The following is a 121,896-nucleotide window of genomic DNA, read 5'->3' on the forward strand; positions in this document are numbered from 1 at the left end:
CATTTGTAGATGCAGACCAAATCCCTCCCCCTCCAAGGAAGATATTGAAATAGCAGCAATGCAGCTGCAAGCTGGCTGTGGTGAAATACAAACCCAATCCACTGGATTTCATGGTCAGGGGATGGTTTCCTTCTTCTTCATCCACCTCTTTTGTAAGACTCCAAACTCATCCATCAGAGCTCCGTAATGATACAGCTTATCTTTATACAGGTACTGCTGCAAAACAAAAAAGTGCTCCTCTTCCAGGGAGGTACACCCACATACAGCAGCCATGGGTGGTCCCCAGAAACCTGTGGGCAAGCAGGAGCAGTGTCAGCGGGTGGCCCCGGTGGGCCTGGACCACCACACACAGGGTTCCTCTTTCATGCTGCTGTGCCCTGCTCTCGGGGGTTTATCTACATCTGTATTCATGTCCCCATCACAGGCCCTATCTTAATCAAGATTGTAATATCCTGTAACAGAGGACAGGCTTGCACAAGAGAAGAGCGTGATGAAAACATTGCAAGAAGGAACATCACACCTCACCTCTTTTTTAATGAGAGGATTGACTGAGAACAGTCCATCAAAAGGGCTAGACGCCTAAGTGATAGATGAATGTCCTAGAATCGCAGTGTTTCAACAAGAAAAATGAAAAGCACCTTAACATTAAATAGAAGCTGTGGCTGTCATGTAGAAATAAATCTATGACAATCTGAAGAGGAAGCAGTTGGAGGCACAAAAAGTCTGATGAGTTTATAAATAATATCATATATTGCATTACACCATGCTCATGCAGTTTGCGTTTCCTCAACTACTCCATATAGACTGCAGTATCTGCTGCAGACCTTGGCGATCTCTGAGCTCCCCCATAAATGAGACAGTTTGGACACCAACACATAGGAATGGGAGGTGTCTCATTTCTCCCCAGATGTCAATGTATGTGGCAAATTTGAGTGAAATCCTGGCTGTGTGAATAGTTGAGGATCTGCCAAAAATATGTTGGAAAAGGTGAGCAGAGATGCAGTTGTTCTTTGCAAACGTGAAGACAAATAAATATAAGATTCACTTGACCGAGTCAGTGGTGATGGCTTTAAAGCCTGTGGAGCGGTTATGGCAGTAGTCGGTTCCTTCAGGCGCTTGTGCACTGTTTTTCCTGGAGACTGCACAGCCGCTCCCAGGGCAGCTTGCAGATGTCCTGCTGCAGAACGCGGGAGACAGTCGATTCCTCCATGCTTGGTGCCTTCCAGTTAAAACCCGCTGCCTTCCTAGAATGAGCGCATTAGCCGGACACACACGATTAGGATCAATACAGAGCTGCAGAGGGAACTTCATGGACGTTGGCATCCAGTGTCATCTAAAAGCAACCCCTGCGGATCTATGAGACACTCACTGTACTCTCCTGCTTTCCTGTTTGTCTCACCAGCACGTCCTAGCTTGCCTTTCGGGGTGGACTCAGTTAGAGAAAAAGCCTGTCATCTACCATGCAGTACCGCAACAGAGTGGGCCCCCAGAGAGGTTCACTTTGGAGGCTGTAATGGAGCTCTTTCATAATTTTCCCAGCTTTTTTTTTTTCTGATTTCTGCCACTGAACACTGGGTTCTGACGATGAATAGAGCAGAGCGTTAGAGCCAGGTACACATCTGCCACTTCAACTCTCATGCTTTGCTGCTGAAGTGAGCTGCTTGCAGGAGTTGCTAGGTAACCGGTAACCTGCTCACAGCTGATGCGAGCCAGCGAGATGCTTCTGATGATGTCATGCTTCAGATTCATATTTCATCTCTTAAAAGAGTTTTCTCTCCATTTCTACAAGAACAGGTGCGTGGGGGAGTTCTTCAGCGAGGCAGAACTTCCCTGCTCTATCGTGCTTATGCAGCTTAATTTCACTCTTGCAGAACACCGTAATACAACAAAGCTGGCCAGGGCTTCTCAAAGTGTGATTTTAAGGGAGAACTTAGAGCTGTTCAGACATCTTTTATTTTTTAGACACCAGTTCAAGGGCTAACTCTTTGGAAACCTAGACATCTTCACCTGCTACCCTGCTGCCTGCATCTGAACAAAACAATGGCTTGATCAGTAGAAAGATAACGAGAGTTTTGTGATGATGCTTTTCAAGAACACAAAAATTCAAATATTATGTGCCAGAAATGGACTGAAACTGGGAATCATACCCCTTTCACTAACTACGTGCCTAACTTTAGAATCTGGTTACGCCAATATGTGACATTACAAGTGTGTGTAGCACATCTTTGACAAGGCAGATGAGAAAAGCTTCTCAGACAGGATGCTTTGAACTTGCTGTTGTGAGTGTGGGATGCATAAGCAGGACATCACAGTTGTGGGAGATCTAGCACGCCTGGTCTTGAGACACTTCAGCCCTAAACCTGGGCTGAACAAAGCCTGCAAGGTGTGTGTGTGTGTCCTCATTCCTGAGCCCAGAGGGGATGCACACTTGAAGTATGGTGTGTCTGAAGGCTTTCTAGGTGGCTCTCTGTCCATATGGAAAAGCAGGGCATGGAGACAGGTGTCTGGCCATAGCTCTGTGTGTTTGACTCCCACTGGAGCTCTCCAGGTGCATTTGTAATTTTTCCTGGTTTCTCCCCCTAGTCTGACCTATCTGTTCCTTATTGAAAGCCATCACTTTGCTTGGAGGCCCTCTCTCGGGTTGGAGGGTGTGCTGTCATCTCTGAACAGGCTGGTCTTGTCTCCTGTTTTTTTCTTCAGTGACCACCATGTGCATTGACAACAGCAGGAGCACCACATTGCAGTGGTAGCTGGTGCAAGCAAGGAGAAATCAAACCCTTTGTCTCCTGTCCTCCAGCTTGTAACTCTTGTGCATCCTCTGAGAACTACTGCCTTCATCCCTGACACTTTTAACTCTATCTATTGGTTGTTCTTTCCCTGTTTGCCTGTCTGATTTGATCTTCCTTTTCTTTATCGCTGTCTCTTGCTGTTCTTCTCCCCCACACTTCCCCACGTGTGCAAATTCCTAATCAGTGCAGAGCGCAGGTCCCTGGTGTGTGCTGTGCTGTGCTGCTGCGGCAATTAGTTAATGTTTGGAGAGTGCCGAGCAGCACGGTCTCCAGCAGCTATTTTAAGATGCGCAGTCTTGATCACATATACGGGCCTACCTGGTGGGAAAGGAACTGAGGCAGAGCATACAGCTGATGTTCCCTAGGCTCCGGAGGAGTCCTGGTGTTAAATGTACTGTTTAGCACAGAGAAGACCGTTTTATGCAGAGGGCGAGCAAGCAGGCACTCGTTAGGTCAGGCACAGTCCAGTGGGAAAGACTGTGCGCCCCACTGTGAGCAAGTGCCCCAGTACCTTCGCCTGTTCACAGGGTGATTAGACAAGAACCCCCCGCCCTCCAAGGCGAACCATAGGAAACCTTTCTGCTTTGTGTCACTTCCACAGAAATCATCGGGATGATTTGCATAAATATGCAAGTGGCAATCAAACCTGGGGAGTTCAGCTGGGTTATGGTTCATTTTTTAATACATGCTGTGCATACGAAGCGAGTAGATTTTCACTCTGTTTAAGCTGCACAAGGTCATTGCATTGAGCAGGGACCGAAGTACTGGAAGGCACGTTTTGATCCCCTGCTTCTCGGTATGATACCTCTCCCGGGACATAATAATATGGTTACTGTCATGGCCAAAGAGCGCAGCAGATCTGCTGGTCCTGCAGTAATGGTCCTGTTCTTCCGCCTGAAATTTTCTAACTAGTTGAAAGCAGTAAGTAAATGAGGATGATGACAATTGCTGATCTCGTTAGGAGACTTTTTTTCATGTATATTTTACATACCGAGACACTCTGCTAAATCTAATTTCTGAGCAAGAGTCTATGAAGAATGAAGTGACGGAGATTCCTCACTCCTGACATTTTCATTTTGCTTTCTGCTTAATTCCCTGCTTGTTCTGATATTCCAACCAGAGATAACACACGCTCCACAAAGCTTCCCAATATTTTATAGAAAGTACTTGAGGTTTTTGTGCGACTGCCCAACAATGGCAGAGGGCTCCAGAGCTTTACAGAATGATCAAATACATAACTTCAGCCATGTCAGTTTGCCTATTGTTAAAGCTGGAAACTAAAGATCTGATGATTTTTCAGAATTGAAGTAAATGAAGACCAGTATAAGAACTGAGCCAAAATGAGGATATAAGTATCATTCTCTTAATTACCTGACACAAACCTGCCATTTTTGTTTTAATGAATTGCATAAGTGCCAGCTAAAAGAAAGTCAATTACCTAGAAATCTGGTAATCATTTATTGAGTTGTCTAAAAACCCAGTACTTCCCAGTTATGCAGTGAAATATTTATGACTTATGACTAGTGGTAATACATTCTGAAGGCAGATGATCAGGTTGCACATAAAATAGATCGGGCATCCATACTTAGGAAGGTGTCATTAAAGTCTACATTTCTGAGGGGTTCTTAACTTCCTGGTGCAATCATTTTGGGGAATGAAGTTTTCCATTGCTCGGTCTTTTCCCAAAGATGATGCCTTTTAAATATTCATTATCTTTCTAGCTTCATACCTACATTTGAAGAAAGCATTATATCAGCATACTGTTTTGCATGATTAACAGTGGTATCTGCTGATGAAAAAAGTGTGGTGATACAGGATAAGGGGTGGACTTAAGAGGGTACCCGTAACTGAACATTGCAAATGTTGAGGGCCGACAGTAAATGTTTCACTGTACAACTTGATGATGGCGATCTGACACATTCACAGAGGGAAAACTTTTTTCATTGAAGACAAATTTTTGTACTATGTTGGTTAGAATAATCTGATTTTTGTAAACAAGTGGCAAAACAAGTACTTTAATAAAATACCACCAAAATTACAAGCAGTGTTTAAGAGTACCCTTTCTTGGGATTAAGGCTCTGAAATTTTTCTCCCAAGTTTTGTATTCTGTTCTCATCTTTTTGTACAGAGAAGGCTTGTAGAAACAGTTATGATTTATTACGCTGCAAAGAAAACAGCTTACCCAGGTGAAGGCATATGAGGATCAGCAGGTTTTTAATAGTTCAATTTGTGTTTGCATTGTGACAGTTGGTTACATTTTCGATTTTGTAGGAAAAGCCATGTCTGCCCTGGCCCATACAGAATGATTTTCAGCATTTCCCTTGTGGCTGTCCCCCAGTGCTGAGGACTCGGGTGAGATCACCTCGGGTGTGGAGCAGTTCAGCTCCGTTCACCTCTGATGAGGAAGCTGGAAGCATGATGAAAGGTGCTTCTCCCCAGCCGGCAAGTTACATGGATGCTTTTCACTACAGAAAAACGATGCTGTGAGATTAAAGCAAAAGTAAGTGCCCTTCATCCCAGCTCCAAACATTGTTCACAGCTGTTTATTCAACAGCAAAGCTCTTGCAAACAAAGCCTTTCCTTAGGGGCAGCTGCCCCCCCTGGAACACATCCCTCCAGGGAGCTGGAAAGCAGCGGCAACTGGGAGGTCCCCCTGAAAACACCAGCAGGCACCGCACAGGGCTGAGGGATGCACTCCCAAGTGCCCCCCACAAAGGCAGCGTGGGCATGCCATGACGCTGCCACTGGTGCTCCAGGCAAGAGCCGCTGCTGAAGTTGGCTACGGCCTCTGAGGAAAATGATGATCGGTTGCATTTTATTTTTATACCCTGAGCTTTCCTTTTTACACTGATAAAGGAACAGCTGCCTCTAATCTCGCTTCTAAATCCTGAGCCTGGTATGGCAACCTCTCTGGCATTGCGGATGCTATCCTTAACTGGCCAATGAGACTCAAATGCCATCTATTATCCTTATGGCAACTATGTGTGGCATTAGTTGTGGGTATTTTGCTGTCTATTTAACTTTTACAGTAGCAGTTGGGGTTTGGGAGTCAGAGGAAAACTCTGCGGTCCCTTCTCTTGCTAAACACTCAGATTCACTCACTGGAGGCGTGCAGAGGGTTGTTTGGGGCTGCTTTGACACTAAAGGTTTCATTTCCAGAGACTGTCATACAGTGATGCAAACTGCCAGGGGAATTTAAGCACGGATGATTAACGCATAGTGAGGTAACCTGTGGACTAGCTGAGCTGCTGTTCCTTTGGAAAGACTGCCTTATAAGATGTCATTTATATAAAAGCAGTGAGACACTCTGCCCTCAGCAGTGCCATGGTCTGAGTTCACCATTTCCGTAAGAAGTATGAAGGGAGGGCATAAGGCTTCTTGGCAGGGTGGGCAAAATGCAGCTCTTCCCACCATGGATGAGACTCGGCAAAGGTTGCAGAGGTGAGGCTGCAGGAAGGTGGTCTACTCTGCCTATACAGAGATCTGGTCCATCAAAGAACATAGTCTATACACATCAGCCCATTGGTATATTTCTGCCTTTTGGAAAGTAGAGAGGGGACCTTCGTTTCAAATGACTGCAAGAATGTGGAAGTGGATCTATCGTGTGGAAGCTCTTCCTCTATCAGTCTGGGAAGAGCTCAATGCAGGTGTAAGAAAAATGATTTCTGTCTTCCCTGAGATTGGTCATTAAGTATGAAAAGCCATTCCCTCTTCTCTTTGCTAACTTTTACTAAAAGTGAGACATTCCTTCCAAAAACTTGCCCGCCACATACTCCTGCGTGGGTCGGTGGACTCAAGGCTGAGTAAACCCAGCTCCTTTGCAGGATGAATACATGCCTGGGAAAGAGACATGGGGAAAGTATAGAGAAAGTGCGATACAAGAGACTGGAAAGAGGTAATTTGCTCTTTTTGTTAGAGGAGTTTTATAAAGGGCTTCGCAGTTGGTGCTTGTATCCACATAAGACTTAATATATATTCTTTCTGATGGTGATGAATTGCTTTGGTCAGAAGAGATCCTTTTCCATATAAGCAATACAGAAGGCTTGGCTGGAATATTTTCTGTTGAAATGACTGGAGTAGTACTGAAGGTGCCAGCTGCCTTCAGAGCTTGTGGTTTGTTGACTTAACATTTCTCTTCCAGGAAAGCTGATGTGCTGAATGAAGACCAGGCATTCTTCGTGTTCCTGGCTGCTGTCTGTGGTCTGCTCAGGTATTGAGGGATTATTTTCAAGTGTCCCCCTTGTCCAGCCTTCACCCCACAGAGAATACAGTACGTTAAAATGTGAGATGCCCTGGTGATAGAAAGCATTGAGAACAGAGATTCAAGCTTAAAAATATGAATTCTTCTCCTGACGTAAATTCAGCAGCCTTCTAACCTGAGCCCATAGCCAAAACTGCTGAACACCAGTAATTAATTTGAAGATGGTTCTTTTGTATAAACAAAAATACACAGCGATGTACGCAGGGAGACATCTACAAACATTTGCAATGCACTGTATTGGCAGAGGACATAACTGAAACCGTGTAAAGAATGTTGAAATTATTTTGCAGAGAAAGGTGCAGTAACCTCATCCTTCCACATGGCCTCAGTTGTTGTTTAGTAACTCAGAATATGAATCATTTTAAAAAGCTGTAAAAAACCTGTTTATCATCTCCTTTATCAGACGGGGTAACAGAAATTATAGCAGCTTCTACCCCGTGCACAAGCAGGGCACCACTCCATTCCTGGAAGCATAGCCCTGGGATGTCTGGGTTTCCTCATGTGTCAATGATTCATCCACTGTGTTCAGCCCATCCTACCTTCCTTCTCTCCCAGAGTCATTAGCCTTTCTGCTCTATTGCAGGCACAGAGGAACCTTCCACCCACCTAAACCTAAAAAAGCCAACAGAGTCTTTGGGTCGCATGTTATCTGTGCTGAATATACTGATTTGCATAAATATATATTACTTTTATTTCCTCTGCCAGCAGATTGCTCTGCCAAAAGTTTTAAATATTTATCATGCATGTACTGGGAGTGGTCCTGCTCACCTGTGGTATCCCAAACACCTCTTGCTTTCCAGGATAGGAAAGGGTACAGAGCAGAGCAGCTACGGAAGAAATGCCTCAGCCCTCTTCCACTAAATGAAGGCTGGATTAAAAGGGCAGACACCCGACCTGCTGAAATGGAGTCTGGAAAAGAAGTGAAGCTTTCCCTCCATCACCCTGGGCTGAGTCCTGTAAAGAAAAAGGTCTCAGTGCCTCCTGGCCGAGTTTTGGGGCTTCTGTCTTGACCTTCCTTTGGTCAATGTATGCAGATTGTTTTTTTCAGACTTAAACAGTGAGGGAGGCTGAGAAAGGCAGATTGAGAGGAAAAAAGAAGAGGGGCAAAAAAAAATAATGAGCTCTCTTATTCTTTGCTTATGGGCTTTCTCTAAATTCTAGAATTGCCTTAGGATTGAGTCTTTTTAGAGATATGAAGAATATCTACATCAGACATAATTTAATATTTTTCCCCCTTTCTATTGTACTGGTAAATCCCCCCACATACCTTCCACTGAAAAGCAGATCACTTTGAAATGCATCACCTCGGCTAACACTTTATTTTCAACTGCACTGGGCATGCTTGGGTACTCCTGGTTCCTACTCTTCCCAAGTTTGTAGTTATCAAGCAATATTAAAAGGTAAATACAAAAGCCTTTTACACCAGCATTATAGTCCTGATCTCTCAGGACATTCAAAACCTCAGTTTTATTTCTCTGCTATTTTTTTTTCTTAACTTGTTTGTATAGTATTTTTTGTATAGTATATTTTGTATAGTATCCTTACATAGCAAAGGCTAATCAGAAAGCTTTTTGTTCATCAAGCATTGCCTTTCACTAATAAGCATGTCCTGTTAGAGCTGCAGTGTTTCTCTCTGGTTGTTTGGTTTTTGGATTGCCATCTGTGAAAGCTTGTAGCCAGTCCACTCAGCTTGAACAAGGAGAAAGCTGACAGGAGGCCCTTCAAGACCCTGTTCTTCTTCTGCTGGTTTGCAAGCTAGTTCTGAGCTGGTAATTCCCCCCCAAAAAAGTAATTGTTTTTATTTTGTCTCATTACTGTAGTGGTTCAAGAAGGGAAAGAAATCAGAGGGCATCGAGCTGTGCCGGTGAAGAAATGTCTCTGTGATTAGTGATCAACTTGTTCATTAATTCCCAGTTCAAAACAATGTTTTCATTACCCAGTTTGGCTTCTGCAGCCACAACTAGCTTGAGAAAGATTGAGCTGTTTATGTGCAACTTAAAGTGGATGTCCGAGACATTGCTTTTTTAAATAATTGTTTTGTATTGCTGACTGATTTTCTACTAAACAGGCACAGTTACTTAAATGATGCTGTGATATTCACACTTTGTCTTCTGTTCAGTTCCAGGAAATTTGTCTTATGAGGATTAGACATGCTGCCATCTGCAATACAGACATTTCTATCAGCGGATATGACCAGGAAAACCTACTGTTTGTGAGTAATTTCTTCTAAAAATAAGCACTGTTTCTTAAAAGTGAAATGGGAGAGTGACATGTAGCTTTAAAACTATTCTTCTAGTTAGTAGCAGAAAATAACCCACATCTATGACTATTTTGTAAGGCAAACGCTGTGGGCATGGAGCAGGGTGCTAATCCTCTCCCAGCCCAGATGCAGCTTTTGAACCTCTGCCCCACAACAATGCTGGGACCATCAGCTGGAGACCCTCAAAGCCTTCAGAAGGATAATGGTCCCAGCTCCATTCGCCTCTGGGGGGTGTAAACCTCCCTTCTGTTCACACACTGGAGAGGAGCTGCAATAGCAAGGGGCCGGGGTTGGCACAAACACCCAGGCTACTGAGATGGAAAAGAAAAGCTAGCGTGGGTCAGATTAAGGGGCAGGATCAGACCTTCTCCTTATCCCATAGGACCAGCCTGGGCAGGTACCAAAGCCTCCATACGTCTTCTGAATGGCACAACAGACCTTCTTTTGCCAACTGCTAACGGAGTAAATCAAGAGTTTATCATCAGTAATGTAACATAAGACGGCTCTTCTTGTCTCTGTCTTAGCCCCAAGTCTTTTGTGCCACCAAGAGACAACTAAATTGACCCCACCTTCTTAATATACTTGCTCTAATGACAGGGCTTCAGTCACTCCTAGCTGCACCCCTGCATTAGCTTCAGACAGGGTTGCTACCTTTGTAAATACTGCTCCATCAGCAACGCATTAGGCACAAACAGTAACTGCCAGTTATCACCCTTTTCCCACAAACCCACAAGGGGAGGAGATTTTTGTCCTCTCTGTTAGAAATGGGCCATAAAAAGGTCACTGATTCAGTCTCCGTCACAAGTGAGAGGGCACAGAGGGCTCCTGTGGACAGGGGGCAGGAATGGGGCAGGAACCTCTTAGAAAGGCAATAAAAAGGTCAACTGGTTATAGCCTGTGAAAACGATAGCCACTAAATAGTCCACCATTTAACTGCCTACTTCTACTGTGGTACTTCGTCATTAAGTCTCAGTGTGACAAATGAATGAATGCCTTCCTCTGCAAAAGTGCCTTGTTTCTGGTTTGTCTGAGGGAAACAACTTGAGAAGCCTTTCTAAGGCTCCTGTTTGGTTTTAAGGCAGGGCCAACCTTGTCTCTAAAAATTACAGCTTTCTAACAGGGACACGTGAAACATCTGGCAACGTAGACTTTCCAGATCAGAGAAATAATCACTACTGCCACCAAAACCAGAGAAAACAACTTCCCATGCCCTACATCGCCCTGTCCCATTGGCAAGAGCTCAAGGACAGTCCATTATCCACCCTTGGTCAGGATTTTTTCTGGGCATTTCTGGAGTCTTGTAGTTCACAAAGTCCTTGGAAGAAAAAAAAAATCTTGTACTCCTAGTTAATGGAGTGAACACAGTGTGAAGCACTCCTTTGCTTTCTGCAGGACTCATACAGAAAGAACCAATTACCGTCTTCGAAACTGTCATTCTTACCCATATGCATCTCCTAGAGCCAATCCAGTAAACAAAATGAGAGTTTTTTGCACCAGGACTCTAAGCAAAGCAGAGGGGAGCCTGCTGAGCAGAGGCAACTGTGGAGCCAGCTGAGGGCCACGGTCCTGGTGCATTACCTGTGCTCTGCTCCGGGCACAGCATCCTCCAAGCAATTCCACTGAGGAATGGGCTTCAGGGGCACTTTTTGTTGGGTATGAGCATGAGATAGCAGAATCTGAGCTTTTAAATTAGTCTGATTTCAGATAGTTTTGGTCTGGGATGCTTTTTGTGATTTTCCCAAGCTACAAAAGGCCTGAGGGCAACAGGAACGTAGGTGGAGAGTGTAATCTGGACAGCACATGCATGATGCAGTACAGGAGAGAGCTGGGAGAAATTTGTGGAAAATTAGCAGAAGAAAATGGTGATCGATTGTCAAAAAGAATTTCTTTACAAAGTGATGATCTAATCAAAGAAAGTGGTAAGAAGTCCTGGCCACTGGGACCCTACAATTACTCAGGGTGAAGAGAGGAACAATCTGCACTGGCTGGACCCGTTCTTCCCCCAAAAGCCAGAGCGCAGGGGCAGCTCTTTTATAAATATTTTACAGTACAGCTCGCTATGCAGCCTTCAGGCTGAGGCCAGTTGCGTGGCCATTTCTGTCCCTAACGGCCTGATCCGCTACAGCCTGTGTAAATCAGAGAGAAATATTCTCATGGGTAAGTGGGGTCTTGAAAAAGGCCCTGAAATACAGCAGATAAATCAGCAGCAGTGTTGGCATTGCATAAAGGGCAGGGTGAATAATAATAGCAACAAAGAACTCCCAGCATCCAGAAAGCATGGCTCTGCCACCAGGACAGTTGTTCAGGCGAGATTTAAATGTTTTGAAGGAAAGCTCAGCAGGGCAATCGTGCAGGGAGCTACTGAGAGGCTCTGTTTCAGCTGCAGCCCAGGGTGCCAGGTGCTGGCTGCGGATGTCACCACGGATCATGGCCCCTTCAGCACTTCTCTGTGTGTCTCCAAGCGTGCACATCCCATAGTCCACACCCCTGTCACAGGTAGTTCAGTCCATACTGGTGGGCTGTGAAAACTGAAGCCCGCTCCCCGGCAGCCTGTTAAAAGGTGCCTCCATCAACCTTCACCCTGGCCAGCCCTTGCTCGCCCCTCCTGCAGCCATTTCAGCCATCTTCAGCTTGGTGAGTGGCTCCTTTACCTACAGAAATTCAAGCCTGGAGCTGGCAGCTGCCATCATCCAGCCTCTCCCTCCATACTCCCCTTGCAGCATGTTGCCAGAACTTCCCTTGCAGACCCTGGCCATGTTCCCACTGGCCACTTCATTCCCAGCAAATCCTCCCTGCATCCCTTCAGGGAAGCCTTAAGGGAACACATTACCACAGCCATCTTTGCTGTGCACTGGCTCTTTGGAGTCTGAACAGACTGCAATATTCTCAAATATGTCTGTTCTTCAATGGATTACTTTTGAATCTCTTCAACAATTAATTCCTGGTCTGTACCCTGACTCACTGAGTGCTGTACCTCTCTTAAGTAATGCATGCTAATGATCAGCTTTTCTGGATTTTATAGCTAGTAGTGGTGAAAGATGAAAGCCCAATATTGCCTATTATACTGGGGCTATAGTCAGACATTAAAAAAAACCTAACCCTCCAAGATGACATCTGTTGTAGCCAAAGTTCATATATTTTTTCATGAAAATTCAACCACATTAAAAAAAGAAGAGACTTTGCAATAGATGGAGGATGATTCATGCTTGAATATGCAGCTGAATGCCACTCAGAATTCTCTTTTTTCCCTAGTCCTTGCTTTTTTGTGAGTCCAGCCAGAGAGGAACTATGACCAATGCTAACAAATCTCCATTTTCTCACCCTGGCCTTCAGTATTTCATCAGAGACAACAGTAAAATCTGGTGCTCTTTTGACATCATGCAAATAGCATTTCCTGGCTCTCTTCTCTCTGCAGCCTGCTTTATCTCTCATTGCTCAGCAGATCTTCACATGAAGCTAATGTTTAGCTGCAGAAATGAAGTGTATGGAGGATATGCATGAATTCAGAAAGTAGCAGGACTGTCACTGAATGGCCTTTTTCTGAGAAATTGGCCCCATTTCAGTGGTTAGTGAACAGCTGCCTCCCAGCTGAGATTTATCAGCTAAAGACAAGGTGATACAAAATCTAGCAAAAGCGATAAGAGAGCTGTGAAAACTGGAGGGCTTCTTTCTGGCTGTAGAAATGCCCAAACCTGGGCATTTACATCCCAGTGAAGGATGCCCAGATATATGTAAGCAGCCCATCTACTGCCAGCAGCTCCCACTGGGAAGAAACGGGCCCCTGCAGTGAAGGGATGATGCTGCCGAGAGCCAACTAGCAGGAGAAAACAAAGCTGAAGCCCTGAGACAAGTGCCCAGATTGATGTCTGGCACAGCCTCCTGCATGCGTGAGCTGCAGAAGTAGGTCAGAAACTTAAGAGACAGACTGTAGCATTTCTATCCAAGTAGCAAGTGCTGCCTGGGATGATCCCCAGTTTACAGCTGCTGAGCGTCTTCCCATTTCTCTTGGTCAATCCAGCTAACATCCAAAGCCAGCCTGGGTCTCCTGCTCCACCTACGCAATGCCTCAGGCAGAGGTGAAAGCCGGAAAGATGCGATGGCTCATGGGAGAGGGTAGGGCACTACTGCAGCCGTTGCTATCTTCCTTTTTGAATGCCTGCAGCAGCAAAGTTAAGGTGGCACCATCCTTCCACAGACTCACGTCTCCATTATGTGTTTCTGAGGACTACCATGTGCTGTAATTCAGAATGAAGTGATTGCAGTTTTGTGGGGGAAGATTAGCCTGCTAAGATGCTGGCACACCTCCAAAGCAGCCATGGCTGGATTGTCAGTGGGTCGGTGGCATGTGACACCAGGTTGCAGGAATGAGATGGGGAACATGACAGGTATGTAGGTATCCTACTGAAGCCATGGAAGAGAAGAACGGGGCTGAGATCCCACAGATAGGAGAGCTGATGGAAAGAGGCAGGCAGACGTGGAAACCATTGCCCAGGGGAGTATGGGGCTGAGCTGTGTTTTGTGCAATACAAACATCTTGCTTACATTACCAGTTAAACTGGGAGGTTTTGTCTGCCAGAAGCAAAGAGGCATTACCAAATGCCTAGGTTTTTTCTTCTTATTATATCATTCAGCTTTCATGTACCAGTGAGTTTCACAGCAGGGCTGTATCCTTAGAACCTAGGCAGGGTTCTGCAAGACTCTAGCCTGGGATCACAGTGGTGAGGGAGGACATGTCAAATACACCACACCAGGCAAGGGAAGCAGGATACCAGCCAGGAGCTGTGAAGACTGCTTTGAAGTTAAGTCCGGGCTTTTTTGGTTTTGGGTTGTTGTTTGGTTTTTTTGTCCTTTCATCTCTCAGGATATTCTGACTTCTGAGGCTTTTATGGTTGCTCTGGTAATTGAATGATTCTCTGTGGAAATAAAAATGTTATTTACAAAAACTCCTTGCAAAAAAGTGACAATTAACTGCCAGCAATTTTTGTAATGCACATTGCAATCGCAGCTACCAGAGCACTGATTAAAACCAAGGGCCACCCCTGCAGATACATGGGCAAAATCACTCACGGTCTCTTGCAAATTGCAATTGCACATACTGGCAGCCCACCAAAGTGCCCTGACTCAGGCCTGGCCAATAAAAGCACGGGAATAGCTTTTCCATGTGTTTCTCCACTAAAGTTTGGTGTTAATGTAACTGGACGTTCCAATAACCTTTTAAAAGGTTGGACTAATTTAGTTGTTTGGGTTTGTGAGAGCCGAAATGCATTAGCCTGGTTATTGGGTAATAAGTGAAGGAAGGTGGCAAAGAGGGGAGGGGGCCAGTGGCTTAAAGTGTTTTCAGCTAGTATAGAAAGACAAATGAGCTGACCAGTGGGGAATTTGGCTTGCTAACAAGGGACCAAGGGGACAGACACCTGCAAGGTTGTTGTCTCTCCCTGGCATCACCAGTCCAGAGCCAGGCTGCACCTGTGCAGTTCTGGTACTATCATCCTGGGATGAGAGGGATATGTGGGGATGAATAATTCTGCAAATCAGCTGCAAATCAGCTCTCTGACTGCAAAGCATTTCTTTCTGAGTTGCTATTTTTAATTTAGATACTCCCACATGGGTGTTCGGTAGATTAGAGACGTATGAGAAATAGGAGAGGGTGGCTCACACAGGCAGGTAGCAGAGGCTGAGTGTGGCAGAGGTTGAACCAGCACTGGCCTAGAGCAGCTCCAGTGCCACCTTCACACTGAGGGCAGCACAGGACTGAGCATCTCCGAGTCCTACTTACTTCGGTGGGAGCTGAAAGTCCTCATCGCTGCTTGCTTGGATTTACACCCCTGTGTGGGCAATCACAAAGAAACAGTGGGGGTGCCTGCATGGTTATAGCTGTGGCTGAGTATCAGGGATCTGGGTTCGGTTTTGAGGTCTGCTGCTTATCTCCTCTGCCTAAACCTTGTAAATCCTCTCTCTTGTAGTTCCAGTTTCATTAGTGGTAAAATCATTACCACTGATTGTTCTGCCTCACCTAGTTATAACCTCTGGGGAAGAAACCATCACTGCATGTTTATAGCTATAGAAGATAACTCAAGGGGGAGCCTCTTCTGTTGTAAGGTGGCATCTTCCTGTCATGTTTTTTAATCACAAACATCAGAAGGAGAGAGTCGTCAAAATGTTTTAAGAGGAGAAAGGTTTTAGCTACAGCAGCCTAATGAGGACTGGAGGGACTGTAGAAAACAATGGGACAGAAAAGCTGCCAATTTGGGCAAAAGCAAAACTATCATCACATGCTCATCTTTGTGAGAATCCAGATTTCCAGAAGAGGATGGCTGGCAGTTTGATTTGTACACTAGTTCCTACAGATTATAAAACCAAAGATTGAAGCATATAAGAAATCCTGTCATGTCTGAGAATCTTTTCTTTTTCTTCTTGCTGTGTATACAGTGTTTTCCAATAAATTACTTTGGATGAGACCTAATACTAGTAATAACTGCTTTTACAGAGTCTAGACTGCTTTTGCAAATCCCTCGCTGGTAAAGGCATTCATGTGTTCCTGCAGACTCAAGGAAAGCTTTGAAATTTAGAGTAGTTTACTCTCTTGTTATATTATATGGACTCTCAACTTTTCAGCTGTAAGTCACTGGATATGGGGAACCTTTTAAAAATGTGGTAAGAGGAAAGCAAGTATTTGAAAGCCAAAAGTGAATTAACTAATGTGAGATCATCCTGTAGACTACTGCCAGGGTCATGGAAAGCATCCATCTTTCTGAGGCATGATGTACTGTCCTACCCCTTCTCAGCATCTGAATAAAGGACCTTAAGTAAGAAAAGCCCTTCTTCCTCTATTTCTTGATCTTTGTGGTCAAGAAAATCCTGGACAATTGCTTAATTGCTCAATACCAGGTCAGGAAAATCTGCTGCTGCTCCCAGATTTTGGAGGAAAAGAAGGGAAATACAAAAGGAATCTGTAGTGATGAACAAGCTAATATTCTTCGCAATAGAAATTTCATGACTAATGGTTCACAAAGCCTGGTGGTCAGCTTTAACCATGTGATATCCAGGAGACTGGAACAAAAAGCACTGTTAGTTATGCTCAGTTCAGAAAGCAGGTCATTAGCCAACGAGCTAAATGCCTAATAAGCTCCGTTTATCATGCACCTTTGCCCTCCTGACTTCTCCTGGGAAAGCAACGAGCACCAGTAAAGTACACACCACACGGTGGCTTCTCATACCAGCATCTCAAAAAAAGTAGCTACAATTTTAAAACACAAAATACCATGCCAGACAAAGGTTTCTCTTTCTTTCCTAAAATGTAAATGTAATCTCCAAAACCTACACTTGCCTGCAGCCTCTGAACAGCAGGTCTACAGCACCGAAACAGAGTCTGGCTTGATATATGGAACCCCTGGAAGCATTAAGGCAGGAATGGATTGCTTTATATCATTAGAAAGCCAAGACTGTCTACTTTTCTAGGGGATAGGAAACATTCGGTTGCAGCTGGTACTTCACAAGATCCTGAGCCACAGCACTGCCCCAGAATTAGCTTTTGCATATGCATTGTAGACCATTTTAGAGTTTCTAAACTTCTATTAAAAATTTAATTACTTTTCTTCTCTCTAATGGCATGTCTAAATGCATGATGCAGACTTCTTACATAACTTTTTACCCACCTAATTCTCCATCAGTCCTTCCAGACTTTTGGAAAGTTGTTGGTATGTAAATTTTTCTTTCTAGTTGGTCTTCTCCAGTTTTGTCAAAGCTCAGATGGACAGAGAGACAGCCACTAACAGCTTTCATCCTGTGAATAAGCTGTAGTACAGTCACTTGGTAGACTTCTATCAGGAAAGCACTGACACCTGATTTCCCACCAGCAATTTGGTAAGTCATAGGATTATAATAGCCTGTGGTAACCATCTCCCAACACATCTGTGCAGCCGTTGTCTGTGCTGGCTCCTAGCCTGAGGTCCCTCAGCACACAGAGAAGCTCCCTGAAACTCCACTGCTTAGGAAGATGTCTTCGAGACATCACTCAACACCCTTCGTCAGCATCACTTTAGGTCATGGAATGCTCTCAGTATGCCAACACGTTTGTGACACTGGATGTATGGGGGTATCACCACTTGCACAAGCAATGCCACTGCTCCCCAGCATGCTGTGAGAGCCAGCGTGCCCTGCAGTCTGGAACTTGCTGCTCTATGATTGTCCACAGTGTCCTGTGGGAAGTGTCCTGTGATGGATGAGCACCTCAGCCACAAGCAGGCAAGCGTGGGAGAAGCCCTTGGTTTAGGACAAATTGAAGTGAGGACTACTTCAGGGAAAGCCTGAAGGCTAGTAAGAACTACTCAGTTTTTCTGTCCTTCCTTATACAAATGATAAGCCATTTTGTCTCCACATATAGCAAAGCATTTAATAAAGAACAGGCACTAAAATTCCTGGACAGGTCTTAAGAAATCTTAGCATTCACATAAAAGCAGTGTTAATGTGGGCTGGGGATTCTAGGTGTCAAGTTATCTTCTAATCTTAACTCCTCTAGTGGGCTTTTGAATGTTAAAGAGGAGAAAGCAGTATTTAAATTAGCATAAGGTTAACAGTGTAAGTATTGGGTTTGCACAACATACATAAACCCCACAAATATTACATTCTCTGCTTAGACTTGGGAATCTTAACAGGAACAAATACATCCAAAACAACCTTTAGAAGAATCAAAAGTAGGAATCTGACTGTATGGGCTGTGTATGTGTACCTGAGTGATATTCTGGTATTTTGTTCACTTTGTGCAAATTCTTTTTCACAAATTCAAACTGAACTAAAAAAAGAGTGGAAATTGGCTACTGAAGCAACTCTGGACTTCTCACGTGGGACACAATACAAGGACACACAGACAGGTCACCTCAGCATCCCTGTGGATCTGCATAGCTAGAAGCAAACCTTGCCTTGAATTCCAGCATATAACTTGGCGTTGTTGAGGTTATTTATGGCAACCGAATCTCAAATGAGCCACACTCTCTAAAGAGATGCTCTCAACTGTTAAAACAAAAGTTTCACTCATGTAAAAAGTCTTACATTGTTGAAATATAACTACTTAACTTTTAAAATATATTTTGGTTTTTTAGACATATCATATAACTTTCAAACATCTTCTATTAAGAAGCAATATACTCCACTTTCTTACACAGTTTTTGTGACATCTCTTCCTATAATTTCAACTACAAAGAGAAAATGAGTGGCAGGTTTCATAACATCAAATCCTGAAAATGAGGTGTTAATTGGTATTTAGGAATTGCAGTCCAGAGCATTCAATCATCCTATTAGTTATTTAATCATTGGGAAGCAAAAGGATTTCTATCTAGTACCAAAGGATTTGAATAGCATATGCATTATAGCTAACAACCAAGGCCATTCTATGTAATGGACTTAATATCTCCATAGTCTACATGGCATTAAATATACTTGTTTGATAGTCATATTAGTAAACTAACGAAAATAGAAAAAACAGGACATAAGTTAAATCATAATAGATGATCATTAGGAAAGACCACCAGGCTTCAAAGAGCATCCACAACGCTTTGCCAGTCCTGTTTGCTTCCTTTCCAAAGAAAATTAAATTAAAAATTCCGTTAACAGGACTCAGAGCTGCCAACAGTGGTAATGAAGAATATAAGGTATCTGCAATTCCATGAGACAGCAGGGGATCATAATAGCATCATAACTTTCCCAGCAGTAATATATGCAATATCCTAAAGCAGCACAACAGGCTCTCTGCTAGACTGTGAGCAGGCTTCCTCTCCCCCTGTGCATACCATCCCTGACACAGTGGCTTGCTCGGCCAGTATCTAGCTGCTCTTGGGCCGGTCCTGCTTGGGCTCCCCCAGCTAAATAGCCTTCACCATTCCCAGATCTGGTCTGAACCCTGTCTGGGTCTTGGGGATCCCAGACCAGCACTTGTTTTCCCCCTCTGCTTCACTGCTGGGCTGAGAGTCTGACTTCTGACAGCAGATTATTAGCAACTCCTAGGACCTTCTATTTGTCATCTCTTGTGTTTGTTGATGATGGAGTCCTTACTTTGTCAGTAGAGTGCAGCACACTGATTTGGACAGAACATTACACTCAACATTTCTTGAAATTTTTCATGCTCAGTTTATCAAGCTGTTTTTATGCGCTGTTGGCTCTTCTGCAGATTTTCCTCCCAGCATCACAAGAAGCAGCAGATCGGTAAAAGAACATAAAATATTAATTTTAAAATGCAGAGAAATCCTGCAGCTTTCGCATCTTCACAACAGCCCATCGTGCCCAGAGGACACAGCTGAGTGAGATGTTGACAAAAGCTATCCTTAGGGGAGGCCAGCTCCCTTCTTCTGCTCCTCCTGTAGCCAACGGAGGAAGCAGGGGTCTGGCTTAGGTACCCTGCATTGCCACTAAGGCTCTTCCTTAGTGCAAAGGCTTCCTCAGCTAAAATAGTCCCTGGTGAACGCTGTCCCCAGCCCCACGCCCCAGCTGGGCTCCACAGGGCCCTAGGAGGGCTACCCACACATGGTTCCTCACTGGCCCAGGACAAAGTGACCCACAGACAACTTGTCTACCTTAGATGTAAAATGGGCACAAGATAACACTCTGTTCGTCCTTCGTGGCACTACCTGCTTTATCACCCCAACAGCAAGGAGCTGCCATGGCTCAATTGTAAAAAAATGCTGATAGGGAACACCACTGAGTCATCCATGACCATCATCCCTGGGCTTAGATCATTCTTGAGTGAACAAGTGATTTTCTTATGTCAGTAAAGTATGAATCAAGGTATATCCTGTGCTGAAATTGCATGGCCTTTGCTTGAATCTGCTTTTTGGAACTGGAAGGCATGGAACATTCCCTCCTGCCCTTCTCTAGCAAGTCATTTCAATGGGAGTAAGGAATGCTGAGTGAGCTTATCGGGTACATCTAGTATGCCTGCAAACCAGGCAGGCAGCTTTGCTGAAAAATGTGCAGAAGAACCTTCCCCCTGTTGAAACATAAATTTTCATTTTTATTTTTATTAAAGCATAATGATTTTGAAGGGGGAGAAGAAAGTGATTTACAGAAATGCCAACTTTGCATTACATCTATGAGACCTTCAGGTTTCCCTCTGTACTGTAGAATAGCATGGCTGTATATGTGTCTGTGATTCCAAGCTAATTGCTAGCAAGCAAGGCTCCCATTTAAAATGTTACTTCACAAGGTAATTTAGATATTTCTCCAGGGAAACAAGGGCTTGAGTGACCAGTTACAGTATTTCAAGAGGCCACCTCTATTACCAAACCTAGACGAGACCCTGGACCTCCACAGAGATCATGCCACATCATCTTTTCTGTTAATGGGCTGAATTTCATCCTAAAAGTTGCTAGAGTTATTGGAGGGGGGAGGCTGTTTCCACTCCTCTGGAAGATTGTTAGAGGACGTCTCTGATCCAATAATGAGAACCTGCTCTTGCTTTCCAGTCTAGATGTAATACAGTTACTTGGGATTTTTTTATTATTATTATTTTCCTTAAATAGTTCTTCTCTGTTTCTGGTATTCTGCTAACCAATATATTCTTAGAAAGAAATCTGTATCATACCATAGCCTTTATTTTTTAGACTAAGCAGCACTTTATGTCATCTCTCATATGACATGCTTTATGGTACCTCTGCACGTGTTGCAGATGAATTATTCTTTCCTAAAAAATGTGACAGCAGTTGTGTAGCAGATGTGCATTCATCCATGCCTTCTACAATGAAACTGCCTTTCTGCTGGAAATACCTTGTCTGATGTATGCTATGTGCATGTACACCTTCCTCATGGCTTCATCCCGTGGTCAGATTCCTAGTCATCCTGTGATCATTTCTGACTCCCGGAGTTCTCTCCACCTGTCATCTCTCATGTCAGACAAAAATTTCCTCGTTAACCCTGAGTGCACACCCTGCCATTCTGTTCTAATCAAACACTTCTTCCCACTTATCTGCCTAGCAGAGTCAGAAGGGTCTTAATGTATGATAGTCTTCTTCCATGTTAGCAATGTCCCTTCGTCTTCAGGTTTCAAGGGTATGCTGACTTCATACGCTAATGTACTTAATGAAAATATCACCAGCACTGGCCCTAAAACTGACCCTTGAGGAACTCAGAGTAACTTGCTTCTCAACTCTTCTCTTTTCTTGCTTTTCCTCTGCCCTTTCCCATCTGTCAGTTCTTCCCCACCTTTTGTGTCCTCTATTAACCTCCATCTTCTTTTGCTTCATTAATATCTTCCCATTTAGGAGTGTATCAAGAGCTTTTCTAAGGTCCAAATGAGATTTACCACATTTTCTATTTTGGAAAATCCATTATCTCATTTAAAGAAAGCTATCAGATTATTCTGGCACCATGTTCCCTTAGTAAACCCAGGCTCCTTTCATCTTGTTTTCTGTTTAACTAGAAAGTATGATTCAATCTTCTTTGTTCTTTGGTAATTACACTCTGTAGAAATATAGAAAAGAAATTGAGGCAGATCATATTTACTTCCATCTGGTGCATATTTATATGTTTATAGATAGAAAACACACATACATGTATGTGTATCTGCATATGTGTGTTATGTATTTATATATATATATATACACAGAGAACATATACACATACATGTAATTATGTGTATACATCAGCTTCCAAGCTGCACTGAGCTTTTTAGCAAGTATTAGCATTTTAGTGTTTCCATACAATAAAGATCAATTACCACTCATTAATTCTAAGTCTTACAGATATTTTCCTCCTGTTCTGCTTCAGTACTTCTTCTGGAGCCAGCCAACAGCCAGCTGACAGCCAATGACACAAACCCAGTGTGCAGGATGATTTTACCCAGTGCTCAAACTGTTTCCTGCTGTCAGATATCATTACAATGTTTAAGTGCAATCTAGTTGTTGGATAATTGCAATGATGAAGTTTGACTGCCAGTGTACAAAGCTGTTTTAATAGTCACAGTGAACGGAAAATGTCCATTCACCACCTATTTTAAATATGGTTCTGAGTGAAAGAAACATTATCACATGACAAGGGTTTGATTAGTGGGTGTCTGTCTTGTTATTCTTTCTTGTCTGACATGGTAGCACACACTTTTGTAACACAAAAATTTACTGTGAAAGAAGGTGGAGGAAAAGGGGCACAACACCACTCTATAAGGTGGCTGTCCAGATGGATGATCTTCTCCCCCACGTATGTATACGGGGTATGTATAGTATCAGCGTGGCAGCCTTCGCTAACGACTTCAAGCAGCTGGAAGCGCCTGTCTCTAGACACACAACTGACTTGCCATCTCAAATGACAAGTTTCAAGAAAGACAGGAGAATAAACCCCCAGATTTCCAAAATTTGCATTTGTAGCTGTAAGAAGGAGACGTAACACTCCCAGATGCATTTGAGTTGCAGATAGCTTAATGACAACAAGGCATCACCATAACCAGAGTCCACCAGCTCCTGAGGACTGGGCTCTCAGCCCTGTGAGTGTAAATTCAAAACTTTAAACAGTCTTACAAACAGCTTTTTTCCAGATTAAAAGCAAGAAACATAGAGCTTTGAATGCTGCAAAGGAGTAATTTTGCTCGCCACTGTTTATAACTAGTTCCAAAACCCAGAAAAATTGTGCTAGTGAATTAGAATCATAGGATCATTTAGGTTGGAAAAGATATTTAAGATCATTGAGTCCAATCATTAACCCAGCACTGCCAAGTCCACCACTAAACCATGTCCCTAAGCACCACATCTGCAGGTCTTTCAAATACTCCAGGGATGGTGACTCAAGCACCTCCCTGGGCAGCCTGTTCCAGTGCTTGACAACCCTTTTGGTGAAGAAATTTTTCCTAATATCCAATCTAAACCTCCCCGGCACAACTTGAGGCTGTTTCCCCTTGTCCTATTGCTTGCTAATTGGGAGAAGAGACCAACACTTACCTCGCTACAACCTCCCTTCAGGTGGTTGCAGAGAGCAATAAAGTCGCCCCTGAGCCCCCTTTTCTCCAGGCTAAACAACCCCAGATCCCACAGCCACTCCTCATAAGACTTGTACTCCTCAGGAGAAGAAGCCCAAAATGAAAATACAGCACAGATTACTTTGCTTGAAAACTGGACTGTTGATGAAAGGCAAAAAAGCAAAGGTGCATTGATTTTGATAACTTCTCCCCATCTACACACACGCACACCTACTTGCAAACATTAGTCTGAATCAGTAAGAAGCTGCTGTCACAGGCACTGCTCTCTGATACCTTTATGTGGAACATCAAGGGTGTGCATTTTGGGTTAAATGCACCCCCCCTGCAAACACCCAACAGAATACAGATGCTGCACAAAATCCCTTCAGGATAAGGCTCACCTAGGACTCAAAATGGACTCAGCCCCATGTCCCAGCTTCTGACTTGGCGGCCAACATCAGCCTGCTAAAACAACACTGATAAATACAATTCTACTAAGTTCGGATCTTACACATCTTCAAAATCCTTTTGCATCATTCAGTGGTATAAGTGGCACAGGGATTGGCACAGGTTCATGGATTTTCCAAACAGCGAGGGCCATCCCGGTCATCAAGTACAGACCCCTGGATGGTGGGGTGGGAGGCTGTTGAATTCTTATTTAACTATCTCTTCTTTCATTGATGCATTGTTCTTCTTCATTTTGCAAAATCAAGGAATGACGAACCTGTGTAGGTTTGGATGACAATAACCTCCTCTGTCATCAAGGCCAGTCTGCAGCTGAAGTGGGCATCAACTGTATCGTGTAATACCTGTGTAAGCAGATTAAGCTCCACCCCTAGTAATGTGACCAGTCTTGCCCAAATCCATTCCTTTCTATCCAAAAAGTGTAACTTTTTTCTCTTCTATCTGTTTCAAAAGCTTATTCTTCCATTACCACAATATTTGTGTGCTTTTTAAATAAAGTCTATTGCAAAAATGAAGCTTCTATTGATCTTTATGGGGTCATCTCTCAAACAGAACAGCTCTCTTTGAGATCTAGGCTCAGATGGTGGACGTGGCTTTGAGAGGTGTTTTTTTTTAATACAGTCTATTAATTTCTTGCTTTTTTTTATATTCTCAAGTGCTATTCTTCACATCCCTGCAATCCAATCACCCGTATTTTTTATCTGACCTTGTGCTTTAAAAGCAAAAACACTGAATAGGTAAACAAAGGCAAAATGAAACTCAGAAGCAAAACCCACACTCAAGTTTAACGTAAAAAACCCAAGCAAACTCTTTAATTACATGAAATGTGTCTGGGATTCAAAGTATGCAGGCAATAAAAATTATTTTCTATTCCAAATGCTGGTTTTTAATCCTCTTTTTTGTGGGAGGCTGGAAAAATACTAGTCATGTTGTTGATGTAGGAGCAAAAGAGCAATGCCAGGAAACACAAGCATCAATCCTGGTAACTATCAGCAAAGGCAAAATTATACTTGTACGGAAATCTGGGAAGCATGTCTATTTAAGCGACAGACAACTGGAGCACTTTTGCACATTTCCCATACAGGAACTAATGAATTACCTAACTACTTAATCATCTCCAGGCTTTGTGTTGACTACAAAAATGCTTACAAACAAGTTAATTTAAAATCTAGAAAAGAAAACAGGGGAGTATCAGCCTTATGGAAAACAGTTTACTACCAAGGTTATTATTAAGGCAAATATAAATGTCATTAATTTCCTGTATGAAAGGAGACCAAACAAACAGCCCAGGTTAACAAACAAAACTCCACATGGGGAAGGTGGGGATCATGGGAGAGTGGGGTAGCTCCCCTCTTTGGAAAAGTCTGAGGATCTCTTGTATTCATCCTGTTACAATACACCCTGCCATTTGTGGGGTTCACAGTTTGATGTTTTGGCTTAAGCCCCTGGCACAACTAGACGCTCTTGAATGCAGAAATTAAAGAACAAAGCAGAGGCATAGTACCGTAAGCTCTCTGTAATTTTCAGCAATATCTCAAGCTCCCTCTCATTTAAAAAGAGCACACTTGCCCCTGGTCATTTTCTCCAACTCTTTTTCTGCTTGTCATACATATAGCAGGTGGGTTACCTTCCTTTCACAACCTGGCCAGCCTTCCACACAGCCAAATATGCAGACAAGGCACAGCAGACAGGAAGATCCTGTTGCTGGATGAAGAAAATCTCTCAGAGAGGTTAGCAGACTTGGAAGAGAACACAGGAAAAAAAAAAAAAAAAAAAAAAAAAAAAAAAAAGAGTATCAGGTTTTGGAGGAAAGCTTTGGTGTACTTTTGGCTGTCCTCTTCATGCCATGGGACAATCACTCATTGGTACCTCTGGGACTTACTGCTGACATGGGACCTCAATGTTTTTAAAATGGTGATGCAAAGCAATTAGTGCTTAATAGATAGGCAAGTCACTACTGCTCTTACTATGAACAAGCCAATTGAAAAAGCTCAAATAGCATACATTTGCATTGGTTTTGATCTTCATGGATTATCACGCTACTCAAAATACCTTTGCTCTTCTTTCATTCTCAGTATGCTTCTGGTTTGTCTCAGTTTTTCTCAGCCAATTTTAATTTCTGTTTACAGATAATCTTGCACCTTGTTTAGCTTCATCTGATATTGGCTGCCTTCCTCGCCATCAGAATCCAGACAGCACAACAAGCTTCAATAACATCAATGGGAAAGTGACACAAATTAAAAGTTTGATATAGTCTCAGAGTAAGTTCCCAGCATTATCTTGACAGAAGTCATCTCTTGCATGTCCTGAAGTAACACAAAATTCAAACCTGCATCAAATGTGCTTGGCTTGTTTTTGTTAGCAGCTAATCAAAATCATGCCAGCAAGTCCTCCCAGAAGAAAAGAGAGAGTAATAGAAAATTATATTTTTTGGTTTTTATTTTTTCTCTAATTTTATTTTTTTTGAAAGAGTAGGTGCAAAGTAGCACCTATAGCCAAGCCTTGGCACAATACCCTGCCTCTGCCCATTTATAAACCCCTCTGCCAGTACCTATCGCAGCAGTATCGTAAGCTATGTCTGACTTTAACCAAGCCCAGTTTGGGTCATTGCATAATATGGCAAACAGAGAAGTGCTGGAGGCTCCATGTGGGCCCAGACCTAAGTGGTTCCAAGATATGGCAGGTCTGCTGTAAAGGAATTATAGAGGAATGAAGGCAGGTTAATTAACACTGTTAATATACAGCTGTGGGATGGCTTCAGGGGCGGTGGGTCGGCTGATGTGGATAAGGTGCAGCTGTGGCTGGTTCCTGCTAAGTAGTTAAATAGCCCTAAGGGCCAGGTGAAGAGGAGCAGCTAATGAAGAGAGACCTGGAAGAAGCAGAGGGAGGAGAGAGAGTGTCCTGAATGTAGGAGAGACAAGAAGGATGATGCAGCAGAGGCAAGAAGCATTATGGACTGGCCTGAAGTGTATGAAGAAACAGCATGAACAGTAGACAAACTGTTGAAACCTTGTGGGGGATTGGTGGTGTGCTGGGGCAAGGTGCGAGAACTACTTATTGAAGTTAACCTGGTATGGGATGGTAAAAGCCTTGTTGCAGCCTACTAGTTTGCTAGTGCTGTGACAGTCTGCATTTATGTATAGCATCCATCTAACTTCCTTGGAAGCATTTAAGATGGTGATTAATTTAGTATTAATCTAAACAGATTATCCTCAGCTTCAAGCAGATGAAATACATAAGTAGATTTTCAGGATAAGAAAGCAATATTTTAGTAAAATGAACGGATTAAAAAGATAAGACAAAGGTCTGACTATTCAATCAGCTATAATCTTGATGGCAGGTCTTGAGAAATATAGGTCAATATGTTTAACGTTAGGTACTTCAGCAGTCCTGAGATTGAAATGCCTTTAAAAAAAAATCATAATTCTGAATTTGAGGCGGTGATGTGACTTTCAAAATGTTTTCAAGACAACATAAAGTAATTCTCTCATTCTTTTGCTACTGCAGCTCACTCTGAGCTCTGCTGTGTTGTCCTCAGTTGAGGTGAAGGGCACTAGACACAAACAAAGACGTTTTCATTTGTAAGCAACGACAGCCAGCTCTTCCACATCATGTCCCTTCTTCTTGGAAGTGGGAACCTCTCAGGTTCCTGAGCTGAATCTAGCAGGGATCATGAATTAGAGCTGTGACCTGTAGAGCCCACCATATGAATGACAATCAAATTCAACAAGGGTTCATCTTAACAGGCCAGGCAGGGGTTGGATATGCTGCTCGCTCATCTGTCTGCCCTGAGTAGGCAGTAATCCCCGCAGAGCACAGGGAGCAAGCAGGGACACAAGCCCTCAAATGGTCCCACATGAATCATGGGAGTGCAGGGGTCAGGGCTAGTGTGAGGGAAATCATCTGTTGAGGTTAAAAGATGTCCCACCTCGTCACGAGCTCTCTTGTTTGTCCTGGGGAAAGGTGTCAGGTGAGGACTGCACTGCCTGTCCCCTCACACCACAAAATGCCCTGTCTTCCCCCCGCCCAGGAACTTGCACAGCAGCTCAGAGAGATTTGAGACTGGAAGATCTGTTATATCAAAGTCACCATTGCTGGCCAAAAGGGAGATCAACAGGAAAGCAAAATCAAATTAGTGAAACTGTACCAGTTTATAAGCTGGGTAGACATCAGAGCTGCTCTCAGTTTTTCTGCGGTGAAAAGGTTATAGTTTAAGCATATTTGACAGGTAGACACAACCAAGCAGAAAGCTTACACTCAATAAATACTTACTTTTAGTCATATAAGAAGCCCCTATCCCTAGAGCACAAAAAGGTACATGCTACTTTAAGCATTGCATAAACCAATGTGTTGGTTTAAACACTGCTAGAAACACAACAGCGAAGAGAAAGGCTTGAAAATGAGAAGAATCAACAGTGGCCAGCAGCAAAAGGGCACAATCCACAGGAAAAAGAATGAATTTTATGTTCCTTGGAGGCTACTACAAGCTACGTGCAGTGATTAAAAACAGCTTTGAACTGTAGAGTGTTGATGACATGTTAAGATGCTATTTTCCAGCCAAAGCTAGAATTAATTAATTGCTCTTTTCCTCATTAGTCAAAAAGACATCACAAAACAACTATTGGCTTTTTCTTTGAATCTGCCTCTCAAAAAAGCCAAAAAAAAAATAGAGAAATAAAATTGAGGACCAAATGCCGCTGAAATATAACCCTGAACTACATGGCCACTTCACAGAGTATCTGAATACACTGTGGAAGTAAGCAGAATTAAACACTGCGCAACTTTCTACAGAGATTCAGTCCCAGTTAATTGACTCTTTATTTACAGTGGATTTCCTAGGTTGGCATGTTAAATATGTGAAGTACACAGATATATGCAGTGACAAATTTAGCCTCATGTTGCCCAGCAGAAGATCCTTCAGACTCTCAGGAGCGCTCTTACATGTTCCTTAGGTGACTATCTTGCTTTTATCCGCAGCCGTCCTCATCAAAGACCTACTGAAACGTTTGTAGGCCTGAGGGGCCAAGGACTGAGCAGCTGCCAGGCAGCCCTGGTAAGCCCTTGTAATACGTGAAGGCGGCGCAGGTACTCTGCCTGAGGTGAGGTGCTGTTTGGTCTTCTAAAATGCATGCCCGTGCCTGAACTCTCTAATTAAAAGGGTTGCTATCTACCTCTAGTAGGTTAATAACTGCCTATCACTGCTGAAATTCAACTTCTGCCCCATATTTTTCAAGTTTTCAGCGCAAGCTCCGAGTGCATCCCTCTTAAGCCGGGCTGCCGCGTCGGAGAGCCGCGCTTCCCTCCCGGCCCGCCTGCTGGGAGGCTCGGGGCTTCGAAACACAGCTCCGTCCCTCTGAGCCATTCGGCTCTCACACAGCCGCGCCGGGCCGGGCCGCCGTGCGCGGGAGGCGGTGCGGGGGCGGTGCATGCGCCGTGCCGGCCGCCGGCGCCAAAAGCGAGACCAAGATGGCGGCGGCCAGGGCGCGGAAGTGAGGCTTGGGGCGCGTGAGGGGCAGCGGCGGGTTCCCGCGCAGGTAACGGTTCCCCCCGCGGCGGGCGCGCCTCCCGTCGGGCTAACGGCTCAAACGGCCGCCGGTCTCTGCTCCTCCTCACGCCCACCCCCGGGCGGCCTTTGCCTCCGGAGCCTGCACCCCGGCACCCTCCCCGCTTCCCCCGGCCCGCTCGTTAGCGTCGCGGCCCGCGCCTTGCCGCTGGCGAGGCAGGCTCCCCCCCCGCCTCCCCCAGCGGTCCCGCGCCCCGCAGTCTCCCCCAGCCAGCCCCCTGGGGAGCTTTGCCCTAACGTTGTGTGACCCGGGCTGCGGCCCCTTTCCCTCTTGCATCCGCTGCTCTGACCCCTGCTCATGTGACTGGTAGGGCCCGAGGTCGCTAATGCACCCTGGCAGGCGTGACATTGGCAGGTGGGCTTCTGAGCTGTGTGCGGGCATGGGGTCTAGCTTGTGTCTTCCTGTCTCACTTCAATGAAGGATTCAAGGCTTCACAGCTGTATAGCTGTTGTGTTTTAAAATCCGTATTTTGTAAATCAGCAATGCTGAAAGTGGCCTGCCGTAATGAAGCACTCCTTTCTGTTGTCAAATAAATTGAAGTAATAGATACAAGTAATAAAAAAAAATAAACCCAAGCAAAACAGTGAAATGTTCTTGCTAATTTTGAGCTGAGTACATAAGTGTAAGGTTATGGAGAGGGAAAAATTAGGTGCCTCCTGTATAATTTGTGTGCAGGGAATCCTAAATTCACTCCTTGGATTTGTTGTTTCTATGAATGAGAGATATTTTAGAGATTAGCAACAAAAAAATCAAAGCACTAGCATGATACATGCAAATGAAAAAATGTTAAAAAGGGGCCTGCTTGATAAATAAGAGAGAAAAGGTGCAATTCTGTAGATATTAGATCTAATGAGATTGGCAATGAGGTCTTGTGTATGCATGTGTAATGAATGCTAAGGAAGTGTAACTCCCACTAGCTTATTGAGGACCTAGGTGATGTAGCAATTATTTTTACTGATAATGTTGCTGTTGTATGGGGAATACATAAATAAAACAAATTCTTATACACTTATTTCTATATACTCTCTACACAGAGATTTTCCTAATGTAACTGCAAGAAAAATTATGAACTGACTGAAATAGCTAGCTTGGTCCAACAGTCAAGTGTATAGGCCAAAAATCTGAAGAAAAAATAAACAACCAAACCTCTCAACCACAGAGGCTAGGATATATTGATGTAAATAAAGAAACAAGTTTTTTAAAAGGGAATTTGGGGTGAAGATGAGGAAGAAATCTCAGAGTAGGGGTTTTCTTAATGCTGTATTTCCTACTGGAGAAAGTAAAATCCATAAATATCGTACTGAGACCAATCCCAAACATGCGGACTATCTGATCTTTCTCACATCTGAGTAGATTTACTTTAGAAGACTCACTCTAAAGCACGATGAGTTCTTCTAACTGGATTTTTAGTTGAAAGAGGAAGCCTTAGCAAAATATTCAATTTAGAGCATCTAGTTGAAATCTACTAATTATAGTCATCCTCCCCCGTGTCTTCTCAGTGATGACAAATTCAGTAGTTTTACAGTATAATTTCATCCAACTTCTCCCCATTTCATTCTAAATTTTTACTAACACCTTGTTAACCATGTTCTGTTCAGGCAGCTGAGCTTCTTGAACCTTCAATTGACTAGTCCTGCCTTTATGGGAGATTGAATGTAAGAATTTTATCTTATTAGAGAAGACATCTAACAGAACAGCGTTGTTCCGTGCAAGGGCCACAGCTCTCTTGGCTAAAAAATTAATGCTTTTGTAATTCAAACACTTGGGAATAACGTGCAAGTACCAGGGAAAACCACCAAGTAATCTAAATCCAGCTAAAATAGGTTTCATAGCTACCAAATGTCTGTATAATCATAATAACCGTGGCATTGCTGTTATATATTGTAGACTGAAACATGTATTTTTGTCTTTTCCAGATATCATAACCTTAAGAATGCAGGTGGTTTGTCAGAGAGTTGGTACTTCTTCCTCATGTTTGAAGAGACAACTAAATGGCTTCCTGGGTTTACTTAAATTGCAGAGGAGACTGGTTCCTGCTTATGTCAGAACTATTTACAGTGAGACGGGGAAATGGGAAAAAAGCTATGGGTTGAAGACAAGAAAAAGAGTTGAAAATTGGTGGCTCCCAAGAATAAAGGAACAGTTCTGCAGAATTTCAGAAACTGATGTAAGCATTATGAAAAATTTGGAAATTACGTTTGATATTTTGGATGGAATTAGTTGAAATTTAGTACAGTTGGCTTATAACAAGGAGATGTATGTTACATTTCAGGAGAAAATACTTCTATATTATAGTAGATTATTTAAAACAGCTTATGAAATAGGTACAAAAATAGAAATTAAAAAAATGTTAAGGAAAACACAGTGATAAGCAGAGTATGAACTTATAAATTTAGGGGAGTGTCGAAGTAATCAATTCTTTCTACATTATACCACATTTAGGAATTCATTATTTAAAGTATTAAATGAAGCATGTACATTTGCAACTTCTGTAAACAATTTTCTCAAGGTCTTGTTTCCAATTGTTATGACAAATCTATTACATTGCACACTGTGACTCATTAAGACCTATGTTAAGGGAAGATGATTTAAGAATATTTTCTGATTTATAGTGTTTTAGGATTAATAAGTGACTTGCAGAAAAAGCAAGTTTTCCCCATGCAATAAAATATCTTGAAACAATGTTAATCTTGGTCTCTGATTCTTTTTGCCTTCACAATTATGCTCAGTCACACAGATACAAAAACATTTTTGTGCCCCTTCACTGTTTTTGTTAATTTAGGCTTGTGTCTTTAATATCTGACAGTACATGTAATACACAGGTACACCATATGTCATACCTATGATAAATTCTAAATTGTGTGTTTAATGATATTTTTGTTTAGCCTTACAGTTAAAGTAGATTTAATAACATCTCATATTAAGAGGCAAATAGCGCATAGTGCTGCAGTGAAGCATTCAGAATATTTCTGATGTTGCTATTACTGGACAAAAGTGGTGAAGTGACATTTGCTAAATATGCATAGAGTTTTGTTCAGAACAGTAAAAGCTGTCCATAATTTTTTTCACTATTAACATAAGGAAAACAATGTAGGAACTTACCCAGCATGGATCAATGATAAATTCAATCGTAATCAAGATGTATTAGGAATAAATTTCCTGAGAGAGATGATGTTTGATTTCTTTAACTTTTGTCAGTTTCTCAAACCCAACTAAATGAAGTTTTTACCTTTTCACTACAAGATACTGCTTGTAAGATATCTTTGGATCTGAGCATACGTAGTGGAACTGAACAGTTTCACTTCAGTGAATGTTCATGCAATTGCAAATGATTGAGTTAGTTGCTCGGTGAGTTAATGCTGTTTAGCTGACAAAAAGCAACTGGCCAGGAGTGAGCTCCATGTTTATTGTGAATACAAGGTAAAACACTTATTTAAACTGTTAAGAGGATAATTTAATCTGTCATGTTTTCATTTTTTGGTGGGATAGACTGGGAGCACGTAGATAATCAGTTACAGATGCTATGGTAGGGAATGGTGATTTGTTAAGCTGCAGTTATATTAATACATATTTTGTTGAGTAAAAATTGATTAAAAACATAATTTTTTAAGTGCCATATAAATACAAATTGATGAGATGGCAGCCAAGTCTGGTAAAGCATCTCTGTTTACAGCCCCAAAGAATTTGATCTTACTAACTTTGTCAGTGCTTGCTTGGATCACTGGTTACAACAGAACTTTGTTTCTCCTCATGGTACCATATAGTCTATAATGTGCACATGTATTTATTCAAGTGAAATGCTAACTCATGTAGTTAAAACTTTCTAAAAATTTTTTTCTAGAAATCAAGACCAAAATTTTATGTGCTTTCTATGTTCCCATATCCTTCTGGAAAGCTTCACATGGGCCACGTTCGTGTCTACACCATCAGTGATGCAGTAGCTCGGTTCCAGAAAATGAGAGGGATGCAGGTAAGAGAAGATCAGCAGTAGGGCTAAGTGTTTTCTTGATGTTTAAGTGAAGGTTTAGTTGGAATATATGCTACAGGTTTGTAGATAATGACCTGTGGAGTTTTGAATATTGAATTTGAGACTTTTTTGAAATGTGGTGGTCAGAACTCACTCTTGATAACAAATTCTTAGAAGCTATCTCAAATGATAGAGCTGATGGTGTATCAGCTACCTGAATCTATTGATGTAAGGCACAGTGTTGAGATGTGTGGCTGCACTTTCTATAAGAGGAGACTGAAGACCCTACTGCTGTCTGGGTTGGGACCATGGGAGAGGCAAAGGTGTAGCTGGCAAGAGAAAACTGAGACACCATGGAAGTCAACTCATTTCACCTCTCCTGCTTCTGAGAACTGGTTGCTGTCCTTTGTCAGACTGAGGGATGTCCTGCTTCACTGTGCCAGCTGGGAAGCAAACCCTTTCTTGTGACTGCTACAAGTCAGATAACAGGGTCATGTCACATGTCACATTGTGTGGATGTAACTGTAGAAGTGTCTGTTCTGCAGCAGCTGACCCCTTGGCTTGCCTATTTCAGCCTTGCTCACACATATGGAACGCTGAAGGTGCAAGTCTACAAGGTAGGCTAAGACTAACTTACTTGCTGCCTCTGCAAGGAGAAATTCCACTTTCCCTTCTATATTCCTCTGTTTCCCAGTCCGCCCTGTGCCTGCCATCATTTCTCCCTTGCTCCCTTCTCTCTCCCCGTTAGGTAGAAGGTGTAGTGGAGAGCCTAGTCCCTGCGGTCTACAGGTGGGATCATGCTCGGTGTTGTGCAGTAAAGGCTGGTGGGTAAAAGTTGAAGGATGTAAGGAAGGTGTGGGAGAATTGTTGCCTGATTGACAATCATATTATGAAGGAAGAAGACATTTGGTAGGGGGAAAAAGTTGAGAATCTGGGAAACAGTAGGAAGGAGGAATATGGGGAGAGAATACACAATTTTGGCGTAGGGAGCAAAAGGAAAGAAACATCCCTAGGCAAGAATCTAGGATGAGACTTAGAAAGGAATTCTCTCTAATGAATGAGAGAGAAGGAGCAGCTTAAGAATATAGGAATCAGAACCTCAAAAGAGTACAAAGAAGATGAAATGGAGAAATAAATATTGGTTGCTGGTTGTGTATTTCCTTGCTACAAGTGCTGTAGAAGTGTCGCGTTTCCTGGATGTATCACCATCCATGAGACTTTTAAAGGTATTGTCACTGAATTATTCAGTGTGTTGCCTTTCCAAATAACTATGCGTTTTATGCCAATGTTGAACATACTGTACACTGAATATGTGCTGCTATGCTGCTTTACAGAAAGGCATTCTCATGCTTTTAAAATTACAGGAAAAAGAAATAACTGCCTTAGACTTTAAATAAGAAAAAAAATACCCCAGTTGGTTGTAACACTAATCTTTCCTAAGTCCTCTGAATGACCAGAACTTAGATCTCGCTAAAAACTAATGAGCTAACTGGGCTCTTGAAGGGATTTGGATGTTAAGACCGCTGGAGATGTCATTTCATGACATGGCTTATCTTTCATCAGTAACAGTGGAGATATCCACTAATTTCTGTTCAGAAATATGAAAACTTGCTTACTCTTGCACTAGCAAAGATAAAGTGAAAATAATTGTCTACATTCAGTAGGATGCTGTAGGTGTTAGGTTTTGAATACAAGGTAAATAAGCACCTTTAGTAGAAACTTTTGGAGAAAATTAAAAGATAATGTAATTGCAGTGAAACACGAGCCACTGTGAAAGCAAGTTTTTATTTCCACATTTGGCTATTTTTTCTAGAAAAGTTTAAAAAGTCTTTTAAAGTTTTAAAATCTTGCATTTCAGCTTATTTTTATATTTCATGTAAAAATGACTTTGAAGGATATTAGAGTGCCTGCAGATCATGCTGAATTTCTATAAATACATGTGTCTTCTGTTGTGTTAACCACTTTGAACATCTATTTATGACTAAAGGTGGGCAGCTAAAGAATTTAACCTTCATGTACGATTAAGAGACATTAAAGATCTCTCAGATGATTTTCTGAGTATGTCAGATTAAGAGCTATTGTGTTGGTGATGTACAATAACTTGCTGGAACTTATATTTACCTTAAAACCCCTTTTCTTTATTAGCCTTGCTAATTTCTCCATCACTCAGAATTAAAATATTTGATTTTCTCCTTGCAATTAATTTATTAGCCTCTAGATGTTTTGTCTGGCCATCTTTATAGTTGTACAACGAATTAAAGATTTAAATTTCTTTATTGTGATGATAGTAAGCTATGACATAGTTATGTCTTATCATACATAAAATTTTATATTCCCAAGAAAAGTGTTTTCCCTGTATTCAAGGGAATTACTGGAATTCTTCAGTACATAAAAAGAAACAATGCTTTAGAAACAAAAAATGTTAGTATGCGTAAGTTTGAAGTTACTCTATTGATTTTTTTTTCTGGAAATTCAGCTTTAATATTGCATGTTTGAAAGTTCAGGGACTGCTGATTTTTCTTGAGTGAACATTGTAAGTAGAAGTGAATGTATTTCATGTACTCGAGGCACATTTAATGTAAGATTTTTGTGTCGTAATGTTGTTTAAACTTTGCTTCCATCATTTCCAAACTGTAAAAAGGGGTCATTGAAAATAATCTTAGGAACTGTATCTCTACATATAGGTGTAGACCCTGGTTAGTAAGTCACAAAGTGGTGCTAGAGGCAATACAGGTAGGTTAAAAGTGTTTGTAAGGCAATGAGGAATGATGGGCTGTTACTACGAAAAATAGAGGCAAAAATATTCAGACTTAAGAGTTCCGAGGGAGAACTTCAGACTAGTGTCTATTTATTGTCTAATAAACAGTAAGGGAAGATACCAGAATAAACATATATGGTGTGTACATAGTTGACTTGTATAATGATTAAGAGAGTAATGTTATGTTGAATAAAGTGGAGATATTTTTCTTAGGGAATGCCTTCATAAGAAAATAGTAAATTAGTTTGACACATGTAATGTGAACAGGCAAGAATTGGCTTATTTGTTATAATAAGTAAGGACAAGTTTGAATGCGTTTGCAAAGGGATTAGAGCTCCTTTGGTAAATTGGAAACATTCTTTGGAATGCATTAGTGTAATTTCTTCATATTGGAGGTAGTTTGAAATCTTAACTAGGAAAGTGATAAATCATTTGGATACTGTTTTTGTGTTTCTCTAAAATGGAACATTAGTATTTCATTTTTTAGCTGAATAGGATCTGATTTTGTTTTAATTAAAATATTCTAGGGAGATAATACTGAAGCTACTGATATTTACCAGAAACTTATACTTCACCAGCATTTTAAGTGGGAAAATAAATATTAGTCACTCTTCCCCCAACCCCTCCTTGGAAGAAATACTGCTTCCACATGAAGCTGTAGATGATATTGGTGACTAATGACCCTGAAAATGGGCAATCAAAGAAATTACCTAATGAGCAGCAGCCTTTTCTGCAATACATGACTGGCTGGTCATTTATTAAATGGTGTGCAGGGGTGGCATTTAATGCAAGTGGAACGTAACAGTAGGCAGTCACTTCTTCAATGTACTGATGAGTTAGAAGCTTCACGGAGTTTTCAGTAAGGGGTGCATGAATGTGTGTGTTGTGGTACAGAGGTAATCACCAGAGTTGTACTGGTGTGGGACCAGCACATTTATTGTGCTGGTGGGTGATGAAGTCCCATTTGTTTTACCTGAAGATCAGACCAGGGAAGCATTGACTTGTTCCAACACTCCTCAAGGACCTGTAGGCAGTGTACGGGAAACACACTCTGTCATACACTTGGACTGGGTTGCTGGGTAAATGATTTGTAGAGTACATCTGTTGTAAGATAACTTGTTTTCATTCTAATTACTGAAGGCGAAATTTGAAGTCCTTGTGTGGAAACTGTAAAATATCTAGGTTACTTAGCATGAATGCACTGAGCTAGTCTCTTTCAAAATGTGTTAAGGATAACATATTTATTGAAGTGCAATTAAAACCGTTTTGCAATGGAAAGTTCTAGTCACAGATCTTATTGCATATATATTTCTTTTAAAATGCTATGAAAAAGTTATTTATATATTTTAAATTACAGATTTGTATCTATTAATAAACGAATCCAAAACTATAATGTACAGTTTCTGGTTGTGTTTTCTCCATGAGTTTGCATGCGTGTTTTGAATTCAAATGTAGGAGTTTTGTAAGAAATTAAGAGATTTCCTATTTATTATTTGAGTGCCATGTTCATGGTGATTTTCACCATGGCAGATTTCCAGTCTGCTGCTGCTTGGGGAAAAAGTATTTACTGCTGCTTTATCATGCTATCATTATCATGTCTTTGATGAATTCCAAAGTGGATAATTTGTGCCTCTCAGAGGACTGAGAATAATTCCCTTAGCAATCAGTAAACAGAGAGTGGTCCAGTTCAATAGTTCCTGTGACATCTTTGTAATAAAATTTTGAATTGAAATTGATACCACAGCGAGACTGTCACCTGTGTGTTGTGCAGAAATGAGAATGATCGTTAGACAATTCAGTGTGAAATTCCCGTACACTAGGATCAGTTTTCTTAATTTATACTTAAACTGCTCCTGATAGATGGGATTGGAAGATTGTCAGTGATATTTCCACAATATCCCCAAATTACTTAACGACCATTTTCTTGTTATCCAGAACATACATTTTTCTTCTCTAAACTGTATTTTCATTGTTTTCCTTTTCAGCAGTGAATCTTTATACTCTTGAAATTGCAAAAGTAAATGGTATTGAAGAAAGACAGGCAAGTTTAATTCAAACTTTATAATTAATTCATCAGTAGGATTAATTATTTCAATACAGTTCCATTTTCTGATGATCTTTAGCTGCTATTCTCAACCATTTTTTTTTTTGTGTGAAGCTATTGTGTCCTTTTGCCAGGTTATGTTCTGTGGTATAAACAAAGTACAAAGTATTACAAGTATCCTCTCTGAATTGAATCTTATTTAAATTTAGCTTTCCAGTAGCAAGTACTGAAGGTGTTAATGAGCTCAGTCTGTTTCATTTTGAAAGAAAAAGAAAATGAGATATTATTGTAAATGTAATTATATTAGACAAGAGTGTGTGAGATTAAGGAAGCAAGCGACACCTTTGTTTTCTAAATGTGGTAATGTGCGGACATAGAATAATTTCTCATATTTTGTATCTTGTGAGAACAAGAGATAAATGAGAGCATTTTATAAGCAGAGTTATGTTTTGATAGGAATCTGTGTGGGTTGATTTTTTTTAAAATTTGAAAGTGCCTTATCAGAATACTAATATGCAGCATTGTGTTGCAGAGAAGCATTGAAATAGTCCTTGCTAGAATGTACACACTAGTAAAAAGTTCATTATTTTAATCTATTTCCAGGTGTGCCTTGTCTGCTTGGGGATTATTTTTTTTTTTGGATGGTGGTAGTATTTTAGCTGTTGTGTAACTGTTTATTACCTAGGACACTTAAAAGACAATCTAGTCTGCATTCAGATGGAGGTCCTGTGTTTAAAATGTATTCTATCTGCAGTCTGTTTACAAATCAGATTTTCAACATGTTCAGCATAATTGTAGGTGGCCAGTGGAAGAAGCAGCCATCCTCTCCTTTCCCCTCTCCATTTGTGTGTCCTTACTGTCTCACTTGTGTGTGGTTGTGCAATTGTCAGATCAAGTGCAAAGAGGGTGACAGTTGCTGCTGGAACGAGGGGTGTTTTCTGGCAGCTGGAAATCATGATCATGGATCACCCATTTGGTCAGCCTGTTTTGCCTTGTTCATGTAGTGTGTCATGGGGCTACAGCTAGAGGCAGGAAACTAGACTTTGCTGTGTTGATTCAAATTGTTAATCTGTCAGCGAGTCTCTTTTCATTTTTGGTTGTGCTATCACGCATTCTCTGAAATAAATGTATTTATTTACAGGCATCTTTGACACTGGTTCTGCTGTCTGTCTTAAAATTTATAATGCATTGGTCTGGATGTAAGAAAGATACATCAGCTCCCTGGTCATATTTTTGAGACATACTGAGCACATCAGGAGAGCAAACAAGTTCTTTGTTTCCTTGCAAACATTAAGGAAAACTCACTGAATCGTCTGTCCTAGTTATGTTGATGGGAGGCATGGAACTGAGTGTTATGAGATCACTATTGGCTTTGTGTTATATAGTACTTACTGATCTTGCCTACTGATGTCAGTGTGATGGGCTGATTGTTGCAGCGGTGAATAGATGGGAAATCCTCTGAGAGGAAGAGCTGAGATCTCAGAAATTAATTCATGGAGTTACTGTGGCTTCTTTACTTTGTCCCACAGTCACATTAAGAGCTCTAGCCGTCATTAATGACAAATTTTTGACCGTGCTGTGAAATGATTCTTAAAGTTGTGCTTCAAGCTAATATGAAGTCAGAGCCTTTGGGATCTAAAATGCTTCACGATGCAACTGTTTTCCTTTTTAATAATCTGCTCCTGAAAAGACCGCTCAGTGTGGTAGTTACTGAGTGCTTTGTTCCCCACGCAGTCATTAATCACTTCCTCGCAACTTCGTGTTCCTGTGCAAAACATAGGATGTTGAATGGTAGAAAACACCAGTCTTTCATAGCTGATCCTGCCTGATCATGTGAACTTCTGAGGATCTTAAGCCATGTAATCTGTGTTCAAGACTAACCTAGTAGTTTTACCGGGGAAGAGTTTACCTGCCCACTTCATTGTGGAGACCAGAAACACAGAGCTGCCTTTGGTGATCGTACTGGCTTCTGCTGTCTTAAAATGATGGAAACTATAGCCTGCCTTCTTCTACCAGGTACAGGCATCCTTAGACTCATGCAAGCCTCCTGTTGTACAAGATAAGTTTATTGTTTGTTTTCTTTCTCTTTGCCCTTAGAGAAAGTACTGTCTGTACCAGAGATGCAATGCTTGGAAGAACGGTCACTCGAGTGAGCAGAATTGAACCCTCAGTTGCATAAGGTTTAGAGACTGCTGTCAGAAGCAATCAAGTCAGCATGCAAGAAAGTCGATGACTTTCTTCTGCTTGTCAGTAATGCTGGAGAGAGCAGCTGTATTTTCTGCTAGTTAGAGTTTATGACGAGCCCATCAAGGAGCTGCAAGGAATATCCTTTGGTCTTCAAAATTGCTTTCTTCCTATTTTTTCTTTGTTTTGAACAGTCAAACTGTTCCTTTATTCTTTGTGCCAACTTCTGACATGTTAGTTGTGTATTTTCTTCTCCTCTTCCACATCTCTTGAGAATTTTGATGCTTTTCAGAACTCTGTGGTTAATCTCAGCCTTGTGTTTTATGTTGGCTAAAGTAGAGCCAAGATGTAATGCCAAGTGCTGTGTGGAGACTGTGCCATTTTAACAGTAGATACGTAACATACATTCCAGCCAGAGGCAGCTGACCTGTTGTTTAGACAAATGCATTTCACAAACCTTTCAAATCCAGTCACAGTAGAGAAGTAAAAGAGACAATAAACTTGAAATAATTTTCTAAACCACTGTGCATGTTACATTCATCTCTATAGCAACTACATAAATAGATCTATCCTGGAGATTAATTTGAGGATATTTTTAATGTCTCTTTAAATTCAGGTTTCTGATTGAAACTTGAATTAGCGTACTTTAACTTGAAGAATGCTATTGGTTGTTAAATTGAACTGTCTTTTGGATGTGATAAGTGAACACGTTGTATGATATTTTTAATATGTATGCTAGAATTGGGAAGATCTGTTTGAGCAGATAACTCCTGCTAGTGCTGATGGTACAGTGATAAAATGTCTGCACGTTAGCTGTCTGGAGCATCAGTCAGCCCTCTTGGGGAGTGCAGTCGATAGTGAAGCTGTTTTTCCCACATCCTTTTGCTCATGAGTGTGAGATTGTGCCTTGCTTTTGGCTGCCTATCTATATCCAGGAGATCTTCAGAAGCCAAATTTTACAAAAAATAATCAGGAGTAGTTTTTCTATTCTCTTCTAATGTGCATCAGCTTGTAGTAAAAGAAGAAATTCGTAGGGATTCAAATATAAGGCATTTGTCTAAACAAAGGAGGGTTGAATAAAAGAAAGTATGTATTATACATGAAAAAAAGAAATCTGGTTTATTTTATCATTTCTGTACAGAGACAGGTCATCAGCAATAGTAGCGGTCAAAAAGAGCTGAGCTGCAGAAACTAATACTTCAGTAGGTCCTTAAGAAATTCTGCTGAAATTTGTACCTTATGTAAGGTTTACCTTTCTTCTTTCTCTTTTATACCAATAGTTTTGATTACTGGTGGGGTGAGGGAGAGAAGGGCTGGGGACAGGAGTGCTTCAACGGGTGTTCACAAGTGGTTTAGGTTTCAAATGAGGTTTTTCCATGTAAGGCTTATAATGTGGAGAGGTACGGAGTTAGGGCTCATATTTTCTGACTCTGTGATATGAGGAACAATAATATGACTGATAATAGGTAAAATTTGTAACACAGAATAGCATTCTGATTTCTGTTAGATTCATACATAAAAAGTGTGCTGTTGCATGGACCCTTACTGTACTGGCTTGAATCACAGTTGATCACAGATTAATACCTTTGGTTTTGTTGCTGCATCAGCGGAGTAATGGTACACAGCGGGTTTAGTTTTAGCTCAGTATTGAAAACGAGAATGTTGAGAAGTCACATCTGTTAAATCCTGTTGCTTTTACACTGAGTTGGTGCCTAGGGCACCTTTATAAACAAGTCTATAAAGTATTTTTTATGAAAGAATCCATTGAAGTCAGAGGATTGGAAGGCTGTGGTAAAAAGGAATAAAAATAATTCAAACCAGTGACAAAAGTAGCTCTTCTGCTTCCAAAATGAACAGATTTTTCACATGGAGATAGTTTATGAGATTACTGTAGCTGGGTTTGCTTGCTTATTGCTTGTTTGCTTACATGCAACTGAAGAACAAATTCTTCATATAAATACTTATTTTAAGGGGTAAACTTTTTTATTTCTTACAACCTATAAAATGTTACTTAAGCGTGTGTTGCTATTGTTAAACTTGTGCACGTTTGTAGGTGTGAGAAATGAGATGGGTTTATCAGGTATCCAATATATGTGTCTTTAATGAGAACATCTTAAGTGCTGGTCTTTCTTTCCCTGCATATTAAAAAGGGGGGTTGAATACTTACTGTATTGCTACATTATTTTTCTAAATAATTTGCACATTAATAGGAAAGATACATATCTATTTCAACAGAAATTGTTATATTTTCTACTATACATTTTTTCCCACCACTGAAATACAATCTGTTAGTTTGTAGTCTATATTGACAAGAGATATTCTAGTAAAATTTGGCTAAAACAGTTTTCCCCATGCTCTTCATTTTATCTGTTGGATTTTAGATTATCATTGGGTATTTTTCTTTCTTCAACAAAAAGAAAAAAATAATATGCTATGCATCAGTTACTGTTAGAAAACCATTGGTTCAGTTAGTTTTGCTTACGTTCTTCTCCTTCTTTAGAATGAATATTCGGTTGTGTTTAGCAGTAGCATCAACTGCTAATTTTGGCCACCACACAAATTTACAAAGGATTAATTTTTGTCATTGTCAACCTCGTATTGAAATAGTCATGAGGATTTATTACATAATACTTTAAGCTCCCTCTAACACCACATTGTAGATGGCAAGTATGCTTCATATTCATCTTTTAAAACAGACCTAGCCATAGTTGGCATGTTTTGAAGATGTTAACTTGGACAAAGCAAATGCTGAAATGCAAAACACCATTCATTATTTGGATGCAAAACACCATTCATTATTTGGATGCAAAACATCATTCATTATTTGGAGGACTCTGTGTGTTGCAGTTGCCATTTCAGAAAGTTATGTAAGATTGTGTTTTCCCATTTTGCTGACAGGTGATAAATCCAATGGGATGGGACGCGTTTGGTTTACCAGCAGAAAATGCTGCAGTTGAACATGGGCTTCACCCTGCAAGCTGGACACAAAGGTAGTTTTTAATTTAAGTTATATGACATTTCCGCTGTGAATACCTGTACTGTGGCCCCCATAAACCAACAAAACAGAGCAAAACCAGTGTAGAATTAGAAGAAAGATGGTACAGAAAGAACCAGGGCTATTTTCCAATGTTTTATGGGACTGTGCAGATGATTCAGTTTTGAAAATTAAATTTATCAGGATGATTTTTAAGGTTTTTGAATATAATCTCAATGACTTTTAAATTATAAAAAAGACAGAATATTGAAAGAGTGACATTTCCCAAACACCCAAATCAATGAGTAAGAAATAAATTGGAATTTCATTGTGATGAGTTAAATCTTAGCATAGAATACACAGTTGAGAATTATGAGCTATGTGGTTAGGTTTACCAGCAGTTTTTAGTACCACATGAAAGAGGAAGAAGATTGTTTTTTCATTTGAGACTGGGTCTTGGAAACTGATAAGAAGCTGTTATTGCTGCTGATTTCTGTGAAAATTTGGGGCTTTGGACCACAGAATTAGGTGTTGTGTTCCCCTAATATTCTTTAAAATTAGTAAAAAGTTACATAAATAAACATTAATTTCTATAAAATACTCTGAAACCAGTCTTCTTAAATGAAGCTGTTTGTTGTGCTTGAGATGCAGTAATCTAGCTGTGGTATCTTTTTGGGCCTTGATCCATTTCCTTCTTTGATAATGCTGTTTCTTTTAAGATTTTTCATGCTTTTGGTCCCATGTTAAGATACACAATACTTCTCCAACTAAAATACGATGACAACTGATGTCACTTAGGGAGATTGCATGAGTGCACTACACACAAATTCTGAGTTAGTTATGGTAATTTTTTACAATTTCCTTTCTGTGTGGTTTAGATAAGAATATGCATGAGAACCAGTTACCATCAAGCCACAAAACCAGGTTTTCTTCTTTTGAGAGAGTCTGAAAAATCACTGTGCACAGTGTGTTGTGGGCTGCCCGTTATATTGTAGCATGGTCAGTACAGTAAATTGATCATTTCTGCCTTCCTGCAACAAGCCTGCTGAAGCTCAGCTGTAAAACAAATCTATGTTATATCTGAGTGCCTCGTTTTTACCTCCGTTATCTTAATGGAACCTTCACCAGATAGTGTGTTACTGTGATCCTTACCTACATGACAAATGAGGCACAGAGAAGCGAAGGTTGTAGTTTTGGACCACCAAGGCTGACATTAAGTACTTGCTGGCTGGGTTGATGTTTTCCCCTTCTCTCTACTACGTGGTACCTCCGTTGCTTTGGCACTCAGGACATTTTGCTGAACTGAACCTTTCTGCCAGCTGTCTTGAGTTGAATTGTCTCAAAAGAAAAGCAGCGAGCACATGGGGCAGAGAGACTGCGCGATAGCAAAGACCCATACCAGCTCAGTCTGCCTCGCCTTAGCATTTGTCTAGGTCATACCGAACAGTGTGTGGCAGGGCATAGCCTGAGCTGATTTTCATCTGCTTCTGTGCTGTTCTGTTTTTCTAATTTCCTGTAAATAGGTGTGTATTGTTCCGTACACTTAAAGCAGTTCAGCTGGTAGTTATGAGATGTTTTATACTGGAAAAAAATTGTGCTTTGAAAATTTCCTTAGTACTGAAAAGAGCGATTGCCTACTTTTGAGATGTAGGTGACAACAGGATAACAACAAATTGAGAAAAGCTAGCATATCGTCATTGGGACTGATTATAATGACATCCAAATAGGAAAATTATTTGCATACCTTTTTTTTTTTTTATGGTAAGGAAGCGAATCGATTCATCAAATGGGCAGTTTAAATTCTGACCACTGAAGTAATTGCTATCTCCTGTTTTCTCCACTGTCCCTGTCCTGAATGTGTCTCATGCCTGCAGCAGGGATGACTGAACTGAACAAGGAGCTGTGATGTGTTTTAGTCATCCCTGGTGCAGAGCCAACCGCCCCTGTAAAAGGGGGCACACTGTAAGCATTTCAGCATATTGTTTCAGGAGTGAGCAACCGAATTTCAGAGCATCCTGATTTTCTGAAGTGGGGATTTAAATGAACTCAAATTGACTATTACTTCTTATAAAAACCATAAAACAAATTGAAGACAGAGTTACTTATACAAAACACAGACATTTTTGTAAGTAAGAGTTAGTATAGTGGCAGAAGCTTTGTCAAAATACAGTCAAAATTGAAATTTTTGTATTGGTACAGTTTGAGTGGGACTTTAATATAAGCAGTACTACTGAAAGGATGGTTTCTCCCAGTGGAAGCTGAGAGTCTGTAAAAGGGTTTCCTGGTATACCCATGCCAGGAAAGGTACCTGACCAGAAAAGGCAGGCCTTTTCCAGAGTAACCAGGGCTCTCTGACCGTTATATACAAGTTATATACTTGCACTACTCAGTTATTCAGCCGTGAAAGTTTGTTCTGGATTAGAATTAAATGCTTAGCTTCATGACTGTCAAATTACCCACTGGGGGAAGATAGATGATACTTTTATCTGACATAGTGCATTTTACTAGAAAGTTAAAATTCTATAAGAATTTTTAAGCAATTTTAAAGTAGAATGAATTCATACCAGGTCACTAGTTAATATTGTGTAATTGTGGGTATTTTGGTAAACTATATTTAGTATATTTTCAAACTAAAGCTTCACTGTATATTCTGATGTATCTTATTTTACGTTTTTATTATACTCTATCTGGGGCCAGCTCTAGCCCTACAGTTCTGCGGTTGACTTGAGTTTATCTATGGTTGTGCTGCCACCAGAAGTTTAGCAGTTCCTTGTCACCTCCCAGGATATATGTTCCCACCACCTCTTTTGTGTTGGCTCTGCTGGTTTTGTGTCCACATTATTGGTTTGATTGGCCTGTTGATCAGAGGGAAGCAAGAAAACAGGTGAGGTTTTTTTGGAAAGCTTTTTGTAGGGCATGTCTTCTGTTTAAATGGGTAAGCTGAGCCAAATCCTACTATAGCCACATAACCACCAGAGCCAAAGCAAAATGCAGCCAGGATAGCATTGCCAGAATAGAGCAGGGTTAAGCTGATGGTGAAAGTGCATCCTACTGCATCATAAAGATTTCAGAGGGCCCTTTGGCTCACCTGCGGTAAAGATAATTAAAAATAATGAGAAGTGGTGCTTCAGAAATGTTTTTCTCAAACTGCACTGCCATATTTGCTTTTCAGTTATGCTTAAATTAAGAAAAATTACGGTCTTGTATACACAGCCATTGGAATTGAACCAGAATACACTAGGGACTTCAAAAATTATTAAATATGAGTATTCTGACAGTTCCTGGAGTTTGACTGCTAGTGAGGTAGTAGTGTTTAGAGGTTAACTAGTGCTTTTGATTTTTCAGAACTTTATAAGCACCTGATTTTAAATGTGGTCACATGATAGAAATATTTAAAGTTAGTTTTGTTGTTTTTTTTTTTTTTCAGTAATATTCAACACATGAGGGAACAGTTTGATACACTAGGTCTGTCTTTTACATGGGAAAGGGTAAGCTTTTCTTTTTTAAAGGATGCTGCTGTATTTTGTTGTACAATGGAACACTGGAAAACATGGAATTTCACTGTTTTATTTATGACAATATAGAATTCTTAGAAAGTGACCGGTTTAAGTTGTTCAAATATAAAATCAAGCTTGTCTCACGCTTTTTATTGATTTCTCTCACTTTTGACATACTGATGTCTGATAATCTCAAAGTTTGGGAGAATCTTTTCTTTAAAGTAATTTCAGTTTTGCATTTGGATTTTTCTCTCTGCTTTTTCAGCTATTTCAAAGTAGCAATTTTCTGTGTTAGAAGATATGCAGTAGTCTAAATAGATACTTATGAAACAGCATGCCTTTGTGTTAATGTATATATGTTTTGAGGAGTGCTTTTTCCAGTGTGTATGATTTTACAATATACTCAAAGTTTTAAAGCTAGTAACTTGAAATGGTGTTTTGGTTATTCTATATTTGAAGCACAAGCCTGTATTTTCATAGGTGTTCATATCATGACCATTTTAGAAAATAGAAGTTTTATTTAAAACACTAATGCTTGAGAATCAGGTGTTCACCTTGAAAACCTTACCAAACCCGATTAGACATAAGCTAATGTCATTTTCAAGATTAAAAAGAAATTAATATTTGAAGCAATTGTAAGTTTGTTGCATTTACTAGTGAATCAAAGTCAGTCACTACCTTTGTATTCTCAGCGATAACTGTTACTTATCACCTTAATATGATTCTGAATAGGGTGATGGAGATGCTAATCTTGGATTTTTATAGCAGCATTGTAGGCCTGAAAAGGAAAAGAATTAGTTTTCTGGCAGTCTGAGACCTGCCATCTGTTTTCTTTAATCTTGAAGGTGAAAGTTTTTATGTGTATGGCTTGCATCTAAAAAAATATATTTTGCCCATGTCATATATGTGGCAAGAATTTTCAGTATAAGCCTTTTGAGCAAGATTGTAGTTCTCTTGGTAGCCAAAAAGGTGCTTTGAAAATAAAAGATTTATTGTGGAAGGTTCACTGCACAGATTTTTGACAAATATTTTCTTATATTTAAAACTGTTGGTATCTCACAGATTTTTTGTATGTGTAATACAGCAGTGCTTCAAAACAGTGAAATCATGTGTGTAGGCCCTATTATGGAACACAGGAGAGCTGAATGTTGCAGATTGCCTTTCAAGAAAATTGAGAAAATTCACACTTATATATTGACTTTTGTTTAACCTTTCCATTTTGAAGAAGAGGTGGAGAACTGGCTGTACTGGAAACCATGGCAAGAAATACAAGTACACAGGGAAATGTCATTTGTCATTTCTGTGCCTGTTCTTTGAGGCTTACCTTCACTTCTGTTGTAAACCATGTTTTGGTTAATGGACTTCCAGAAGTCTCTGAATACTTGTGGAAAGGGCTTTGATACACTGCAACTATGTTCATTTGAACAGTTGTGTGATTGAAATGCTTTAGAATGCTCTAGGGGTGCATAGTTTGTGGTTTTGAAAGGTAAGATTTTAAAACAGCTAAGAAGTTTTCCTCAAAACCACAATGAATTTTGGAGTTCTCAGTCTGTACTTTAAGTTAAGTTTTATTTTACTTGGAAAGCCTGCTTTATTAACTGTAGTAGGAGTGACCTGAACAGTAACCATTAGAAATAGATACGTTTATACATTTAAAAAAATGTATGATGCCTGAAATACATCTCTATGACATGATTTCCAAATGCACAGCTATTTGAGCTAGCCATGAAAGACCTGCCTTTGGAAGGAGAATAGCTAAGCTCTAGCAGAGTCTATTTTCCAGGCTGATAAAGCCTGCTTCTCTGCAAGGCTAATTAGGCTAGGCAGAGCATCTTACTGCCTCAGCTGTGCTGCTTCTGGGCTAGCTCCAGCGTCTTTGCACAGTAATGCACTGCGCTGTGCAGGTACTTACCTTAAAAGTGAGCTCTTTGAGGTAAGGAATAGATTTTTTATTATTCCATAGTTGTATGGCAGTAAATCAGTGGCTTACAAAATACTGTGACAATGCAAACAAACCCACTAGCGTTAGTGACTCCTATGAAAAATGCAAGAAAAACACTTTTTATGTGGGTTAGTCTAATTAACCAAGACTAGTATAGAAAACAGAAATTTGTTTTTTATTTGATTTCATTGGTGTGGCTTAAATGTGCTTCTTCATTGTGCTAGAGCACAGTATTTGACAAATATATGCTGGAGGAAACCCATTCCCCTACCTTAGGTCCCTATTTTAGTGTGCAGAGAATTGCCTTTTTAAGGTACGAACCTTTTATGTTAATGTCCTCTGTGGCGGGCTTAGAGTATATGCCTAGATGATGTGAAGGAAAATTAAGTAAACTTTACCATTTTACAAATGTTAAAGGGGAAAAAGCATGGGAAAATAATAAAAAAGTACATTTTGAATACCTAGGGCATTTAGCTGTACTAAAGAAGCTGACTTCTTATAAAGTCATATCTGACATTCAAGAAAGTCCTGACCAGGAGGATGAAGGCTAGCTGTAATTTTATTGCTTGGTAAAATTATTATGAACAAAACCCAGTGCACCTGGGATACTAGAAATTTCCTTATATTTATCTGAGGTTTTTTCATCATTCTCTCTGTCTTGCAAATCAAAATGTAAAAGTATTTTTACATTGTAGCAGTCAGTGAAATTACTTAACCAGTAAGGCACCACAAATAAGGCATTATTAAAAGCTAATTCGAATATTTCAGAGAACCAGGTTACAAAGACACTTGAAAATTAGTGTAAGCAAACTAAAAATGTAATTAAATGCATAAAATAGCTCTGTAAGTACTTTGCTTTAGGGCCGTTTTGAATACTAATAGTGATCTGATATTTTTTTCCTGAAACATGTAGGTACTTTAATTGCCTCAAGTAATAAATGTTGTATTTTTAAATCACTTTGAAAATGGGGTGGTTTGGGGAGAGATTTTTAGAAAACAGTGAGAGAGATCATTTCTATTCTGAACATTTATGTTTGTTAGATCCAGGATTAAAAAGCTGCAGTTTAGCATGGAAGAAATGTCTCTGAGAGACTTTAAAAACACCTGGAGAATAATAATTAAAAAAAACCCACTGTAATTTGGACATTCCTGGTGATCAGGTTTCCCCAAAATACCATCCCAGACAGCGCAGCAAACTGCCTGCCACTTCTTTTAGACATGAGCTTCACAGGAATTAGGCAATATAATTTTCAAAGATTCCTATCGTCAGCAATAAGGGATGGAGAACGTGTAACATTTTTTCTTTTCTTTTGCTCAGGAGTACCATCAGACTGAATGCATGCTCCCAGTAAGCCATCAGTTCACCACTGTGTTACCCCGATCTGTAACTTTCTTCTAGAAGGTAGCTTATTCTGCCAACATTTTTTAGTCTTTTCAGTTTGTGCATTCCAAGTGACATGATCTTTTGCTTAAGAGTAATGTTCCCCTTCTGCTCTGTACATTTAAAAAAATTAAATCTTTGGTAGATTTTCTTTGTGCAGATATTTTTCTGTTTAGCTTTGAAGTTGTCATTCTTGTGTACTGCCTGAGCATGCATAAAACTGTAATAGTAGTTAGAGCATTACCTATTAAATTTTATTTTTATCCACATATCACTGATAATCAGTCACCCTACTTGTAATTAAATAAAAAAAGAAACCGTTGATGCAGGGCTATTTTTTTTGCAGGAAAGATATTCATGCTCTAAAAGGTAAGCATTGCATGATGTTTTTATTTGTAGCTAATGGAGCATGAAACTAAGGGCCTTTGAAATACAGATATTCAAATGAATTTAGAAATGTAGCTTGGTCTGGCTCTAAACCTCTGAAAATCAAATAATTATACTTCTGGATGAGGTGCTACCTGCCCCGTAATACCAACATAGGCAAATAATAAAGACTCTTTAATCTTCCCAAACAGTTTGAAAAACATCTGTTCAGAATTTTTCTCCTTAGCACCTTTTTAATAAATATCAAATGCAACATGTCTGTCTTCAGGATAGTGTAAGACTGCTAAAAATAAAATAATCAATAATAAAGTAGGAATTACTTATGTCCTGTCTAGTTATGTGTTATTCAGAAAGCCTGATGGATCTTACATTAAAAAAACCACTTTTGTGCAGCCTGTGTTACTTTTATTTAAAAAGAAATTAGCTATGAAAATAGCTTGAAAGTGTAACCTTCTTCCTAAAAAAACCAAACAACACACACCCCCCAAAAACCCCGCAGTTTTAAGGTCAGAGCTATATAATAGAAAGTTCTAAGAATGGAGCAGATTTAGAGCAAATAATGAGTTATAAAACAAGGTATTTAATAATCAGGGTTTTTTTTTTAATTAATGAGCAAAATGTTCTATTTGGTCTGTTTGGGTTTTTTGTTTATCCAGGATTCTTTAGTGTTGGTTTTCCCATGGTTTTGGTAGCCAGAGGCGGGGGGGAGGGTATCAGATTTTTGTAATGATGAACAGCCCTTTAACCTTAACACGAACCAGTTGCTTCCCAAGTTACAGTGCTGTCCAATCTAAATTGTAGTACTGCTATTCAGTCTGTAACTGAGAATTTATTTGCAAAAATAAATGAGATACTAACCCCTCCGTCATGCTGTTTGTTAGGAACAGATTGCTGTGCTGCAATAAAGGGAATAAGCAAGGTAGTTTTTGGTAAGGTTAGGGGTCTTTCTCCTCTATACTTTGGCAATACCTGCTGTTTTTAAAAGCAGACCACTTTTAAAAGTTGTTTTAATTGTTTTAATGAATTAGTGTAATTCCTGTAGGAATAAGGAGCAGTAACAGTAACCAATGAGAAAGATGTGTTTTGGTGACAGTATCAAATACTCTTTGTAACTAGCAAACTGACATAAGGGAAATGGAAAGAGGGAGATGCTGTCCTATTTCATATTACCTTCCGAAATGCTGGGGTGATAGGTTATCACTAAATCTCTATCTAATATCACTAAATAAAGTCACAGAGCACTGAAGAGCACATGCAGTGGACAGCTGAGCAGCATATTTCACATTTGTAAAAGAGTTCTGATTTTTAGTATATATTTTATCTCTGGAGAAAATATGCTAATATCCTGTTACATATATTCACTGAACTGCTTTATAGTGCTGGGTGTTAGCTAGTGCTCAGCTCACAAATGAGAAGCAGAAAGTTACTTTTTTTGGCAGGGTGGAAGGGGTCCACGTGCTGTTTTGCAAATCCTTTTATAAACCTTTTTCTGTATTTCTGAGTTAAGTTCATTCTGTTAATGCATTGCAAATCTTTGTCATGCTCATAAAGTATAAATAGAAATGTTAACATCCACCTTAATTTAAGCGTGAGAGCAACCTAATGGAAACTTTTTACCACACTTTATTTATTTAATCAAGATCAGTAACTGGAATACATGGGAAATTATTTTTCACCGTAAGTCTTTGTGTGCTAAACAGTAGGAAAAAAACCAAAACAAGATTGGCGGGAGGTTTCTGGCTTGTTGTCAGCAGCTCATTTCACTTGGTAGTGATTTCATTTGCTTTTCTTCGTGAACTTTAAAAGTTACTTCAAACCTTCATGGTTATGAGGTTAAATGGTGAGCTTGAGTGATCTTTTTGCAGCTCAATGACCACGCAACCAATTTTTTCAGTGATAGTTTGCTGCATTTCTTTCTAAAATGTCTCAGTTTACAACTTGGAGGGAGCATGTACATGGGATTCTATTCCCAGGAGTTAGCTTGTTACCTTGCAGCTCAAGCTTGTGTGGCTTGTAGCTCAATCTAAACATGCTTGTTTAGATTGAGAATGTCATCTCTTTTTGTTTCAGTTAACACGCATCTGCCATTCAGGACCAAAAAGAAATATCTCAGTCCATTTTACCATTTTTATTTGACAGCTCACTTCTGTTGTCTTACCTGTTTGTCTGTTGCTCACGTAATTTTATATTGTACCCAAAGGGATTGTCTCTCTTCTTTTGTGTGCCTGATATTCCAGCGATGAAACTCCTTTGCCCGTAGTGGCATCACACTGGCAGAAGAACTGGTGTCACTGTGTGGAGAAGCAGGGGAGAGAAAAAGAAGGATGATTAAATGGATAGTGTTTAGTTGGGGAGATGGAAATCAGACTTCTGTCAAGTAGGGTTTTTTTCAGTGCAGAGCACAGGGATTTAATCAAGCAACTGTTTTTCATGAGTAAGTCTTCACATGCTGTGCTGAAAACTTGCCATTAAATGTCTCTTTCTGATCTTTAAAGCCTCTTATACACACTTTTGAGGCACATCTATTCAAAGGTCATATTAATTGTTCAAAGTAACGTTTCAGCACTGGAATATAAAGCTCAAAGCAGCTTTTCAGCACTGGAATGTAAAGTTGTAGAAAAAGAATAGAATTTTTATGTTAGAGTTTTTCAGATGTCATTTGAGTAGCAGATGATATTACTGAAGTTGTGTGTAGTGGGAAGCTTAGATGATAGGAAAGCCTGGGTAAAAGACATTTCACATTTGGAGCCATTTCACATGGTCAATAACTATTTGCAAATGGAATAAATTTTATCAGTGGCTTGCTGTCAACCCTGTAACTCTAAAGTTAAAGAGATGTTCTTGTTGATTTGAAGTTCGGTGTAAGAGTCATCTTCCACTTCAGTAAGTACAAACATGGTCAAACAGAAAACTTGTAGAAATGTTTCTTCTTTAAACAAGTGCAAGTTAAACAGGAAACTGTTGAGGAGGGAAACGTGATCTGTTTATTGTTATATATTTATGATGTAATTAGAGCTTAAATACTGCGTGAGTGAGTTGTTTTTACTTTGGCCAAACTTTAAAATGCATGGGCGCAAGCATATGTGTTTCCATTGCACCTATGAAACCGCTGTGTTTGTGTAGAGAAAATTGGGAGTCTGTAATCACGTAATCCTTCAGTCACCTCTGCATATCAAGATGTTTATTAGAAGGGCAGCTTGTATTTTTAAGAACAAACATTTAAAATGTGTAACATTGTAAACAATTGATAAGTAAGTGTTTTTTTAATTATGTGAGTTCACTAAAAACTTAGAAAATGTAAGTTTTAAAAAAGCTCTTCATTACATTGTTATTTGCTGTTCTTCTCTGAACTCCCCATTACTCCTTCTTAGGTTGTCTTTTATTTTTATCTGTCTTTATTTCCCATTTAACAGTCCCCCTCGTTTGTGACTACTTTTATGACTCATTTTTTCCATACTTCAACCTAGAGCATTCCCCTAACTACAGCCGGCTTGCCTTTTAATAGGGTTGCTTACTTGATCTTTGATTGTGAGATAACCTTCGCAAGCCTTTCATCCTGAAGTTTAGGACCTTGCCCCATATTCTGTCGTGTCTGCCTCACGCTGTATCTGTCAACAGCTTTGGTTCCTCAGGGCGGTTCGGATGTCCTTCTGCATCTGCTGCTGCAGCTGTGAGCTCCTCTGGTCTGCTTGCTTCTCTGCAGCCAGCTCCCAGCTGCCTCTGAACAGCCAACAGGCTCTGCTCTCACTTTTCATTGCTGAGCAACAGTGGGATAGGCAACCTGGCTAATACAACTTCTTTGATATTCTACTTTTTCTGAGTTTTGCTTTTTCCCTGCTCAGGCAGCTGTGGTCATTTTTCTATTCATTTTCCATTCTTACATCTGTCAGCATTGATCTTACAGGGGATTTATATTCCATGTTTATAGGGAACTTTTCTTTGTGCATCAAACCCACACAAAGCCTATGTTCTCTGGTTTCATGTACAGGTGAATATCACTCATTATAAACATTACACAAGTAGGTTTTGTACATAAATACATAAACATGTATATTTTCTCTGTGGCATGTATTACACACTCCTGAGTTAATTGTTTAAGTTAAAATGCTGTAATAAAATACTAAGTATAGTTTCAGGAATTTTTATTTAATTTCTACAGGAAATAACCACTTGCTTACCAGAGTACTACAAATGGACACAATATTTCTTTCTTAAGCTTTTTGAAGCTGGGATAGTGTATCAAAAAGAGGTACGTACAAACTTTGACCTTGGATACTTGGCAGGTGCACTAATTCAAGTCACTGACGCCAGTGGCACATTTCTGGATTGTCCTTTCACATTCATTAAGTGGATTGTGCTCTATTAGTTTTAAATCAGTGCAAAATAGAAGGAATTTTATATGTAACTAAATTTTATATGTAACTAACTAACATGAATGGGTATTGTAGCAAGTCACATTAGAAATGTTTGTCAGTGATTTACATTGATGCGCAGGACCAGAATATAGCTGCTATTAGTTTATTTCAGAGCTTTAATATAGCATTTTCTAGATCTTGATTTCCCTCTCATGAAAACATACAAGGTAATGTGATCATTAGGAGTCTCTTCAGCAGTGAGATTATTTAACTGTATAACATTACTCTGATGCTGTGTCAGAACTGATAGGATAATTGGAGATTATGTGCATAACTGTCCAGTTCCTGGACCCTATTTGTGATCTGTACAATATTACAGAAGTATTAGGTGCTATAAGACTATCACAGCTGTTTATCAGTTAACAGTACCTTAAGAAATTACTGACCTTGGAATATTTTGTAAGTAACATGTATCAGGCTATCTGAGAAGGGAAGGGTTCGGTTAACTTCTTAAGCAGGAGGCGAAACAAAGATATTAAATGAGCTTCTAAAGAACTCTCTGAATACCCAACGCAACTCAGTTCCAAAATACCTGAACAGCTGCACCTAAACAAAGCTGCAATTTAGTGAATGTTTCTCACTTAGAATGGAAACTAAGATTTCTTAAATATGCTTTGACATTTCATTTGTATTCTACAGAAACCAGGAAACTCCATAGGATATAATTAGGGATGTACTCTAACTATTCTTTGAACCCAGAGAAAGGAGTTGATGGTGAAAGGTAGCATTTGGAATGGCAGGGTGTTACTGAGCAACTTCTGTTTTCATGCAAGGTGTATTCAGAGATTTTAAATGACAGCCAGCAAAAAGATTCGGTATTTGATGTGTCCTAACATGCTGGATTTGTGGGTTTTTTCCCATTTTTTCTCCTGTAATTATTTCTTGTGTTTGTAATAAAAAAAATCAAACTCTAGCTTTGCCATAACAAACTTACTTTATCTGTCAATTTGTTTGCTTGACAATTGATCCCAGGTGAATCTGAAAGCAGAAGGCTTGCTGCTTTGTTAGAAGCCATGATGATACACAAAACAAATTTTGCACACAGGCTCCAAGAACTGTGGGATCCTGGTGGTGTTTGGGTACCAGTGGTTGGATCTACTTCCCTCTTACAAGTCAAGGATCCGTTTAAGGACTTAAATCAGCATCTGTCAACCTGTAGGAGATATAATCTCTGGTGCATATGAACTGGTTGCTTTTTGACAGGGAGCAGATGGCAGAGGTATCCCATAACCCTGGGTCTCTTCAAACAGTCATATATACTTCAAGCATGCGTTTATCCCATGTTGTCAGTGTATCTGCAATATATGTTAGGTAGTGCTTTTGCACAGCTTGATGTCTCCTGTATTACAATTTCATTTTGGGTACAAGGAGATAATTCATATCCTCACTGTGGCAATAAGAATAATACATGCAGAGCATTAGCCTAGTTAACGTTCTGTTCCAGCAGCATGTGTGTCTGGCCAGAAATTACCCTGGTAGCGAGACACAGACTCAGTTTGTCTGGGAGCTGCAGTTATTGAGAATTAACAGTATTTGTCTGGGTGCTGCTGCATCCTTAGAGGGCATCTTTATTCACCTTAGCAAAATCCCCTCTCTTCTTCCTGCAGCACTGATCTAGTCAATATACTGTAGAGGTCATTGACCTGGCCTGGGTGTCTTACTGAGCTTGAGATTTATAGGTGCCTAGATTCCATTATTTTGATTAGATATCTGCAGTCTGTAGTCAAGCCATAGACACCAAACCTGGAGATAGATACTTATGTTACAGATACCTGAATTTAGACAAGATGAATCCTATCTTAAAAGCATATGGTCTACATTGGCGTAGTAAGATCCAAATAACTGGTGCACTCTATATGCTTTTGTACTGTGCTCTCTTTTTGTAGATGACATTTAGTGGCTTCCTGGGGCCGTAGTTTCAGAGGCTGTCATTGTCAAGAAATTGCCTGTGTGAGGTACAAGTAGGAACGAAGGATTTAATTTAATATCCAGGTTCTGGATATTCATCAAAAAGCTATGAGAGATGGAAGGAGCAAAACGCAACTTTAAAAATTCATGTACAAGACCTTTCAGCTACAGATTTCTTAAATGCATATTTATTTTGTTTTGCATGATTTATTTAGATAAATCTTCCTGTCATGACTCATGAGAACATATAATCCTAAATAATTACATAAATAATTTCAGTTAGCTTTTAAAATTTCCATCATAAAGTTGATCCAATGTCATGTAAATAGCAACAGGGTTTTTTTTCTCAACTTTGAGTCATAGCCAGTTTAATACAAGCATATGCTAATACTGCTTTATGCAACTGGCATTTTATTACTACTTAATATTATCTGATTTACGTCTCATTAGATGTTATTTTAACTTTGTAGTGCTGTGGGATTTTTTTCAGAATGTTGTAAATTAAAATTAATTTAGAACTGACTTCATAGTGTGTTCTGTCATTACTGAAGAAGTTGTGTTTTCTGAAAGTCTAGAAAACAGATCTGTAATAGTGGAATATATTGATTGCTTTTAATTTCCCAATGAATTTTCAGAAGCCTTTTATAAAAATCAGTCTGTTGTTGTTGGTAGGTAACAGATGAAATGTAGGCAGAGTGTAAAAAGTATAAATTCCAGTGACATACCAAATTCACTCAAGCTTCATTTGATGGTGTTTGTTCTTATCAAAGAATGACTTTCATTCATTTCATTATAATAAATTTTGTATAAATCAATATAAGTAATCAGATTTTGTGCACGCACACACATACACCAACACTGATAACAAAATCAGCAACAATATTCCTAAGGAAGAAGATCCATGCATCTGTCTTTGTGCTGTTCTCACTGTAAGATTTGTAAAATGGTTGTGATATTTACTATTTCTAAGAACACACAACATATTTAAAATTAAGCAATATCAGTTGATTGGAAACTAGTGCATTTCAGAAGGTGATCCGTGATAGATAAAATGTCAAGTGAATAATATGAGGGCAGTGACTGGTTTTTAGATTGGGATACTAAAGTTCTCCTCATACCCAAAGAATGCATTTGAAATTTTCAAATCATGTGTAATGTATTAGAATGCTATGGAGCTGAAGCTACTTTTTTTTCAGTCAGGCTGATTTAGCTTTGATTTAGCTCAAATACTAAATAACACTTGGAATAATGGTTTACTCTTCTTAATCGCTTTCATTATTTGTATTTTTCTTTTTCTTCCTGTTCATTTTTTCAAGTTAATGTCAAGCATTGAATACCACTTCTGGAAAGACAGTTAGGATTCTTTTGTAATTTTAGATCCTTTATGATAAACGATAGCAAAATTGTTAACGCTGTCAGGGGGTGAGTTTGATTTTTGCTCTTCCCCATCAGTATGTTATGCCTGGTATTTCAGTTAGCTCTCAAAAAACAAGGTTTGTAAAGTTGAACACAAACATTTATTTCACTTTAATTTTCTTTAATGTATTTGTTTTGGTAAGGAAAGATGATTCCAAAAGTAATTCACATTGACAGAAGTTATGTGCAGAAAATATCAAATCTTTCACATGAAATACTGTTGACCACTATAATACTTCTTTGTGGTTCAGTTCTCTCAAGTTGGAGGTCCTCGATGGTTCATGCCCCACAGTCAGACTCAACACTTTTGGATTAGTGGTGAACAGTTTTTAAGCATCAGACTATGTATTCTGCAGTATAGTCAATTGGAACACTTACCTATTTAATATTCAAGTGTCAGCCTATCCTCCTAACATGATCAATCAAGGCAAATGCTGCCAACTACATTCTTGGGTTTTTTGAGTTCTGAGAAGATGACTATTCAAAACATATTCAGTTGAGCCCCTGTTGCTAACCTAAATGAATGTTATAAAAATGTGGAAAACTCAGGGATCCAAGAAACGTTTCTGGATAATTCTTTTGGTGTTTAAAAAGTAAGATTCTGGTTTTGACATAGCTGCTGAAAATATTTTTTCTTCCTGCAACTGTTTTTAGGCCTTGGTTAATTGGGATCCAGTGGATCAGACTGTTCTAGCTAATGAGCAGGTGGATGACAATGGTTGCTCATGGCGTTCAGGAGCAAAAGTGGAACAGAAATACCTCACACAGTGGTTTATCAAAACAACTGCTTATGCAAAGGTATGAGAATACAGTTTTTTGAAATTGTGGTAGCACTTAAACGAGACAAGTTTTCATCCAGAAATACTCATCAAGCTGAATGTGGTCTTTTATATATGCATGTTTGTGTGATGTATAATTATATAATAATATATGTGATCTATCCCTGTGTATGTGTGTATATAAAAAATATCCCTGAAGTTTTTCTGTTGGCATTTTTAAAGAATTCTAAGTAATTGGTGTGAGATTAGTTTTGGAGAAATCAAAAAGCATAAATTAGAAGTGAATGAATGAATTCTGCATTCACACGTTGTCACCCCATATTTACCATCAAGTGCTTTTCTGTGTTTTAAGTGTACAGCTGTGCAATCTTTTGAACTAGAAATTTGTTCACCTAGTCAGCCTGTTGGACTGATGGGCATGGTATAAGCAGTGGGGGACAGCCTGTCACCTAGCATTCATTTCCACATGTCTGAACTATAGTTCTTTGTGATTAAGTGCTCTTTTTTGAAGATTCATCTGGACCTTCTATTTTAGGTTACTTCATACTCTGCTCCATTATCTGTAATGTAAAAAAAAAAAAAATATTTTCAAGTTACTCAAATATCCTTTTGTGTTATGAGCTCAAATTTTGATTGTGATGGGACAATATAGCTTCCACACCTAGGAATTCTTCAGCAAAACTTTTGGCTTTATGCTTTCTGAGATTAAAGTATTGACTTCCTGTTGTGTCTGGGTGAAGTTCTTATTCCGTCCAAGTGTTCTGTGTATTGAGACTTCAAGTAAATATTGAGAAAGTTATTCCCAAGAAAATAGTAACAGTTCATCTTTGACCCTTTTCCTGAGCCTCAGAGAGATTCTTTCAAGGGACCAAAGTTCCACCATCATCCAGGGAGAAGAAATCCAGGTCTCACTCTAGGTCTGTTCATAATAAAGAGAAAAACTTTAGATATCCTGCCTGATGCTTTGATTCCTCATACTCAAAGAGAGTGCTTGAGATGCATGTTTTCTGATTGTTCTGCCAGTTCTGGCAGTAAAGAGGGAACATTTGCTATAGCTGAAGGAAAAATGGAGCATGTCTACACAATCACAAAATGATCACAATGTTCAGAGCTTTTTCTTGGTGCTCAAGTCGCTAGATCTCACAATCACCTTTGTGATGTTTCAGGGTCTGCCCCAACTCACTGTTTCCCCCAGTTTGAGGCTGGAGCTACACTGAAGTTTCTACCTTTACTGATACATCTTTTGTCTGTTGTCTCTACAAAGGTTGTAGGAAATAACGACTGGCATTTCTGGGCTGTATCCATGCTTGCACCAAATCACTGCTTTCTTATCTCCCTCTAAGAGAGGTGAATCAGCCTTAAATTTTTGCTCATAAAGACCAAAATGTAAGACTGAGGAGCTCTTCGGTAACCTTGAAAATACCTTTGGCTTACAGGATTATTACCTCTTGCTCAATATCCACCCTGCTTTAGGGAGGAGGATTTACCTTTTGTCTTTAGCCTCTGACCTAAGTAATGTTGTTACAGGAAAAGCATCAGCTCTTGGGATGATCACGTCTCCCACGTGTCGTTCTGCAGTAAGCAGGTTAGCTGATGACAGGAAGGAACTTGTGCCTCTACAACACCCCTCTCATCTTCCCCCCAAAGATGTCACCTCAGGAGACTACCATATCCCCTAACTACACAAACGGAAAAAGTGCAAACAGCCTCTTGTTCTTGAACATCTTAGTGGCATCATGAATGAGCGCTGCTTCTGCATTTCATTTTGGGGAGGAACTCAACAAAACCTTTAAGCATTACTGCAGAGGACAGTTGAGTACTCCACAGATCTCTGTAAAGGTTTCCCAAAATTTTGTTCTGTGCATGATTGATATTCTGTAGGGTCTATGCTAGCAGATACAACCAGGTTGATGAATGATGCCATGTTGCTCCCACCTCAAGTGCTTTGGCAAGCATTGCCTTCATGTGCTGTCACTTCTTGTACAGTGACAGATGCTACCAAGTATCAGCAGGTGGTTTGGATTTTCCTTTTTACCCACCCTCCACTGCACTGACTCCCATTTTTGTTGCTGTGGTTCTGGCACATTTTGAACAGTCTCACTCTGCTTCTTTTGGCAAGGGCTTTAAACATTTGGTTGTAGAAGGGGAAAAGAACTACTACCTCCCCCACCCCTCCCCAAAACCTTCAAATAAGAATAAGCAAATAAGAATAACCAGGCTCTGCTATTCTAAGTCCAATATCTGATATGAGATGGATTTCATGCTTTGGAAGATTAAGATAAATAAATTCCCTTTTCGGTATTTATCTATTTCTTTCAAGTTGCAAGAAGCTAGATAACATAGCAGGTTGTATCTTTACTTTCTGAAGAGGACTGGTTTGGCCATACAGCTCTGAGTGGCCTATGAGCTGCAAGCCACGACTGAAGATTGTCCAAGTACTTCAGTCTCTTAGAGACTCTGTGCCCACACTGACGTAACCAGGAAGGTCTTGACAGAAGCCAAAGTATTTTGGCTCCTCTTGCTGAATATCTTAACTAATTATCCTCAAAACTCAACTTTGCACACATTTCTTCATTCCTTACAGTTGTCATCCCAGTACTTTTCAAAGAGTAGTAAGACATGAATCCCTTTCTAAATCTGTTTCTTTTGTATACTTTTTCTTTGCGTTCAGGTTGTTGACAGATGATCTGAATCCCTATCATCCTAAATAGCATAGTGTTGAACACCATGCTTACAGCAGTCACTCTTCCTTGCCTATTCTTCAAGCCTTCTTCCTCATTTCTTTACAAAATCCCTGGCCAGGAGGCCAGGCTTTATTGAGAGGAAGATGTTTATTTACCTTTATTTTTTTACAGAGGCTTATATCTTGGAGTGGAGGGTCCAGATTTTGCAGAGCTAGTCCTAGTAACTGTGGAGGATAGACACATCTCTTTAATTTTAAAAAGCTAAAGATTTTTAATCACTAATATAATTTTAGGATGATAACAGTGGTGACAATTCCTTCACTTTAGCAGAGGGAATAATTTCGTATCTCTTGATCTTGAAGACACTCACTTCCATAAAGATATTTTTCTAGCTTACGTCAAGGACCCAAGCCACTACCAGTACAACTTCCTTTTCTTGAAACTCTTTGCCATTCAGAGACTTCAGATATTTGTGCTTCTAATGATAAACAAGTACAACAATTATGTTCTTTATGGATCTTGCTTTTCTTTTTCTTCAGTTGTTTGGGGCTCACCATGAATATGTGTATAGTACTATCTCTGTAATCATTCTCAGGCACCTGAAGGCTCAAGACGCTACAATAGAAGAGAGCATTTTTATTCAAGCTGGGCTTAGTTGGTGAAGGTTGTGTATGGTACTCCATATGCCAGACTCCTGTAAATGGGAAATCTGAGAGGACATTATAAAAATTATCTTTAATGGAACTGGGGATTTTAAATCAGCTTTTTTTTGGTCAACATTTTTTGCATTAAAAACCCAATAGAAATAGAGGTTCACCTTTCCAGAACTTGTCTGGCCCTGAGGTCTTCATTCTCCATATCTGAGTCAATTGCCTGTTGAACGTCCTATGTCCAGTTCTGCTTCTTTTGAACGTGTCCAGAAGGTTAAGGCAAGATGGTGCCACATTAGCATGGTCAAAACCATTCTGATCCAAAGATCTATGTTTTCTGTCAGTAGCTTTTAGGTCTTTGAGCCGTACTGCCAGAATTCATGTAAGAGTACACCTGGCCCTCTATTTCCTATGTCTCATAGCTTGGACAAGTTCATGGACACAGAGCAGATACATTCCTTCCTTGTGCAAGGTGTTCTTACTAAGTTTGGGAAAAGGTAGAGCACTAAGTGGATCAGGCATTCAGTGAGTTCTGTGGCTAGATTTCTGTTATCCACTGAAGTTTCACTGCTTTTCATTTTGAAATTAAAAAAATGGGAGGCACTAAGAAGCTATCTGATAATAATTTAATCCATGCATTTTTTGGGGAAGATTTGTATTTTTTTCCCACTTGGGCTACTTCTAGACTTAGAGGGTTAGTATTCTTTAAGTGTGTTTTACTTCTCCCACTCATCTTTTTCCAGTGAGGCTTTAGTCTGCTTTTGGTATCTCATGGGGAAAGCCATTTGATTCTGGTCACCTTTTGGTTGCATCACCATGGGTTGCACCATTGATTTGGTCACCTTCAATGGAGACTGTTACTACTTCTGAAAAGTTTACAGAAATTCAAGACCAAATGCCAGAAAATTCCACCTTGTCCTTTTTCTGCAACAAGGCTCTCTGCAGATCTGTGCCCTATGACTTCCAGAAGTTATCCCGGAGTTTTCTTTAAGATGATATAGTGGGAAGGTATTGAATAAAAGCTTTCTTTCTAGTAAGTAACTCCTTTTCTGTGTGGCTTTGAGGAAAATGTAAATCTTTGTTTCATAACCATGTTTCATAGACAAGGTTCTATTTAAAGTACATTTAACGAATCTGCTATCCCTTAATTCTTCATGCAAATTACCAGCTAGCAATAGTGGCTGAATATATATGTATACAACTTAGTTTCTACTTGGAGCACCCACAAATTATTTTGTAGTAACTATTCAGCCTATTTATACTGCGTATTGATGATCTTTCTAGTCATCTGTGTTCGTCTCTTTCATCCATTTATCATTTTATGTTTTCTCCTGTATCTCATAACCTTAATGAAAATAAATACCAGTAAGGGTAATCTTCATCTGCAATGCTTAAATTACTAGTCAAATAGCAGCAAGGAGTTATGTGATCAGTAACAGGCTGCGACGGCATCTCATGTGTTACAGGAGTCAGTGTTTCATTCCTACACATGCTATTCTTTAAATTCTCTTGTGTCCAGAGGAATCATCTTCTGTGGATTTGTTTTGATTTCTTTATTGTTGGTGCACCAGCTTGTAGTCCTTTCTTGAAATAAAAATGCAAGTAAACAAAGCAGTGTTGGCTCATATGGCAATTTACCGTTGGCAATGAATTTTTTTTCAAAGTGAAAAAATACTGACAGTACATTAAACACTTAGCAGAAAGCATTTGATTATGTAAAGTAATAAAGTAATTGTGACCCATTTTTTAAACTGTGGAGTACATATAAAATGGTCTAGCAGCTTTTATGGATTTTTAAAGAACATTTTAGTTGTAATTTTTCTTTTGACAGATTTCTTGGATCAAAGTCTAATGCCTTAACTGATGGCATTATTATTCAAATTGTTATCTGTGCATTTAAGATATTTAAGCTAAAACATTTAGTTGCTATGGTTACTCAGCTAAATCTGTAGGCAGATTCATTGGAAAAATTTATCTGTATATGTTAGTATTTTCTGTGTATATCTGTAAATTCCTGTTACGCTTTTTTATGCAGTCAACTGAATCTTCAAATCAGAATCCTTAAGGTTAATCTTTGCATAGTCCCCATTCTTCCTAAATGAATTTTACTTGATACTTTTTCATATTTTACTTTTCAAAAATCAATTAAATAACTGGAGAATAATCTATTTTTTTAACAAAATAAAATAGAAGCAACTTTTGAAACTTCAGGTTTTGCTTTAAATCATCACCCTTTTCTGCACAGCAATAAGATATTGTATGTATGTTTAATTTAAATACTGGGAAATGTGACAGAGCCTACAGAATTCTGCCACTCTAATTTGCAGATGCCATACAGATAAGTAGTACTCTCTCTTAGTTGGGGCCAGGGATGTGTGTGTGTGTACAGGCATTTAGGGACAAATCCTTCTCACATTCCATGGAGTGCAGGAACTTAGATGTTTAGCATGGTGCTGACTCTGTGAAGGGAAAACAAGCGATCTACCAGTTCATCTCCAGGTTTTCTCTGGGTTTGTGCTGCATCTGACAGCTCTTTTGTCTGGTTTGAATAGATTTGGAATTATTTAACATAATTGTGCTTTGCTTGATTTTTTATTTTCTACTTTATTTCTGAGGTATTAAGCAGAACGATAATGAAAGAGAATGAAACTGAAGTGCTGCATTTTAGAACGCTGAGAGTCTTGACGGTACTTTGGATTTCATAGTGTGAGGTAACGCCTCATCATTGAGGGAGAATTGAAATGCTGGCTCTTTAGTTCTTCATGCTTTATGTGTGATTTTTTCACTTCCTACACTTAGGGTCTAGCTCGTAGTTGTCTTCTTCCAACAGAACGGGCCTGATAAACCTCACTTCTAAACTCTTCCTCTTGAGTCAGGCTGAGAGCTCATTCCTGGACAGGGACCAAGAGCACTGTCTCCACAGCTTGCTTAGCACTTCATTAATAAAAAAATGACGCCTGTTTTGTTAGCTTGGCAAGACAGGATTGTTTGTGAACATCCAGACCAGGCTGATCTTTTCCCCTTAGTTAAAATGCAGCATCTCATTTAGCGCTACAGCAATATAAATTTAAGTTCCTGTTGGTATAAGATTGATCAAAACAGTGAATGCTTGGTACTACTAAAAATGGTAACAAATGTTTTAAAGAGCTTTTATATTTATGGATTCGATTACATATTTATCCCAAAGATATGCTTAATTGTATTGCAAAGGGAGTATCTTCTTTTTGGTTATTGCTACAGTGAGAACAGCTTTGGAGGGCAAAACTGCAGAAGAACATTGGCTTTACTTTTGCTTTTGAGGAATCATTTCTTTGCCTCAGTTCTACAAAATCAAAACAGAGGTGTTCGTTGACCATAAATTATAGGGCAAGGAAAGGGGAAAACTGCTGACAGTTCAGACATTTACCAGAGAGAATTTGAAGTATACACAGTGTTACTGCTCCTTTTTAATGTATGTTTTCAGTATGCTTCACACATGGGAAAGAAGAGTCAGGAATGACCTACTATAGTACAGGCAGAAACTACTGAAGGTAGGAAAACCCCAACAAAACAAGAAAAGATTAAATACCAGCAGAAGCTCTACTGCATAATCACAGCTGGAACTCTGCAGTAGAGTGCAGAATAAAACAGTGGGCAGCCTAACTTTATTTTCCTATACTTTAGTTAATATATTAAGTTGTATTAAATGATTTCATTTAATCTTTAGTTTATATTTGGTTACTCTTTTGGGAGCTTGATCAATTAAAGTGAAGAATTTCATTTTAATCCAAAGAGATCTTAAATATTTCTTTGGCTCTTCCTCAGAAGCAAAGCTTTTCAATTTTATTTTAACTTAGAAGACAATTTTATTTTGCTAATGAATGCTTTTGAAAGGAAACGTTTTGCTGTCCTTTCTGTTTTAGTCTTCTTGTTACATTGCAGATTTGTCAAACTTCATTAAAAAGCCTTCACTGAAAAAAAGAGTAAACTTTTGGCTTTAATAGCTTATTTTTAGATTTTTCACTTTATTTCATTTACTATCATGGAGGAGTTGAAATATGCTTACTAATATGAAATTAGTGGCAGTCATTGATCATGCTAAAAATTTTAGTTCCCAAAATCAGAGACTGAATTTTTCAGGTGCTCAGCAGAATCCTCCCTCTTTGAACTACAAGCAGGGGGACTTTTGGAGTCAAGATACTCTTGGGAAATTATAAAGCACTTCCATTTTTTGATTTTATGGACCTTTGTTGTCCGAAGATTATTAAACTGAAGTTCTGTTTCTCTATGAATCTTCAACAGACTAAACATCTCGGGGTGTGAGACTAGTTTTCCACTTTCAAATGCTTTACTGCTAGTTTCAGACTTGGTCAACGTTGTTTGTGATGAATTTTCAGCAAACTCATCTCGATTTTGTGACTCTCTGATCATCTGAGCTGGTTGACTTTCATCCTCTAGCAGTGCCGGAATTTTGTAGGTGTTCTGAAAGAGTAAAGCGGTTCTGTGAAACATTAGTTTATCCTGAATTTTCAGCTTCTCCAGCACTTGAGTCAAACTTTCCTAAAAGTGTAAGAGCCTTGAAGTTATTCTCGTTCCTGAACATAGCTTTGATTTCTTTATCATTTTCCTGAGTCCATCTATCTTTAGATCTGGAAGACTGCCAAAATGTATTTATGCTTTACCTTGACTTGTGTTTAATTAAGATGGGAGTAATTTCTCCTGTAATTAGACATTTGCATTTGAAGTTTTCTTGTCTCTTCTGGAGCCATGAAAAATGAAAGTAGAAAGACTCTACTACCTAATGTTTCCAAGTTTCTCACTCTTAAGTCATCATCAGAAACTTGAAAATAGAGTTTATTTCATAAGCTCATCACTCTCTGCTTAATGGATTATAATGCTGCTGCTGTTCTTTGTCCCTTGCAGAATCCAAGGATTTGCTTTTTTTAATTTGCCTGTTTGCTGAGAAACTTCTTGATTGCCTTTTCTGTGTTACCTAGTTAACAAACCTGTGGAACAGATGCCTAGGAGTTATGTACATGCCTTTGAGGGTTAGGATTTTTGTCTAAGGAATCGTATCAGTAATTGTAAAATAATAATTGGAGCAGAAATCATGGGACTGCTTTAATGATTCAGAAGATATTTTACCAAACATGGCAGTGATTTTTAAAAGGAACATGGAAGCAAAATTCAGGGAGTTAATATTTAACTTTCAAAACACCGGCTTATAATAATCAGGATTTTCTATGCTAGTGTGGGTCAGGTTCAATTCAAGTTTTGTATACCCAAACATGCTGTGTGTGATCATTTTAAAAAATTAATAACAGTTTTAACATATATTTATAGATCTATGTTTTTGCAGGTTATAGTGCAATTGGATTTGAAAATGAAAAAAATTTGAAAGGATTTTCTTTAAGCAATTTTTAAAAACCTAATTTGCACGAATGAATTTGGAATGTACAAATTTATTTATGCATGTAGGAATTAATGTTTTGCCACTTTCCTGTTAGTGAGTATCCTAGGTTAATTTACCATCCAGAAACAATAATTAACATGCTAGCAGTATACATACTGTGTATTTTATGCCTCTGCAACACTATGTAAAATGTTTGTTTTACATCTTGTTCATTTTCTACTCCGCTTGCTATTGGTAGCCTTGAATTCCTGAAATTCAAGAAACTGAAGTAGTGTTGAGTACAAAGGTCAGAGAATCATAATTCCATATTGAAATTTTTTTAAGGTTTTTTTGGTTTGGTTTTTTTAAAATCATATTATACTACTGTTCATGTGCCTATTAAGATGCAAAGGGGGTGTGTTTGCAAGCTGCTAGGCTATGTCACCATGCAGAAGAAGTTTTGTTATCTTCATTCAGGTGAAGCTGAGTTGGCTTCTCCTGTTCAGCTGCATGAAGCAATTGCATTATCAAGAAAACTGGGCTAACTCAAACTGTGGCCTATAGCTTCTAATAAGGCCAACTAGCAACAGTTAAAATCATTATCACACTGGTATTAAGGCTCTTGATGTAATTAATCTTGCAGTGAAATAACATCTAGAAAGTTTTGCTGTCAAGCAATTACAGACTGTACAGTTTCAGTAGACCAATTGCACATTTAGCTGCTTCTGCCAGCAAAACTTAATGTAGATTAGGATGGATATCCAAGCAGTAGAATTTATTAAAATATGCTAATGTGTCCAGCCAGTTCTGTGGGTATTGGCACAATTTCATTCTTTTTAAAATACATAAAATTCTTACAAAGAATGTATCCAATTATTATGTATATATCTCTATATCTGTTTATATCTCCAGTGATTCGTTATTCTTCGGTAGGTTTATATATACATGGATCATTCATGGCAGATAAAGCTCAGTAGACTCTGGAACACTAAAATTAATGAGAATGATGAGAGTTTGGAATTCTCTGTGATATAATATACTTGCAATTGTGAGCTAAAACTGATAAAAGTTACAGTATGATTAAAAACCTTCCAAAACCTTACCATTCTTTTATTTATAAATCATCAGAAAATGAATTTAATAATAATCCCAAGTGGTGGTGTGATACTATGATTTATGAAGGCCATGCCCTTTGTTGTATTTTGAATGATAGATATACAACAGAGCAGTAACCAAAAAGTAATTAGTGTCTTTTATGCATCTCAGTTTGAAAATATTTAAGAATGTAGTTAAAGCACAACAGTTGAAAAATAATGACTTGTATATTCACTAATTATCTAACTAACCCACTGTTTAATTTGAGCAGCACATAGTAGCTACTGTCCATCCTAGCAAGCTGTTAACAATCGATGAGATAAGAAAGAGCTTGCACACTTGACTTTGCTGAAGGAAAAATTATTCAGTGTGTTGCCTTATTCTTACATTTTAGCTGTAATTGTTCAGCACATCCACCATCTGTCCAAGTGACTCATACCTCTGGCTGTACTTCTGCCAAAGTAAAGATTTTGGACAGTCACGGAGTATTTGTAACAAAAATGTGAAAAATGACATGAGCTTTGAGTTATGCATCCCTTTGCACATCTCCTTTACTTTTTTATTGATTTTGTTTATTAAAAACATATTATTCAAATTATTTAGGCAGGTATTAGTTGACTTGGGATAGACTGTTATGCTTCCAAGCCACACATCAGAAAGCACATAAATATATGGATATATCTCTTGCTGAATATAAATGTACATAGAAGTTGCAGGTTGGCTGTTGGACATTATGACTAATGAAGGAGCCAACAATTTCTTCTCTGCTGCATGATACAGAATCATGGAATCATAGAATCATTTAGGTTTGGAAAAGACCCTTAAGATCATTGAGTCCAACTGTTAATCCAGCACTGCCAAGTCCACCACTAAACCATGTCCCTAAGCACCACATCTGCAGGTCTTTCAAATACCTCCAGGGATGGTGACTCAAGCACCTCCCTGGGCAGCCTGTTCCAGTGCTTGACAACCCTTTTGGTGAAGAAATTTTTCCTAATATCCAATCTAAACCTCCCCTGGCACAACTTGAGGCTGTTTCCCCTTGTCCTATTGCTTGCTAATTGGGAGAAGAGACCAACACTTACCTCGCTACAACCTCCCTTCAGGTGGTTGCAGAGAGCAGTAAGGCCCCCCCGAGCCTCCTTTTCTCCAGGCTAAACAACCCAAGTCCCTTCAGCTGCTCCTTATAGGACTTTTTCTCCAGATCCTTCACCAGTTTGCTGTTGGTTGCTTATAACAATTATGTTAGTTTTATATTATTATGTATATTTTGAATTTAGTATGTATCCTTATTATTATGATTTAGATTGTTGGCTTTTTTACAGGATGGTATCACCTAAATATCCCACTCAATTTTACAGCCTGTTGTGCTTGGTAAAATATCAACATGAAATACAAAAAAATGATAGGCAGCTGGAAACTGTATTTTGTCATTTTAAGTCAGAGCCTGAAAATTTTAGGACATGTAAATGTCTTTTGTCTGACTGCCATCTCCAGGCTATTGTCTAGAACAACTAATCCAAATGTAGGCTTCATACCTGCAAACACATCTCATATGTATCTGTAGCCTTGTTCAGCTCATTAGGACATTAGAAAAGATACACTTTTCACAAGTTACATCCATTGGGAATATTTTCTGTGTTTGTTTTCATTTAAGGGTTTTGTTCTGTGTTTAAGGTTTAGTTCATTCAAAAGGAAGGTCTCTTAGTAACAACAGGGTCTCTGTTGGAGACAGCATACCTCTGGCTTGTGCTCTGTTAATTCTGGTCTTGGAGAGGTGAATCTGAGGCAGCAGCAGAATAAAAACCTCTTCCTGTGTTTTTACCAAAACCTTATAATTTTGCTGTTAGTTATAATTAAACCCATAGTCTTAATTTGTATGCTCACAAAGCTGAATGTCCTGATTCTTTCTTTTGCTGCATCAGGCTATGTTTGATGCTTTGTCCGATCTCCCCGAGTGGTATGGTATAAAAGAAATGCAAGCAAATTGGATAGGTGACTGCACTGGATGCTCTCTTGACTTCTTGCTAAAGGTAAGTCAGAAATTTCAATGCTTCTCTCTTGGTTGGGCTAACAGCAATGCCTGAAATGTGTAATGGGAATGGATTTTCAGATCTAAAAATCCTGAAACCTGCTAAAAGAGATTATTATATATTCATGCCCAGACCAACGCAGATTCCTGAAGAAGCTACTTGTGGGCTGAAGAGATGCTCTCCGGTATCCTCCTTAGGAAAGGGTTTGGTGTTCAAGTGCAACATTGGATGCAAATTGGCTGTGTGTATTTATGCCAAAATACATGCCAGCTAATAAGCATTCCTGAAAGCCAGGACATTTAGGGGAGCAGTGCCAAGAGCAGTATCAAGTGGTACTGCACAAGTCAGCTGGGATCTAGCTGGGCTTTCACTCCTCTCTGCACAGCACCTTCTCTGTCAGACCCTAGCTGACCTCAGGCAAGCGACTTTATTTATATTTGTCCATTATTTAATTTACTACATATAATAATTAAAATAATGAAAAACACACATTTAGGTAGTGATGGACCTGTAGAGAATTCCAGAAATAAAGGAGAGGAAGGGAAAAGAAACCTTAAGAAAATTATGGTTATCTACAGAAGGACTTCAGATTTTCCCATTTTTCTCAAGAGATTCAAAAGGCTTCTCAAATACAATAGTGGCAGAAGAGATTTTCAGAGACCCTGATGGAATTTCAGCCCTTGTGCCTCAAAGCTTTATTGTGCTCATCTACTCTGGTCTAACATTTTAAAATGGCTTCTTATTTTAAAAGATTGAATTTTTTGGAACTTCCAATTGAAGCTTAAACTTTCTTAATGCCTCTAAATTGCACACTGCTTGAAGGTGCATTTTTGTGTTTAAGTTGTTTTTATCAGTTTCTGAAAATGTATGTCAATACCTCTTGTAGAAAAATCTCCTTCTAAGACCCCGGTGTGCTCCACAGTTAATTGATCTAAAATACAAAGCCTGCTGATAGTGCCAGGTGGTAATTCTTAAGCAATCCTCTATTACTATTTTATGTCCAGTTGTTTTAATGTTGTGCCACCTTTAATATTTTATTCCTATGCATAAGTTGCAGTATTGACTTCATCAGAGAATTGTGGTAGAATGCCTCATAGCTGACATGATCTTAAATTCTTTCGATCTCAGAGGTAACATCACGTCTGTTTCTTGAAAACAAGGCATGCATAGTAAAAGTGAATAGAAGGATTTCAGGTTACTTAACCAAGGATTGAATCTAGCTCAGTAGCACAGTGTAATATTACATGATTTTATAATTTATTTTTAATAGATGTATTTGGATAAACTGAAGCAAGACTATAAAGCAACTTTCTCAAGGTCTTAAAAGTAAATTTTGTTGAGGTTTCATTCTGGAAACTCCCTATAGTGGGAATGCATCTGGCTTGGTATTGACAACTGCACACTTCTACAGGGTGATGTAGGTTTGTTAGTTGCATAAAAAGCAACAGGAGTCTAAAACTGCTGCACTTCCAATGGGATTTTTTCTGCTTTGTTTCAGGTTAATGGTAAAGTAACAGGAGAGAAGCTAGCAGCTTACACCTATACACCTGAAGCCATTTATGGAGCCTCCCATTTATATATCTTACCAGCTCACAGACTGCTACATGGGAATAGCAGCCTTAAGGAAGTCTTTCAGAGGGAATTCATCCCAGGGAAAGGTGGTATTTTTCCGATACTGCATTTTATTGTAGAATAGTAACAATTTTAGAGAATGATATTCAGAGAATATGTGTCAAGCTGAGCAGGAGCTGTTCCTGTTGAGAGGGGACAGGTCTTTTGATTCTTGGTATATGTCAAACAGTATCACATCAGCCTGTCCTGGCTTTAGATGTGGTGAAAGCAGCTATGTTAGAATTCTTCCTTTTATAGTGCCTGTAACACTTCATAGTATATAAAAGCAATGGAAGAGATTGTTTCCTTGTGTACCAGAAATGAATAGTCCAACTCTGACTATGTCAGCCCATTGGAAAATCTTATGGCTCTACAGTAATTTGTTGTTAGCACAAGGACAGCAGTACCAGCTCTTGCACCAACCATGATCTGTTCCTGTCATAGGGAACATAAAGAGGGCAATAGATCGCTAATAGATAGTAAAGCGGATCATTGATAGATAGCAAAATAATACTCTGCTGTGCAGATCCTTACTTTAGTGGAGTAAATTCAAGGTATCCCTATACTCTGTCATAACTTGTACAGAGAATACAGACAAATGGAAATTCTTCAGTTGGTGTTAACTGGTTTCTTGAAGGCTTCTACCACCAGTTCTGCCTGGTCTACTATTTTTCTGTTGTTGAAAAATCTGAAAATTACAAGACCAAATACAATGTATACAGAATATTATTTTTTTCCCACTTCAGGCTGGTGTTCAGTGTTTGGTTTTTTCCTCACTGGTAAAGCTGAGGTTTCATTGTCTATGTAACATCTGATATCAGCAGCAATGAAGCAGGAATCTTGTGGGAAATTCTGGTGTTTGCACAGAACCTGCTTTATTTTTGAGGGCTTCATTTCTATAACCTTAAAAAAGTTTTCTTGCTAGCAGAAAAAAATGGAGCCTGAATGTGTATAGTTCTTATAGTTCGGCCAAATCAAAGCACTAACCACAGAAGTGCACATCCATGTACCTGCCTGTATCTTTGTTGGATCTGGTGCTTTAAGCCAAACCACAGAAGTGCAAAATTTGTTTATAATAAGGATAACAGTATTTTTTTTTTAATTGTTTTTACATAGAAATACCTGGAAAGGCTATTTTTGTGGTTTTTAACAGTAAACTTGACATTTTGGTTGAGCTAAATTAAACTCTCATTCAGAATAATAACAGCCATAAGTCATTGAGAAAGAGGCACAATTCGAGAATTGTAACTCTGCTATTGTTGTGTACTCCTGCTATTTGTAAATATACTTATATGCATTCTTTTGTTGAACTTGGCTGGTATTTCTTACTATTCCTTGAGCATTTCAGAGGAACAAACTGGTATTTTCCAAAGAAGAGAATGTAAATGAGAAGAATTTCTACATGGACTTTCAGATTCACATTTCACCCATGGTACATATGAAGAGCCAACAATGGCATTTGAATAAAAAGAAATTTTGAATGGTCTTGAATAGGCCATACATTAACCAAGATTTCTTAAATAATCCACCAGTAATATTAAAATTTTAATTTAATTAATTGTAATTGTTTTCAATGGAGATAGACTTGTAACTCCCTTTCTTCACTGTGTTCTCATTTAACTAATGAGGAGGATATATTTTCATGGTTTATAGGAAAGAAAAAAGCCAACTTTTATGGCGAGGTATCTTACAGTTCTGATACCTTTACTCTTGGAGTACAGCTCTGTATTTTAGGCTATTGTTATTTAAATAGAGACGAGCAACCAGTTTTGAAGCATTCAGTTTTGTAGCCTAGATAAATTTATGTTCATTTAGTGTCTGGTAAGTATTCTAGTTTTGACAGCATGAGGTGTCTGAGATAAAGATATGACCCTTATGTTGTTCGTTATCTCATTATAATGCTATGCATACATTCTTTTGCATTTGTAACTGTAATACCATCTCTTTATGGCTATCATAATAATGATGTTGAGCCAGTGAGCTCAAGAAAGAATGTCTTCATAAACTGGAGTTACTATTTTGGGTTCCAGCATAAAATCAAAATTATTGCTGGGTGAAAGAGAGAAGTTATTTTTAAAAGCAGACTGTCCTACCCACTCAGCTTCCTGTTCATGAGGCTTTTTGGTTAGTTGCTTTTAAAAAGCGAAATGATTGCTTTTGTACTTTTTTTTAAAACATGAGGAAACCTATGTACAGTGGCTTGAATGGGAGGAATTTTTTCTAGAATATGGATATCTCAGACACCTGAAATTTGAAAAAGTAATAATCAGAAATAAATAAATATATAATTTGTGTTAAGAAGAGTGATGAGATACAGTAGCCCTGTTCTCTAAAATGCTCTTACTTTATTTCAAGCAGATTTTGTGTTGCAATACAAACCTAAGACTTTCCACAGACAGTGGACCTGCAATACAAACCTAAGACTTAGCTATGAAGATAGGAGAAGGGAAGCTCTTAGCTATTTTAATTATTTTAATTATCATCAACTTAAAGGCACTGAAAAAGTTAGAAACCAGTCCAGAATGAGATCTGGGGTTTGAATCCTCAAAGCTGGGAGTATTCAGATTTGATTTTCTTGTTGCTGAGCCACCCAAGCTACACATTGTCAATCAATTTCAGTTTATCACAGTTCTCACCCTTGATTCTCTCTCCTTCTCTCTCCCCTTCCCTGTGGACATTGGATTCCTCATCTCTAATATGAATGTGAATAGTCTGTTTGGAAATCAATAAGGATTTTTAGTTTCGTTTGTTTCAACACTGGTCAATATTTCTCATGCTTTGTAGTTCTTCTGTAAGCAAGCAAATCAAAAGTATAGGAAGTGTGCTCCCCTTCAGTTTCTTCTGAATAGCTGGATTATTATTTTTTTTTTGCATAATTTTGTAATAGTGTACACTAGTATATAATTCAGGGCTTACTAGAGCAAATTCATACAACTTTGCAGCAGGCTTGCATTTGGTCAAGTACTCAATTTTTTTATTATAATCCAAATTTTACTCTGTTTTTATTCAGGTGTTTGTTATAAGAATCATGAAAATTTATCAGTCTGACTTAATGAAGATTTTGATATGTCTGAGCTTTTTAGAAATGTGATTAGGCTTTTCATTGTCTTTCTTTTTTAAACAAAATTTTAATTTCATGTGTGCTTAAGATAAACTGAGTTCTAATAGTAATTAATGTTCTTAGCATATCTTCAGTCATATTTTACTTACCATGATCGTTAACACCTGTTTTCAGACTCACTGACTTCAGTGACAGCTGTGAATTTGCTGACCAGTCAGGAGATTCCTGTAGTCATCTCAGCAAAAACCAATTTTGAGAATTTTCTTGATACTAAAATAGGTATGTGACTTTTAATGCGTAAGTGGAATAATAGTTCTCAGTTGCTGTGTTGGAGCGATGAGATATACTGTTGCAGTAAATCTTTGAACACAGTGGCTTTCTTCTAGACTTTGGAACTCTGTTCTTCATTAGTGAAGGAAGGGAGAAGTAGCTATGTAGAATCTGTCTGGGGTAAGAGATTTACAGGCTGATAAATTTTAATGGAAATATTATAAAATTAGTCTAATGGGCTAAATTTGAGGATCTGCATATCTTAAGAAGGTTGATTACCTACAGTGCATGTGTATTTGGCTGTCTCTCACCATCCTTAACAGAACTGTACAATTGTTTGACATAAATATTGTGCCCAGCTACCCAGACTTACGGCTTTTTTTGTGTCATGTGTTTACATAGATTATATGTATCCTTCCAGAGAAATGTTTCAGACAGTAAATGTACAAAACTTCCAAGCTTGACTTTTATGTGGCAATATTTGCATTGAGGTCAGTGAAATAATTCAGAATAGGTAACAATTCTGTTCAGGTAGCCTTGGACATTTACCTTGGATCCTTCATCTCTAAAGGAAGTGTTCCCACAATTTAAGGCACCTAATTTAGGACTGAGGATCCATAAATGGATGGGGAAGGGCGTTGCTAGAGGATGCTCTGAATCACCTGGGGTGTCTTTCAGAGTTGTGCTGTGAAGCAGCCCGTCTTGCTCCTTTCTGGCACAGGGAGCCTAGCCCCTCTGCTTGGGTAGCTAAGTATGATGTGACTGTCCTTCTAAGTAAAACTGGAAATTGTACTAACTTTTAAAAATGGTGTCCATTTTAATCTGCACCCTCCGAGCTTTTTGTTTACTCCTGTGTTTTGCTATGGTCTCATCTCAGCTGCACTGAGCACGCAGTGTTCTGTGCCAGTCCTAATAGGAAACAGTTATCTCTTCCTCCCCCTTTCCACTCCCTTCCTTATCCCTTAACTCCCTTTTGTTGCCTCCTGGTTGTTGACACATCTTTCCTGCCCTGAAGCTGCTACCTTCTTCTCTGTACCACTGCCAATACCAGCTGCTCCTGCACAACAACTGGGATGAATAAAACCAGCTGATGGTACAAAGACATCTTGGGTGACCCTCACAAGGCTGGTGGAAGTTACCCACTTGGCTGTATACCTTACTTATAACATGCCTGCGTCTTATATTTTAGAGATGAATCTGTTTTTAAGAACCAGAACCTTTCCTTGTGTACAAGAAGCCAAATAATTTGAGATACCTAATCTTATTTTTCATTAAAAACTTCCAGCTTGTTCACTGGCATGTACCTTGGCCTTATGTCTGTTGGAAACAGCCCAGTTTTTCCCAGGGAGTTCTGGATGCCAGCTGTTGAGCTTTGCAAATGTACATTAATAGTATCATCTTTTCCAAAGAAGGAAGACCAAAAAGCGGGACCCACTTTTTTCCGTGTGTAGAGCATATTGTGAAGCCACCTGTTGCAGGCTGCAGGGCTCTTTGACAAATTAAGATACATATATTATTCTATAATAGGGCCTTGAAATGACAAGAGCGTACATCTGCTGGAAAGATAAAATAGTGATTCCGTATTTTGCTAGTTAAAGGGTTATTTTTCACAGGAGAGTTTTGCTTGGTTTTCTTTAGTTATCTGCTACCAAACTTCCATATACTGGCAGAGCTAATGTATAGCAGGCATTTCATTGTCTGGACAAAGATGATCATTAAACTGCTTTTGAATTAAGTCATTTGTATGTTAATAATTCTAATGTGCTCAGCAGTATTTTAAGAGATTTTGTCTGTAATTTTCATCAACTTAATGTTGTCATTGGCTTGTCAGAATAAATTTCTTTGGCTTTTAAAGATGACAGCAATTGTGCAAGATGGTTCAAAATATTAAATAAATTATCACTGAAAGGAAAAAAAATATGCAGAAAGATGTATCTGTCTGTGGGAATAATAAATCTGTTAGTATCTCAGTGTTATTTCAGAATACATGTGATAATAAAGTTAAGAAATTTCTTAACTCACCCTGAAAGGTAGTCCTCCAAAGTAGAACGAAGACGGACAACTGTTGCAAATAATAAGATGTAATGGGAAAGATAGCACCAGGGGCCTCAAGTACTGTGACTTCTATAGCTGATTGGAACAGCAGTAGGAAGTGCTTTCAGTAGTTATAATTATGAATAGAGAATTGATGTTATTAGATTTTTTTTCCTGAGTTTATAAACAAAGCATATTTTTCATAAGAAGTTAAAGGGATAGTAATGTTAGAGACTGTTGTGTTGTGGTACATTTTAATAAACTGTGAAATTAGAAAGAGATTAAACTTAATATTGAAACAAGAGGATTATTTCGGCTGCTTGATTAGTATTTGTTTCTCCTATTTGCAGATAGCATTAAAATTTGTATTATGTAAATATATTACATTTAGAAAATATAACTGTATTGAAAATATTATTATCCAAATTTTGTAGCTTTATTTTTAGGCTGTTTCGGAACCATCAAATTTTCAGCCTTTTCTGAGGTAAGACATTGATGAATATTTGGATTACAGAGAAACTGAGAAAATGTGTTTGTAATTATTGCTGCTTAAATTTTGCTGCTTAAAGAACATGAAAAGATTTTTATTGTTCTTAGATTTTTAAACTCCTTTGGGGAAACCTAAGTCATTATAATGAGAGTGTCATAGAAATAAAATGTTTTATCCTCAAACTGACAATTGATACCCTTGTTAGTCAATCCCAGAACTGTTGGGGTTTTTTTTTTCTCCCCTCCTAGGAATTCCTAGTACTAGTGCAGAAGATGCTGCAGTAGCTAAGAATTTGGGCATTTCTTTCACTGAAGTCATTGAGACATTGCCAAATGGTTTGGAGAAAGTCATTAATTCTGCAGAGGTGAGTGTACAAGTATGGAGTTATTTCCAACTTATAATAACAATGCAAACTAAATCTGTTTTCTCAAGAGTGACAAATACTTCGTATGATTAAAGGGATTTTCCATATTAAAAAAAAAAAAATCAAGCCAGGCTTATGCTACCAGATTTCTAGGAATAATTTAATGCTGAAATCTGTTGGCTCTTCTCTAGCAATAAAATTACTTTTTTTTTCTTTGGTCCTTGAGAGGAAGATACAATATTGGTCTGAGTTTTATAATGGAAACTGAATAGTTAAATCCATGTTAAAAGTTGATTCTTATTTCATAATCTCAGTAGATTTTTAAGCTAAATATTAACACATCAGTCCTTCTTCCACATAGTCATTGAAGTGTGGTGTAAGCCTTTATGGTAACATACCCACCTAACAGGACATAGAAATGTTATCTTTAAATAAGATATATGTGGTGTTCTAGCTTTTGAAAAAATGCATTTAATAGCGTACACAAAGCTCTTGTTCTGTTACATGACGGGTAGGGCCTAAATGGTTAAGATGTATAGAATCGTAGAACCATAGAAAGGTTTGGGTTGGAAGAGATGTTAAAGTTCATCTAGTTCCAACCCCTGTGCCATGGGCAGAGACACCTTCCACTAGCCCAGGTTGCTCAAAGCCCCATCCAGCCTGGCCTTGAACACTGCCAGGATGGGGCATCCACAGCTGCTCTGGGCAACCTGTGCCAGTGCCTCACCATCCTTATGGTATGTGAAAGTAACAATAGAAAAACCTAAAATGAACACAGGAGAAAAGCTGGTTTTACCATTTGCATTTCCTCAGTCTCTTCCTCATTTTGGTCATATTCTGGAAGTTTCAGTGAACAGCAGTTGATTAAAATATTAGCAGTAAGTGCAAATATCTGCCAATAAAGGCTGAAGGAGTCTACAAGACAATCAAGAACATTTTCCTTTGAGCAAGAGGCTTTAATTGAGTAGCTGGTATGTGAATGTTCTTGCATTTTCACTAACAGCAAATATAAATTTTTCTTTCTTTTCCTGCTGCTGCTCTTTTTTTTTTTTTTTTTAATCAGATCACAGGCATGACTCGGCAGGAGGCTTTAAAAGCTATTACCCAGCAGGCCAAAAATAAAAGAGTAGGTGGAGACCTAACAAGTGACAAATTAAGAGACTGGTTAATATCTCGACAGCGATACTGGGGAACACCTATTCCTGTCATTCACTGCCAGACATGTGGCACTGTCCCCGTACCTTATGAGGACTTACCTGTGGTGTTGCCCAGTGTAACCACCTTCACAGGAAAGGGAGCCTCACCTTTAGAAACAGCTCCAGAGTGGCTGAACTGTCCCTGTCCAAGGTAAGCCAATGCTGCATTTACTGCAGAATGGGAGAGACCGCTTTGTACCTGCTTGTTTCTTGTGCTCTTACTGTCAGTGTTGAAAACTGACACTCTGAGACAGGATACTGCTCCAGAATGATGCTTAGTCTGACCCAGCACGGGGGTTTGGTTTTTTCTTATATCCTCTTCAAAACTTCTTTTTTGCAACACAGACACCTACTGCTATTTCTTCATAAACAAGCTGAAGCAAACCTCACTGTTTCTAAGTTGGAGGAAAGAAAAAAGGGAAAACAGAATTATTTTCTCCCTGCCCCCCATTTCTTAGCCGTACTTCTTACTTCATTTTCTACAATAACTTTCATTATCTTTCCCCAGCAGAGTTCATATAAAGTTTATAATGATTATTGAATTACACCTTTTTGCTAAGGAAACTACCATTATGTTCATTTTCTTAGCAATAGTCCAACAATAAAATATTTCCTCAGCTATGTAATTTGTTATCATGAAGAATGACATTCACTGTACATTACAGATGACAGCATGTAATTCAGATTGAAGGAGATAGTAAGTATATGCATCTTGTCATTGCAGTAATCTTTGTTGTTTCTAGTCCAGCTGTTTAAGAAATAAACCAGCCCAAATTGAGCAGAGAGAGATATGTCGTGAAAATCAGTTGTCTGATTTTGAAGGATGCTTAGATACTCTGTATGCTGGAGTTTGCATGCAGGTTTTACAGAACGAACTGGTAGAACATGAGGTGTCCCAGAGAAGTTTTTCATCAGCACTGCAATGCAATGCAGGTGCTAACAGATTGAGCGAATGAGCAGTACGTTACCAGGTTGCCAGGCAGGGGAACCAGACATATAAATGGTGTTACGGCTGTCATTGGTAATGCAGCAGTTTCATAACATCTAACTTTATTTTAACATTTGAAGGGTAGAAAATCAGCATGGTTTTAATCTCTAATTAGATAGCTTACACAGAGTAGTTTTGTGGTTCTCCAGGAACATGTCTTTTGACCTTTGTTGATAATATATTTTATGTAAAACACATATTTACTTCCATGTTTCTGCATACAAAATTTCTTCTCAGATACTCCTATTTAAATTACATATAGTAGTGTATTTTAAAGTGTGACTCTTACAGGGAAGCCTTCCTAAACAAGATCCACAGGTTTAGTAAAATCCCCAGAAATGCCATGGTCTACAATCCCAAATTTCAATGGGCAAATTTTCATGATGTGACTGAAAGTCACTGCGTGCACCCTTGGCTTCCTCTGAACTTCTATTCGAAACTGATATTGTTGTTTACCAGGCAACAATGTACTTTTGATGTATAACAATTCTTTCTGGATAGTTATTGTAACTGCCCTACTTCAAATCCTTAATCAAGGACATTTATTTAGTCAGAAATAAAGGTGTACAGGACTAGTTTCTTAGCCTAAAACATGGTAGTTTGCTGAAATTGACTTTTTTTTTAATTCTCACCTTTATTTGTTTCTTAATGCTCACCTGCTTGACAGCTGTCTTCAGTATTGCTCATTCATATGCCTTCTACAGTTTCAAATCCCTTGAGCTATTACTTTTGTGTCTGCAGAGTCTTCCTTGGTTTTCCTTGCTTTGAGAAGTTGCATCATCCCTTCCTTTAGTCCTTCTCTCCAGTAACAGGTTTTTTTTTTTTCCATTGGTTGCATTTACTATCTAGAACTAATAAGGAAAGCAAGATGGAAAGATACAAAAGTCCGTGAGTATTTGAGTGACATTAGTGTTAGCAATCATAAATGGGAGGAGATGCCCAAGTTGTTTGTTGTTACACAAGTCCAGGTAATTGTGATAATTGTCTGAAGATCATCTAATGAGATGAAAGTATTGTGCCTGTAATCACAGTATTGATATAAACTGTATAAATTTTGAAAGATGCCCATGCTGTCTCTGTGTTAGCGAGCCATGTCCATTGAGAGTACAGGCAACATCAGAGGCATGATGCACATACAGTTATGGTTCAACGACTGTAAAGTGTTCTTGCTTTTGAGTGAAAAGCCATTCTGTTTCAATGTAATGCAATAGTATTTTGCATTGGCCAAGTCTCTGCTTTATGTATACAATTTAATGAAATGGTTATTCTATATTAAAAAACAATTAGAAGTAATATTTCTTTACTACATTATTCCTATTGAAAGAAAAACTTTCTGGTAGAGAAGGGACTGGGGCAGAGACAGTGAAGGAAAATGTTAACGTGGTGGTACTCTCATCAGCTTGCCTTGGCAAGCCAAGATGAAGTGTCAGGCCGACAGGCAGACACATGTGGCAGCTCAGTCATCAAGCCTGATCAGAGACTGAACACGCAGTTGGAAAACATAAAACAGCCAGTCTCTATTTGTTATGTATATTGATTACACATATATGTACCTTTAAATTTACATACGGTTATAAATTGCATACATTTGTTACATATAGCCAGTGGTATTTATATACAAGTGTGTCACAGTTTGCAAGGTTTTATTGACATTAGAATAATCCCATTGTTTTAACTGTAAGAGTTTTAAAGAGAAATCATTTATAACAAATGGAAGTTTATTAAATGTGATTATCAGCTCCTACAAACAATTTCTGTTTAGGCAGAAATTAGCAGAAAGTAACCTGAGCTTCTAAAATTTATTTTTAAACTGTTTCTTGGGGCTGCCAATATAGCTCCAAGTAAAAATTGATATGCCATAATCACAAATTAAAATTGTGCTACAAGGTCTGGAAGAGATTTGCTACAACTCAGTGAAAGTGGAAGTGAAGCTAAGTTTGTTTTTCTAGAGGTGACAAATGGAGTCTGCAGAGACCTTTCTGTACAGACCATCAGTGAGAGGCACCAACCTGCTCCTCCTGCTAAATGTTTATGAAATTATTTGTCTGCTGGTACCTAACGAGTGTGATACGTATTCGGTACCCATTAACTTTACGGCAAAGAAGGCTTGTCTGTGCTGTAAGACTTGCTTTGTTTCTTTCAAAATGGCAGTTCTAAAAAATTCCGGAAACGCAGGATTGAGAGGGCTGTCTGGTGCAGGGCCATCTTCCACTATCGCTGGGTGTCACAGCTGTTCAGGCCTCTGTTGGGTTTGCTTGGTTTGGGAGGGAGAGAGAAGGAGAGGCAGCCCTGTGTGCAGGTGTTGGACGACTTTTGAACGTGTCACTTCAGGCTGTTCAGACCTGGTCAGTTTTCAATCTAAATGTCTTTGTGGCCACTCTGTACACGGTTGTTTTTCTTCCAGGCTTGTCACTTCGCTAAAAATAGCTTTTCTCCTTCTCTGTCGCTCAGGTGTAAGGCAACAGCACGGCGAGAAGTCGATACCATGGATACATTTGTTGATTCCGCTTGGTACTACCTGAGGTACACTGACCCTCACAACACGGACAGGTGAGGGCTGCAGGCGCAGGGCCACTGCGGCGGTGAGCCCGCTTCACGGCATAGAAAGGAAGGAGGAGGCCAGACTCTCTGGTGCTTCTGGTTCTAACTGCTGTTGCAGAAAATGGCATAAACCCCCGTAGTGCCCTGATTTAGTGCCTGCCCTCCGGCCTGAGGACTAGGAGCTGCTCTAAAAGTTTGGCATGTGGTTGCTCCCATGCCAGGAGATCTGGCAGAGCGGGATGTGTGGGCACAGGAGCTACAGGGCAAGGGGCAGAAGTTTGCGTGAAAGGGCATCATGAGGCAGGGCACAGAGAGCATGTTCAGCTGAGGAGCTAAAGATAGTCCTTCGTGGCGGGTGCTATCAGGAATGGCAGTCTACCACAACTCTCTCCGGGACTGTGGGAAGTTGCACGGTGTGTACCCTCCTTGGCAATACAACCAGTTGGTCAGTGTATGGACAGACGGTGCTTTTCCACCGGTAGGAAGAGGAATAGTCCGGTGTAACATCCAGCTGCCAAGAATGGCACCTTCATTTCTCTCCTCTTGAATTCCGGGTAACTCTTGCTACTTCTCGTGCACAGACCTAAAGTGAAGCGGCATCACAGCGAGCTCCTGCTGTGTCGGCACTTCGACTGTATGCATAATTAATGAAAGGAGATTTTTCATGTGCTGTGTATTAGTGGCTGCAGCATGGAGAGTGTGGGAAGATAGATGTAGTTATTAGTTGGTTTTCTGCTTCACAGTCTGCCTGTAGTAATGCTGCTGATACCACTGTTTTTTCCAAAGAGGAATTAGTGGAACAGCTCTACCATGTAGCCTGAGGAAGAGGGAGCTGCATTTTTAATATATTGATACCACATGTAGGGCTGTTTGGGTATGTATTTGTTGATTCATTGTCTCTGGAGCACTGCTGGGTACATACTACATACAGAGTGATTTAGTATAGCTAGGCCAATTATTTTTTTTATATCAGTGGCACTAGTTTATTTAAACTAAAGCAAAATCTTCTTGAACGCTTTATTTCATGATGGTTTTAATTATTTTCTAGCGATAGTGTGAATTTATTATTAATATTAAGTTAGGCACTCTCCAGTGATGGTTTGCAATATTTTTTGTGCGTGAAAAAGAGGGACTTTTCCAGAATTTGAAGAAAAAATAGCTGGATGTAACATCCAGCTGTTGAGGTAACAGCTTAGTGTAGCTAAATCTGTTTTATATTGAAATAAGAACATTTCTGTGGACTTCTGCACTAGATTGCTACCTCCATTTGATTTGTTTGTTTGTTTTAGCTAAGCTGCATGTATGTAAACCCTTTTTCCACAAACCATATTTCACAGGTCTAGAATTCGGCATAATTGCTCTGTTGATTTTGGAACCCTGTGAACAAGTTAGTTTTGATTTCATCCACTAAAGACATGAATCCCAGATCCACAATTTGCTTCTGGGCTCATCTGTGAGGAAAAAAGTGTTGCTATTGCAAAAAGTACAGATGGAATAATCAAACAGACTAACAAAACAAGTAAATCTGTTAGTATGGGACCATAAAGCATACATTAAAGGAGAGCATCTATACAAATGGTATTTTACAGGTAGGAACCCATTACAGGAGACATAACAATATTTAATGAAGCAGTAAGCAGTGCTGGGAAACCATGCAGGTGAGCTCCAACGACATGGTAAATATGCTGTAAATGACAAATTTACTGTAAATTCATTGAGCATCTTTCAGCTGGAGTGTATTCAGAACGTTTTGCAGCCTTAAACTGCTTCATTGCCCCCTAACGGCTACAATGCAAACCTCCGAGTAAAAAAACAATCAAGTATGAGTAGGCATGTCTTTTGTCTTTCATTCTAATATATTTGTATGTAAAACTTGAGAAATCCTAAAAAATTTGAAGGGTAGGCTCAGGGTGTTTATAAAAAGTCATGTAAAGAGCAAGCAAATATTTTCATCACTTTCTCAGGTAATGTATCTGAAATTTTAGTTGCTTGACTAAAACATAGGAAAATAGTATTTTTGTGGATCTACATCTCAGTGGAAATTAATTTTTTGTCTGTAATTTAATAAGCATATAACTTAAAAATTAAAGAGATCTGATAGCAAAAGTTATATTACACATGTATTGCTCTCAGTGGTGTCCAGTTGAGTATGATAAACTACTTCAGTAGAGCTGATCTTTCTTCTCCACATTGTATTTCTTCTATAATTGTGTTTTTTCAGGCCCTTTAATAGTGACTTAGCAAACTACTGGATGCCTGTGGATTTGTACATCGGAGGAAAGGAGCATGCAGTTATGCATTTATTCTATGCGAGGTTTTTCAGCCATTTTTGCCATGATCTGAAAATGACAAAACACAAGTAAGCCTTATATATTTCTATATAATTTTTTCATATTTCATTTGACTAGCAAGAGTGTTAGTGGACATTGTTATGATGGTAGAACATTACACTGAATAAGCCTGAATTGTCCTGCTTGTCAGTCTTGGCTTACTACTTGGTTTCTCAGAGCAGATGCATTTTCTGTATGCCTACATACATAGTGTTTTTATTACATGAGTATTAACTGGCTCAGAGCAAGTGGTAAAATGCTGCTGTAGATTTTCAGCCTGCAAAAGCTTGCATAAACTAGTAACTTCAGGCATCCTGAGTAATACTATTATTTCAAATTAGGTAACTTCCTGCCAGTAATACCATTAATTTCGCTGGAACCATGCATATGTAGAAAACTAAGCACTCCTATAATTCACTGCAGTATTGGACTTGAACAGTGCAAAACACTTCTTGATAAGCAAAAGCAGTATATTTATCTGCTGTCCATTTATTTTTTATGTAATGACTTATATATAATTACTTTTAACTACTGTTGTTGCTGATGTTGCTATAGCTTAATTCATGATCCTCTGTTTTGGTTAGAGGTAAAGTCTGAGGCAGGAAGGTGAGTCATCTGATGTTCTTTGTCCTCTCAGGTAGGTTCCCAGCTTGACATCCCCATTTCCACTGAAATTCTGCCATTCTGTGCCCTAAAATGCCATCACAGAAATGCCTCAACTGGGGGAGGATGCTAGTGTCAGAGCAATGAAATACTGCCCCGTGCTCACTCTTGTTCTCCCATCAGCAGAGGCATTTGAATAAATGGAGTCAAAACAAGTGATCCTGTGAGAAGAAATGCTCAGTAATTTCTCAGCTGGCAACTTGTATACATTCATTCTTTACTAGTATCCCCTCTAAAAACTTGGTGTGAAGAGGAACCTAGATATACATGGCACTGAGCTTTCTTGAATGCAGTAGTTTTGCTATAAAACTAGAACTTAAGTAGCTGTGCACCAGGAAAAGGTGGACTAGTTAGTGGAGCCAGCAGAATATTTCCGTGAGTTACTTCATAGTCAGTTGGTGAAAATAGACGATGTGCTGTTATTGCTCATTCTTGCCTTCGAAATGGTTTGCAGCGAGAGCTGTATTTGAAATTTTGGATATGGGTGATTTGTGTACCTGTGTTTCACTCCGTTGTCTCCAGCTTGCATGGCTGCAGCAGGAAGGCTGTTTCTTCTCTCAGGGAGTGGACCTCTTAAAGCAGACCCTTTTTCTCAAGAGGTGCTATTTCTTTAGCAGAGGATTTCAGAGCTGTCCCTTGCAAGCAATTTCAGGCTTATCAATTCTACAAAAGATTTTACAATCCTAATCTATCAGCCAGCTAGTGGAGCTTTAACATACAGCAGCAAAATGTTCTTTTGTGAGTCAAATTATTCCACCTCTCAAAATGGCGTTAACTATGGTGTCTGAAGTATTGTCACTGTAAAGTGAGATCACAAGGAAGAGGAGGTTTGCTTGCAAAGTGGTCCACTCTGGTGTGCAAGAAAATGAGAAGATGGGAAGAAGCCAGCTTGGCTGTAAAGGGCTCTGCTGAATGAGCTGAAGCACTAAAAGACATGCATGGAAAGTAGGAACAAGCATGGGCTACCCCTGGAGAAATGTGGAAGCATTGACTGGCTAGGCAGCGTGGAATTCGGAGAGGCCATAGTTCATCTAGAATTGAAACTGGTGAAGAATGTGAAGGCAGTATAAAGGACTTCTGCTGACACATTGAAAAGAACATCAAGGAAAACATTGGTCTGATGCAAAATCAGACAAACAACCTAGTAGCAAAGGGCAGTCTTTGCCTTGGCCTTTGCTGTCAAGGTCTGTGCTTAGTAGGAGAGTTTGAAGGAGAGTGGTACTACCCACTGTAGAGTAGGATTGAGTTACGGATCACTTAAGTAAACCAGACACATACAAGTTCTAGGCTCATGAAAGACAAGGTGACTGGGAGTAGCCGACATAAATTTACCAAGAGGAAATCATGGCCAGCTTAATTTGCTTTCCTTCTGTGTGAGATTATTCCCTCTGTGGATGGGGAGAGAGCTGTGTGTATCTTTTACTGTGACTTAGCAAAGCCCTTAACTTGTCCTGTGGCATCCTTGTAGCCAGACTGGGGAGTTACAGGCTGAATGGGTGGACTACAGCATGGGTGAAAAAAATGTCTGGACCAACCATCAGGCTCAAAGGGTCCGTGTTCAGAGCCTGACCAGCAGCTGTTTGCAAGTGGTACTCCTCAGGAGTCCCCACTGAGACCGGTTGTATTTAATGTCTTCATCAACAACCTGTGCAGTGCAACACTCTGAGCTCGCTCTGAGCAAGTTCACTGATCGCTGCACACCAAGAGAAGTCATTGATACTCTGGGTGGCAGGGCTGCTATGCGGAGGGCTTTGATGAGCTGGAGAAGCAAGTCTGAAGTGCTGATAGGAATTTCAGGTACATGGAGCAGATTGCCCACAGAAACAGCTGGGGCTGTGCCGACTGTGCGGGGACCATTACAGCAGAGAGGGGCTTTAGGGGTCCTGGTGAACACCGTTAGACATGAGTCATCAGTTGGTGTGAGGGTATACTGTGCTGCATTAGCAAAACCACATTCAGCTTTGAGTATCTCTGCTCATCACTCAGGAAGGCACATGTGGAATATTGTGTCCAGTTTTGAGACCCCCCTAGTGCGAGGGACATCATTAAACTGAAGAGGATCTAGTGGAAGCGTTGGAAGGGACCTTAAAGATCATCTGGTTCCAACCCCTGGACATGGGCAGGGACACCTTCTCTCAGCAACCTGTTCCACTCTCTCACCACCCTCACAGTAAATAGAATTTCTTCCTAATATCTAGTCTGAATCTACCTTCTTTCGGCTTAAAACTACTACCCCTTGCCCTATCACTACATGCCCTGGTAAAAAGTCCCTTTCCAGCTGCCTTGTAGGCCCCCTTTAGGTACTGGAAGGTTGCTAAAAGGTCTCCCTGGAGCTGTCTTTTGTCCAGGCTGGACAACCCCAACTCCCTCAGCCTGTCTTCACAGGAGAAGAGACGGTCAGCGTGGAGAAGAGAAGACTAAGAAAGGAATGTAATTGCAGTCTACTGCTACCTAAAGGAGGTTCATAGAGAAGACGGAACCAGACTCTTCTCAGAGATGTACAGAGAAACAGTCACAGATTGCAGCAAGGTCCAGCTGGGCAGAAGGAAAGTGGTTTTGACAGTGAAGGTGATCAGACTGCAGCAGTTTGACTGGAGAGGTTGTGGGATCTCCATCACTGTAAATTTTCAAAACTCAGCTGGATGAACAACCTGAACTTAGGTCTGCAGTGAGAAAGCGAGTTGGACCAAATGACTTCCAAATATCCCCTCCAACATACATTATTTTAAGACTCCATGAATCTGTAGCTGTATTTATTTGGAATGTGTTTTGTTCACACGCCGCTGTGACAGAGCAGTAGCACTAAAGCTGTGTAGCATGGACTGGTCTAAATATGGTAAATTGCAGAAGAAAACTCTTAACTTCAATTCAAAAAAATATGCCTAAGAAGCATTGACTAGTGGCAATAGCAGAGAAAATCAAAATTGTTTTCTGTAGAAGTAGTTCGCAAGACTGGGGAATTCCTTTGACATCATATACAATCTCAAGAACAGTTGCACATGTGAAGGTACTTTATAGCATTGCCCCTAGGATCTGTTTGTGCTGCTTACACGTGTACTCAGACTGCAAGATGATTGTAACAAATTCATCATGCTTGATTTAGCTTTACACAAGTTAAAGCATTAGATGTTTTTAAGCTGTGATGTCAAACTAGGATTTTGTTTTGATATGGAAATTGTAGCTCCTTTATAAATAGTACCATGTTTTAAATGTTTCAGCATTGGTCAGAAGCCACTTTTGCTCAGTCTCCTGTTAGGACCGCTCGAGGGCTGGTCTGAGAGATCTGAAAAGGGTGATTCAAACAACAAGCTTCTTGTTAGGAAGCTTAAAGTCATGGTGTCAAAGCCCACAGCTCCGAGGGAGAACATTAAAATGTTAAAAAACACTGCCCTCTTGTGCATTTTCATTCTTTCTTTAATAGCTCAGGTCTCGTTCGCTGATTAGCTTAGTAAAATTCTGCTATATCTCAGTTAATGAGATCTGCCATCACTTACAGTGTTATCTAGTATCCTGACAAATTTAATCTGTAGTAACTTTTCATTTTGATAGGTTTTTTTCATGGAGGTTTTCACTGTTTGGCTGCTCTGACTTTTAGATCCATTGAAATATTTCCTGATAGTCTTTAATTCTGTACTAATGGATATTAATAGAATAATGAGGTTGAAAACAGAAGTTAAAAATTCCATAGTTTAGATTTTTCAAAGCAATCTCTTCAAATAGTATGTACGTTATTATTATAAAAATATTATAGGTGTCATATATAAAATAAGCCTTTAGAGACATCACACATGCTTTCATAGAAAATGTAATGTTTGCGGGCATCTAGAATTGTAAAGGTGTCAATGTGGTTTACACGTGCCCTGAAGATGGATGTGATCTTTTATTTTGTGGTTTTTTTTAATGCATTGAACTGGAGCTGGTGGGAAATGGTGCTCATTTCCTTAGTAATGACAAGGCAGAATAAATGGCACTCTGTGGGTAGTGGTACATGTGATAACAATTAAGCCCAAATTGATGTCATTTTGTTTTAGCAGTCTGGTCTGTACAGTGCATCAGTTCTATAATTAATTCACAAGCCAGTCGGCCCTCCCAGCTGTGACCGCCGGTGGGAGAAGGGCCAGGTAAGCAGCTGGGGCCAGCAACCTCCTCATCTGTTCCAGGTTAATCCACCATGGCCAGTGTGTGCTGACACACTCAGTTACACCTGCTCAGCTGAATTATTGCAAGTACAAGTTACACAGAATTTGGCTCTTCCCTAGACTTCAGGGAAAATTATTTTTTCAATAATTTGAAATGGGATCTAGCACACCCTCCCTGAAGGATTATAAACCAATAAAGAAGTTTATTGCTGCCATTAAGTCAGCAGATTTGACTGTGATGGAGTAAATCTGTTGAGTGAGAAGGCACTATTTTCATGTAGCTGCATAACAGAATAAAAGAAGATATGTGTGTGACAGAAATAGCTTATTTTTTGAAGGAATGATGTTAGAGCTTCTCTACATACGTTAGGGACTTTATCACTAGTATTGATTTGAAGTAAAAGCACTCAGCTATTGACTCTGCAAAATCTTGGACATTCAGTATTGTTTGATCTGTTGTCTGCCTAAAATGGTCAGCTTCCACATCCTCCAGTCACTTCTGTTCTGGCCTTCCTCAGGGTTGCCAGGTGGTTACAGCTAGATCTAACAGCAGGTTTTACAAGCACCTGAACTCAGCTAACAGTGACTGACTCTCGGGCACAGCATCGGACTCTCTCAGCCATTCTAAAGGTGCAGGATGCAAATACACGCAGTGAGCTCCCTTGATAAGGCTATCCCGTCCTTTGAGTCAGCTATTTATCACTGTTGCAGGCTCCACAGAGTCCTTCCAGCCAGGTCATTTGTTATTGGATTGGAAGTCCTGCTAGTCACCTTGCACAGAGCAGAGCAAGGACCGTGATGACATGGCGCTGAGCAGGAGCTCCTGATCTGTCATGCTTGCCCTGCCATCCGTTGCGTGCTCTATAGAGGGATTGGTCTATCATAGAGACGAACCTGTACATGAACATTACTGGAAGGAAAAAGATGGATTACACAATTCATGGCTGGCACAGCTGATCCTCTTTCTCCGAGGTGTCAGGCAGACTTCACAGGTGAGGTCCCATCTGATGTACGACATGATCAAAAGCTGCACATAACTAAGGCCACAGTGCCCATGCTCCAGCACTTCATGGGCAGGTGAAGGTGTGTCCTGTTCCAGCATCCTTACAATCTGAAATGTGATCAAGCATTCAAAGGAACTCAAGCCACCTTTTGGTTCACTGTGCCAGGAATGTTTTTCTGTCTGAACAGAGCTCAGTTTCAGTGGGTCGCAATGGTATGGCTCAGGAGGTGTTATGATGCCAGCCAGGACTGGGTGCTGCAGTATTTAGATCAAAATTGCATCACACCTGCTGTCCTGCAGTGTCTTGGCAGTTCCCTTCCGCAGCCAAGAAACACGTCGCTTTCTTCAAAGGGGCAGGTTTTAGGTGTGTGTTTTTATTAATGTGGATTGAAGTGTAACCCGGTGATCCTGATGGGTCCCTCCCAACTTGGTGTTCTGTGATTCTGTGTGCCCATGAGATGGAGCCACCACAACACTGGCAAAATCACTGTGCACTTCAGGAGAAATTCAGTCCAGGGCTCAATTTGTTCTGAGCCCTGTGTTTATTAGATAGGCTCTGGCTTTCTCATTTTGGGCATGTCTCCGTTCTCCTGTGGTCTCCCACGAGGAACGCGTGGGGGTTTTTTTCCCCATACTTGGTAATGTATTTTGTATTGCATTTTTGTAGCCTCTGTCAGCATAAACAAAAATAGGAAATGCTCATTTCTGCGTTCAGCTTTTAATAACTTGGCATATGATCTGAACTAACTCTTTGTCACTGAAAGTAAGTGTTCCTTGAAAAATTGCTGCCAGTGGAGAGCCCTATCTGATTTGGATGTTCTGACTACCCCATTAGCTTTATTTTAGATAGCAGGAAGTGTAGCTATTTTAATAACCGTTTAAGATCTTAGGCTGAACTACTGAATGATAGAGAAAAAAATATTTTTATTTTCCCTTGGTGTAATATCTTTAGTTTGTAGAAGAAACTTACCCTGAACATGTCCAAATCTCCTGAAGCTTTTTTCTACCATTTGTTGATGATAGATTTACAAGGTTTTTGTTCCCAATTTTCATCTTCTAATTCACTCAGATAATTTGTGATAATTATTTGAGATTTTAGATAATACTGCCTCCTATTTTAAAAATACTTTTTCTTGTTTATACTGTCTAAATTTTATTTCAGTTCTCATCTCCTGAAATTCCTATCATTTATTTCTGAACAACAGGATTTTTCAGGCAACCTGTGAAATATTGTCTAGAAAATATTTATGGAGATGCTTGAATTGCTATTCTACTTAACGTTGTTGATAAAACCAGGTGGCATGGCAGAGACTCCTACTGCTTAGTGACTGAATGATACACCGCTGTGTGCCAGTACTTGCACAATATTTAAAAGTATGCAAACTACATAAGGAAGGAAACTCATGTTCAAACATGAATATGTCGGAGACAAAGTGTGAGGCCTGTCACTTTCTCTCTCCCAGTTTAAGGCTTTTCTTTCAAATACCTCCTCACATCAGAGTCATCAAAAGAGTTTAAAGGCTAGTACTGGGATGATAGCTGCTTTATGGCAGTTAAAACATGCATGAGCGTTACATAATTCAATAATACTTTAACTGTATTATTAAATAATGTTTTAAATCACGAGATGAATTGTTGTGTCATTTATATTTCCTAATGATGTAAAATACTAAACTCCTTAAAAGTGTTTTGAATTATGATTTTTTTGCACATGTGAAGTAAAATGTGGAAGTCTGGGTTTAGTGTTTCTTCTTTAGATGGATTTATTCTAGCTTTTTAAAAAGTATGTACATAGGAGTAATGCATCCTTTTGACATAAGTTGTTTTGCTAGATATGTGGGGCTTCATTAGGTGGAAGTGTGGAGGATTCAGATTGCTTAATGTTGAGCACACGTGTGAGCATTAGGAGATGCAAGTCAGTACTATCCAGCGATGGTTAGCACGTCCTCCAGAATGTTGGTCACCCACGTCTTTGTGTTGGAGGATCCCATGGGAAGGCTCCCCAGACTCTGTGCCTTCTCGGTCCGGCTCCATACCTCCTCCCTGGCCCCTACTGTTCTTGGGAGTTCTGTTAGAGCTGCCTTACTTTCCTGGCCTATTGAGTGGGGACCAAAAGCTCTAGAGATTATTTTTGTTGTCTTTTTTTTCCCCATGAAAACAGCAATAGACATCTGACTTGATGAATTAGAAATCCAAGATCATTGCAGGAGGTGGCCATAATAATGTATCTGTCAACTAGAGCAGTATTTACTTGAGTTTATTTCCGGCTGAGTATTCTACTGCCCTTATCTTTGGTGCTTCTAAGGCTCTTTTTAGCTCTATCATACACACATTTGATGAAAGTTTACTCTTCCTGATGTAAATTCTGCTAGAAAAGTAATGTTTTAATGTTCTAGAAGCTAAAAAAATTGATCTACTGACATGAATGTTCCAGCATTGCTGTTTTTCTAGCGTACTTTTTTCTTACAGCTAGGTCTTCGTGGCTAGTTCTGCAAAGGCACAAGGCATGCAAGTGCTTGTGTTAGAGGAACTGTCTTCTCCGTTTATAGAAAGAGATGTACAGCAAGATTTTGGTTTGTTCAAAATACTGTGCTGCTCAGAGTGAAGCTAGAACTAAATATTTGTAAGAAGGACAGTGAGACTGGGTACTTGAGCCCTTTTACACTTGGGGATTTAGCTTGAAGTTAGTGAAACTTCACTGTTGGCCAAAGAAACTTCTGTGTATTATCCATATGCTAATTTGAAAAGTGATGTTAGAATAACTCAGTACTAAATTAGGATGCAAGAATGCATGCCGAATACAAATAAATACTTGCCAGCCAGGCACCATGAATAAATGTACAAAGTACCCTTTCTAAGGTGACAACTATTTATGCATAATCAACTTAGAATTCTTGTTTCATTAAATAATTGTGACTGATTGGCTCAACACCTGAGGCTTATCATAAAGTATGCTTTTGACAGCTCTTTTCAACAGACAAGTTTCTTTTTCCTTCTATCCTTAGGGAGCCTTTCCATAAGCTCTTGGTTCAAGGTCTTATCAAGAATCAGACATTCAGACTAACAACAACAGGCCAGTGTTTGAAGAGAGAGGAGGTTGATCTCACTGGTAAGAGAGACTGCATGGGAAAATCAGCATAGGTGCAACCACAAAGTCAGGGACTGCTTTGTACAAGTCTCAGTGCTGGGAAAATTTGGAAGAGAAAATGAATCCTTGCAATATTTATACTGGAGAGCAGCTACTGTGAGTTTTGGATTTATATGCATTGCTGAGTGCACAGAGACTCTACCAGTCCAGCAGCCCTTAATTGCATCCTAACACAGAAATGGTGCTCTGGTTGTTATTTTAGCTCCAGTATAGTCCAAAAGATCAGGAATCAGTTGTGGTAAGACAGTGCTCAGCAGCTTGCTGAATGGAGCTAGTAGTCCCAGCAAACAGACAAACCCACAACATCGTGGCAAAGGTAACGCAGATGTTGGTGTATTTGGTACGTATTAGGAATGTAAAATGTGTGTAGGAAAAAGTGCTGTTTCTCCAGTTCTTTGCAGTGCCTTCAGTGCACAAGTGGAGCGGCAAGTCCTGGCTTGGGGAATTGTAGCAACAAGAGTGGTTTGGTTTTGCTGGAGGCACGTTTGCCTCCCTTAAGCACTCCTCTCGCCCAACCGTGTTTTCACTGTTCTCCTCCTGCATACAAACCCCGTAAGTCATTTAAACAAGCAAACAAAAAACCCCTTACATTTACCACTGTCTGCTGTTGCTTTTTTTGTCCAGAAAAGCTAGGGCTTTTCTGTAGCAGCTGTTTCTGCTCAGTTGCATCTTTATCAGTGTAAACGCCTGAATTCTGAATTCATGCAACAGAAGGCACGTTCCTTGTCAGGATAACTTAGTACAGTTGAAACCTATAAATCTTGTGTTTGTAAAAGCTAAGTGCAGGTCAGAGTTGTACCAAATCAGTACACTTAACTACAAGGTTTTAAATATCATGGTTATAACAATGGTTAAATCTTAGGAGCTGTCAAGATATCCCATAGGATGCATGCCAGATACAGCTCCCAAATGGTAGAAGGAGACTTACTGTCATGTTTTAATGGAAGCATTGGGATATTACCTGTGTTAAAACATTAAAGTAGGAAAAAGTTGGGAGGGAAGAGAGTGTTTACAATGGGTGGTTTTCCTCTTTGAGCTGTTCGGACACTGAAAAAACCCAGTAGAAATAGTTTTTTCTTCATATGCTTAGGGAACAAAATTAATTGCTGTTACAAATGAGCAAAATTTGTTTTAATATTTTGTCCATGTCTTTAATATTTAGGAACTGAACCAGTTCATCTAAAAACTGGTGAGAAGCTCCAAGTTGCTTGGGAAAAAATGAGCAAATCTAAGCACAATGGAATAGACCCTGAAGAATTAGTAAAAGAATATGGCATTGATACCCTGCGTCTTTACATTCTGTTTGCTGCTCCTCCGGAACAGGATATTTTGTGGGATGTTAAAAGTAAGTCAGGTTGTTTCCGTTGTTTGTTTTGTTGGCTTTTTTCCTAGTGTGTTAGATTTTAAATACAAAATTCATACAGTTCTTGATGCCCAAGTTTTGGAACAATTGAATTGAAAAAGTATAATGAGCAGATTTTATTGTTTGGGTTTTTTAAAAGAGAGGAGGTCACAAAGCTGTCACTGAGAGGCAGGCTTGCAAGATTATTGCAGGCAGTTACATCTTACGAGCTAAAAGCATGTAGGAGAAGTGCTTCTTAAGTGGTATTTTCTTATGCAAACTTGGACTGCGTTCTCTTATTTTTTTATTAGCTACGACTGACTGAAAATTATTATTTTAAGATTATTTTCTTCAGTATAAGCTGCTTTTTTAAATCATATCAGATTGCAGATAAAACCTTGCGCTATTTGTTATTATTATTATTTGCATTTATTTACACACACGTGCAATGACTTTTGTAAGCTGGACTGAAATATTCTCGGAAGAATCTCATTAGAAGATAATCAGAGCTCCTAGTAACTAATATTTGTGCACACATGACATTTTTATGAGCTTATTTCTTGAATACATAAAGATTTACCCTCCTACACACTTACTGCCATCATGCAGTTTGTCATACTGACATATTAATTTATTTTATCTACTGTGGTTCATACATTTTAATGTAATCTTATGCATACATTTAAGTCTTAACCCTCTTGTTGCATAAGGCTTTAATAAAACACTCCATGTCTGGTTTAAAAAGGTGTACTCCATTCTTTCTTGTGTTGCTTTCTTGCTACTTAGTGTAGCCTGCACTTAGCATTTTTTCAGTTGATGACTATTATCCTTTACGTTCTTATGCATTCATTTATGTATTATTGCCCTGTTGTGTGTACTGGAGGAGTGGACTTCGTGACTTTCCTCTGTTGGCTTTCTGTCACCATCTAATCACAACAGGTCAGAGCTAGGCATGTGAAAAGGTCTCTTAAAAAAAACAATCAAGCTTTAAGTTCTTCACCCCTAACAGTATGCAGGTACATAATTCCCTCTGAAGCCGCTAAGTGTGTTGCACAATCCTTTTGCTGTATTTTTCCATCTTGAAAATGGAATAATTAAATTAGTGTGAGAATTGTGGGTATACAGTCTTAGTTGCAAAGTATACTAGAGCTTGGTAGTTAAACATTTTTTAAGAAATCTAAGCACAGGCAGGTATAATACTAGCAAAAATGCATTTAGTGTTTCAAATCAACCTGTTTACTACTTGAGAAACACAAAGATTTCAGAGTCCTGTTGTGTTAAGAGAGTATTGGAAAATGTGAACAAAAGGAGATGTTAGTAGCCTAAAGATACTTACGGGGGGGAAAATGGAAAGTAGGTGAAAAAGTCTCATAATTCTTTAAGCTTGGATCTGAATTTTTAATGATAACAAAATAGTGAATGTTTCAATTGAAGAAATCAAGCAAGTTGTGGTGGGTTTGACCTTGACTGGATACCAGGTGGCTTCCAAGTCAATCCATCACTCTTCCCTCTTCAACTGGACAGGGGGAGAAAAATACAATGAAAGGGTCGTGGGTTGAGATAGGGACAGGGAGATCATTCAGCCGTTACCATCACTGGCAAAACAGACTCAGCTCAGGGAGATTAATTTAATTTATTACCAGTCAAAATCAGTGTAAGGTACTAAGAAATAAAACCAGATCTTAAAACACCTTTCCCCCACCCCTCCCTTCTTCCTGGGCTCAACTTCACTCCTGATTTCTCTGCCTCCTCCCCCCGAGTGGTGCAGGGGGACGGGGAATGGGGGTTACAGTCAGTTCATCGCACATTGTCTCTGCCGCTCCTTCCTCCTCACACTCCTCCCCTGCTCCAGCGTGGGGTCCCCCTCCCACAGGAGACAGTCCTCCACAAACATTCTCCAGCAGAGTCCTTCCCACAGGCTGCAGTTCTTCACACACTGCTCCAGCGTGGGTCCCTCCCACGGGGTGCAGCCCCTCAGGAACGGGGTGCAGCCCCTCAGGAACAGGCTGCTCCAGCGTGGGTCCCCCACAGGGTCACAAGCTCCAGCCTGGGCTCCTCTGCTGCTCCAGCGCAGGCTGCCCACACAGTCACAGCCCCCTTGGGCATCCCCCTGCTCCGGCGTGGGGTCCTCCATAGGCTGCAGGTGGATACCTGCTCCACCGTGGACCTCCATGGGCTGCAGGGCACAGCCTGCCTCACCATGGGCTGATTCACCACGGGCTGCAGGGGAACCTCTGCTCTGGCACCTGGAGCCCCTCCTGCCTCCCCCTGCACTGACCTGGGGGTCTGCAGGGCTGTTGCTCTCACGCAGTCTCACTTCTCTCTCTGGCTGCAGTTGTGCAGTTTCCCCCCACCTTCTTAAAAACATCATCCCAGAGGCGCTGCCACCATCACTGATGGGCTCAGCGCCTTGGCCAGCTGTGGGTCTGCCTTGGAGCGGCTGGTGTCGGCTCTGTCAGACATAGGGGAAGCTTCTGGCAGCTTCTCACAGAAGCCACCACTGTGGCCCCCCCGCTACTAAAACCTTGCCACACAAGCCCAGTACAGAAAATTGTCTTATTCAGAGAATATTAGGTACTGGTTCACATGATCCTTTGCCCTCCAGACTTGCCCTTGCAGATTCCTTGTCTTTTCTGCAGCGGACATGAGGGCAGGGCCTCATGTCATTCTCTGCCCTAGTGTGGGCAAGCAATCTTCCAGACTGTGCAGGACCACTTGTGGTCAAACTTACCCAGCAGCTTATTGCACCGTTAATACAGTCTGGATAATGCCAAGCCTACTGTGTCTAGGTGGTCTACATGCTTCTGATATGAACAGGAGATGGAAAGTTAGGGGAGGGCACCATATTCCCAGTCCCACCTGCAAAAGTTCATGAGGATCATGCAGATGTAGTCAATCAGGTTGTATTTTACTGTTCCCAGATGAGTAGAATGTCTTTCATCTAGTGCAATTAGACAGATAACCCACCTGTATTATAGTCACTCACACATCTTTTACTTCTCTCAGTCTAGTAGTGGCTCTGGTGGTCTTTTCAAGTGCAGTTGCCAGAGCAGAGTTGGAAGCTTTTGCCAGCTAGGACATCTTAGGATACATTGATATTGTGTAGCACAGCGTGTAGTGCTGTGCAGTCTAGTAGAAACACAGCACATCTGGAAAAGAGAGCTGAAGCCATATCAGTGCTGCACCTCGAGCCATCCTTTCACCAGTGGCTCTGCACCACACCACGTGGAGGACCTGGCTGTGAGCAGCAGTAGCTTGGGGCCTCTGTAGCGTGGTCCCTAGATCACAGAAACATGTTCTTAGGGCAGCCACAGAGCAGGACTGGTCCCTGCAGGGTCAGGGTAAACAGATGTATAATCACCCCATCCCAAACTAAGCTGTGTCAAAAGATGGTACCAAGGATCAGAGCCTATAGTCATTAGCACAGTAGCATCTCTGTACCAACAAAAGTACATGTCATTTCTAAAATAAAATTTTAGAAGAAATCTCTCAATTTAAAAAATATGTTTGTGTATACATGTGTGTGTATATGTATGTTTGTATTCTGTGGGTTTGAAACATGGGAGCATATAGAACTGTTCTGTGAATTACTTAAAACATGAGATGAACACTCTAACATTGCAATAACATTGGGTTATTTTAGAAATTTAGCAAATATTCTTGCTGTGTGTGTTTTAAAGTCATTGCAGTAAAAGACTTTTGTTTTACATTATTATTTCCCTTAAGGCAACCCAGCATTATTTGCAAAAGCATTCTTAATTGCATTGACTTTTTTCATTTAAAATACAGGGGTTTTTTAGAAAAAATGTTTAGCGTTCACTTCCTTTTTTGCTTTTATTTAAAATTTTAGATGCGTTCACTGTAACTGAAATTTTTCTGCAATCTTTCATTAATCTCAGCTGATGCTATGCCAGGCGTTCAGAGATGGCAAACACGCGTCTGGGCACTTGTAACCAAACTTATTGAAGCAAGGACTTCAGGAACCATGCCCAACCCTGAGCTTCTGAATAAGAAAGAGAAGGCAGAAGCCAGAAAGATCTGGGAGCAGAAGAATCTGGTGATTTCTGAGGTTAAAAGAAACACTTAAATAGTTTGTAATTTACCAGATAAGTTGCTGCTTATGCTAAAACCATATGCTTGAGTTACAGAGCCAAAAGCTTTTTCCCCAGATGAGTAGCTCATATTTTTTAACTGAATTATTCTCTGTATGAGTAATTTTATTTACATACAAATTCTGTGGAACAGAACTGCAAAGTATTAAGATTTGGATTGGCAAAAATTCTCTGTTCTGTGCCTTATTTAAACGATGAAATGTTACGGCATTAAAATGTTAATCAGTCTGGGTTTTGAGCAAAGCTGTAGGTGAGTTATGCCGGTTATCTCTAACAAAAGCTTTGGTTCTGTTAGCTTCACACCTCATTATTATGCCTACTGTTTCATATAGAACGAAAAAAATATTTAGGTGAAAATACATAAGCGTATCCTAAAAAAAAAAAATTACTTAAATGATCGTTCATCCCTTCTTCTATATTGTCTCATGCTGTGATTAGTGTCAATTCAATTATCCATGACTCGGAAGGAGATACAAATACCTGCAAAATTAACTTAAAAAATATTTTTCTATGGATAAAAACATTTCCTGATAATCCTGTGGTGAGGGACCTTCCAGGCCTTTTAACAGACCTTGGAATTATAATCTTGCAATCTGTGGACAAGCTTTCACCAGCGTAACTGGATTTACAAGGATGAAAGCCTCTTGTAGGGGCAAAGGGAAGATACTCTATTAAAGGAAATAGAGGGTGATTACTAATACACAGTTCTCATTGTCCCTGATTGAAGCTTTAAGAATCCTGAAACAGGGGAAGCTAGTCAACTGAATTTTTATATGATTGATATTTTCCCATACATGCATGTGACTTGCATATATGATGTGTTTGCATGCCAAAGTGGTTGTCATGTAAGAGGTACAGTGGTCATATTTCACAAATTGAAGTTGATTATCAATAATTCTTTTTTATTTGAAAACCCAATATTCTATATTTGAGAATTTTAAGCAATTAGTGATAGACCTTTTTTTCTGATACAAGGTAACAGAGTACTTCACAAAGGATCATCTGTTCAATGCAGCTATTTCCCGATTGATGAGCCTCACTAACATACTCCATGTAAGTATGCGATATTAATGAAGATATTTTTCTCTCAGACCCAGTTCCTGTAATTCTTTATACAAAGCAGGAGCTGCCTGAACTACAGGTCCAGCTTCCCGTAAGTCATTTACTGTCATAAGTATTGCTACCAAGTCAAGACCCTCATTGAATTATGCAGTTCAAAAGTACCATGTTCTGGTATCACTGTAACCCTGAAATACACGGTTTTGCTGGAGGAGCTTGATGGTATTAGAGCCACTAGGTTCTGATGTTTACATCTGCATCCTGTAGTTTGAAAAGGATACGTTTTGTTTAGCTGTGTTCTTTATTCTCTTTTGTTTTTAACCAAATTGCGTAGGTATATACCAAATTGGTATATACCAAATACTCTGTTTTAAAGGAAAGGATTATTCTTTGCAAGGAAAATCACACATGATCTTACATTCGTCAGAGACAGCTTTCACCACTAAGCTGTCTGCCAGTAGTAGAGTTTACAAATTCCCCTTTTTAAAACAAATGTAAAAATAATTTAAGTTTTTAGTATTTTTTATTTAGATTATGTTGTTTATCAGCCAGTGGCAATAGATCAAATATAATAAACTGTTATTGTTTTATTATTGTTACAGTTATTTTTGTTATTACTCTTACATCTGGTTGAGCAATCCTTCAGGTATATAATGGTAACCTGATCTAGACCACAAATCAGATAAAAATCTGGATTTTTCAAATTCTTTATTGAAATACCATTTTATACCTTATGGATTCCAAGGGGATTATTGGTAAAGTCATGGAACTTAAAAAAAGTTAAGTAGGGTGTGCACAATTGCTGTACTGAGATAACTTGAGTCTACAGTACTGTGGTGTGGGGAAGGTGACAAACTGTTCTTTAACTCCAGCTCAGTGATTCATATGCATTTTGTGCTGGTGGATGGTAATAAGTGATCGTTTATAAAAAATAAATAAATAAACATCAGTGTCCTACAGACAGCCAGATGTCTGAACACTGACATGTTTCTTGACCAAAGAAGGCCATGCAGTATCTTACAAGAACAAGTTTCTGTATAGCAGGTTCACACTTCCTCTTTTGCTCCCAGTTGAAAAGGAGGAGGTGGGTGAGAATTAAATGTAGAAAGCAGGAAGTAGTTACTAAAACTTAAATCTAGTTTGCACTGACGTTGTTAGTATCAGTGATAAGAAGAAGATGCCATCTGACAACATTTGAGGTCTGCGTCAAACAAATGACTGGTTTTGGACAACTTTCTAGTAGACGGGAATGGGTGTTAATCACACCCACCAAGTCATTCTCATCAGCACATGAGTGCTGACATTTTTCTGTGCTGCTTCATTAGAGAGGAAAATTACAAAGTAAATACAGAACCTGAATTTACTATGAGATGTAACCTCTCAAACAGGAAAAGAAAGAAAGAGTTCATTTGGCTACTTTTAGTGCTATATCTTTTCTATTAAGATACAATAAATAGAGGAACAAAGATTCAAATTTTGTCACTTTAGCCCTTTGCAAGAAAGTGAAAACGTACTAGGAAAGCTGAACACTTTACTAAAGCAGTCTGAGCATCAAACTGTAAAAGGCAATATTCTGCTTTTCATTCCCAAATCCTCCTTCAGCTCTAAAACCTCACTTTGTCACTAAATTCAGCTTTGCTTAAGCCACTCTAGGATCCTGTACAACTGAACATTATCCCAACAAAAACCATGCTGCATTCAGCACAGCTTGACTCTCTTATAGAAGTACTTCAGCTCTTCTCAAATAGCTGTGATTTTATCTAAGACTGCGCTTCTACAAGTGGCAGCACTCAAAACGTTTTTGAGGGCCACTGTTGTCCCCATGGGTCTGTGTTCAGACTCCCACACTAGAGCAGATTCCCGAGGGACTGCATCAGCCTCTTCAGGATTAGTTTCCAAGTGCTGGAGAGGACTCTGTGACCAAGAGTTGCAGTTTTAATTCTCCATAACTTTTCTTAAGGTTTCCAGTTTATTGTGAAAGTATGCTCTCATAAGCATAGAAATGGATTGTAGGTTTCCTTACTGCATTTTCTTCTTAATTAAACTACTTGCCCCCCACCTCAGAATATTAACAATTTATTTTCTTTTCCTTCTGTTTGTTTAGCAAGCTTCTCGGCCTGTTATTCTCCACAGCACAGAATTTGAAGGTGCTTTGGCTTCACTCTGCATTATGCTTGCACCTATGGCTCCACACATTGCATCAGAGATGTGGAAAGGTATTTACAGAAATAAACTTTTTATTGATGTTCCAGGAGAAAATGGCAAAAAGTTTGCAAAAATACCTTTAACATAGTACCTGTGTCACTTATCCCTGAATTCTGCAGCTGTCTTGACACCTTCTGTCATAATTCCTAAACAAACTTGAATCTTACGGAGTTGCCGGATCTCTCTTTCTGCTTTTAGTTTCTTTCCACTTGGGTACGAAGGTGGATTTCTTGAGACTAGGCAGAGAAAGGGAGAAGGAAGAAAAATTCAAGACAGGACTTGCATGAGGAATTCATCTGTCAGCTGCTGGCTGCTCCGGTATATGGATGGCAGTATTAAGAGCTGAGCGTGGGGATAGGGACAGCCCTTTTTCAAACAACTCTTTCAGAGTCTTTGGACCGCGCATATTTTCTTTCAGGAATTCAAGCAAAAAGAACCATGTCAGAGAGCTGTATACTAAAAAGACTAAAGGAGTGTTCAGTAAAAATCCTGCTCTTGTAGAATTCTCCAGAGACCGAGGGATGTTATGCTGCAAATTAACCTCTCGTGGAGAGTGAGAATGGTGGACAGGAAATCTTTTTTAAGATCTGTCACAGTTGTAAACCTTGAGATCTGAATTCCAAGTGGGCTAAGTTGCATGGTGCTGCTACAGTTAAAGCCTGCGAAATAAGGGATGTGCATGCCAGAGTTCAGCCATTGCTTTTAAGGTTCTTTGGAGCAAGTCCCAAGACGTATGTGGGAAGATAGGAATATATTCTGCATTAAGACTGGCCACAAATTGCTATGTGGTTTTGGACCTAATGTTAGCCTTTGGACGCTGTTTTAACAGTTTTATTCCAACAGTCATCCTAAACCGTTGTGCATTCAAGTGTTTACAGAGCAGAGCTACTAAATTGCTTATATTTCAGAGTTGTGCATGGCTCTGTAATAATGTTAACTGCCAAAAAAAGGCTGCTCCTGTTGAAAGCAATAACATAGGGGCAGAGACTCTGGAAACAGAATGATACACTAGGGAGAATGGGGTTTTTTCCTGTGTTTTCATTTCCAGTGTTTTTAAGATGTCTTAATACAAGCTTAATTGTTTAGAATAAAGAGTGGCATCAGACATGATCCATCTGGAGAAAGCTACTTCTGGTCAATATTCTCCTACAATGTGAAGTACCGTCTAATTAAAGTTATACTTAAATGGAAGTAATTGCCAGGACTTCGTTTTCCACGTTGGTTGAGATGTAGGCAGAAGGGGTCCAGGCAAATTATTTAATAAAAATCCAGTACCTTGTGAACTTGAAATTTGAATACATGTTAGGGAATAGAGAATTATCAAATATATTTGATAAAGAGACAAAGAACATTAGAATGTCTTAATTAATGTAACTTGTCAAACATAAAGCTTAATTCTGTAGTGTCTGGAATGTTAGGGAAGGTTGTCTTTTCTTACTACTAAAATCAATGAGAGTGGTAAACATTTTCTGGATCTCTCTCTGATGTAAGAATGAAAAGGAAACATAAAAATTGGGAGTGTATTGCCCTCAGCTTCTGTATGCTTTTAAAGAGAAAATTTTGATTGTGTGGTCCAAAGACTGTGCATTGTCATTCAGTGCAACTAGCATTAAAAAAAAACACAAAAAACCAACATTGCATAGTGATTACTGCCTGAAGACTTTTATGACTAAACATGAAAATCACAATCCCTTAGCACGGTCATCATTACAGTACATTAAGGTTATTAAACAATTTCATCAGGAGAGTGTGTGTACATTTAAGTACTGTGTTGAAGTAAGAAGGCTGTATTATTTTGGAATAGCCAATATCTAGCAGTTGTCCTGGGATTGGGGTTTCTGGGGAAAAATGTCCAACTGTAGTCTAGAGAAAGATTCCCCAAGTTCATGTTCTGAATTGTACTCTGGTTCCACCAAGTCTTGTTGCTCATCTGACGTAACCGATTTCTTAAACTTTATTATGTATGTATGATGATGCTTTCTTACTTTAAATAGTTTCAGTATAAACATCAAGCTTCCTAAATACTCTGTTTAGTTCTCTTTATCCTTTTGTTCTCCATACACACTCAGAGTAAGTCACTCTTTTTGTACCTTGGCTTTGCATCTAAATGCAGAGGTAGTGCTACTTCCTCTCTCGTAAACTAGTCAGGAAGAGGACTTTGTGTATTATTAGCTCTATAAATAGCACCTATAGGAGTGGACCCCCGCGCTTTGATGAAAGCCTATGTCTGCTATTGTAATGCCAATAATAACACATAAGCAACATATTCATGATAAAATACTGACATTTCATTCCAAAATAACTTGTACGCAGCCTTTGAATTTTGTTTGATTTAGTGATTAAAACAAGGGGCATTTTTCTTTATGCAGGGAAAAATGAAACTGGGAAATCTGGAAGCCCTGTAGTTTGTGTCAAGCAGGTAATTTGGCAGTTAAGTAGGAATGCTTGTAGGAGCAGTGACTTGTTCTTGTTAACCCTGAAGCACATTACGCTTCCTTGTGTATTTAAGCTTTTTTTGAACAAAAAGGATTTTGCTTTCTTATTAGTGTTTCTCATTAGAAAGTGTTTATTATATAATGAGATATGCTTAATATTAATTTTACGACATCCTTAAGAAGGCTGTAATAAAGGAGAGGAGAAGAAAGTAGAAGAAGAGAGCATTTTCATTAATTTGATTGTTTGCATTGTGCTTCACAGGATGAATAATACCTTTACTGTTGCACTGTAATCTCTCCTTTCATGCTTTCCTGATCACTGATTATGGTCATGAAACATTTTAAGAAGAGAGTACAATAGAATTTAAAACCGAATGTGAAACAATGACAACCTACAATAAGACCCTTATTTATGTATGGTATTATATTAAATTAATTCTGCCAAAGATTTGAAGACAATTAAACCACAGAACTATAGAAGTTTCTGGTTAAACACCTGGAGTGAGGCTTTCTGGAGGTAGTAAAATGAATTTTGACAATTGGAGGCTAGAAGAGCAGGTGTAAATAGTACTTTTTTCAGTTTAAATGACAGGTGTTCTGGAAATTGAAAAATAATCAACCAGCCTTTTCTCCTTTTCTAGTTTTGGAATAAAAAGCTAGGCTAGCATCTATAAATATTAAAGTCTTAAAGGCTTTGATGTCCAAAATATGATAACCTGCTACTGTTAGTTTTATTCAGTAATTACATAAAATATTCTCCTTTGATTGAAAAAATTGCATTTAACTGCAAAACGTGGTAAATTTTAAGTATCTAACAAATTTTCTTAAATACTGGTATTCTGAATGCATTCATATTTAAATAGCAAAAAATGCTTGTTTGCATTTTAATTTCCCTTTCAATCTAAAAGCTGTTTGGCACAGATCACAATGAAATGTAAAAAGAAAAAAAAAAGAAGGCAAATCAGTGTTTTCTCATGTAGTATCTTGTAGAGATTAAAACATGGCTACGTGTATAAATATGAATGTAGGTGCCTTCGTGGTTATCAAAAAAAGTTACAGCTGGAATTAACTGCAAATCAGTCGATCTTAATGGTTACCAACTAATGAAATTATTAGGAAAATTACAAAGATTATTTTAGAATGTTAATTATAAATGCTTTGCTTGACATTTTAAGTAATGACTAGCATCAGTGATGTAAGTAATTTTGATTGTAATAATGCTCTCCTGCTTTGCAAGAGTTGTGTCAGTGTTCATTTGAAATTTTAGCTTTTTAGTCTGCTGTGGATTTTTTGTTCATTTGTTGATTAACTTTGCAAATTCAGAACTGCAGTCTGATATCCCAAGCATGCTTCCGATGTAATATGCAACTTTTAAGTACAGTTAAAGTAAAATTAGGTAGATTCAAGGCAAAGCAATTTTTGTTCTTTGCAGCTGAGGAATTATTCTCCCATGAGGTTTAGTTTATATGGGACCATCTTGTTTTCCTGCGTCAGATAGAAATGAAGGGTTTGGTCTCTTTGTGAGCTGGTTGGAGAGCGTACTTCAGTATTGGAAGTAAGTCTTTCCAGTCTGAGTGAAGGAAAAGCTGCTTGAATGCTGTTTGGGAAGTGCCTCATCTTTCAGCAGCTGAACAATGGTAGCCCAGTGCTTCGATACTTTGTGTGTGAAGTTCTTTCTCCTGCTTAGAGGAGCACAGTTTTCAGTATTCTGGTGTGTCAACCTGATGGTCTGAATTGTGCAGTGAATACACTGGTTTATCGCTTAATAACAGAAAAAGCAACTGTAGCCCCTCAGTGTGGGAAGAGTTCATCCGGCTGATATCTTGGCAGTTTATGAACACTGACAGGATGAGGAAATCTGTTTCCTTCCTGAAACCTTGTATCTGAGGAATATACAGACACCATTTGAGACTTTTTTTTCTTCAGTTTGTTTGTAGTAGTACAGGATTTTGCTGTCCAGACAAGGATATGAAACTGCTTATTGTGAGTTGTTAAATTTTTATGAGAGATGGCACATGAAAGATACATGCTGATATTAAACACATCTTAAGACACATTGAAATTAAATGTAATTATTGGAATTTGTAATGGTGTAATTGTCTTAGCAACATTTTAACTGTCACTGCAGTAGCTCTTTTGCAAGAATTTCTTTGTCTGAATTCAGTCCTTCTCAAGAAGGCTTCTGTGAAGAATAGAGCTGAGTAGAAGCTAATTAATGTTGCAGATTTTAATTGAAAATCTGAATGCAGAAATCCCCCTTCACAAATCCATGAAGAAACATAATTTGGGATTTTTATTTTTTTTTTCCTCCAAGAGTAATGACCCCAAGAGAAGAATAGTAAGTCTGTACAAGTGGAGGAAGGTGGATTATTTTCAGAAGGTTAAAAGGATTCACGTGGAGTTTGCTGAATTGGAAACACATTCTAGAGTCTGCTTTTAGCAACCCAGGCTTTTCACAACCCGATTCCGTATTCCTATACCAATAGTATAATACCATTTGTTTCAGAGCTGTCTAGAAAACAGCTGTTACTGTGTTGCTCTGAGTTCTTTGAGGTTGCAGACCATTTCACATATGACTAACATACTCCTCCTGGGCTGCGGAAAGGTATTTCAGGTATGCAACTTGTCTGAATCTGCCAAATAGGAAGATTCATTAAATAGTAAAAATGCGTGTCAAGAACAAAGTAACGTGGTAACAATCCTTTCCTTGGAAGAGGCTGCAGAGGCAAGTAAGATACTGACCCAGAATGCATCTCCACTTACCCTTACACACTCCTGCTCTGGGCTTTTTAAATACTTTATCTGATTGTCTGCTAGTGTGGTGGATTTTTACTTAACACAGATTTCAATTGTTTTGATTTAGCTAAATCCAAAAATTATCAACATTTGGATAAGACACCCTCACAGTCACCTTATACTCTCCACTCTGATCTTCTTACATGTCCTGTTAGAAGATCCATAGTCGTAAACTCTGATACTGGCATTGCTTGAGATGCCTTCATCAACTTCCTTTTATCAACCATTAAGGCTTCCATCCTCCTTGCCTTTTCTGCTTTGTTAACCTCTCTGTGCCGGTGCTTGTCCCATGCCAGCTCTTACTCAGTTTGCTCCATAATGACATCTTTTTCTCTTGTCTACATAGTTTTGTGTCAAACTAGCTGCACTGTTGCTGGAATTTTACAGATATTTTTTTCTAGTGCTTTTTTCTGTAAGACTAGAAGACCTTGCAGTCCTTACACCTTGCTGATACGTGATTGCTTCAACATCTTCCTTCTTAAATCTCTTTAAAATGAGAATCCGCTCTTCCCTGCCATTTAGCACCTTAGGGGAAGTATTATGCTTATGAAGTACTCACATAATGCTAATAAAACATTCCCATGGGCTGAAACGTTGTTAGACTTGTCCTGTCCCCTCCGTCTCTCAACTCGCTCATTTACAGTAATATAATATGCATTTAACTTGGTGTTTTAACTTGACTCCAATGCTGTGAGTTACTGGTTAGGGAAACCTTGTTCTAGTATTAGCTTGCTAGTCAGTAAAAATCTGTTGAAGCAGATTCAGTAGCAAGATCAGAGCTTCAGACTGAGCACAAGTATTGTCTTTGATCTGTCCTGTGTGGCTGTACAGATGTGTACATAAAAGTGAACGGCTTACAGTAAGTAAAAATGTACTCAGTTGGCTTTCTGTCCTACATTTGCAAGAGAATCTATAGCCATAAAAGCAAAATACATCAGAAAATAGAAAGCAAAATGTATGCTGCTTCATAAAAGTGCACTTCCCAGGCACTTTCTAGTGCAGCAAGACAGTAAACTAGGTTTTTAATGTTTTCACAACAGAAGGCTGTGAAATGGTCGGGGTTTAACTTCTCAAACAGTGCTTTTGTGTAATGTCTCAGAATCAAGTGGGAAGGCTGTCTTCGTCCTCACAAGTGGACCATCACCATTCTGGATCGTGGTGATGAAGTTTCTGGTCTTGTGTGTGTGCATTCTGGTCTTGTGCATTTTGAAAACGCAAACCAAATCTTTGCGTTTTCTGTGTTCTACAGCTCATGAACTGTGAATTAAGGCAGGAAGGCAAACAGGCAACAGAAGTAAAACCTTCATTTTGGTTTCCTGTCGAACTCTGTTTTCTGAAACTAGTTCTGTTGACTTTTGCACTTTTTTTTTAATACAGATGAGCTCATAGCTCATTTTGCAGCAAGAAAGAGAACCAAAAGATTGACACTGTGCTTAGTCACAGTTTATCTACTTCAGAATTAATTTTAAATTTTTTGGTTAGTTGGTTTATTAGGACTGACTGCCTCCATGGGATTTAAAAGTGACCCTGGTTTTGCTTTCATAGATAGAAGCTCTTGAATCGTATTAGGAAGTGTTTTTGAAGTGGCTTGAAGAAATCCACTTCAACAGGAAAATAAGGAGTGGCCAGTGTGCATGCTTCTGCACCAAGGCATGTGATCAGTTGGAAAGAAATGAGCTCATCTGGATGTTCAAATGCCAAAAAGGGAAGAATCTAGCAGCTGTTGTCTTTAAAGTCAACGTGATAATGAATCACCAATGTGAAGAATTTTTTTTCTGCTTGAGTTCCTATCTTTTGCTCTTTCAGTTTCTAAGCTACTGCTGTGAGAGAAGAAAAACATGCAAAATCAGACCTGTTGAAGTGTTTTAATCAATTATTTACCTAATAAGATTGTGGCTTTGTTGTCATTCTTAGGAAATTTGCACATTCTTGCTTGCAATTAGAAATACCTCCCATCAGTCCACGCCACTGCCCCGTTCTGAATCATTCAGCAGATAGCAAGGCTGTGTGTCATTCTACCAAAGTGCTTTGTCTGCAAAAACACTAACAAAAATCTGGCAGATTTTTCTGCAGAAAGTTGCATTCTCTTTATGCACCTGTTTGCTGTTACTCACTGTATTAGACTAAACAATCCAGCTAGGTAAATTCATGTGGGTATTGTGCATGGGTTGGTTTTGCTCCTATGACTGCTGTTGTGCTGTGTTTTGAACAGCTTCAGGTGCCTCCGTCTCAACAGTGAATCTTGTGTTGATGGGTTTTCTTTATGCTTTTGCTTGGAGTTTCCCTAAACCAGATGAGATTTCACATACATTTTGCAGTTCTGAATGAAGCATGTACTTATAAAAAGTTTTAGTCTGTATTCTTATTCATACACAGTGAATGTTTTTAATTTAAAAGTTCCCTGGCTTTGTGAGACTCACAGGAGCAATCATCATCAATTTTGATTATATTTGACAGCCTCTTGTTAAGTGAAATCTTTCCATTTTGTCCTACAGCTGGAGCAAAGAGCAACATAAATTCCACTCGGAAGCTTTTATTCAGTTAAAGAATGCAGCTTCAGAATGAATTGCATCCTATTCTCCTATTACTTAAACAAATCAGGAACAAATTGTCTTGAGGAAAGCAAAGCCTATTTAATAAAAGGAGATCGCTTATAGCCATTTTAGGAGCTTTTAAAAATAAAATCAAAGGATAAAGTGTTTTAGAATATATGTATCATAAGAAGGAGAGCAAGCTGTGCAAGGTAGTGTGGCACCTTTAAGTTGTAAGAAAATAGATACTCCACAAAATATGAGAAAATCTTGCAAGTATAGCTTGACTTGCATAATTAGAAGCTACTCAGCATATTACAGATGGTAAAATAATACGCCATAATTGTTTATTATTTTGGTTGAGTTCTGAGTAAAATTTTAATCAAACTGGTGGTGTTATTGAAAAAAAAAATGCAGGATTATGATTGACTTCCAAAAGTAGACGTCAGTTTGTGTTGCAGTGTTATGATTTCAAATAATAAACAGTGGTCTTCTGTGCTGTTGGCAAAGTTACAGAGTGCTAATACAAATCTAAATTGTGCCCACATTGTTCATGTTAGCATCCTACACATGGCATAAAACAAGCGCTTCAGAGATGTATATCTTTCTGTTTATAATGTGCTGTATGCTCATCTAAACACTCTTATTTCCTCCTAGGGGATTTGCTTTTAAAGTCAACTTTATTCTGATCTTACTTAACAAATTCCAAAGATTGAATATTCTGGTTAAAGCCCAGCTGAATGTTTGACTGGTTTCATTTTCTAGGTTTGGCGCATATGCAAAACAAACTTTGTCATCATCATCACTGGGATGTTGATGTGCTGCATCAGTCCTGGCCCGAAGTAGACCCAGAGTACCTTCAGCCATCAGATGTTGTGGAGATGTCTGTTCTGGTAAGAGTGCTTTCATGTAGGTTCAGTGGTGGCTAACCAATGTGTTACAAGCTCAGAGGATGACAAAACTTCTGCTCTTGTCGAAGTCTGTTCCCTTCTTAGGTGGCTCAGTGAAAGGTCGGATAGAATAGAAGCTGCAATTACCATTGCGCTAAGTAATTAAAATGGTTTCCTACATTAAAAAAATGTAGCAAGTCTGGAAGGGAGACTATCTCAACAGAAACCTTTTTGAGTGACTGCATATTAGTACCTGTGGGGCTTTGGCCAATTAACCACTGTGGGCAAGGCCGGTGCAGTCAAAATTACGATCAAAATACAGGTCCCTCCAGATTTTTTGCCTGACAGCGCATTTATGAACTTGGCTCTGTCAAAAAATGTATAAGAAGGTGACATTTCTGGTGGTACCTGTAGCGCTATGGTTGCCTAATACAACCTACCATAAGTTGGGTTAAGTTGCTGTGATTTTTGCCAAACGACGTTTCCTGTCTGCTTTGGGCTGAGCTTCTGGCACGTTTCAGCATTTGGAGTATTCAGCATTCCGTATTTGGAGGACTGAGGTTGAGGAAAAACAGGTATCCTTGGTAATGTCATTCCAGTTTCTCTTTGAGCTCTAACATCCTTTTGGTCTAGAGAAGGAGCTGGCAGCTCAGCAGAAGAGCGGACACGTAACTACGTTTAGTTAACCTGCAGTTCTCCAACATGTGTCTGTGCACATGCGCAGTGTAGTTTAGTGTCTTTTTTCCTGCCTCTCTAGCTAACTAGTCTGTATTCAGCATGCTCCCAGGCATCATAGAGCTTTATCATTAGAGAGGGCACAGCAGCAGGTGCCACTGCAGGCCATAGAGCGACTGCCTGGAGCCAGGCCTGTGGGATCCATGAGTAGTGTCTCAGCTCTTCCATCGACTCCTGGGCTCCTGGGCAACTTGCCTTCAGGTTCTTCGTGCTCAGGTGTTACAGTAGTCTGTAATGATGTAGTTGCGTACTATCAGATCTGCAGGACTCCTGCCTTTTCCACTGCTAACCACAGAATAACCTTTAACATACCATGCGGACATTCTAAGCTTAAATGTTTTAAATTAATTTAAATGTTTCAACTTAAAGACTTTTTGTGTTTCTGGACATTGAACAAAATGGAGCCTCTACAAGAAATGTTGTTTGGTCATGTAAAACTGCGTGTTCTATGTGCGTGTGTAAGAGAAACAGAAGCGATGCATTTTATCTGTATTTTATTTTGTTAGTTCCTTTGGGTAGAAGGAGTAAGGCAATTGGGTTATTTTTGTTCAGCTGGGTTTTTTGAGGATGGAAGAGATTGGTTGGATTTAGGGTACATCATGTTGATCCTTAACCAAAATATCTTTGCAAATAATTACATAGCTTGCCAGATCTCTCAGTCAGTCCACTTGAACAGAATGAGAACTGCTGTTAAAACACTAATTTTTCTAACATTCAACATACATCCTTAGCCGAGGCCACAGAATGTGTATTTTTGGAGGAAATTTTCAACTGGCTTCTTTTCCCAAACCAAGGAGGACTCAAGTGCCAACTGGGGTTAATAGCAGATTTAGTCTAATATTCCTGTAGGTTTACTGCTTGCTTCCTTCCTTCCTTCCTCTTTCTTCCTTTCTTTAAGTGATAAGTATTTATTTATACCAGTAAAAATCTTCACTGAGGTATAATCACTTTGCTCAAGCTTAAAATAAACCTTCACTTTCAAGCACAGCTAGCAAACATCTTAAATTCCAGCATTCAGTTTATAAGGAAGTCATGAATGAGAAATTGTGTAATTATAGAAACATCTTTGCAATTGTGGCTAAAGCAAATGAGTTATTAAATGTATCCTTAAAATAAAAACTTCAGCAATACAGGGAAAACTATGACCTCTGTTTTTAAGACTATACAAACAAACATGAAAACACCTAAACATGTCACTGGTATTTTTCTGCTGACATTAAAACTTCCTTCTCAAAAAAAGAAACCAGAAAAATAAAAATGAATTTTGCTTTAAACAACCATTATGAATTTTTTTTTGTTGTTTCTTTTCCTGACTGACTTTGTCAAAGCCATAACCTTTGTAGAAGTCTTGTAATAAGAGAAAAAACAACCCCTTTGTTGGGAGAATATGATGTATGTAAACACCTTCTTTAGTTCTGAGAAAGCAAGTGACTGGAAGACCACAGAGACAAGTTCCTTTTTCAAACTGGGAATAATTCTTGAAAATTGTGCCTAGGAGGTGTGCCTGGCTTTCTACTGTAAGAGGAAGGCAAGAGGGAAATATGGAGGAGGAGCGGGGAAAAGTCATCATAAATGTGAATATTTTAAAGTCTTGTGGACACTAGGTTTTTGTACGGCTGCAAAAATGAATAACCCTCATTAAACCAAGAAACACTTGACATACAGAGGAACTGGTAGCTGCAAAGAGGCAGTGTCTCTTCACAAGGCTGCACAGTCAAACTGAATCTGTGGGCCACAACCCTATTCTTCGCAAGGCATCAAACTGCCTCAGGCTGCCAGGGTTTTGCCTGCTGAGACATTATGGGTTTATTTCTCTTGACACAAAATACTTCATTATTTCCTGTCTGTGCTGGAGTTACGTCTCTCTGTATTTAACCCAAAGCAGCAAAAGGAACCAACTCGCTGCATCCTTGGCCGATACAGTACAGAGTGCCTACAAGAAAGACATTTAAATTCACTGTATATGCATGGTATCCATTACTTCAAATGTTACTGCAAAGTTGAATATTTTTAATCCTACCGTGTATTGTTAATGCTGTGAAAAATCTGACCTGAATGTAGTGTGCATTTCATCCTGTGAACACACTTCTGACTAGCATTCCTCACATTTTCTAGGTGGTGCAGAACTGTTAGCAGCTGTGGTCTTATAACTGATGTTTTTACAAAACAAAAAAAAAGCCGGTGTCGTTTTTCTTGCTCTGGCACACAAGGAAGGCCTAAAAGGACACGGATATTTATTTTCATTTTTGCTTCTCAGAAGGATTATACATCAATAGTAAAAAAATGTTTGAGTGGAATTAAAAATTCCTCTCTGCAGCCTCCAGGTGCTTATTTTTCAGTCTTTGATATCATTTCATCCTTCATAACCTCTCTAGTTCCCTCTGGCTCCCTCTAGATCCAAAATATTATAAAATGCCAAATGTGGTTTAAAAAAAAAATAAAATAAAAAGCAACAGCTTCCTTCCTCAGGGGAAGAAAGGACCCAAGCCTCACTTATTTCTCCTCTTGCAGTTTGCCATGGTTTTTCAGAGAAACGAGGCTGCCAGCACCCAAGTTTCTTGTGCTGGCACTTTTACCTGGAACTGCCGAGGGTTGTGATGGTCTAGTAAGATACAGACAGAGAGATGAAGACATAGTAGAAAATATTTTTCCTACTGAGAATCTAGCCCCGCAACTAAAAGAATATGTGAATAGAATGCTTGATACACACAAGTATGTGATGCAGATGCTTATTTTAAGAATGATGTTAATACATTTGACTTTGCATCATGATATTTATGATGAAAAGCCGCGCTGGAAACCTGTGCTGAAATCATAACCCATCTGCCATTTGATAGGATTTTCAGACTCGGCTGGCAGCAGGGTGTGGGAGGATCAGGAGACATGCTGTGGGAAGGTACACAGTGTCGGGTGGCCCAGGCTTCTCGACCTTTCTAGGAAAACACAACCACCGCAGTCATTTATTTGCTAAGTTGATTTAGACTGCTTGGCTTTTCTGTTGAGAACGGCACCAAACAGGCTAGCTGTGGCAAGGTTCCCCCAGCCAACATCCATCCACTGGGACGTGTTAATCTGCATCATGGAGGACAGTGAATGACATTTTAACTAAGCAGGCATAGTTTTGAACTGCAGGCTGTGTGTCCTAGCAGCAAGCTGACAAGCTTGCTTTATATTCTCACTAAAACTGTATCAGTGTGGATTTTACTGTTTTCTTTTTCATGGGGAATGCATTACTTCTCTGAAGTGCCCTGTCAAAAAGAACTACTTGTATGTATTTTTCACAAAAGCTCTAAAAATGAACTCTTCTGTGTTTTTTAAGGGATTTACTTTGCACCAGGTGCTAAAGGCAAAGATTAACACAGCCAGCCTTTTATGGTACCATGTTACGGATGCGTGTAGGAATAAAAGCCTATCTGTATTAGCACTACAAATTAATGTCAAGTCCAGTCCAGAAATTACTCATCCCAGCTGCATTTGAGACTTCATCTTGTTCCTTAAAAATCTGTCTCGACTTCCTCTCTCTGAGAATTGCAGAGATTAATTTATTTTCAACACAATGCAAACTAGGTAGGTGAAGCAGGTCTCTTGTCACCGGTGGTATGTTGCATACACGTATCCTGCATAAAATCCAAGTGAAAACCAAGCTGCATGCATTTTTATGTCTAAGCTGTATGAAGCAACATATATTCCTTTTAGATGATTGAGAACACATTACAATGATGTCTAAAGGTCAGATATCTGCAGTAGCTGCAGCAGATTTTTACGCAAGTAATTTGATCTGGATTTTTAAAAATCAAATTGATTCATTTGCTAAAATGTGGGATTGATATTCTTTTCATTAATCCACTGAAAGTACTCCATATAAATCTGAAAATTTTTGTAATAATGAATTTTATGCCAGTTCTAGAAAAGTAGTCAGTCAGGCTCTGTAGTCCCTGTCCATTTTCTGCTCTTACTGGGTGACAGAAAGGATTTATAAGATTATTTTAAAAATTAAGGTGATTCCCACTAAAGGCCTTACTCAGTTTTACTTACGTGATTCTGCCCTGCTAATGCAAAACCAGTATGGAAACTGCTCTGTAAACCAGCCACACACGGGAAAACATTACCTTATTGTCACCTTTGTGGTTGGTGTTGGCTTAGCAAGTCATGTGTTTAGTGTGAATAAAACATAATGAGTTAAAGCCTATTTTTCTAAAAATAAGTGATGATAGATCTTTCAGATACCTTTTCAGCTACAAATATTTTTATTTTAATGTCTTGCATGTGAATCCCAGTGAGGAATCACATAGCTGTGAAGAATCCAAATTGCAGCCTAGAAGTATGTACAAACCAAGACCCCGCCTGACAAACCATTATGTTCATGCTTATTCAGTATTCAGCTTGTGTAACTACTGTGGTTTTAAATGTAAAAGATTGCCGCATTGTGTAGCAACATGCTGCTTGCTATCTTCAAAACTAAGACTTCCTATGGCCACTTCTTCAATTTTCCTTGACTATCGTGAATCAGAGTTTCATTCTCTTTATTTTATGGTAGATGGACAGGAGGTAAGGAGAATTTTATCCTCTACTTAAAAAGGTTGGAGTTGGAGAAAAGAAAGTTTGATCCCTTTCTCTCCCTCCCCATGTAACAAGATGGACTGGATTCAGGAAATGAAATTGTATAAATCAGTCTAGTAACTTCTCTTTTTTCTTGTTTTCATGTCTGTCTTTTTCAGATCAATAACAAAGCTTGTGGCAAAGTTTTTGTTCCTCAGCAAGCAGCCCGCAATTTTGAAGAAGTGCACGAGCTAGTTCTTCAGAGTGAGCTTGGAGTCAAGCATCTCCAGGGACGAACCATTAAAAAGGCGTTTCTGTCTCCTAGAACTGCCCTTATCAACTTCTTAGTGCAGGAGTAGCAAAGGCTCTGCTGGACTGTAAAAGGGAACTGGAATATTTTGAGATGAAACCAATTCAAAAAGACCAGTTATGGTTATTTAAATCTCATGTAACAGTGGGGAAGAAATGTTATTAAAATCAAGTTGCTGCTAAATCTTCATTTTGTGTCACAGTAAGGTGCTGTTTGTCCCTATTCTCTGGAAGAATGCGAAGGAAGCGTAGAAGAATAAATCATTGTAACAGAACATAAATGATAATAAAGCACATGGGCATGGGGTTTAGTGTTAACCTCAGGAATATATCCTATTGGAAAGCTGGCTTGGCTAAATGCAGAGGCATAAATATGTTTCTAGGACTAAACAATTGCCCTCAGTGGTGCTATGGTCAGTCTTTGCTCCCTGTATCTCATGTTTGGGTACCCTACCATTAACTAACATTTTAAGTTGTAAGAAAATGATACTACTGACTGTTAATTCAAAAAAAGGATTTCTTAAGTACTGACCAATAGCCTTGGGCACAGCAGGTAGCCAGAGTGGGGTGGTTTGATATATTTCATATACGTTTCAGAGCCAAGCCAAGAGAAAGGTCAGGCTATTTAGCCAAGCCCTGCCTTAGCCAGGATCCTTCTTTCTCACTGGCATATTTGTGTTGGCTTATACGTGAGAGGTTGAACTTCAGCGAAGTGCTGGAGGTTGTTTCTGCATGAAACGGAATGGAAGTTACTTCCTATGCATGAGCCATCTCAGAGACTTTGGGGGGATTCAAGAAAGGGATGAGTCGGCTGCTAGAAATGCAGCAGTGGGGAAAGCAGACAGCACGCTTTTTGCCTCTACTCCTAGTTCTTGTAGTGCCTACATTGTAAAACTTGAAATATTTTTTTTTTCTGAGGCATTCATTAAGTGGAAATAGCCATCATGTTTCTGAAAACCGATCAGACACTCATAAAATACAAAGCCATTCTCATGCCTCATTTCAGCTATTTTATTTGTACACTGCATTGCCATTATATCCACATGGAAATGTTTATTGTATTTAGCAGATGCTTGCAAAAGGGTTTCCAAAGAAACAATTACAGGGTTCATTGTGTAAGAATGTCTTTTCTTCAACAGCCATTAAACTAAGTAGTCCAAAAAGCCAGCCATTTATGAGCCATTCTGATAGTGAAGAAGTGGACAGTAACAACCAGCTGGGGAGATACAGAGGTCTGTATTAACCCTCCAGCCCAGCAGGCATCCAGACTCTGTATTAGAGCAAGAGGAAACCAAGAAAAATCTCCCACGTTGAAGGTAAATGAGTCCAATAGATTCTGAGGCACTAGGATCAAGACGGCTCGCTATGAGTGTGAGTGCTAGCCAAGCAATGCCATTGTTGGGTTTGGTGTTACGCGTTTTTGGTACCGAAGGTCTAGCTACGTAGCAGAGATGCCAGCCTCAGTGAGCATCCTCAGAGAACATCCCTACCTCTGCAACGAAATTCTTCTGATTTCTGTCGCCTCCTGGACCACACTCGTGCAGATTTTCTCTCCAGCAGTCCTTTGACACAAGAATGACTAAGAAATGGAATATTTATAATGAAGATATGGTCTTTGCAGTTTAAGACTCCAGAAATCTCAGCCACAAAGGAATGCATTCAGACATTCAAACACAGGCCTTCAGTTGGAGTTAAAATAATTTGAATTCCAGTGTCTGCCTGACATATATGTTGTTATAAATTCATAAAACTCTCGTTCAGAAGCCCCTAAAAGGACTGTGAAAGAGATCCTTTGCAGTAAAATCTGTAGCACAGCACAGTCCTGCCTTTTTTTTTTTTTTTTTTCCTTCCCGCTGTATAAAAGTTTAACACAGTCTGTGGAACCATTTTAACAGAGATTTTCTTTGGGGAAAAGGTGGCGTGCTTGGTGTAAATAAAAAACTTGTAAAATGTAGAAGGATGAAGAAAGATGTTGTAAGGCCAGCAGCCCTATGGTGCCTTTAAACAAAAGCTGCAGTCACTGGGGCTGAGCAGCAGGACACAGCGTTTATTGCTGTTAGCACTGGCCGGTATTTGCTTTTGCGGGAGGAAGTGAATTGTAGATGACACTTGGTGATTCAGGCAAAAATCAAAATGAGGAATGGACTTCTACAAGCTAAAAAAGGCAAGGTGGTTCACAGCAGTCGCACAAAAAGTGTACGGTCAGAAGTCACGCCAGCGTGTTGACGGTAAGTTGAAATTCAGTGGGGTCTAGAGGATACAAAAAAGGTGGTGAAAAAGTGAGTGAGAGAGATGATGCAGAAAGCCTGGCAGAGCCTAATTCCCTGGTGAGCGTGTGTTTGAAAGATGGCAGAGGTGCTGGCCGTGGTGGCGTGCCGTTGTCCTGACAGCTGCTGACATTTCTTACAAGGTTAATCTGCTCTGAAGCACGATCCCATGACTCACAGATTTGGTCTGTGCCTAGATGGGACTGATCCTGATACACGGGCTGTAGCCTGTTACCGAGCCTTTTAAAAATAACTTATCACAGGTGCTTCTTCTCTATTTAACAGTTGTTACTTGTCTCACAGTGCAGATGGATCTTTATGCTGGAGGTAGTATTAAATGTTATTACGGATTGTGCACCCTTGAAGAGTTCAGTGTTTAACTACTATGGGAGTTTTAAGTCTGGGAGGGGATACTGGAGAAGTCAGAAGGAAGGGCGCTGGCGAGCCATCAGTGGAACTGCAGTGTGCTCGTCACACGCGTTAACATGGGTGTGATGCTGCTGTCCTTACTCGGTGATGAGCCAAAGAAGACGTGGGAGATTTGCTAAACCCAGTGGGACAGACCCAGGACAAACTACTCCAAGAAGCGCATCCATGACACCGAAGGGGCGTTTTCTGCATCCTGTTGCTCAAGGTGATAGAAGACTGGTCACAGCACTGATCCAGTCTGTCAAATTTCTTATTTTAAGTGATACAAAATGTAAAAAAGAAATATGGGCACACCTTCTACCCCAAAATCATTCACGCAACTGAATTTCCAAAGTCCAGCCTTCAAACATTGGTTCTGGAAAAATAAAAACTGGCAAAGTCCCGAAAGGTCACTATTACTTTTCCAATGCCACTGATTTCATGAGAAAGGATCTCAGGTGCTGGGATAATGGGGAAACTGAAATGTGCTGGAGACACCACCGTGTAGAAAAATGTGTTACTAGGCATGGGTGTTTTGTAGTCATCTCCATGACTGAGACGACACGAACATACCAACGCTGCTTTGCAATAAGGCAATAGGGCTTTTTACATCACATCAAGGAACAATGTTACAGCTTAGGTCGCTGGCTAAGGCAGTTCTCTAGCCAGGACAGCCTATGCTTCACAAAAAACCTATGTGAGGTTACTGGTGAACAAGCATGTGTTTTTCCAAGCCCTTCACCAGAATCCAAGCATGCTGATTTGGTGCAAAATAAAATCTCTGTGCTCTCTCAGTGACTTACGGGATTAAAGTAACGCCTCAGAAGTGACAGCCGGTTCATGACAGCTTTTTCTGATCTGACTTTGTAAAAGCCTGCTTGTTTCTCCTGGAGGGAGAAAATCCACAGATGATGCAGGTCATAGTGTCTCTATTCCGTGTTTCTCCTTCTTCACTGTAAAGCCTCATAGAAAGCTATCCCCCTTCTCTAAACTTTTTACAATCAACATGAGCTAGGAGGGATGTTAATTAGCACTTTGCAGGTTGTTCCTTCCTAGGGACCTTTGTAGTACATAAGTGTTTTCTAAAAGCTTGGCTCTAAATGAGGACAGGGGGAGAAATCACTGGGGTTTCTTTTCTGGTTTTGCAGTGCATTATCACAGTTCACACACACGGTTCAGGGGATTGGCTTTATTTATGTACGTGTACCAACTTGGAAGAGTAAATGCACTGGTTTTGCTGGATGCTTTTTCTGCTTCTTTATTTTTTCGGTCCCCTCCTGTTCTGATCTGAGCTGATTTTGTATCAAAGGACTGGGCTGTAAGAGAAGGGTTGAATGAATGAATGAAGCCAAGTCCATCACCAGAACCCAAGTGGCGATTGCACTTATGAGCCCACTGATTTCTACCAGTCCAGGTAACATCTGCTTTTGACTTTAAAAAATGTTGCTGGAACTGCAGCCATGTTTTGGGGCTTTTTTTATGGAAATGGGTTTTATGTCTCAAAGAAGAAGCATGAAGCTGATCACAGTAGATCGGAGGCAGTTTTTAGTGTGTCCCAGCTGTAGCAGGAGGAGAACTGAATGGGAGCATTATCTCTGCGCAGGAGGGCACAGGACCAACGCTGTCATCTGCAGCCCAGATGATAAAAAGAGATCTTGCCTGACATGTGGAGGAAA

The 121,896-nt window shown here is 39.3% G+C and overlaps 1 protein-coding gene across 3 annotated transcripts; it reads left to right on the forward strand.

The window, feature by feature from the left end:
• The first annotated feature begins 29,105 nt into the window (after positions 1-29,105).
• Positions 29,106-117,735, forward strand: LARS2 (leucyl-tRNA synthetase 2, mitochondrial). Of its 3 annotated transcripts, XM_056336124.1 has the most exons (21): positions 29,106-29,239; positions 31,186-31,436; positions 33,111-33,239; positions 43,121-43,212; positions 46,624-46,684; positions 54,563-54,652; positions 58,797-58,940; positions 70,647-70,754; positions 72,253-72,412; positions 75,601-75,705; positions 78,469-78,584; positions 79,648-79,931; positions 83,220-83,318; positions 85,531-85,668; positions 94,450-94,553; positions 95,755-95,937; positions 99,834-100,003; positions 101,022-101,099; positions 103,210-103,321; positions 111,838-111,965; positions 117,416-117,735. In XM_056336124.1, exons 2-21 carry the CDS (start codon positions 31,203-31,205, stop codon positions 117,593-117,595), a joined length of 2,715 nt encoding a protein of 904 aa, XP_056192099.1. In that variant the 5' UTR covers positions 29,106-29,239; positions 31,186-31,202; the 3' UTR covers positions 117,596-117,735. The 3 variants fall into 3 exon arrangements, with proteins under 3 accessions (XP_056192099.1, XP_056192100.1, XP_056192101.1); XM_056336125.1 differs by lacking the exon at positions 85,531-85,668; XM_056336126.1 differs by lacking the exons at positions 43,121-43,212; positions 46,624-46,684.
• The last annotated feature ends 4,161 nt before the right edge of the window (positions 117,736-121,896 follow it).

This window comes from Falco biarmicus, chromosome 4, assembly GCF_023638135.1.
Source record: "Falco biarmicus isolate bFalBia1 chromosome 4, bFalBia1.pri, whole genome shotgun sequence".
NCBI classification, from domain to species: domain Eukaryota; kingdom Metazoa; phylum Chordata; class Aves; order Falconiformes; family Falconidae; genus Falco; species Falco biarmicus.

Excerpts from the sequence above, each read along its gene's own strand:
- LARS2 (XM_056336124.1), top strand. The coding sequence starts at position 31,203 with ATGCAGGTGGTTTGTCAGAGAGTTGGTACTTCTTCCTCATGTTTGAAG. Across the intron at positions 75,706-78,468 it reads TTTTCTTGATACTAAAATAG|GAATTCCTAGTACTAGTGCA; the intron begins GTATGTGACTTT and ends CTCCCCTCCTAG. Across the intron at positions 101,100-103,209 it reads GCCTCACTAACATACTCCAT|CAAGCTTCTCGGCCTGTTAT; the intron begins GTAAGTATGCGA and ends CTGTTTGTTTAG.